Here is a 138369-nt window from a genome sequence, read left to right on the forward strand (position 1 = left end):
TCTTTGTACGTGAGAGGTCTTAGGTTCGATTTTCGCCAAATGAAAATTTGAACCACAATATTATTGTTAGCCCATTGTGAGGCTAAACTCACCTCCTCTTTCCTAACGTAGATAATATCATTTGTTTAAAAAAAAAATTTAAAAGACTCCAAATTCAGTGTCACCGGCACATGACTTTGGCCATGGAGGCGAAGGTTCGTTGTCGTCACAGACCAAGAAGACCAAATCAAACCCATCGATCTATCTTTAGGGGAAAAAATCTTAGTGTGCCGAAAAGATAGTCCGCTACACTATATATCATAATACAATTAGTTGAATATTTTTTTTTTAAATTTCCAATCAATTAATTTGTTGTACCAGACTTTGTGTCATGCACAATGAAAATATCTCATCCTCAAGCAAATGATGATACTTTATATGCAAAAAGGTCGTCTTATCTCACAGGTTGGACTTTGGAGTACAAAAGGTTTATATCTTCCCAAATCAAGGTTTTCATATCCACATCACACAACTTGCACACTCCCTCATTTTCCTTCTATCATGCTAAAGAAATTTCCAAATATATCTTGATCTAGAAGTAACAACTTGGTGGGTTGAGTCCGCATCAAAAGAACTCACTGGTGGTTTAGATAAATCAAATTTGTTAATCTTTCTATTTTATAATTAATGATCACTGGGGTCACTCTCATGTATTAGGCAAATACCAAAATTTTAAATTGATTAATCCCTTTCAAATTGTGAACAATATATTGGTATTGTTATCTACTTGGACGTTATTAAGAGTGTTTAATTTGACTCACACGAATGCATTATATATGTTTATCGTGAATCTGATACCTAATCGTGAAAGTCTCATTATGTTGTCGTCAAGAGCCTCATTAAATTGTCGTCAAGGGCAAACCAATCCAATAGCAAGGGTGGGCATGAGACTTCAAAAAGTCTCTAAACCGGATCAAATTTTGACCATCAAGCAGCTGGATAAGATAGGATGGCGCGGAGTTGCATATTCCCTTTCTTACACAAAACCATAAGTCATTTTGGCTTTTCTCCTCCAGCATTCACCATTTTCACTCAAATTTCTCTATTCCAACATCCATCCTCGATCTGTTTGGTGCCACAAGCGTTAAGACCTACCCACCAACAAGGAATGCCTTAAGCAAAAACACCACATCAAGCTTTTATAGATCGCCAATCTAAAAATAAAAATAAAAATCTTAGATCAGTCACTAATTACCGCATCTCTTTTTTTCTTTTCTTTTTTTGTATGTCGCACATGGTTATGTAAAAACAGTTTGTAATGTCCTAACATTGGAATGAAGGGAAAACATATACACACCAATAGATTAAGTTAAAATTGTCAACAAATATAATAATACAAGCAAAATGATTCAACAACCCGGCAAATTGTATGTTTTATTTTCTTAAGCTTCAAACAGCTTCTCATGAGCTCTCTTGACAGAGATATTTTTTTAGTGTGTCCGAAATGCGGAGTGGTACACCACATGTTATTATACAAGTGGAAGAACACTTAAAAATAAAAATTCTATCACTAATATACATAGTGGACCACCTTGTGTTCTATATACACTGAAAAACTCTCTTCCATACACGTGTGAACACTTGAGCTTCACACATGTCAAGTAGCATTGATTTCCTTTTTTCATACGAAAAACAAACCTTAATTAGTTTCCCACGTAATTATTTGTTTAAAATTGGACAGCCAACAACAACGTCTAGCCGCCGACCTTTCCATTTTCCGCCCATAAAATTCCATAATTAATATATAAAATTTCACACAAGAGAAGAAGAAGAAAAAGGGTTCGTATTTAGGTATGAACAGAAGTATTTTTGCTCATCATTATAATTATATCTGTCACGTGCATTTTCATCTAATTTTAATTAATTTTTATATTAATATTACTTCTTTAATTAAAAAAATTAGGTAAAAGAACGCGTGGTAAATTATTAGGTACATATTAAGAAAATAACATTTACTATGGTGAACAATAATGCGACAATGTATGAACAGTACAGGACGAAAGGTGGCGATTGCCCCAATCAAACCTCGTCTAGTAATTCCCACCGTCGCTTATTCCAATTTATACAAAACCGCGTATTATGCAATTTTCGACTATTTAAAAAGACAAATCTTGTTCTCCTCATCACTAAGTTTTTTTTTTTGTAAAAAAAAAAAAGAGACAATTGGTGGCCACGGTTATCCATTATTTCTAGAGGCCGAGAAGACTCACAGAGATATTTCAACATTTTTCTAACCATAAGTTTGGATTCCACACCAACAGTGGGTTTCGAACCCAAAACCTCTAGATTTTAGTTTCAAAGAAGCCTCGTAATTTATTATTTATTATTGGACCAACAACTCATGGTTACTCCTGATCACTAATTGACTCAGAATACATAGTCAACGACTGCCTTTGTATAAGGGTTAGTGATCATAAGTTGTCAGGAGAACAATTTTATAAAACAAAAATAAATAAAAAATCTATTATTATTTATTAGGAAAATTTACTAACGTCCATTCTTTCAACTTGTCCCTTTGTGAACTCAAATACATTCGCTATATCAATTTCGTCTAAATTTGGAGAAATTTTTAGTGTCTAGAAAATAAGGTGGTACGTCAAATATCATTATATAAGTGGATGAAAGTATTATTTTTCAAGTGTGACTTCACTTGTATAATGCCATGTAGTGTACTACTGCATATTCCAGGCATTTTTAAAAACCTCTTTTAAATTTGCATTAAACTAAGGACTTAAATTAGATGAAAAAAGCTAATTAGCACTTGTTGAAACTATTTTTAACCCTACCAAAAAGTAGGGATTGCTCAAGTTTTTTCATGAATATAATTAGAATTGTTATTACTAAACATAATAATATACAATAGAAGCCAATTTTCCACAACCACTCATCACTAGGTTATATATAAACTCTCAAATCCATTGTGGAAGGATCAAGCCCCACACTTTGTTTCGTTTCCACCCAAACCCTCCCTCCCTATTTCCCTCCCTTGATCTTTGCCCTCTCCTGTTTCTCTTTCCCTTAAAATATAGAAAAGCTGGATATCATCACAAAAAGCTCAGAGAATTGAAAAAGCTACCGGAGCGCTCTACCAGATTGATAATAATGCAGGCTGCTGCCACAGGTCCGTTAGTCTCGCTCTCTCCCAGCTTCAGCGCCTACTCTTCCTCCGACAGACTCGCCCAGATCGCCGCCCGAGTCGTCGGCTAGTTCTCCCACCAAGATCGCCAACTCACCCAGGAGCCCGACTGGGAAAGTATATACGATCACCAGGAAGAAGAAAAACTCCACCACCGCCGACAGCCCAAAAACGACGACGTACAGAAGGAAGAGGAGGAGGAGGAGTTTGAGTTTGCTTTTATCAGCAGCGGAGGAGAGTCGCACACGTTGCCCATCTCCGCCGACGAGATTTTCTCCAACGGTCAAATCAAACCCACCGTCTACCCTCTCTTCAACCAAGACTTATTATTAGCTCACAACGACGTCGTATCGTCTATAAATGCTAACGTCGATGCGGATGACGCCGTTAAGAAGCCGAAACCGCGCCGTTTGCCGCTCAGAATGCTCATGCTCGAAGAAGAGCGCGAAACAGAGTCGTGCTCGTCCTCCGAGGCCGACGACCTCGAGAACCTGCCACCTGGCACGTACTGCGAGTGGGCCCCTCCGAAATCGTCGCCTGGACAGCGCCGCTGCAATAAGAGCAGCTCCGCAGGCTCGTCGTCGAAGCGGTGGAAATTTTGGAACCTTCTTCACCGGAGCAGCAGCGACGGCATCGTCTTTTTAGCTCCCTCGTCGACCAAGAGAGCTAACAACAACAAGGGAGATGACGTCACGAGGAAAAGAGTCGACAACGGCGGCGGCGGCGGCGGCGTGTCGGAGAATAGAGAGCGTTTTGTCGTGAGGAGCAAGGCCGAGGAGGCAGGGGATAAACGACGGTCGTTCCTGCCGTACAGGCAGGACTTTGTGGGGTTTTTCTCTAATGTGAATGGGATTAGCAGGAATTTGCATCCATTTTGAGCGATCAAGTAATTGAAAATTAATTAATTTCTCTTAAGTTTTGAATTTTTTTGTATTAGTAATTTTAATTAGTTTTTTCGGAGGAATTTACGATTAGTTAATACTTTGGGTTAACTAATTTGATTTCTTCATTTTGTGTAATTAATGAAATATATTATGTATATTATGGTTTAATATTATATTCTGGTGTTGATATTTCTATTTCTATTTTTATTTACCCATGGAAATAAATGTTTTTTATTTGTGACAATTTTTTGTTGTTGGGTCTCACGCGGTATTGCCAAAAAGTCAATTAGGATAACAATTAGGGTTTCGTCCTTTTTCAGAATCTTTTCCATTAAAAATAAAAGTTATCATTTGATTAGTTGTTAAATGATATTTAGTTGAGTTTAGGTACCCAAAATATAATTAAATACTTTATTAATACAACTTCCTCAGTAATTCGGCTCATGTGTAAAGTGAACATCAAACAATACGTAATTAAAGGGTGTCTTGCAAGTAAACGGGAAGATGGAGAGAATGAAATTCGGCTATTGACAATCTCAAAAACGAAATTGGTTATATATTTCTAAAAGTTGAAAAGTCAATCTTAAAAACTTTAATTATAAAATGAAGCCTTAATTTAATTGCAAATTAGATCTACTAACTTGAATGGTAAGGAATGTTTTTGCTCGCCACTTTTAAGTGATGATGATGCTCATCATTTTATTTATCACCGTTTGATAAGTTTAAATTTCAAGATTTGTGTAGTGGATAGACACAAATTTCAAAATTTAAACTCATCAAACAGTGATAAATAGGATATTAAGTGATGAACATTAGCATCACTTGAGCTCTGTGAGCAAACATGCATCCTTATTGTGTTATACCAAATTACATAATCATACATGTCATGTGGCATGACAGCTTGATATTTCACTCCCATACTTTATATTTTCTTAATTTATATTCTCTCATATTGACTTTATTTTCGTACTCTACTTTACACATGGGTTTCAAGGAAGTACTTTTCTCAATTAGTTCGAGAAACATTGTATAACAATTTGCAAGAAATTTGTAATACTGAAAAGACAAAAAACATAAAAATAAAATACCTTGTCTTAAAAGTAGTAGGTCTAGTTTCTTGAACGTACGACTACAGTACAAATATTATGCGCAAAGTTAAGCACAACTGCTTATGTGCGTGTATTTGATTATTAGTCGTCATAGATTAGATTGTCCCACTATGATTCACACAAATTGACGACTCTTACTCACAAGAAATTTTTTCATTGTGACACGTGATGTACCATCCCGTATACCGATCATACTGAAAAATTTCTTCTTAATCACCCCTTCACATTGTCTCGAACAAAACCCATAACTTTTAGCATATGTTATCTCCTCATTACTACATATTCTCACAAGTCATAGTGAATGCAAGGAAAGAGATCCACTTCGTATCTCCCTGTCTGAAATCTAAGGACCAGATAATTCGAATCACTCAGATTGAATTAGACGGCCGCCATTAAATCATTCTGTCAACTTACCTCACACAAACCAAATACTCGAATTTTCTGGTTCTTAGGTTCGGATGCTAAGGTTTGGAGAGGATCCAAATTGTGAATGCAAAACTTCATTTTTTTTTTCTCATAGAGCTCTTGGACGTGGCTGCTGGTGCCGCCTGATACATACAGCCAAAAGGGTGACTCTTTTGTTAAAGTTTCTAAAATGGGGCCCAAAAAAGCAATCAGGGAGGTGGAAAAAGCAAATTAAAGGTGAGATGACTGTGAATTCCACAAGGCAGCCATATTTCTGTGTCCCATTTGGGTGCCATTTGGTCTTGGTCCTTCATCTTCTGCACCATTTGTGCCATTTTCCCAGAGCCAACAATCCAGCTGCAAAAGCTCCTTCTCTGAACATTGGGAAATGTGTAAAGCAGATTCTTTGGTTTCTTTCTCTCTTTGGTGTGAGAACTGAGAGAATGAAAGGTTATGTCAACTATATTTTTCCAGATATGCTAACTGGGTACTTTGGATGAGTTCAGTAACTTCATTTTCGAACAAAAACTTAAATAGTTTCAATTTCCAACCATATATTTGTCAGAATCTTTAACCTATCTCCTCTCATTTTCTGATATATCTCATTTTCGTTGAAGGAACCCTAAAACATGTGCTATTGCCAACTTGAGACCTCTTTTAACATCCAAAAGAGAAGTGTCACTAAACAAATTACTAGTTAGTGCTTGTTTAATGTCCCCTTTAGTAAATGTTTCGATTTTTTATTGAATATCTGTAGAAGTTCTTTTTTTGCATATTTATTTATTTATAAGAAATCAGAGATTATAAAGAAAATCATTAAAAACTTTTGGGAAAAAATAGCAATTGTAGAGTATAAAATTAAGAAGGATAAAGATTTTGACACTCACGTTTCGGATACGCTGAAAATTGAATTTTTTATTATTTTATCTGCATTCACATAAAGCAAAGGGAGGCTAAAATAGAAGTGTTAAATTCACTTAAGCCTTAATCAAACTTTCTAGTGCCAAAAAAGAAACAAATTAAATTAAAAGGATAATTCAGGTGAACTTTATTTAGCTTCTTGTACACATCCCAATAAAGAAATAAAAAATATTTGATGACCAAATAATGAAAGAAGGGAGTGAGAAGCTAGCAGAGAAGGGAAGGTGGGCATCTGGTTCTGGCCGTGGCCTGCGGCCTGCGGCCTGTGGGGTACTAGGGATACAACTTCGTCGCTGAAAAGATCAGCAACTGCTGCTGATGACCTATCACATGCGGACGCGTGTCCAAATTTTAATTTTTTAATCAAAATTTGAACACGTGTCCATTAGGAATTGTCTATCATCTTTCAGCAGCGAAGTCTTGTTCGGGTAGTAGACCAGATAATTGCTACTACTTGCACATCCTCTCCTCCCTTTACTTCTTTTAGAGCATACGATGCTAGGCTGCACAAAATCTCTAGAGGGTTCCCCTTATTTTTTTTGGGTCATGCCCAATCAAATCCAGAGAGTCATGATCTTCCCTCCATCCCCACTCCTTGATTTTATCTGTACCAAATCAGTAAAAGCTTATTCTTTTCCAATCTCATCTTAAAAACTTTATTAGGTACAATAATGACGACTCTTTATCGGGCACAGTACCAAAGCAAACGTTTGACATTGACGGTATGAAGGGTATGATATTAGTCAATGTGGTACGGTTTAGTTTAGGGCACAATAAAATCGAGATGTTACAATACAGTACGGTGTAACAAACGAAACTCTAAACCTACAGCTTTGTTAAAAAATAGGATTCGTCCAAAGTGGTGTATATATTTGATGGTGTACAATAATGGTATGTGGAACCTGTCTATTTAACTAGAGAGTGGGTAGGGTTCCTTAAAGAATGAATAGCAGCTGGCCATGCCCATCTCCATCAGCACCCGATACACTCGCATACACTTATAGGAACAATGACATATAGACAACTTTTTATCAAATGAGAAGAACTTACATAAAACGGATTCATTGTTACGTAGCGTCTTGTATCCTTTAATACATTGTCACATGTAAGTTTTTGTTTGTATGTAAATATATATATATATATATTATTGAATTGGAATGTCACGTGGTGTTAAACCCGTTCCATATAAGTTACTCTCCTATCAAATGCCATATACAGTAGATTTATAAGCTAATAACAAGAGAGCTTTCACAGGAAAGAAAAATTAAGTGGGAGAATAGTAGGAGACTTGGATGCTTGCAAAGGATGGAGATTGTAGTTTTGGAAGATACTGCCATTACTGTTAATTGACAAACAATCTTAAGCTAGCGTACTTATTACTCTCTTAAAAATCATTAGCATTTTGATTTTATTTTCTCTCTTGCCGGGGAATATTTTACTACTGGAGATATATATGTGGAAAAATGAAACTAGGGGAATCAAACTGATGACCTAGCATAATCATAAAATAGAAATGGAACTTCGTGATCTATTCTGAAACAGCCTTCTAAAATTCACTAGTGTAATGTACTTTGATCTATGTACCTTAACCAAAATATTCCTAAGAACTGTATATAACGGACGGATATTATACCGCGGTATGTAAATACGTACTCCATAATTATGAGTAAATACAAATCAAAGAATATCATCAAGTCCTGGTGTATATATATGTGTTGTGGCTGCTGTATGATGTATGCATGCCTGCATGCAGTGGCGGATCCACAGTGGGGTCAATGGGGTCGCACGACCCCTTGGAAGCCATGGAAACAACCTTAGAGACCCATTGGAGCTGCTGGTGAGACCCCTTGGAGCTGCTGGTGAGACCCTTGGCTGCACACCAAGTGTTCGATGAAAGGTCTGAAAGAACCAAGGATGCTGTCAAGTTCAAGGTTCGGTGCTCCAGCCACTGAAAGGGAAGTTGGTGTGGTTTTTGGACAAGGCAGCTGCCTCAAAACTTGATGATGGTACTCAATTCTCTGCATAGGGTTGAATCCCTTCGTGTGTAAGTGTATGTATTGCATTTACCGGAAGGATTCGATGCCTGTGATTCGATTTCTTTTGCCATTAGTCACCTTTTGTTCAAGCTTTGGGTTAATTTCCCCTGTTTTGCCTTGCCTTCCTCTCTTGTTTAGTGGGGTTTGGAGAAGTGTGGTAATCCTTTTGTAAGAACAGGTCAATAAATTTGGGGACTTTAATTCAAAAGTCATAGCTTCTTCCTCCAGGTATGAAATGACGATATGCATGCTGTTTCTGTTAAAAAAAAATTGCGCGCTGCGCGCGCTATCCTTATTGACCCCACAAACATTATTTCCTGGATCCGCCACTGCCTGCATGTATATGTCTGTATGAATATCTGTAGTGGAATCTCATCAAATATATATATCCACCTCACGAGAAATTTCTAGAAAAGTGAAAAAACTAATCACTTGCATTGCATGCATAGAGAGAGACACCCTTCCTTCATCTCATCATACAGACTAGACACTGGCTTGGCTCGAGTAATGGGGTTGGTTGGGGTTTGATGGAGACAATTGGACAAAGCTTTCTTTGGCAAAACGCCCGTGTTTTGTGGGCATTGTTTGATTTCATTACACAGTGTTTACAGTTATGCATTTATATCTTTAATATTTTAGGGTTCACTCGTCTCCTCTTTCTGCTAAATACTCCATATTTATTATTTATTATTATATATATATATATATGTATCTTAGGATCAAGGAACATAAGCATTTGACACATATTTTGACATTAATTTTGGAAGGCTCACTTCTTAATGTATTTCAATAACCCAATGTAACAATTTGTCTCGAAATTTACAGAACGAAAAGGCAATGTTGTAATTTCATTTTGGTTATGGGATATTTGTTTAAAATATTGTTTTTGGGTCTTAATAGGAGTGCCCATGAGGGGCCCACCTTTGGTTTGTGTTCCCCAACCTCTTTCCTCTCTTTCTCTCCCCCATCCTGTGTCACTCACCTCTCTCTTCTCTCACAGTTCTCTCTCTCCCAACTCACTCTCACTCCTTTCTCTATTTTCTCTTGGCAAGCACCGAGATGGTGCCATGGGAGGACCACCACAGCATCGGCGAGGTCCCAACTCACCACCACTTGGACCTCATCACCAAGAACCCAGGACAAGGAACTTGGGAACTAGACGTGGCAGAGGCCACTGTTCACGAACTTCGGTTAGTTCTCCATCACCTCCGATGTAGGTGAGCTTCGAAAACCCTTTAAACCTTTCCCTTTGGCTCCCATGATTCATTTCTGATCGTATATATGTGTTTTAGACGTGGAAACTACGAAGAAACGCCTCAGGAAGGTTTTCCCCATATTCCGGTGAGAAACCGGCCCTTCCAGGCCATTTTCCAGCCAACTTCGGCCACCACACGCCTTGAAATTGGTACGAATCTCTTCCTTGTTCCTTGGGCTTCATTTTGATTTTCTGTTTGACATGTTTTGGTTAAGTTTCGGCTTGAACGGAGCTAGGATAACTCCGGTGTCCTTCTTCGTGGAAACCCAGCCGACCCGACCTGAAACCGGGTCAAACCCAACCCGGGAGCATTAGTCCAGCCCAAAGAATTGGGCCATGGAAGCCGGCCCAATTAACCCAGCCCAATCCTAAGCTACCCAAACCCTTTTCGAAGCCCAAGCCCAAAGCCCAGTTAACCTAAAACCCAAACCCATTGGATCCAGGCCCTTGGGCCGTACAAACTTGGCCTTCAGCCCGATAACCTCAAACCCAAAACCCTTTAAGCCTCGGCCCAGCCCAGTTGACCCGGACCTGTTTGACCCAGATGGAATATTTCGAGGAATATTCTCGTGTGGACTTTTGTTGACTTTTTCAAAATCTACCTGGGACCCTTCTTAGGGTAATTCAATGTCCTGAATTTATTTCCGACGTTTGTTTTCTCAAATTCAATCATTTTATTAGAGTATTATTAATGGGACCCTGTATGTGCTTAGGTACATTTATTGTGGTGTTTCTATTTTCGCTAGTTTGCGTGGCTCTTCGACGACAGAGTATCTATGAGTGGACCCCTTCTAAAATGCATATTTTAATAGTAGAAATGCATACATGAAAAACATGATTTAATGGTTACGTTTTATGAGTAAATTAGATTTACACTTTATAATTATCATGCTTTACTAAGAATATATTGGAATACCATACTTTATCAAATTTATGTTCTTTGTAGTATATATGATGGATGACTATATACTATTTATGAACATATTTTTACACTCTTTGTAGTATATATGATGGATGACTATATACTATGAAGATGTTTTAAGATATATGTACTTATGTTGGAAATATTATATTTAATGTTTTTGTACGTATCTAGTGGTCACTGTTCTGCCTACGGGCGTATGTCCTACCTACAAGCGTATGTTTTGCCTACGGGCGCGTGGCTTATGTTATGCCTACGGAAGCGTGAGGAGAGCCTTCGGGCGATTATGATACCACTAGTTAGCACACTATATATAATATATGTTTTACAAAGGTTTTATGGCATGCTAGGATTTTCAGAAAACCTATTACATATTATACTATTGAGTTTTTATAAACTTTAAGGGTTAGTATGTTGTCGAATAACTGTTTTAGTATTACTATATATCAACTTGGTCCACTCATGTTTTGTTTTGCGCCCCCTCATGACTTAGAATCAAAGCGTACAATTCCGGCGTCAAGGCACTCCTGCATTGGCATCTTTGAGTCCTCTCAGTGTATGACCCATCCTTTTGTTCATTCAATTTTATATTATTCATTTTTAGTGTCTCAAATTAGTTGTGTTGATGCACAAAATCAGTGGGGACTTTGGTACAACAGAAAATGTTAAGTTTGTGACCTTAGCTAGATTGCTCAGGTTACTAGCGTGGATAAGTATGTAAATGGATAGGGATAGGGAAGCAAACACAAGATATACGTGGTTCACCCAGATTGGCTACGTCCACGGAGTAGAGGAGTTCTCATTAATTGTGAAGGGTTTACACAAGTACATAGGTTCAAGCTCTTCTTTAGTCTAGTGAATGATTTAGTACAAATGACATTATGAAATATTGTGAAAGAATGATCTCTATTTATAGAAGAGAGTTTCTAGTTTCATTCTGACATTGACACGTGTCGTGTTGTGATTGGTTTCTGATGTTGACACGTGTCGCGCTATGATTGGCTTCTGATGTTGACACGTGTTGCTCTGTGATTGGCCTCCTGGTTGTAGGGAAACTCTTCTAGGTCCTTGACGGTATAACGTTGACCGATGCTCAGTAGTTTCGGGATTGGTCAAGTATGGTATAAACAGTGCTCCCCTAAGTTCCCGAGTGAGAAAAGCTCATCGGTTGGGGATTTGCAAGATCCAAGCCATTGAGTAATCACGAAACTTTTAAGTACCGAAGTGTGGTATTATTTTCACTTGCCTTATCTGTCTCATACGTAGATGTGGCATCTTCTCTGGAAGTACTTTTCCTCCATCCATGGGTGGTATCTTTAACCGATGAAGATGCACAAGGTAATGTATCAATTTCACTTAAAGCTTACTTGTAGTTTCGGGCTTGGTCAAGTGCGATACAAAACCTTATAGTAGGAGTCCCCCAAGTCGCCTAGCTAGGAGATTTGCTGAAAGAGGTAACAGATAAGGTAAGCAATCAGACTTCCAAGCAAGTAACCTGGATCGGAGGTTCGACTTCAACTTTCGGTTGATTGTTCTCCTTCTCCTTGTGTCGTAAACAACAATAAGGATAAAGAGAAGCAAATGGAGAAGAGATGATATGAGATACTTTTGCTTTTGAAGAAGTAACTTTCCACATGCTTATTCTTGAACTGGGCTGGAGGGATTTCTGGTTTCCTCTAGAGTATAAGGCCGACTCAAGAATTTGAGGGTCAAAACAAGTCCATTAAATCAAGAGTGCGTTCGACCTTGATGATATGGGATACTTTTGCTGTTGACGAAGTAATAGATGAATCGGCATGTGTTATGTTGCGCTTATCTCCACATGCTTCCTTGTATCATTCTCACTTGCCCTATCTGTTCCTCATGTTGATGTCCGATACGAAGTGCGATATGACCAAAGAACTTGGGATACAAATTCTGGCCAACAACCTTTAGCCTTGTCCAAGCTGGTTTTCAAAGTTCGCTTGATTATTTTGTTGATGGCTTCAACTTGTCCATTAGACTGGGGATGAGCTGGGGAGGCAAAACATAAGTTGATGTTGAACTTAGAGCAGAACATCCTGAACTTATTGTTGTCGAACTGTCGCCTGTTGTCAGTGACTATCGCATTGGGAATGCCGAATCTGAAAATGATGTTCTTCCATACGAAGTTTTCTATTTTTGCCTCAGTAATGGTTGCCAAGGGTTCTACTTCGGCCCACTTTGTGAAGTAGTCAACTGCAACGATTGCATAATGAACCTTCCCCTTCCCTGCAGGCATTGGGCCAATCAAATCAAGTCTTCATTGGGCGAAGGGCCAAGGGCTGATCATAAGAGTGGGCGGCTCGGGAGGGGAGTAAGGAATAGTTACGTAGCGTTGACACTTATCACATGAGCGGGATATTCTGATGGCATCTTGGTGGAGTGTTGGCCAGTAATATCCTTGGCGAAAAGCCTTGTGTGCTAGGGATCGAGATCCAGCATGATCTTCGTAGACTCCTTCATATATTTTCCGAAGGACAGTTTCCGCCTCTGCGGGCGTAAGGCATCTTAGGTATGGTTGGTTAAAACCCCGCTTGTAGAGTTGGTCATTAATGATCAAGTAACGGGTGGCCTTGTATCGAATCTGCTTAGCTTGGACTTTGACATTTGGAAGGGTGCCATGAGCAAGGAATCTATAAATCGGGGTAATCCAACTATCTCATTGTTGTAAGTTGCACACTTCCGTAACCATGGTGCTTGGTACTGCCAACAATTCGACCTGAATTTTTCTCCCAATCTTGTCTTCCACTGCTGAGGCGAGGCGAGCCAAAACATCTGCATGACTGTTTGCCGCTCGAGGAATTTGGGTGATCTGGTAGTGGAAGTGCTTGAGCAACAATTGTGTTTGTGCCATATATGCTGCCATGTAGCTATCCTTAGCGTCAAAGTTGTTGGTGACCTGGTTAACCACCAATTGGGAGTCACTAAAGATATCAATTCGTTTAACCCCAAGGTGTTTGGCCAAACATAAGCCTGCTAGGAGGGCTTCATATTCAGCCTCATTGTTCAACGCCTTGAATTTAAAACGAAAAGCATACTTCATCGCCACTTTGTCAGGGGTCGTAAGAACTAATCCTGCTACACAACCCTGTTGGTTAGATGAGCCATCAACATATAGACTCCATGTTGGGGTTGTTGGTTCTATTTTCTGAGCTTCCGAGGGTAATGAAACCACTTCTTTAGGCGTAGAAACAATGGCAACAGGATATGTGAAGTTGGCGATGAAGTCTGCCACTACTTGGCCCTTCTTAGCTGGCTTTGGTTGGTAGGAGATGTCAAACTCACCCAATGCTATCGCCCATTTGATCATTCACCCGGAAGTGTCAAGACTTTGGAGTATTTGTCGAATAGGATGATTGGTAAGCACGATGATGGAGTGTGCTTGGAAGTAAGGGTGAAGTTTTCGAGCAGACATAACCAATGCTAGAGCCAATTTCTCAATGTTGGAGTATCGTGTCTCCGCATCTTGTAAGGCATTGCTAGCGTAGTAGACAGGCCGTTCGACATTACCATCATTTCGAATAAGAACGGAACTTACTGCTGAAGCCGATACCGACAGATAGATAATGAGAGTGTCACCAACCTCAGGTTTAGAGAGCAAAAGGGCTTTACTCATGTAGTCTTTAAGGTTCTTGAATGCCTTAACACATTCATCAGTCTATGTAATGTACTTCTTACTTCCCTTAAGTGCTTTGAAGAAAGGAGCACATATGTCTATGGCCTTAGAGATGAGCCTAGTTAAGGCTGCCACCTTGCCAGTAAGGCTCTGGATGTCTTTTAAAGTTACCGGTTCCTTCATGTCGAGGATTGCTTTGATCTTCTCGGGATTAGCATCAATGCCTCGTTGGCTTATCATGAAGCCTAAGAATTTTCCAGAGCCTACGCCGAATGCACATTTGTTGGGGTTCAACCTCATTCGATACCTCTTCCGAATGGTGAAAGTTTCAGATAGGTTGGTGATGTGTTGGTCAGCATGTTTGCTCTTGACTAACATATCATCAACATAAACTTCCATGCTCTTCCCAATCTGTTCGGCGAACATTGAATTAACCAGTCTCTGATAAGTCGCTCATGCATTCTTTAGGCCAAAGGGCATGACTTTATAGCAATATAGTCCCCTGTCAGTAGTGAAGGCTGTGTGTTCTTGGTCCGGAGGGTTCATGAGGATTTGGTTGTATCCTGAGTAAGCATCCATAAAGCTCAGGAGTTCACATCCTGCCGTAGAGTCTATAAGTCTATTTATGAGAGGAAGAGGAAAGCTATCATTCGGGCATCCTTTGTTTATGTCGGTGTAATCGACACACATTCTCCACAAGACCTTTTAGAGCAGGAGACTTTCCTTGGTCGGATTCTTCTTAACAAGGACAACATTTGCTACCCACGTTGGATAATTGACTTCACGGACGAAGCCTATGCCTTTGAGTTTTTCAACTTCTGCCTTCATTGCCTCGTACCGTTCAGCGTCATAAGATCTTCGCTTCTGTCTCACTGGCTTGGTCTTAGGGTCAATACTTAAGCAATGACAGATTATATCGGGAGAGATACCTGACATGTCCTCGTATGACCAGGTGAAGACCTCAGTGTTCTCTTGCAAAAAAAAGATCAATGCCAACCGAATGGGTGGTGACAAGATGGTACCAATCTTCACCATGCGATTCGGATAATCTTTTGAGATAGAGACCTTCTCCAACTCTTCAGCGGGTTGTGCTTGCTGGGTGAAAAAGTCATCTCGATGATCGTCAGGTTAATTGTTGCCACCGTGAAGATCCAAGTTGGCTTCGTTTGGGCTGGTCTTTATGACTTGGTCATGTATAGAAAGGGTTTCCTTGGGCACATGCACGTACTGTTGCTTGACCGAAGTGTTGTAACATGATCGTGCACTAAGTTGATCTCCTCTGATGTAACCATTGCCATAGGGGGTTGGAAATTTCATCAACAATATATGTGTGGATACCATGGCCTTGAGATTATTGATGCATGTGCGTCCGAAGATGACATTGTATGCCGTTGGGCAATCAACCACCAGGAAGTTAGTGGTAATGGTAGCTGTGTAAGGGCCTGTACCAATGGTGAAAGGTAAGTGTATGCTCCCCAAAGGTTACACGATATCACCGGAGAAGCTTATCAGAGGGGAAATCGAGCAGTCGAGCAAGTGTTCAGCTACATTAAGTGCCCTAAAAGCTTCAGCAAACATGATATTGACCGAAGCCCCCGTGTCTACCAGGATTCGTCGTACTTCAAAGTTGGCTATGTGAGCTTCCACGATCAGTAGGTCGTTGTGAGGGTAGATGATACCTCTTTCTTCCTCAGGGTAGAAACATATTGGATCCTAGTTAGGCTTTTGATATTTACCTCCCCTGATGTCTTCCACGTGAAACACTTGGTGGCCAGACCTTAAAGCTCATTCACTATTTTTCATGGCCCTGTTGGAAGATTTAGATATGGGTGTGTCACCACTTATGGAATATATCACATTTACCTGGCATTGGTTACGGTTACCCCTTAGAGGGTGAATAAGGAATTGATCAATTTTTCCTTCACGTGCCAAAGCTTCAATATGATCACGAAGAGTGATACACTTCTTGCCGTCATGGCCGTTATGCTCGTGGTAGCAGCAAAACGTGCTCGTGTTCTTCGTGGGCTTGTAATCCGGGTGCCTCGGCTTTGGCTTCGATATCAAGTATGCTATCCTAGGGTAAATGGCCACGTATGTGGCGTTCAAAAGTGTGTATGCCTCATACCTCGGGGTAGTGGCTGTCCTGACACGTGCTTGACCCACTGTGTTGACTGCCTGGGGTCGGGGATTATCATGGCGATACCCTTGGTTATCGCGGTAGTGTCCATTACTCCTTTACTAAAATGAGACTGGTGAGGATGGAAATCTTTCATTTTTCCCTGAGATTGATATGTTTGTTGACTTGGCAAAGTATGAAGTAAGGCAGGGGGAGGCACCGCTGCCGTTTGGAAGGTCAAGGTTTTCTCATTTGGTTGGATCTGGCTTCCACTCACTTACTGATAAGGGGTGGTTGTGGAGGGTTTCCCTTGATATGTCCTTGCCTCGGCGGAGGCATGGTTGTAAGCCTGTGCCATCACCTCAAAGTAAGTATTCCAAGTGTTGGCATTAATCATGTACTTGAAGAAACAATCACGTAGGCCTGCTGTGAAGGCATTAAGGGCGGTCTTGTCATCTACCTCAGCGCAGCGAGAATACTCATGGCTGAAACGACCGTCATACTCTTGTAGTGACTCGTCCGATTTCTGGCGAATAGTGTACAAGTCATCTACAGAATGCAAGCGATCGGTCTGGAAGATGTGTTGAGAGACAAACAGTTTCCTCAGTTCCTCAAATGAGTCTACTGTTTCAGGTGGAAGACGACAATACCAATTTAAAGCTCCGTCAGAGAGGGTGGAAGGGAAGAGAAGACATCGCTCTTCGTCGGTGTGCATTCGATATGCCATGGTGGACTCAAAGAGGTTAAGGTGTTCAATTGGGTCTTCCCTTCCAATATAGAGTTGTAAACCAAGCTTTTGTTTTGTCTTTGCTTGAAGGAATGTGTCGAGGATCCTCCTTGTGAGAGGGCCAGGCCTAGGTTGGTTCCAATCAGGTATCTCAGCCTGACGTTCGGCCTTCAACTTGTTTACTTCCTCAAGGAGTTGTAGGACAAGGGGGTCCTGAATGGAGTCATGTACCACTGGGATTTTCTTTCGTAAGTCTCCATCGCCTCTTGGAAGTAGGAAAGTTTGAGTAAAGGCGTGTGATTTTTCCTTGGACTCGTCGTATTGACTTCTAGGGCGAGTCTGTCAGAATACCTCAAAGTCCCCTGTACCTTCATGTCATTCTGGGACCTGTCGTTTCTTCCCTAGATTGGCAGATGGCCTGGGTCGTGGGAGGGGACCGAGTCTTTCAGAAACCCTTGGGTCATTGATCTTCGAGCATATGTGGAGGAGATTCTCTCGACGTTACTTTAGGAAGTCTCGGCAGTCACGATAAACGGCTTTCGATCCTTCCAACCCTTCTGCAAGGAGGTGTCTTCCTCCACTTCTCCTGCTTCGGGTCGAAGCAGCTGGGTTGAGAGATGTCTCATGTTGATCAATGTTTTGATGATTAGCTCGCTCTTCATCAGGGATACCCATGTCGAAGGAAGGTAACCCTCCGTGTTGGAGGGCACCCAAATGATGGTTAATGTCCACAAGGGCAACGAGCTCGCGTGTTTGAGTATGCCTAGTTTCGTGGAGCGTCTCAAATAGCTTCTCATACTGCTCCTGGAGGACCTCATTCTTCATTGCTATCTTGTTGTTCTGAGCTTCTAGCTCATCGACTTTAGCTTGAAGAGCAACCCTCTTTCCTTCCTTCTTTCGTTGCTTCGCACTAGGTGCAAGATAAGTGTCATTCTGTGTGTTGTGGCTTCCTTCGCTCCCCGCGTTGGAGAGGGATGCCTGGTCAAAATAGAGTGTACAAATAGTGGAAACCAGCTTGACAAAGCTGAAGAGAGTGGGAATAAGTGTCGTTCCCACAGACGGCGCTAAATGTTGATGCACAAAATCAGTGGGGACTTTGGTACAACAGAAAATGTTAAGTTTGTGACCTTCGCTAGATTGCTCCGGTCACTAGTGTAGATAAGTATGTAAATAGATAGGGATAGAGAAGCAAACACAAGATATACATGGTTCACCCAGATTGGCTACGTCCACGGAGTAGAGGAGTTCTCATTAATTGTGAAGGGTTTACACAAGTACATGGGTTCAAGCTCTCCTTTAGTCTAGTGAATGATTTAGTACAAATGACATTAGGAAATATTGTGAGAGAATGATCTCTATTTATAGAAGAGAGTTTCTAGTTTCATTCTGACATTGACACGTGTCGTGTTGTGATTGGTTTCTGATGTTGACACGTGTCGCGTTATGATTGGCTTCTGATGTCGACACGTGTTGCGCTGTGATTGGCCTCCTGGTTGTAGGGAAACTCTTCTGGGTCCTTGACGGTATAACGTTGATCGGTGCTCATTAGTTTCGGGATTGGTCAAGTATGGTATAAACAAGTTGTATGCCCTGAACACGTTCCACAATTGCATAATCATTGTATTTAAATTTATAAGTATTGTTTATATTTATTATTTCTCATGTATCCTAATATGGCTTCGTCACCTTCGGATGTCGGCCAACACGTGCCTACCTCAGGTATTTGGAGGATATTGGGGTCAGGCGTGTTACCCAAACTGTTGATATTTTATTACCATTCATAGATTATCCTTGCAAAAAATTAGACAAATTCAAAACCATGAAGACATTAATTTGTAGTGAAGAAAGTGGATGAATAGGGTTCTACTAAGAAACACTAAATTTAACCCAACGATCATATAATTTTGAATTTGAGTCAATTTTTGTAAACTTGATATTTGAAGCAAGATATAAAAGATAGACGGTTGAGTCGTTAAAATACATTATGAAGTGAATCACATAAAAGCATGTGTTAAAAAAGCATGTGTCACAATCCTAACCTTATATACATATCGAAGATTGTAAACAAGAGAAGTCTACTGTATGTATGCCAAATTGCCAATCTTTGGACGCATATGTGGAAGAAAAACCATGTGGGGGGAGGGGGACAGTCGCTGCTGGCATTATTGGAAATTTCAACTTCGGTTGAAAACGAGAGAGAGAGAGAGAGAGAAAAAAAAAGGTAGTCTGGCAAAAGGTGAACCAACGACCAAAGTTGTCAACTACACCCATCCTTCACGTCCTTAAGAAGAAGACTTATACGCATTCCTCAAGACGTCACGACGGCATCCCTAGCTAGCTAATTACTGAATATTGTTTGCAAGTTTTTCGCTATATGGTATTGTGTTATTGATTTGAGATACTATTAAGGAGGCCAACTCAACGTACGTAAGTCCTCATTCAAAAGAAGCTTGTATTCTGTCAACGCTCACAATGTGAAGTTTTTGTAAGATATGAACACGTATTAAGTTAGAACATCTCTAACTACAAGTGACGTATAAGAAGGTGGTGTGATAGATCCTTGAGTTCAAAGTGGTGCTACAACACTCGGTATGCCAGACCCCACAATGTGAACCAAGCTTAGGGCTGGCTTGGTGCTGTACTTTGAGAAAAAACTGCTTCTGCTATACTGTGAGAATAAGCTCATTACTGCTTCATGTTTTCAGCTTTTTTTTTCATCCAAAACTGTGAAAATAAGTTGTTTTTAAATGTTTATCAAACATCTTTTTGAGCTCAGCTTTTTTTATACCCACTTTGTATAAAAACACATCAGTACCAAACCAGTACTTAGTCTGCATGCTCCCTGGTCGGCCTTGGTTTTAGGCTTTTTTGCCCTTTCTGGTCGGGGTGGTTAGCTTGGGTTTGTCAACTTTCAACCCCACCCCAACACAGACGCTGACCTTTTTTTACCGAGCTTGGAACTTGGCTCACGTTGTGGAAGTAACATTCCCAAAATTGAGAGAATCTAAAGACGACAGAGAACAGAGAATCTATATCAAACAATGTACAATGTAGGACTTTCAGATGTCCAATGTATCATACATTTAGAACCTATATAGAGAGAGATAAGGGGGGAAGGGAACACATTTTCCGCTCACTCCCCTGCCCCCCAACCACAAGCTAGCGAAATCTTGAGGAATTCAACATGCTGGCCGACTGTCCATTCATAGCACCGGTATGTTGGCCAACGAGGACAGGCTAACCGCTCATGCAAAAACAGGAATTGAGCTTGAAGAGCTTTGCAAATCAGCTGCATAATCTCTTGCCCATAAATCATAATGTATAATTTCCTCGAGGGAAGGTGAGGCCACTAGTTCGGCCCGGTGCTTAGCACATGTTAGCTCCACAATCTTGAAAATATCTAGATAACTGATTCTGCAAAACAGGAAAACTTTCATCTTAGCTGGGAATTTCGCATGCGAAAACTTGCACACTCGCAAAGATTGAAAGTAACATTTTCCATCACATGTTAGCTCATTTTCTATCACACCCGGTGCTTGGCACATGTTAGTTCATGTGACCATAGTTGTCAAAGTTTGAAAGTTAGCAGTTTCTATCAAGGGGAAATGAATAAAGGGCACATACTTTTCATCGATAAACATCTCCACAGCCTTTTCATTTGCTGCACTAAGAACTCCTGTCATGGTGCCACCGGCCCGTCCAGCAGCATAGGCAAGATCCATGGATGGGTATTTCACATTGTCAGGAGCTTTAAAGGTTAATGAACCAAGCCTGCATCAATGTTAGTTTCTAGTCAATCTGTGGCAGTTTCTCAGAGAAGGCAGCGTTATGATTGTAAGTAGATCTCAGCAACATAATGGGTATCTATTAAACTAAGCTAAACATTCGGGATTCACAATAGACCACACCACCATTGAATCATTAGAAGTTCCGACAATATTGACATAGTTACCCAGCTGTAGAGTCAGAAATCCATGCTTATTCATATAACATAACTTAGTTATCAGAAAAGGAACATTTAGAAGACTCGACATTACCATGATGAAAAGAAAAAGAAGAAGAAAGACGCAAGCTGGACCCCGTGGAAATAAAACAAGGAAAAGGTTCATTACTTGCAAAGATCAAGACGAGGCCAAGTTACTTCAGAGCAGTAGATTCTATCTGGCCATGACATGGTGTAGAGGATTGGCAAGCGCATATCAGGCCACCCCAGTTGTGCCAGAACAGATGAATCCTGAAAAGAACATTACAGAAATCCAAAAATGTATGAGTTTGCAGTGTTTTTACAAACTAAAAGCAACATTAAAAAACACAAAATTAGCATGCCAAAACTACAGATAAATGTTGAGTTAGTTGAACCTGCGTTTCAATCATTGAATGTATAATGGACTGCGGATGAATCACAATCTCAATATCATCATATTCAGCTCCAAACAAGTAATGAGCTTCGATGACTTCGAGACCCTGTCAATGAGTACAGAGAACTTAATATTCAGCTCTAAACAGGTTAAATATTACATAGATTGGAGCAGAGAGCGTGGTGCTTTCCATATGAATGCTTTCAATATGACACAGATTCAAAACGATAACAAACCTTATTGAAAAGAGTAGCAGAATCAACAGTAATCTTCTTTCCCATATTCCAGTTAGGATGCTTCAAGGCATCAGCAACTTTAACATCTTTCAATTTCTCAACAGGCCAATCCCTGTCATTAATGGAACGAGAAATTGTCAAAATTCTCATTGCAGCCATAATCAAAGATACAAAAACCATCCCTTAATTGACGATGTACGAATTAAATTGAGCCGAATCAAATGTTCATTAATGACTAAAACTATATCCTGAGTGTCTTGAATAGTTCAGTAAGATGTTACAAAAAAAGTTAAATCATTCGAAGAAGTGAACTTCAATACAAAATTGATGATTGAATTTATGTTTTACGGTTGCTTATATGAAGTGCTTTTGCTTTCAAGAGAAATGGTCTTCAAGTGCTTTTGCTTTCTAACTCTATAGAACAACTGAAGTACAAAATCCATGCACAGTCTAAATACATCCTACAAATTGAGGAAAATGGTAAATTCCTGCCACATTGAAAGGTTTCCTCTTCCTTTTCTAAATAAGAAAGTTAAAATATCCCTACTCAAATTTCAATAGAAAGTCTGAATATTCAAATTCAAATTCAAATTATGATTTCATACCTGAAAGACCCACCAGACGCTGTCAAAATGATACGCCGAAGTGCACCCTCTGGCAAGCCTTGTATACACTGAAAAAAGGAGAATTCATTAAGCTTCACCATGACATGAGATCCATAAATATAAAATGATCAGGCACGCATAAACAGAAAATGCAGCATGCAAACACCAACAAAAAGTAACGCGTGTAATAGACTTATCCGATATCAGTACATAAATTCTTAGAATGATATCAATATGAAGACGTCTCATACCTGAAAAATTGCAGAATGTTCTGAATCAGCAGGAAGAATTTTTACATTATGCTTGTGGGCAAGAGGAAGAACAAAAGGGCCTCCAGCAATCAGGGTCTCTTTATTGGCTAATGCTATGTCTTTCCCTGCTTCTATTGCAGCCACTGTAGGCTAAGAAAAAAAGGTAACAGGAGAAATTTCAGTCTCTTGATTTATGTACTTTTTTAAGTCAAATACTGTTTTTCTTTTCTGAAAATATTTTCTTCAATTTCATTATAAATCATCAGTCATTATCATTTGTTAGCCAACTTTACTATCCCATCTACCTTCCCTTGTCTATCGGTTCTTATATTATGTATTTCAAAAGTTATACGTATCGCTTCTTTTCAATAAAAAAATTGACATTTATAACTTCACTGACAAAGCAATTACCTTCAGTCCTGCACAACCTACAATTCCTGTAACTACTGTGACTGCATCTGGGTGGCGGGCAACCTGAGAAGAGAAAAATGAGCAATTCCTTCAAGATGAACAAAACAAAATCCATCAACCAAAGGCGATTGGATGCTAGGCTACCTCAACAACACCTTGCTCGCCAGGAATAATCTCGGGCTTTTCATCTAAATCAGCCAAGGCCTCTTTAAGTTCATTAACTAGTGATTCATTTCCAACAGCAACAAGCTGGGGCTTGAATCTCTTCACCTACACAATGCAAATATAAGAAATATCAATCCAGATCCCCCGTTTACTAGGGTTGGTAGCTATATTATCAGGGTGAGTTTATGGAGTGAGTCCACCAAAATTCAAAACTTATTCATTTGATGGAATGAACAATACTTTTAAGTTCTCGGAACTGTTATTCTGATGGATTACCTGATCCACAAGAAGAGTTACATTTGAACCAGCTGCCAGCGCCACAATTCTGAATTTATCCGGGTTCTCCGCCACTATGTCTAATGTCTGTATAAACAACAGAATCCGATTATAAGCAACTAATGTGATTCCCAGAATTTGTTTCTTTAAGAAAGAAAAAACGGCTTTTTTTCCGCCACTAAATAGACTGTTAAAAACTTTCTAATTCATGTGATGCTTATACAGCAAGATACAACTCCACACAAATGAAGTAAATCATGTTATTTCAATATTTGAGCTTCCAACCTTCTATCAAATTAATTTTCTCTTTTCTGATAACAACTCCATACAGGTCTTACAAGTATATTAGTATCTTTAATCTCCAATAAACAATTTTAAAAGAAAAGAAACAATCTTTTCGATACCTGGGTTCCAATGGAACCGGTAGATCCAACAATCGAAATAGGCTTTGGACCGTCCCAAGTCCTGCGGCTTGTCTCCGCAACGGCACGTCCAGGCCAAGCTGGAGGAGGTGTCTGTGCAGCCGAGCATTGAACTCTTCTCCCAATTACAGTTCCGCAATCTCTCCTCCTCAAAGCAAACCCACCTATTTTTCAACCAAAAAAAAAAAAACATCATTAATACTGGTTTTACCAATTCACCCATAAAACATCATTAATCAAGAAACTAAATTTACATAACAAACATAAAATTATATCAATAACTAAATCATCAAAATTCAGAGCTCATGCAAGTACAATTTAAACACAAAAGCACATAAATCCACTTCATCATATGAACTTTTAATTTTACAAAAAAGCAGATGGACCTCATCACTTTACAAACACAGAAATCAACAGAATCACAGTAACCCATTTGAACAGTAATGTCAGCATGCACTCTGGAAAGCTAGAAAAGGATAAAGTCTTCCATCTTGCTAGTTTTCCTGCGTTTTCTCGGGACCAAACAGAAAGTTGAAAGCAAGAGAAGGACAGTAACTGCTACCTGGAAGCTTGGGAAGGTGGGTGCTGGACTTGGTGGAATCCAAGAAAGAGATGGCTTTGATTTCAGCTGGAGATAATAAATTGAGAGCCATCCAATCCAATCCAAATTCAACTTTTCTTAATTCAAATCAACAAAAAGCAATCAGCTTTGAGATAAATGAACAAAAACAAGAGAACCCTTTGAGCCAATATTTCTGTGGTGCTGGAAATCCCATAGCTTTATAGTAATTTGTAATGGGTTTTCTAGTAAAACAGTAAATTGGGTTTCTTTCTTTCCTTCTAAATTATTTTGCTTTACCATTTTTAGTAAAATGATATTAAATAAATAATCAGAACTTGGGATGTGAGGTGTTGACCGATGAATAATGACGAAACTGTAGCAACGGATTCAGATTCTTCTGGTGGACTGATGAACAGTAAATTTGATGCTTCGTTTAGCATACGACGCCGTTTCGGGGTTAGCAGATTATTATTGTCTGAAACATGGCGATGGAGACTTGGGAGATTATGCTGCTTATAACATTTGATGATATTCCTTTATAATCCATCCAAAACATTTCATCTGAAAAGGGAATTGATATTGTCTTGCATATGAAATGGAAGGCTTACAAATCTCTCCAGATTTCTACATGACATTGTTAATATGTTACATGCTGGAAACACGGTCCATCAAACTTTTACATGACATTGTTAATTTGAAGAGCTTTTACAGTGTATCGGAAACTCGATCTAGTATGTTGAAAACACGGTTTGTCGTGTTTCCGACACTCAAAAAATTCTCCCTGTTAATTTGTTAGGTGTTTATATTATCATTAATAATTAATGCCCATGTTACAGATACAACAAACAATTAATGTGAAAGTTTAAATTTTTTGAATACCAACTAGACTATTTAATTTAATTTAGTGGCATTCAATTCGAAAATTAGTAAAGAAAATTTTGAGTTGAAATATCATAAATGATGTGTTTTCGACATATATTTTTTAACTTTTTGCACATTCTCTTAATTTGCTCGAATCGAATGAATTAAAAAAATTAAATAACAAAAAATATGTGAAAAATAAAAATTAGTGTGTAGATAGCACACTCATATCGTAAATGTATCTTGCCCGTCTCGAAAGATGACAGAAGAAGAGGATCTCGCCTCATTTTTTTATTCCGTAATCATTTATCATTTTATCCATGCATGAATTGTATAGTGTAGGGCCAGTCCAAATTTCAAAGGGTAGACACAGATGCCGACTTGATCCCATTTTTTCTTTATTTTTCTTGTTTGTTTTCTTGTGGTTTTTTTTTTTTTTGGTCGATTCTTTTATTTTCATGTTAGGCCAAAGGATTAAGGTATCTGATGCATTGAGGTTAAAGTAGATCCCTCCCTAATCACAAGAAGTTAAACAAGTTAGAAAGTGCTTCTTGAATCCACCACCCACCATAACATGTTATATTAGTCATTATATTAATGATGGGAGTCGTTACTGATGTTTCAAAAATATAAATGTGCATTTCAAATTTTCTATATTTAGATTAAAAAAAAAGACTATTATAAAGAGTACATATTTAAATTCAATTTTAGTGATGTGAAATGAAGTTCTTAATATACCTCTAAATTTAACGGGGAAATAGACGGCATTAGTTAAAAGGGTTAGTGGTACAACACATTGTTAAGCTCGATAACTTAAGAAACTAATGAGAGTTCAGAGACTAATTAAACTATGAGTAAAATATAAGGACCATTGCTATAATTAAACCAAAGATAAATGAAGATTAGAGAAATGACCGTAATAGAGATGTTGAAGAAATATACAATATAATACACAAAACTAAAAACTTAATCCAAAAATTGAAATACGTTTTAAGATTGTTTCACTATTTTGTTTCAAGCCTGCTTCATCCCTCATTTCTCTCATATACTTTCCATTTGTTTGTAGCACTAAAAGTAAAAGCTAAAATATTAAATCGAAGGATATATTTGATAATACTCTTTAATTTTTAATTTTCACTTTTTATGTTAAAAATAAAATAAAAATACAAGGTAGAAAACAAGGATAAACAAGGATGAAGTTACGGTGGCCTAAAAGTGGAGAGAAGTGGAGAAAACTAGTAGGTTTTCTTTTCTAGTTTTCATTTCTTACACACCCGTTTAACGTCTTACAAATCATTCTTTATTTTTTACGATCAGATTGAATAAATCACGAAAATAAACAACAACTAAGATTAAACAGGAGTACGTGAGACGTTCTTAAAGATGTTTGTTTTTCATTTCCCTTCATCTATAAACACACACCTCCTCTCTTTGCAATAAAAACATAAAAACTAAACCCAAAACAATTATTTAAACCCGAAATGATTATCAAATGAGTCTACGCTATTTTTCGTTTTTAGGTGCACTTGAAATTAAAACCAAACAAACTTCTTTGTTAGAACAGCTCACAAAGTTGGTAACCACCATTAAAAAAGCCAGACCCACCCAAAAAGCATGAAGACAAAAATGAATAAATAAATTTATCAATAAGAGATGGACGGCAAGAAGTGTCCAGCTCTACAAACCCACTTCAGGTTTTATACAGAAAACTTATTGTACATGTGACCAAAACGCGCGTTTCACAGGCAACCTTGTAGGATGATAATTTTATATCTCTCCGTCTAAACTTTACAATGATGTTTAACTAGGCTGCCGACGGTGTGAATTCTGCACCAGGGCAAGAATAAATACTGTGTCAATACAATAATATACAACTGCTTATACGCGTATTTCTTCACGAAGCGGATTTATAAAAGAAATTATGAGTAGTATCTACGGTCAAGTTGTTCAATGTAGAGGTGGACAGGTTCAGTTCGGTGGGACTAGAACCAAAACCAAAATCAAAATTTTGTTTGGTACGGTTCGATTTGGTTTATAGGCATGTACCAAATTATACCAAATAGATTGGTACAGGTTCAATTTCGATTCAATTCAGTATGTGGTTTGATTTGGGCTAAACATACAGGCCCATTACAATTTTTTGGGTCATGAGGGCTATGTTGCATTTTGTTTTCAGATGTTCAACCTAATGTTTTTGGTCCAAAACAATGTTTTAGCCTTTTAGGCATGCAATTCCATTTTAAAAATTATAATAATTTTAACAGTTTAATCAAATTTCAATAACCCAGATTACGAGATTTGGTGGATTAGGACTAATGGATATGGGGAGGATCCATGTCCATTTTTTTATGGACCTACTCAGAGCTTTATTTTTCATGCAAGTAAAATACATTTTCAAACAAGTTTAAGCCTAACGAAATGGGGTTTTGGTCAAAAAAAAAAAAAAACAATGGAAAATAGGTAGGTGATGAAACTCGCGACTGCTTTATTATATAACTAATTATTCTTAAATACATCAAAAGCAGTTTTTTTTTTTTTTCAAACACAACAATACCAAACTGACCTTAAGTCCGACAAAATATTTGGTGATCGCAAATTTCAAGGAACATTGATCCCTTTGTAAGATTGATACAAACGGGATTTGGCTTGAGCAGGTTAAACTGAGATAGAAAGATCCAAATAATCACCAAAAATGCAAATTACATTCAGACTGCGAACTGATTCAGCATTTGGCTCTTTCTTAAGAACCACCATGAAAAGCCCAACAAGCATCAAGAGAAAATCCATAAACAAATTCATCAAACCATCAAAGCCTAAGATAGCTTTTGGAAAAGCACTTTAGGATTCAGCCTTTGGGCAACTTATTTTATATGTCAAGTTGTCAACATCTTCTTCTACTATCTCAACTCATCCATGCATATTTTACTTCTGTAACTCTTGAGTTCAACTTTTGAATGATATTCAGGTAGGTGTCCCAAGGTGAAGAAATCTGCACCGTGAATGCAACGTCAATATAACATTTAACGAAATGAAAAAAATGGATTCCTGAATCCCGATGTTAAAAAACAGAAACATACGTGTATTCCTTGTGCAAATATATTAACTTAAAAAGCGTACATGACAGACGTAGATATACGAGTAGTACCTGAGATTAAGGTATTTAATGAGATGAGCTCAAGACTACTAATAGCTCACTTCCTCTTCTTGTATCTCAGTTGTTGAGCCCAGCGGTGAGCTTCCATTGATTTGCTCCGGTGCACCTCCAGATTCAGCTATCTTTGTTATCCTCTGCAACTCATCGGTCCCTTGCGATGGGCCATCGGTCACTTCTGATGGATGTGAAAAGGGCAGATCGTTACCCAGCTGTTCTTTCTGCACTGGTGGTTTTGGCCGTCGGATGGCTTCAGCTGCTGCTGCCATTGCAACTGGGGGTGGCTGGGGAGGAACCCATGTACGCTGAACTGGCTGAACTGGTTGCTCTCTAGTTCGTATGCCATAAGACCCTCCATTGACTTCATTGTCTATCTCAGTAATTCTGGGATTTTTCCGCTGCTGCTGCTGCCACCGCGACACTGTACTGTCACCGTTTGACAGATAATTGAGCCCATTGTCCTGAATGCTGGAATTCAAACCTTCACTGCTTACTTGAGACTGAAGTACTTGGCTCGAGTTGTTTTGGGCCTGACCAACTTCCCAAGGCTGCCCCAGAAAACACAAAGTAAAAAATCATCTCCAAGTATCAAAGCATGAAAACTGAATATCATTTACACTTGGTGGGAAAAGGCTTTGTTGTTGTATACAAGTAATTCTGGTAACATTCCAAGATAATCTTTACGATTATGGTAAAATGAAACCATTTTCCTTTCTTCCAGAATCAAGATTTTGAAGGACATGCTTCTTAAATGATCCAAAAAAGTTTACTAATCAGGAGTGTTCGAATCCTCGTTTTAACCCACTGGAAACCAAAAATTGGTAGCCCAATTTCAAGTAACTGGCTTCAGAGGTGGAAACTATTATTTTCTATAGCTAAAATGATTTAATGCACTCAATGAGACTACATTAATCCATAACCCGTTACTGTTTCCTTTTACTGAACGGAGAAAGAGGAGAAGGTGAAAAACTCTCGAAAGCAATACCTTAGCTCTAGGTGCCAAGCGAGGATTTGATAGTTGCTGATTAGGGTTAGGGGGTGAATCATCAATATCCTGCATATAATCCAGAATGACAAAGAATTAGCATTTAATAATAAATAAATAAACAGATTTTAATATGAAAAAGGTTGAAAGAGTTTACTTTGACATTAGGAGGTTTCTCCCCTCTTTGTACCATGGCCATGATCTGCATTATAATAAAAGTTAAAAATGCGGTCAAGAAGTTAAATACATGATAATACTCTGGGGCCATAGACCTACAATTTGCAAACTCAATTTGCAGTTGGAATGATAAAGACTACCAGACAAGCAACAGGTTAAAAAATTTCAAAGTGGCCTGAAACGTAATTTTCAACCTCGTCAACTTATAATCTTTTAGACCTCCTGAATCATTCATGATTCATCCATTCTAACCATAGATTTGGCTACTCTTAATAACAAATTCGCGAGAGTTAAAGAGTAAACTGATAGCCCCTGGGAAATCCCATAAACCAGCTCTTCGAATCTACTGTCGCTGGATGACAGTCCAAACACAAGTTGAGAGAAACATAATAGTATTGCTAGATTATTTAATCACATCAAGTTTATATGTTCTCAGAACTCCTTCAAATATTATATGGGTTTTAAGGATAAAAGAGAAGCTCTAAATAATAGACCCATGTACTACACACCATTTCTTATGATAACATTTCCAAGCAATGGAAAGGCCATATAAAATTACTTACATCCATATAAGACTTTGGGTGAGGTGCAGCAGATGGTTCCATAGATGCAGCAGCAGTGGAAGATTGTACTGTACAGAGAAAATTGAAACAATATGAAGCAGAAATCAATATACATTAGAAAGATTAAACAATCAGAAATTTGACAATTGATTAGAAAATAATAACCTGAGCGCACGTCATACTCTGCCTTGCCATTCACATATTGTTGCTGTAAAACAGACATGATAACAGATTTTTAGAATAGATCTGGATATCATATTTCTATAGCGTTCCAATATCAATAAGAATTTCAAATTTATGCCTACTGTCAGATGACCTTTGAATTTGTGATAGCGATGTGATTGTCTTCATGATCAACAAGAGAGGTTCTTGAGGCTTTTGTTTCTCCTGATGGTTAGGGCGAAAGATGGCATAATCAAATAATCATCATCAGATTCCAATGTACAAACAAGAAGTTTCTGGTTGCAAACAAAATGAGATGCAACTGTTTTTTCGGCAGAACTATCAATTATAGCCACTTGATTAAACAATAAAGTACCTTCCAATTTCCGTATGGAATTGCTCATTGACTTCATTTCTTGCACTTGCACATCTAACAAACTCATGAGTTCCACGAAGTGTTTCCTCTCTGGCCCAAGTATAAACCATGGTGCAGCAATCATGAAAAGGTAATACTCATCAGTATAAGAAACAACAACAACAACAACAACAACAACAAAGCCTTTTCCCACTAAGTGGAGTATAAGAAACAACAATGATAACAAAATATAAATTCAATCAAGACAGAGATAGGTTACGATGATTGGTGAAAGAAGATCACAATCCCACCTTCGGTCTTAGAATTCAGCATTTCCTGGATTACTTTTGCCACATCTGATGCTGCAGCTGCGGCTGTTTTAGCAGCTGCCGCAGCTTCTTCTGCTGAACTTGGTTTCATATCAACTTTGTTTTCAACGTCATTCTCATCTTCCAATACAACCTTACGTATCCAAGCCTTCAATCTAGGAATAAGAGATTTCTAAAACAAGGAACATGTTATTAGACAGCAATCAAGTTGGAACTATAGAGTGACAGAAGTCCTATGGTAAACTGGGTCAAGAAGCATATAAAAGCAATATAACATGAAGGACAAAATTAACATGTCATGATTGTAAAAGATTTGAGTACAAATACCTTAATTAATACAGCTGCTCCACAACCAGAGAGTGTTAGGAATCCTATGGCAAAAACGGCATCAAACCAGCGAAATTTATAGCCAGATAATGCACCCACAGGGGAAATGACTTTAGTGGGAGCAGCGGGTGACGGCTGCAAAGTTTGAGTTGTATTTTGTGCCTGAACATTTGACGATGTCTTCACCTGTCCATCTGCTACCAAAAAGCATATACAACCAAAATTATATAAACAGTTGACAACTTGACAAACTCAGTTCAAAACCAAAATACCAGGTTTTTGTGACGGCGTTACCTTGATTTCCAGTAGTTGCCTGCGTACCTGAAGGTGGGTCCTGAAATTTGCAAACAAACAATTTCAAACACGAAAAAAATGACAATTAACAATTAGCTTGAACACCAAGAATCAATCACTTACAGGCACACGCCGAAACGCTTCATCAATCTCTTCTTTTGTGAGACCCTTCTTCTCGAGAAAAGACCGTCTGTAAACAACAGGAGAGCCCCTAACTTTCGGGTGCGAAAGGAATTTCACAGCATTTTGCACTTGTTCCTCCCTCATTGGTTCGGAATTCACAAACACCGACGGTGTAGAACTTTGCTTAGCAGGGTCAGCCCCAGCATCTTGCTGACCCTCAATTGTGGGTTGAGCAAGCCCTGCTGCTCAAGTTAACAACCACAATTATAATTTTCACATAAATTAAACTAAAGCTAATTTTGCAAGAAGTGTGCTTTTTTTCATAGACCATCAATTTATTCAATTAAAAACCAATCTCCAGGTTTTTATTCAATCAATTCCACCAGGTACTAAATTTCCCTAAGCAAATTATTCAGTAAAATAACAAAAATTTACATAACTAATAGAAAATTCAAATTGTTCAATCAATTTCCAATTGCATAACTTCCTCAGCAACTATATGAACAATAAACAAGAAAATTAAAGTAAAAAAGAAACAAATTTGAGAAAATAAGAGAGAGGGAGGGAGAGAAATGGCACCTGGGTTCTTCTCTTTGTCCTCCATCCTCCAACTGAATCACTCAGTACAGAGAGGATAAAAAAAAGTACCAGAAACAGTGAAAAAAAAAAGGAAAAATAATCAACAAAAACTGAATAAAAAGCTTGCAATTAACAATTAAAATTGTGAGATTTTGATCAAGAAACAACTTACAGGAGACGTTGGAAATAGTGATGTCAGCGGAGAGCTAAGGTGGGCTTTTGCTCATCCCAAAGCACCTTGCTTTTCGGAAGGAAAGAGAGAGAGTCTGAAACTTTGCGAGGGGAGATTTGCTGATGCAGATAATTGTGTTTTTCCATCGGCTGCGGTGCTTTGTGGGAGTATGGGCTTTTATTTGGGCTTTGGATTATGGGCTGAATTTATTTGGACCCACGATTGGAAAGAAGGGCTAAAGAAACTCTTGGCCCAAGCCCAAAGGTTTTGGGGCTTGTTTTTAGTTGTCTTCTGTTGCTATGGGGCTCCTTTGTTAATTCTTTCTCCCGGCTTTCTTGGAACTGAAATCCAAAGACTTCCTGTAAGAGGATGGTATGATGGTTTATTACAGGTTTTGGGGATATGAATTGGATGAGCATATGGATGAGCCGGAATATGGATAGCGTAGTGTTTCGAGCCAGTACGAGGACCATTATGAGACTTTTGAGATCCGGGGCGATCTCAAAAATGTCTCTAACTTCATATAAGAAACATTATTTGTTTTCACATGTAAGATTTCGATAAAGTTATACTTTAGAAAAATACTTCGAACTCAATAATTTAGATACAGAAAAAACTAATTTATTTTGTATTGAGAGAATGGAATCGAAAAACCTCGGGCTTACAAGTAGATAGATGATGAGTTTTTTTTTTTCCCTTCTATCTGAAATTTTAAAGTGTTTTTATATAACTCATGATGTGTTTTTTCTTATTTACTAACCTTGTCAAGATGAGACTAAAAAAATAATCATATTTTCGAATCTTTAGTTGATATATATAGGCAATGAATGAGACATGCATCCATTATTTCTTGAAGGCTAATGCTAGGGATACCAAATTTTTAAACCAAATTTTGTAAACTGCACGATGTTAGGGATGCCTAATATGCATCATTTATTACTTGAATGTTGATTAACATGCTTATTTCGTATTAGTGACACGTCATATGTGTTGCAAATTTGATCTACTCATTACTCTTTGTTGAAGTTTAGACTTGAATTGGAATGAATGTCTAAAAATTGCAACCCACACAACTACTAGTTAGCAATTAAAAAGAAATTAACAAACAAACAGAAATTGGTAAAAATTGAAAAGAATAAAAAAAAGCACATCGCATTTCAAACTTAAGACCTTTCGTTAATTTTAAACAACAGAAACTATTACTTCTGATTAAAATTTTCTTGATCATTTAACCAAACTTTAAAAAGTTTATACTCTTACGAAAATAAACTCTAAAATTTTAAAATTTAGACTCTTATGAAAAGAAATTAATAAAAATGAAAAATAAAAAAACACACATTATTTTTTGAATTTGAGACCTCCTTGTTAATTTTAAACATCATGAACCACCACTTCTACTTAAACTTCTTAACCATTTGACCAAATTTTATAAATTTATACTCTTAAAAAAAATTCGTAAAAATTAGAAAGTCAATAAACATATAGCGATTTGAACCTGGACATTCTTATTAATTTTAAACAACATAAACCACTAGTTATAGTTAAACTTCTTAGTCATTTAACCAAATTTTATAAATTTATATTCTTATGAAATTATATATGAATATAACACCCGAAATAATTTTGGTGCCCCCAATATTTTTGGGCCACGGACGGTCGCCCAGCCCGCATTGAGCCTGGGGCGGCCACGAGTACGAGATTACTGATCGAAGACTCTTCAATTGAGATGGGCTAAAGACCTGCTAAGTAAGGGGTCAGATTTATCCCAACAGGAGCAAGAGTAAAATAATTAGGCCGCGCTTGGTATTTTTTTTTTTCACCAAAACTTCTTTACCTCAAAGTTAAGCAATAAAAAGTGTTTATAAAAAATAAAACATCTTGCTTATCTTAAAAGTAATAGTTTCCTGATTACAATTTAAAAAAACAACATGTAGATTGTGTTTTTAAAAACTACTTTGATAAAAAAACTGAGTTGAATCTTTAATAAATATTTTGAATTCTTATAATACCCTCATTAATTTTTTAAAAATAACATTATTTGCCCCATTTTAGACACATTATGTCAACCTCACTACATACCCTGACAACAACCATAATTGCCAAAGTTGTTGCCGCCACCACTATTGTCACCACAACTCAACTACGACCACAATTGCCATCATCGATCGTTGAAATATTTTATTATATTTTAATATTATTTATGTTGTTTGATCGTAACTAAGTACCAAATTTTACGAAACCTAACATGAAAAGAAAGAGATAAAAATAGGACCGCATTTTGTCAATAACTTGTGAATGAAAGACTTCAATCGATTCATTACTTTTTCTTAATAGAACAAAAAACAAAAAGGACAAATGCTTGAAACTTGAAAGGACATGTCACATAATCCAAATGGACATGCACTGCTTGAAACTAGAATATTTGTTTGCTTTTCTTAATAAAACAAAAAATAAAGAGGAAAACTAATGAAAATGACTTGAAAACTTTGAGTTTTAACGATAATGACAAAATAAAGGGTAAAGTGAATAATATCAATATTAACTTTTTAGTGTAAAAATATGATTTTTCGTTAAAATAAAAAGTATCGGGAGCTTTTCGTTAAAGTTCAAAAAAAAGAAAAAAAAAGAACAAATGCTTGAAACTTGAAAGAACATGTCACATAATCCAAATGGACATGAACTGCTTGAAACTAGAATCTTTGTTTGCATCATGGGGCATGTCACACACACGTGTTGTAATGCCACTAAACATCTGACCAAAAACCATCTCTCTTTCGAAACCAATACCACGAGTTACTTATCAATTCAGAATCAACCAATTATAAGTTTCAAATACAAACTTACGATTTAATTGTAATGTAATATGTTTATTTGATTGTTAAGTGATGACATGATAAATATAAGCCCACATTCATTTTTTATGTTGTGGAACTTTGCATAGGGGGTCTAACGGTGGCTTAGGATTTTTACCACCTACAAAAGTAGGGATAACAACACTTAAATCCTTACAAGAGTATAAGGTAACTGTAGTATAGTCGGCTCTAGCAAGATCGTTCTCCACATGGATTGAATGAATAACTTATGTCAATACCAAATCTTAATTAATTATTTAAAAACAAAGTTTGGAAGAGGTTGATTTTATGACCTAAAATATTAAAAACTAATTTAATTAAAAACAATTAAATAAATTGGCAAAGTAAAGGAAACAAAAGAAAATAGTTTTGAAAATCAATTTGAGCATTAGGGTTCCGCCATCACCTTAACAATCTTACGCAGTTCTTCCAATCACTTTTGAATTACCCATGCATATTTTGAAGGTTAGGTTTTCCTAAAGTATATCCTACTTGGAACCTCCAACATAAAATGTATATCTAACATGCAATCCGTCTGTGGTGTTCAGATCGAATGTGAACATGCAAGACTCATTAAGTTTTGTGAAAACCTTTTGAAAAAAACCATGCAACCCTTAAGACGTGTCGTCCATCCTAAGAAGTTACACATACTAACCACAAGAAACCTTAGTTAATTAGTTAATTCCAAGGACAACCTCCGCCAAAATTGCATCAAATTACTTTTTAAAATATCTTAATGGTAGCCAATCACTAAGACAAATAGATAGTTTTAACCGGTGATTAACAATTCAAAACTTGCATGCGTAATATCATAAGTAAATTGAAAAGAAACTACATATTCTTGCTAAGGCTCGTGGCTTCATCCTAGCAAACGAAATTAGTTATGAACAATCATAAAACAAAATAATATTAAAAGCATGGATAGAAAACACCTTGAAAATAAACTTGAATTGTCAAAAACTCTCTAAACTGAATTCTCCAAAGTAGCACCTTCTCTCTAAAGTAATGCGTTCGTCTCCCTAATGGCTAAATAGCCTTATTTATACTACTAGAAAATAAAACCCTACCTATAAAAGGTATTAGATAAAACTAGGAAACATAATAAAATAATAAACTATCAAATAAAAGGTTTCCTACTTAAATTGAAATTCAGACTTCATAGAAGATCCAACTTTTGACCAAACAAATCAACTCCGATTTGGTCCCAAAAGGTCTATTTTAAAGCTTGAGATGTCCCTAACAAATCCTCAGAAGTAATCTTCTCAAAATATGCCATCTTGACATTCAAAATACCCAAAACATCCAAAAATGTCAATCTGGGAAAGCTGCGCTCTAGGCCTTTATTTCATTGCCACGGCCAAACGCCTTGGTAGAAAAATCTGAAACTTTGATACGAATAAGTCTACAGACTCACAAACATCCTCGAATTGGAATTACTCCAAAATTCATCAATTTGATCATGTTTTGCCCCAGAGGAAGTCGAAAGTCCTACATTAATAATATAAACCAAAGTATCAAAATTCTCACAAAATAACTAATAAATTATAACTAAGAATAGGGTAAAATATATAGTATAATATCGACTCATTAGTGGCTCGCTTGCTACATATTGTCGTCAAACCGAGGAGAGAGAGAAAAAAGAAGGTGGTCACCAGTATTAATAGGAGGGTGGGGATGGTGTTTAATTATTTATACCTATCCAACAAGAAAATTTGTAATTAAACCTTTTTTATTTGTTTTTAATCCACATGTGGCAAAGTTGGAATCCACGTCATTACTTAACGGTTAATTTATCAGATTTTCTTATGGATGTATGACATTGCAACTAAATCGTAAGTTTGTTTATGAGATTGCAATGTTTTAAAGATGATATATCGGTTGTAATTGCCCTCAAACTTGAGAGTGCCAAATATAATTTACCCTATGAAATATAACAAACCAACACCTTAAGGGTAGTTTACGAATAAAATTGAGGTTCCACTATAAAACTAATTGGCAATATTGAGAGTAACTCAACCTCTTATAAGCTCTTGAAAGGTCTTTTTTTCTCGATGTAAGATGGATACTCAACACAACCTGTCACGTGTGTCAAATTTTCAAGCATATCATATGGACAACACAAAAGAAGTGACGCGAAGTGTGGCCGTTAAGCATCACACGAGAGACAACCTACTCTAATAATACTATAAAAAAAGTTAAGATTATACCATAAAACCAATTGATTTTATAATGCAACCCCAACAACTTTTTTTCAGTTTATAAATGCCTCTTCGTCCTAATTTATAGATGCATATAAGAAGCGAATTAGGAAAACAACAAAATACTTAAAAGAAAAAATTTATTTGATCTCTGCACCAGCTTAAAAACTCCTTTAATAAAATTCCAACTTTGCCTTGAAATAATTTTTTTTTTAACAATTAGAACAAGCCACCATCGTATAAAACACATTGGAGGTTTCACGTTGCCCAGCAAACCAGGAGACCCTTCCTTTTTTTCTTTTTTTTTTGGCGAACACAATCGAAACTCTGATGAATCCAATAGATGCTCTGCTTTCTTTCTTGTTTTTTATGCCAACTTGGATTCGATCAATCAATCAAGAAAGAGGCATGTATGAATTGATGTTGACGGTTCTTCTCGAGGTTATGAGAAGGAGAAATTTTTAATTGTGACGGGAATATAAGTGGTATACCACGTGTTTTAATAAAAGTCGTGGAAAATTTTATTTTTTAAGTTATTAACTTTTTAGCACACATATCTCACATTTTGTATAATGATATGTAATGTTTCATCTCATGTACCGGTCACACTAAAAAATATTTCTTACAAAAACATTGTTAACCTTTTTCTATAAAATTAAAAAAATTAAAGAAAACAAATAAAGCAATAAACCCACAAGAACTCATCACCCCGACAACCACCCCTCGCCCCAATCGCCTACCGTTTCAACCTTAATCGCCGACCCTTTTCGCTCCCAATCGCTGGCCTCTATATTCACCAAACCATCATCGTCATCTTCTTCTTTTGGGTCAAATCAAAAACCCAGTTTAGGCTCCCACAACCCACCGGTACTAGGTCGTCTTCTTTGTCGTCAACCTCATCCTCCTTACCATACTGGTTATGGGTTTGTTTGTATTGAATTGGCGGAAGAGAGGATTGTGGGTTCTGGGTTTTTTGGGTTGAATTAGCGGCAGAGACAGAGACTATTTGGGAGGACGTCTTAGGATTGTGGGTTCTTTTACAGGTTGGGAGATTGAGGACTGTGATAAGTGATTGGATTGATAGGGTTGATTAGGACGATAAGGATCATGAGTTTCCACGGGGTTTAAGGGCTTCTTTTGAAGGATTGCAGGAGATTAGGGGAAGGAATGCAGGGAGATTGGGGATGATGAGGTTCAACATTGGGTTTTTTTTATTTTATAGTTTTTTAATTTTTATGCAAAGTAATAGTGTAAAGTTTTAAAGTTAAGTGGAGGATAAGTGTCACAAAACTAAAGAAAAGACACTTTTACTGTAGTGATGGTCTTCCTTATCCTCATTAGCCGTTTGTGGTGGGTTGGGGTGACACTTTTACTGTGTGTAAGTGTCTGTGGTTCGTATCCCCGCTCACTGCTTTGTTTTCTGTAGTGATGGTCTTCCTTGTCCTCATTAGCCGTTTGTGGTGGGTTGGGGTGACACTTTTACTGTGTGTAAGTGTCTGTGGTTTGTATCCCCGCTCACTGCTTTGTTTTCTGTAGTGATGGTCTTCCTTGTCCTCATTAGCCGTTTGTGGTGGGTTGGGGTGACACTTTTACTGTGTGTAAGTGTCTGTGGTTTGTATCCCCGCTCACTGCTTTGCTTTGTGTTTAGTTTCGTTGTGTTTGCCTCGGAGTAGGCTTTCTTGTTTCTGTTTGGCTTCTTAGCCTTGGGTTGTTCAAAAAAAAAAAAAAGAAGACACATAGAAGACACATAATTCGGGACAACAAACTTGAGGCCTGGTTATTAGGTGTTGAGAGAAAAACACTATCTTTATTTTCTTTTTCCTATTTATTAGGGAACTTTAACGAAAAACTTCCGGTACTGTTCAATTTAATGAAAAATCACATTTTTACACTAAAAAGTCAATCCTAGTACTATTCATTTTACCATTTATTTTGTTTATCGTTAAAACTCAAAGTTTTCAAGCCATTTTCGTTAGTTTTCCTTATTTATTAAGGGCAAATTTATAAGTTGGGTTGAAAAAAATGTTAAGTTGGTTGTAAAGATAAGACAAATGGGCCTAAAAAAATTTCAATACTGAAAATGTCTTAAAATCTTTAAAATATTGATAAAACAAAGTATGCGATAGAATATTCCAGCTTACAAAGTTCATATATCACATTCGAAACAGCTAGTCATAGACCCAAATGGGACCAAGTCTGCAAAGCTTGCCTTATTTGTGCTTTTTTATTTGGTTCATGTGATCTACATAAAACAATAACCAAACCATTTCCTCCAAATTTATAGACACAACATGTGACATATAGTGCATGTATAAAGTTCCACCAATTCGAATAAATAGAATACTTATGTTAAAGCTAGTCCGGTTAAGATCTAAGTGGTGAGAGCAGATAGATAAATGCATTAGAATTAGATTAGGTCAAAGATCCGTTCCATGCAACTAAAAGTAAAAGAATACTTCAGTTATACACGTACGCTTTTCATGTTTCTCTTAGCTAGCAGAGTCTTTGCATGCATGATGCACTTTGTGTTGTGACTTGTGAGTCGTGACTAATTTGTAGGGGAGTACAGAGATTCGATTACAAACCCTACTCTCTTTCCCTATGTACATATTCGTTGCAGCTTTGAGAGGTTTGAAAGGCATGCAGGTACCTGATATCTCTGCATTCGTTAATCATTTGTGGCATGTGCCGATTAAACCTATTTTCCAGCATACAATGCAGATTATGAGCAGAGTTTTTCAACTTTTAATAAAGTCCTAAAAACGTGGCAATTTGGATTTATTGGACCACCCGATCATGATAAATATAAAGTAGAGATGAAGTGATGGCTTATAGGTAGCTAGCTAGTGCTTTCCTGCTTGTTCATCGGCTGTTTACAATAAGGACCCGGCTTCTCTATCCTTCCACTTCTCATACATTCTTATCACCTCCTATTTTATGCGGTCACAGTTAAACCACGTAAATATTTTATATTGATTTTTTTATAAAGATAATAAGATAAAAAACAATAGTAATATAAAATGTTGATGTACCTTAACCGTGACCACACAAATAGGAGGGGATGCGAATGTATGGGAAGTGGGAGGCTAGAGAAACCAAGTCCTTACAATAGAGCTTTTTTATGCATATGAGATTCCACAGATGATTACTTAAAAGATGCACAAGTTTATTATTACTATATATAGCCACAATACACTTCTTTTTCGACCAAGGATTTTTGTACTTATGAATTCGTACCTAAATGCCGACGCAGTTGTAGCTATTACATTGACAAAGTTATTGTTCTCTACTAGAATTTAAGTAAATCGATTACAAATGAGTACTCATTAGATTGAGTTCTCATTAATACGAAATCTCATTAAAAATGCACCGAAAGGGATATAAATCAATGGAGAAGAATCAAGAAATATTACTAAAGAAAGAAAAATTATATCCTGAAAACAAATCTTCTTTGGAGAGCAAATGCTGTAATGGACTCTTCTTTCTCAATGCCAATGATTTTGTTGTTGAAAGGGAAGTGACGTTCAAGTAGACAAATAAAGCAACTTTTTACATCATTCAAAAGAGCAATTATTTACATGTTGTGGGGATAGCAATTCAAACCCATCCAACAGCTATTTTCCAAAGAGGGGAGCTTTAGGGTTTGGGAACAAAAAATTGACAAGATCAGAGATTGAAAGGCAAGCCCATTTGCCCATATCACCATACCCTTTTGCTTTTTCGGCTTCCTCTCTCGAAAAAGAGTTGCAGTCGTCTGTTCTTCCTCTTTGGTCATTGTTACCTGGGTAATACAGGACAAGTTCCCATAGGCCATCACAAATTTCCTATCTTTTACCTACTTTTTTACCCACCTTGATTGGGTTGCAAAATCTCAGAGAAATAAGACAACTACTATGTGTTCGATTTCAACAGTGCAATAGTTTATTCGCACGTGCACAAAGGAACCAAGAGAAGTAGACGAGGCTTGCATTTTTGCTTCCTAAGATCAACAGTAATTTTTACGTGTAAAAATCTTCCAATCATCTAGATACATCACATGATAAATGTCATAATGATGAAGGTATATATCTTCGACTGCATGTAAGAATCTCAACTTAGAGTAATTTTTGTAGTCACCACGTGACCAAATATTTCCCGGATATTCACACCCAAGGTTTCTTCTACCTATACTTTATCCTGGACATGTTGCGTTCTTGTTGTGTTCCACACGAATGGTATTTTTTATATAATGTAGTTAATTGCATTTTTTTTAAATACATGCAGATACGTTATTGATGATTGATATCGTTGATAATTCAACTTTACAGTTATCGATTCATTATCATATATATCATCAAGAATGCAATTAAACTTAACGTAAAATTTTTATATGTATATATATTGGTCAATCTTAATAAGGGAGATATATATCCTTATTTAAACTATGGGACTAAGGTAATGTGTAAGGTTTTTCTGAAAAAATTGAAGGAAGAGGACCACATACCAAAACGGTGAACACTGACTCTGGCAAAGACAGTAGAACCTTATACAGCCACTGAACACTTATCGACTTGTCCTGATGTGAATGACTCTGTCTTCACGTTTGATTTAATTAGATTTTGCCCATGGAATCTTCAAATCATCAAAAATTTCACTCAACTGGTATTTCAGAACTAATTAACAAAAAATAAATTAGATTATCAATTAGTGAAAATGAAGATTAAAGATATACAATAATACAATAATAAAGTCTACAAATGATCAAATTGAAAAGGGTAGTGATCATCCAGAGTAGGGTCCAATAAATAAGAGCTATATAGATTAAGGTCATTGCCAATCATCATCGCCTCCCACATGTCGCTAAAACCAACCCCACTTTTAGTGCCAATATTATTGTCCTTGATGTTCATTATCTCATCATCAAATCCATCAATGGCAGCTGCAACTTCATCATCACCAAATATATTAGAATTGGAATCAGAATTGGGAAGTGGCTGCAACTCGGAGTTTGAGTTTGACGAGGGCGTGCAGGAGTTCTTTTTTGCTCGTTCTAAGTCGGGATAAGTCTTGGCTTTGGTCTTTCCCTTCTTTGAATTGACACCAAGCTTCTTGCTCAAATGAGTGTTCCAATGGTTCTTGACTTGGTTGTCAGTTCTTCCAGGAACACGTCCCGCAATCAAGGACCATCTAATTAGACAAAACAATAATCATCTAAGATCAATATCAAGTTGGAAAATACAAATAGAATCAATTACAATTTCCAAACAAAAAGAGAACCGGTGGAACAATAAGCAGATAATAAAGAGGCACTAAATTGTAATTGACGCACAACTTATCTTCTGTTTAGTATCTCCAATTCAATTGGTAAGTAAAGTTTCTTTTTTCTTTTTTTTTCCACCCCACCCACACCAGGCCTCGAACCTGGGACCAAATCTACCCCACCCCTTACCCACACCCTCACCACTAGGGCATTCCTAGTGGCTTTTCTTTCTTTTTGGTTTTGATTTGGGTAAATTGGCATAATTGCAAAGAAGCATATGTATGCACACATCATTGTCCCCAGTAAAAACTAGAGTGGTGCATTAGGGCAAGTGTGCAACTGTAGTTGTCTAGTATTAAATACAATGTACTAGCCTCACCAGAGAAATAATGGTTGAAAATAATTGCAGTGGACACTGCACGGTATTATTTGTTGGGACTTGGGGTTGGGATCCACAATGAAAAGCCAAGAAAGATGGAATAATTAACAGTGATTGCTGAAAAATCTTTCTACAATTATAGCAAAAATTTTGCAGAAAAATTTAAGACACAGGAGCAAGTTAATCACGCAGAAATCATAGACTCTCACCAACCTACCACAGAAGAAAGGTACCTTAATTTGTACGTATTTTTTGTTTCCACTTGAACCTCAATTACGTAGTTCAATTCTACCGACAAACCTACTGTGCTTACCGGTAGGCTCATTTGGTTTGAAAAATCTCCGACATTAATTTGTTTCCTAAATTATTCTGAAGGAGGAGGTTATGGAGGAACCTGTTGCCAAGGAGTTTATGGAGTCGAATGATGAGGTCATCTTCTTCCTCAGAGAAGTCACCTCTCTTCACGTTGGGACTTAGATAGTTCATCCACCTTAATCTGCAACTTTTGCCGCACCTCTTCAATCCTAACATGCAATGTTTGTGTTATGAACTTAATCAAGCAAATGATTATAATCATGTGGTAAATGTAATTACCTGTGACTTTATTGACACGATTCCATTTGCCTTTGCCATGCTCCCTGATATAATCCATTAGAATTCTGTCTTCCTCCACTGTCCAAAGACCTTTCTTATACTCATTCCCCCCACCTTCCATTCTTGCAGATGTTGTGAAGCAGGAAAGTGGAGAGAGAGAGAGAGACAGACAGACAGACAGAGAGAGAGCTCTTTTGTTGGAAGTCTACTGAATGTGGTGGTCTTTCTGATGGAAATGTATAAATATTCTTGCAGATGTTGTGAAGCAGGAAAGGGGAGAGAGAGAGAGAGAGCTCTTTTGTTGGAAGTCTACTGAATGTGGTGGCCTTTCTGATGGAAATGTATAAATAGTGCTTGTGAATATATGTATAATATGGGCAAAATTAAGCTAGTAGTGCTGAGACCTGGGAGAGAGTGTGTGAACATGTGTGATAGAATTAGTGAGTGCGTGGCTATCCAATTTCACCATCTCTCTATATCTGCAGCCATCGGCAATACTTTTGCTTGGCAGTACTATACTGTCATATACATGTACGGATATACATTTTCATACAAATTTATAAAGTGATCAAAGATACTTAGACTCTTAAAATAGTGATTTTTTCTACTATGCAGTTAACTGTACTTTTTATAATGTGAATATGTCTTTAATATTATTGATATTTTTGATAAATTTTAGAGATGTGACTACAATACTTTAGAACATTGAATACACGGCCACTTAGATTCTTAGATTTAATCTAACGATTGTCAAAAAACTTAAAAATCCAGTGGATGGAATATCCCCAAATATTGTAGATTTATACAAACTTATAGTTGTTAATATGTCGTCGATACATTATTTGTATTTATTGTAGAAAGATTGAATATGTTATATATATATATGTGTGTGTGTGTGTGTGTGTGTGTGTTTGTGTGTATTCTGTATAGACAGCAAGGAGGCAGATTGTCTGCCCTCTGTTTAGGTGTCATTCTCATCTTTTCCTATTTTGTGCGATCACCGTTAAACTACGTCAATATTTTATATTAATTTTATTATAGAGATAATAAGACAAAAAATAATAAGAATATAAAATGTTGACATGGTTTAATCGTAACCGTACAAATAAAAATGAATGAGAATGGCATTCAAACAGGAAGTAGACAATCTGCCTCCGGACAGCAGAAGGCTATGGCTTCTGTAGCAGACGGCCATTAACACATCATCATATCGATTGGATGCCATCATTGTCAGCGCCAAACTCCTCAGTCTCTCTCTCTTTATATCTTGCTGGCGGTGCATCTGCCATCTACACATGGAGGTAGAAGAAGCTCCAATATTTTGGATGAAGTCAATTAATGAAGTTTTGGACACTTCTTGGGTCTTGGAATGAAGATCAATAAAAAGTTTAAATGAGTTGGGTGCCTAAATTCATAATTTCAGTTTGACAATGTGAGGGTGCAAATGATCAAATTTCTAAGCTTTCCAATCATCAACCAAATGACAAGAAACCTTTATATTAGTAAGATATCCCAATTCATCATTAAGGAAAAGAAAAAAAAAATTAACCTTCCCTATGCAATAATGACAAAGCTTTTTACCTATGTATTATCCTTGTAAAGTGTTATTCATACACCTATTTTTACTTTGCACACAACATTGTTAATATTTGGCCATTGATCTTCTTCAATTTATCGGTAATAAAAAATTGAGAGTGATGTATGAGAAGTGAAAACGGATGTGTGGACAGCACTACCCATTATCATATTCTAATGGTACTTAAAATATCTTAAAAGTGATTATTCAAATGTTTTTTAAGGTATAATTTCAAATGTTTTTAAAGGTATAATCAAATTATCAGACACGTCTTAGTTAATGATATTTTCCTTTCAGACGCTAGAAAGAGTTTTCAAACTCAGATTTCCATGTTTTATTTCTCGTGAAAATCATGATAAAGATTGGCGTGTTTTTATGGCAGAAACACAAGGACAAAGCATATTTAAGAACAAAAATAAAAGAAAATTAATGAAAATAACTTGAAAACTTTTAATTTTAACTGACAAAATAAAAGGTAAAGTGAGCAGTACCATGATTGACTGTTTAATGTAAAAATATGGTTTTTCGTTAAATTAAACAGTATCGGAAACTTTTCATTAAAGTTCTCCAAAAATAAAGATTCAAACTTTGCCTCAGAAATGAAAACAATGCACATGTACGAAAGATATATGTAGCTATATATGTTCATACATGAAAAAACCAATAGGACACACATGCATCACCAAAAAAGGATGACCTCAAGTCAACAATGTTCTTCACTTGCAAGGGCCAAGGAGAGAGGGAAACATCTATCGTATCCAGTCTTATCTTTACTTTGTAAAAATACTGTTTTCACGACTTGAACATATGACACATTATTAATGAGTCTACTGTTCTTTGCTGATCAAATCCATCGTATAGAGTCTCTTTCCATCGATTGAAAAAATTGGGAAAAAAATCTTTATATATCTTCATTTGGCTTATGTTCGCATACATAAATTGGTGAAACATTTTCGTTTGTTTATTTGTCACACTTTCACCATTTTGGTCATTTTTTTTTGTTTCATGGCACCTATATATATATATATATATATATATATATATATATATTCATTCGCGTGAATGTTTAAATTGTACACACAAATCTGGATTCATGCATGACCTGTAAATCATGGCGAAAGAAATTGAATAAGAATTTCAAATTTTGAGGCAGACGACGGACTACAAAACTTCTAAATCATTGGATTCTTTATTTTTATTTTTATTTTGTTTTTGCTTTTCCAACCTAGAATTTCCCGGAGAGAGAGAGAGAGTAGGGCTTCACTGTCTTTGAATTCGGGGCTAGTCCAGTAGTAGGGATCAGGATCCTCTCCTGAGCTAAGGATGAGGATCCTCCTCATTAATTGGTGTGGGTCATTGGATGAAAATCCAACGGCTATAAACATGGGGTCTCTTTAAAGTTATAATAATTGTAGCCGTTGGATTTTCATCCAACGGCCCACATCCCTTGATGAGGAGGATCCTCATCCTTAGCTCAGGAGAGGATCCTGGTCCCAGTAGTAGTACGTATTCACAGATTGAGCTAAACTAAATTTACCGCTACATGATAGGAAAATGGCGACAATTTGATATATATATATATATATATATATATATATATATATATGAAACTATATAATTTATATTAATCGAATAATTCAGAGCACGTATAGGATTCCATAAAAGAGATATCTTCGGATCCTTTCATTATAATTTACCAAATCAGGAGATTCGTACCATTGAAATTTGATCAAGCTGTTACAAACAGTGGTCAATTTTAAAGTTATAATAACTTTAGCTGTTGGATCAATTTTCAATGGTACGGATTATCTGATTTAATGTATTAGGAAGAAGCAATTCGGAGAGGATCCCTTTGCGGGATTCCAAACCCAGCTGATATACAATTAATTAATTACTCCTAGTATTTTCCTTTTTCCAATGGAAGCTAGCTAGCTTCTGATCGAAAACAACTAAACCATCACAAATTTTCTGAAAAACAGAGATCTAATACTATAACAGTTTCTCTCTATGGTTTTTACACGACTTGGTTTGTTTTTCTTCATATTTTCCAGAACTTCCACCCGACGGCTTATATTCAAAGGATACTGCTTAGCGCAAAAATATCTTGTCAAAAACATAAATATAAAATTTTCCACATACGCATTCTATATATTCACATGTAAGCAAGAATGACGTTATTAAAAAACGGAGTTAAGGAACCAAGTATTTTTCCATAATTTAAGGGCTCAGAGTTCACATGCATGCAGCATATGAGATCATAACCTGCATGACCTAGTTGGCACTTTTCAGAAGACAAAAACGAGAATCCGACCAGCATTCAACCGAGCCATCATCATAAGTCAGCAGAACAGAAACTCTTATGGCGCGATCAAATTAAAAGAAAAAACAAAAGAAAAACTGCAGATCTGAGAAAAGAAGATCCAGGAAGGCTAAAAACAAGATCCAATAGTTGTTGTATTTGTGGTGGGAGTGTTTAGAGTGAGACCATACGGACAAGGAATCGTACTTGTGACCACACGAACAAGGAATAGTACTTTGGATCCATAATTATGTACGACTGTATTTGTGTCGACTAACACAGTGAATGAGAACCTTCATCCACCAATTGATCAGAGAACTTTGAACTTGTGCTACATACATGTGGGTCATTGCAGGTGCATTTAATGCTTCAGGGTTAAGAGCTTGTATCTGGGTCCACTGTTTTAGCCACGTGTCTATACTGTATTCTAACAGTGCAGCCAAAGTCCCGAGAAGAAAGTAGTCATTCAGATTGCAAGGCTGATTGTGTGTCTGTGTCAACTTTGTTATTAGAGAACTTTAACGAAAAATTTCAGATACTGTTTATTTTAACGAAAAATTATATTTTTACACTAAAAAGTCAATCATGGTACTATTCATTTTACATTTTATTTTGTCTTTATCATTAAAACTTAAAGTTTTCAAGTAATTTTCATTAGTTTTCCTTTGTTATTAGGCATAGTCATTCAATCCATTGGCTCATCACCTTACACCATTATCATCATTACCAATCTTAGTTCTATAATATGGTGATATCAAATTAAACTAATTTTAATAGATACATGTTAACAACTCAATGAGTTGATTTACCATCTCGACTTGTTATATATCTAGTCAGGCCGGATATTGTATTTATTTCCTCTTTTCTTCCCGGAATTGGATCCTCTCCTGAGCACAAGCTCAAGATCTTGCTGACCAGTCCCTGTGAGCCGTTGAATTTTGATCCAACGGCTACAAACAAATGGTCCCTTTAAAAGTTATAATAATTGTAGCCGTTGGATTTTTGCTGACCAGTCCTTGTGAGCCGTTGAATTTTTATCCAACGGCTACAAACAAATGGTCCCTTTAAAAGTTATAATAATTGTAACCGTTGGATCAAAATCCAACGGCTCACGTGGGCTGATCAGGAGGATCCTGAGCTTGTGCTCAGGAGAGGATCCAATTCCTTTCTTCCCCTCAGCATGAACAGAGACAAAGAGTGCTAAAACCCTAGCATTACGGATACTCGTATAATAACTAGTTAGCGGTCAAACAATCAACAAAGAAAGATGGTAATTAGATGACGGGAGAAATGACACCCTCTTGTTTCCATTAAGACACCTCTGTTTAATTACGTTTCTTAATTTTCTTTTAATTTATTCAATTCAAAGACAACTAAACATGGGCAGGGAACGGAAAAAAGAGATACGCAGAAATCACTTCTTCAATATCTTCATCTGTAAGAAATTTTGTGCATCTCAATCTGCTTCCAACCGGGGTTCAAACTGTTTTTTTACCTAAAAGCTTTTATGGGTCAAATACCGTACAACTCAATTGATCCATTTGAGAGCAAAGGGGTAAAACGAAATCATCATTTACTGCTTGGCCAATTTCTGGCAAGATGACACAAGTAGTACAATAATTTCGTCGTCAACATAGACATGTGTGTTGTGTCACGTTGAGCACAGGGGTAAAAAGAACAAGACCATCATTGTAACCTTGAAATCGTCTGTAACATTTGAATATCTTGGCACTGAGTCGAATTTCATAAGGAAAAAAAATGCAGAATCAATAGACAGATTATCGATTAACACGACGAATTCCCCCGCTCAAGTAACAAAATTTAGGTTAAGAGTTAAGAAATAGTTTCATACCATCTACTGCTTTAACGGGTTCACACAAGTCATAAGGCTCGTGCTCGAGAATGTTTTAGCATATGAGATTGTGATCGCGGGATTTCATTGTCTTCTTAACCCTCGCCACAAAACGTCTTCTGGAAAACATAACGGGTGAGTTTGACAGCTGCAAAGCTTGCAGGTCTTGCATTGTCACGCTACACAAAAAGCATTAAAGAGAGTTAGTTTCGTATCACAAGAGAGTCAGAGAGGAAATAATTGGGGTTTGAATCAAATAGGTAACACCGTAACAGACTAACTTGATAACTTCAAATTCTGAATGAGTTTATCCACCATGATTCTCTGCTGCACTCCAGTCAGAGATTCCGAGTTCATGATTGCATTAGAAACGACGATGATCAAAGATGGCGAACCAGCATTGACCTAAATGTTAAAAAGAACCAAAGAGTTATGTTTACAAACAGAAAGGGAGTTGTAGAGAACAAGTCTGCAACAATGAAAATGTCCCAACTGAGAATTAAGTTTGGCCAAAGTGTCCAAGACCGAATAAAATCAGGCCCAGCAAGCAACGATCTTAGTTTGAATAGGTTTCACTATTGATACCGAGAAAAAAAATCTAAGATAACACTGAGATACAATGAATGCAAGGATAAACCCAAACAAGAACAAAGAATTTTACAAAAGTATAAAAGGGCAGTTATGAAGTATACCCAAACACGGCCGTTCAAACCAACTGCTATTTCAAAGGAAATTTTCTTCCCAAGTTCCTCGAGAACTGGACATCTTGGCGATCTCAGCAACCTGTAAACCAGATGACTGGTTAATTATAACATAGAAGGACAAAAAAAAAAACCCTGTTTTACGCATTGACTATGTGCGCTAGAGTAGTATCTATCCCCTAAGAACTTCTTATATATCATAGAAAGGGAACTACATCTCACATTCTTGAAAGGCCAGTCGAACAGTCAAAATTGTAGCCATCTTTAAGGACACCATACTCTGCTGCTTTTCCACTGGCTAGAAATCACACAACAATTTCAATCACAGTCAAGAAACCATCACAGGAAATCAAATCAACATTTACAAGAGCTAATACACAGGGGAAACATATCAAAATATAGTGCGTCCCAAATGAAAACGAATAAGATAGAAAACCAACCATCAGTGCATGACAACTCAGGATTCATGCCAGGGTTTGCCTTCACAACCCGAACATACAGCAATGTACCCACCTGTCAAGTAACTGATTAGCCATTTCTAAACAGTACAAAATATAAAAACAAAGCCCAGAATTTGAAGTTGAAAGTGAGTAATTGACTATTGTGCTAACTGCTACGGACCAAAATTACAACAATGAAAATACTTCAATACAGGAAGAAACTCCCTAGCGCTATTTGGCCAAGCAGCTTTTCTACATAATTCCAATTCTGGTTTTAAACTAGGGTTTCATAGCTTCAAACTGAACTTCCCATTGAAGAGATGTAACCCTGTTCCTCATCTCTCTCTCCTCCCATCCCCACCCCCAAAGAAAAAAAAACGTTTTATGAAAATTACTTGTTTCTAACAAACATTTTCTAACTACACTGGAACCTAATCATGTTCTAATTACTTGTTTGACGTGACTATGAACATCATTTAAGTTACAGTAAGTTAGAATCAGTCACTAATAATAAGATTATGACAAACTTTAAGCTCATAAAAGCTCCCTCATATATTTACAACTTTTATTTTACTTGGAAGTAATAACAACTGGTCTAAAACAAGATGTTTGATTGCAAGCGAAGTATTGAGGCTACTGATGTTATGTAGATCATACAGTTGATCCATAATTAGTAAGTATTGAAAGTTGAATAAATTTAAAACTTAATACTTAAACCATAATTAGTAAGTGCGCATCTAACACACACTTGTACGGTTTTTCTTTTCTTCAAATACTCATGTTTCTGTATACTATCAATAATATGAGTAGCATAGCAACACAATTGATGTAAATTAAACTTTACAAACCTCAAACTTTGGTATGTTTCGCCTAGTTCCTCCTTCGAAAGCAAGCACCGGCAGATACGCCAATGTAGGTCCTTTAATGTCCACCAGAAAATTCTAAATCCAAACAAATACAAACCAAATTCATTAGACCAGCACCAAAGAACCAATAATCATCAAAATGCAACAAAGACATGTTCAAGTTCTTACATCTGCTCTCGAATCCGCCACGATTCCAAGTACCGAGTCCCCCACACAAGGCACATACTGTACAAAAAACCCAACAAATTTGAAATACTACATGCAACTGAAAAAATTATACTTCTGTATTTTAAAAGAGTGAATTGGAGGGAAAAATGCTTACCCTTTTCTGAGATGTTTCGACCCAATACTTGTTAGGCTTCGTAAACCTCAAAGTACCAGCCTTCATCGCACTATTGAATCAAAATCCTGAAATTTTCAATCTTTTATTCAGAAATGAATGCAAAGAGAGGGAGAGAGGGAGAGGGGGAGAGCGGGAGGAGGAGAGAGAAAGGGACCTGGCGGAGACCGCCGCCGAGCTTGATGGTTTGGTTAGTCATGTCGGAGAGGTCGAGAACCACATCGCCGGGAATCTAAGCACCACGAAATTCGAAATTACAGAAACATACCGGAGATATTGCAGGTACCGGTTCGAATCGAACCGGAGGCGAATAGGAAATAGGAGCTCTTACCACTGGCTTGTCGATGAAGCTCGCCGGCGAACCGGACGGTTTTTCTTCCATTGAATTTCCGAGTTTTTGACGAGTAATCGGCGATAAGAAGAAGCTCCTTCAGCAGGCTCGAGTAGAAGGAACACGACAACGTAAGCGGCAGAGAAGCCCCCAATAAGGGTATTTAAGACCCGCCATTTTATATGCCCTAACCAAAAACGACGCCGTATTGGCGCGCATAATTTGCTTATCTGTTCCTTGGAGATAATCCCGCGGTTTTTTACGACGGCGCAGGGAGACGGCTGCTTCTTCAGCTCCGACGAGTTCAGATTTCAACTCGCGTTACCATTACGACGTTGTAGAGATGGCGTTTGTAGTGCCACAAGGCTGGTATTCAATTCATTACCCGGCAATACAATCGGAGGCGGCGTCACACTACAAATTCCGACGTCTAAGTACGCCGTGCTTTCTATCTTTTACTTCAAAGTTTCATAATTTCTGCTCCGGAATCCAATTCCTGAAAGCCCCATCTCGGAAACTGATTCTGGGACGTGGGTTTTCGCGGGAGAGTTCGCTGCTCGAAGTGTCGTCGGCCGGCCAGCTGATTAAGGACTACGTGGAGGACGGGAACTTCGAAGATGCAATCACCATTTATGTCAAAGTTCTTGAATTTGGTCTGCCGGTTTCGGAATTTCGATTCTTTCCCTGTTTGATTAAGGCGTTCGGGGGGCTTTGTGATGCCGGAAAGGTTCGCGAGATTCATGGGCACGTTTTGAAATTAGGAGTTTTGGATGATGTTTACGATGTCAATTCGCTTTTGGGTGTTTACTGGAAGTGCTGGGCTGTTGAGGATGCAATCCAGCTGTTTGAGAAAATGCGTGAGAGAGATTTGGTTTCTTGGAATACTATGATATCTGGGCTTTGCCATTGGGGAGATTATATGGGTTCGTTGAGGATGTTTAGTCGGATGGTTAATGATTACTGGGTGTTGCCAAACCGGGTGGCTTGCCTTTCGGCTCTCTCATCGTGTTCCTCAGTTCAGTGTTCAGTTCATGGAAGGGAAATTCATGGGTTTGTTGTGAAAAGGGAGATAGCTACAGATCAGTTCTTGGTTAGTGGATTAATCGATATGTACATGAAATGTGGGGATGTAAAGAATGCGGAATATGTTTTTGGGAGCATTGTTTATGAAGAATCGATCAGAGGGAATCCGGTGATATGGAATGTGATGATCTCGGGCTATGTTGCGAACGGGCGTTTGCCACAAGCAGTGGAGTTGTTCCTAGAGATGTTAGAAATTGGTTTATCACCAGATACTTCCACAATGGTCGCTGTTATAGGTTTGTGCTCTCAGCTGTTGGATTTAGCATTGGGAAGGCAAATCCATAAGTTCTGTTATAGCATTCAATTGAACCATGATGCAAGAGTTGAAACGGCTCTTATGGACATGTATTTTAAATGCGGTGATAGCAAAGCTGGTCTTGAAATCTTTCAAAGATCTCAAAATCGTAACATTGTCATGTGGGGAGCTGTCATCTCAAATTTCGCTCAAAGCAGTCGTCCTCATGAGGCATTGAATCTGTTCCATAACCATGCATTAGAATATGGCTTTGTGGATTCTGCCATCGTATTGGCTGTTCTGCGAGCCTGTTCTTCCTTGGCTGTTAGGCCTAGAGGCATGGAAATCCATGGGCTAGTAGTCAAAATGGGGTTTGATTCAGATGTTTTTGTCGGAGGTGCCTTAGTCGATATGTATGCGAAATGCAGAGACATGGAGTCAGCTCAAATTGTCTTTTATAGACTACCTGCTAGAGATTTGGTATCTTGGAATGCCTTGATATCTGGATATACTCGGAATGAGTTTCCAGATGAAGCTTTAAAGGCATTCCTCGACATGCAGTCCGATGGAGTCAAACCCAATGCCGTGACAGTTGCGAGTATGCTGTCAGTTTGTGCTCAGTTGTCAGTCATGAAGTCGTGCAAGGAGATTCACAGTTACCTTTTACGACAAGAATTTGAGTCCAATGTTCTTGTGAGCAATTCCCTTATAACTACCTATGCAAAATGTGGAGACATGAAGAGCTCATGGGCTATATTTGAGAGCATGCCTGAAAGAACTGAAGTATCATGGAATTCAATTCTTTTGGGGTTAGGAATGCACGGCCATGCGGATGAAACATTCGGTTTATTTGAGAAAATGGAAGCAGCAGGAATGAAGCCTGACCATGCGACTTTTACAGCTCTACTGTCTGCTTGCAGCCATGCAGGGAGGGTTGAAGAGGGATTGAAATATTTTAAACGTATGGTCGAGGATTTCACAATTGAACCTCGACTTGAACAGTACACCTGCATGGTTGATCTTTTAGGCCGAGCTGGCCATCTAAAACATGCATACGATATTATTTTGGCAATGCCTTGTACCCCAGATGATCGTGTATGGGGATCATTGCTCGGATCATGCAAAATTCACGGTGATGAAAGACTTGCAGAAGTTGTGTCTGATCATATCTTTGAACTCGATCCCACTAGTATTGGTTACCGTACACTTCTTGCAAACTTGTATGAAGAGTATGGGAAATGGAATGATGTTACTAGGATTAGATCGGATATCAAAGGCAGGGGGCTCAAGAAGACACCTGGCTGCAGTTGGATTGAAGTCGATAGTAATGTTCATGTATTTATGGCGGGTGATCAGTCTCATAAGCAGTTGGAGGAGATATATGCTACAGTTGAATGTTTAACAAATGAAATAAGGAAGGCAGGATATATTCCTCAATCACCTACAGTAAGTGTTCGGCATGATGAGGTTAATCATGAAAATCTTTCATCATTTAAAGACGATGATTTGCTGTTTCCGGTTGCAAGTAGAAACCATAGCCGAACAGGTTCAGCGGAATTGATGATTGGATGATTCTCAGCCAATTGCTATGCCATGTTGGTATTAATAGAGAGGAAACCCTTTCAGTGTTTCGAGTGATTGAGGAGGATTGAGATATTCCCATTCAGTGAGGCCTATCCATCTATCTTTGCAAGCGGTTGGCCTTTGCATATGGAAGCATTTCGAGAGTAAGTTTAACATGAATTTCTGATTAATTTGATGCGATTTGATATTATATTCAAACTTTAATTTCAGTTCAGTATAAGAATTAAAGGTACTACTTTTAGACAGAAAAGTTATGGTCCCTTTTTCCTCCATTTATATGATTGGTGTTTTGGATGCAGTGTTTTGCAGTTGGCCAGTTGCAACAAGTGGCTCAGTCTCTGCGGGATTCTGGAATACAAATGATTAAACTGACGGATGAACGTACGTAAAGTTTTACAGTCCCGTGATCATCCCATTGAAAGCAGATGAAACTGAATCATCTGCTGCGAAAACAAGGTAAAAGTTCCTTTTACTTTTGTGAATTGGGGTGCAGGATGTGGGAGGGGGGAAGTTGAAGGAGATCTCTTAGTTAAAAACTTGAAAATTAAGCTGCATCTTAGGTAAATGCATTCGAGTTCGAAAACCGCAAATAAGTCTAGTTTGCTTCAACTGCAGGACAGTGTTAGAATGCTCATTGTTGCTTCACGATGGATGTTGCACAACCTCTACGACAGTTGTCATAGCTTTCTCAATGGGAATGGCTACTGATGCTACATCGCAACCAGCGTGTTGAAAACGTGTTTCTAAAGATGTAGTGCACCGATGGTTAAGGCTTTGGAATATCGTCGGGAGCTGCCTGGAGTTTCAAGACATGAAAATGTCTGAGTCAGGTGTTTATGAGACCAATTTTCTGAAATTCGTAAGAACCCGTCTGTCGGAAAATGTACAAATGACCTGCTCAACACTGTACATAAAACATGAAGATTGCAGATCCCGGTTATGTGAAATGCATTTCTAATTTGTATAGCAGTTTCATTTGCCACTTTTTCTATTGCCATCCAATTTGTAAACCAGGTTGAAAGAAAGCAACCCAAAGAAAGCAAGTTCTTGGTCATAAAATCATAAACCGGAGAAAATCCTAGGTATAATCGGTTGTATACAAGTCACAAAATCAAAATGAGCAAAATTACTACATCTGTTGTATACGATCGGTGATAGGGAAGGTTTTTTCGATAAGTCGACGGTACCCTCTAAAGATCATAACGAGGAAATTTCCAATAGGACCAGTACAGAGAGGATTGCCTGGAGAAAAAAGGAAGAACAACATCCACACAGCTGGGGTGTTGGGGAGGGACACATTGACCCACCGACATTAAATTTCAAATCTTTTCTAACCTAAATACTTTGGTTGGATGTAACACAACACAACAATTTTTATGTCAAATCCTTTCAAGTTTGGTGTGTATACCATCAAAATGATGTCAAGGCACATCAGTCTGAGTTGGAGTTTTCATAGGGCTTTTAGGTTCACACATATATTATAAAAGAGAAAACTTTGGTACGATTGTCTGACTAGGTGACTGGTTTAACACAAGGACCGATGAATTCTTTGCTAATTTATTGGGTGCTAAGTATTATTGGATCGAGAACATGATTTGTGTTAGTTTTACATATATAAAATAAATGGGTAAACGGTTACCCCGTTTATAACCGTGGTTAATACCCATAACCGTCCATTTAAATTTAGCGGGTAAACGGTTATACCCATAATCGTTTATTTATCTAAACGGTTACCCATAACCGTAACCGTTTAATTTGAATGGATAGGTAACCGCGGTTACCCCTAACCAATGGGTATTTGCCCATCCCTAATTCTAATAGTGCAGCCAAAGTCCGGAGAAGAAAGTAGTCATTCAGATTGCAAGGCTGATTGTGATTGTGTCTGTGTCAGCTTTGTTATTAGAGAACTTTAATGAAAAGTTCCCGGTACTGTTCATTTTAACGAAAAATCGCATTTTTACACTAAAAAGTCAATCATAGTACTATTCACTTTACCCTTTATTTTGTCCTTATCGTTAAAACTCAAAGTTTTCAAACAATTTTCATTAGTTTTCCTTTGTTATTAGGCGTAGCCATTCAATCCATTGGCTCATCACCTTACACCATTATCATCATTACCAATCTTAGTTCTATAATATGGTGATATCAAATTAAACTAATTTTAATAGATACATGTTAACAACTCAATGAGTTGATTTACCATCTCGACTTGTTATATATCTAGTCAGGCGGATGTTGTATTTATTTCCTCTTTTCTTCCCGGAATTGAATCCTCTCCTAAGCACAAGCTCAGGATCCTGCTGACCAGTCCACGTGAGCCGTTGGATTTTGATCCAACTGCTACAAACAAAAGGTCCCTTTAAAAGTTATAATAATTGTAACCGTTTGATCAAAATCCAACGGCTCACATGGGCTGGTCAGGAGGATCTAAGATTGTGCTCAGGAGAGGATCCAATTCCTTTCTTCCCCTCAGCATGAACAGAGACAAAGAGTGCTAAAACCCTAGCACGACGGATACTCGTATAATAACTAGTTAGCGGTCAAACAATCAACAAAGAAAGATAGTAATTAGATGACGAGAGAAATGACACCCTCTTGTTTCCATTAAGACACCTCTGTTTAATTACGTTTCTTAATTTTCTTTTAATTTATTCAATTCAAAGACAACTAAACATGGGTGGGGAACGGAAAAAAGAGATACGCAGAAATCACTTCTTCAGTATCTTCATCTGTAAGAAATTTTGAGCATCTCAATCTGCTTCCAACCGGGGATTCAAACTGTTTTTTTACCTACAAGCTTTTATGGGTCAATACCGTACAACTTCATTGATCCATTCGAGAGCAAAGGGGTAAAACGAAATCATCATTTATTGCTTGGCCAATTTCTGGCAAGATGACACAAGTAGTACAATAATTTCGTCGTCAACAAAGACATGTGTGTTGTCACGTTGAGCACAGGGGTAAAAAGAACAAGACCATCATTGTAACCTTGAAATCGTCTGTAACATTTGAATATCTTGGCACTGAGTCGAATTTCATTTGGGAAAAAAATGCAGAATCAATAGACAGATTATCGATTAACACGACGAATTCCCCCGCTCAAGTAACAAAATTTAGGTTAAGAGTTAAGAAATAGTTTCATACCATCTACTGCTTTAACGGGTTCACACAAGTCATAAGGCTCGTGCTCGAGAATGTTTTACCATATGAGATTGCGATCGCGGGATTTCATTGTCTTCTTAACCCTCGTCGCAAAATGTCTTGTGGACAACACAACGGGTGAATTTGACAGCTGCAAAGCTTGCAGGTCTTGCATTGTCATGCTACACAAAAAGCATTAAAGAGAGTTAGTTTCGTATCACAAGAGAGTCAGAGAGGAAATAATTGGGGTTTGAATCAAATAGGTAACACCGTAACAGACTAACTTGATAACTTCAAATTCTGAATGAGTTTATCCACCATGATTCTCTGCTGCACTCCAGTCAGAGATTCCGAGTTCATGATTGCATTAGAAACGACGATGATCAAAGATGGCGAACCAGCATTGACCTAAATGTTAAAAAGAACCAAAGAGTTATGTTTACAAACAGAAAGGGAGTTGTAGAGAACAAGTCTGCAACAATGAAAATGTCCCAACTGAGAATTAAGTTTGGCCAAAGTGTCCAAGACCGAATAAAATCAGGCCCAGCAAGCAACGATCTTAGTTTGAATAGGTTTTACTATTGATACCGAGAAAAAAAATCTAAGATAACACGGAGATACAATGAATGCAAGGATAAACCCAAACAAGAACAAAGAATTTTACAAAAGTATAAAAGGGCATTTATGAAGTATACCCAAACACGGCCGTTCAAACCAACTGCTATTTCAAAGGAAATTTTCTTCCCAAGTTCCTCGAGAACTGGACATCTTGGTGATCTCAGCAACCTGTAAACCAGATGACTGGTTAATTATAACTTAGAAGGACAAAAAAAAAACCCTGTTTTACGCATTGACTATGTGCGCTAGAGTAGTATCTATCCCCTAAGAACTTCTTATATATCATAGAAAGGGAACTACATCTCACATTCTTGAAAGGCCAGTCGAACAGTCAAAATTGTAGCCATCTTTAAGGACACCATACTCTGCTGCTTTTCCACTGGCTAGAAATCACACAACAATTTCAATCACAGTCGAGAAACCATCACAGGAATTCAAATCAACATTTACAAGAGCTAATACACAGGGGAAACATATCGAAATATAGTGCGTCCCAAATGAAAACGAATAAAATAGAAAACCCACCATCAGTGCATGACAACTCAGGATTCATGCCAGGGTTTGCCTTCACAACCCGAACATACAGCAATGTACCCACCTGTCAAGTAACTGATTAGCCATTTCTAAACAGTACAAAATATAAAAACAAAGCCCAGAATTTGAAGTTGAAAGTGAGTAATTGACTATTGTGCTAACTGCTACGAACCAAAATTACTACAATGAAAATACTTCAATACAGGAAGAAACTCCCTAGCGCTATTTGGCCAAGCAGCTTTTCTACATAATTCCAATTCTGGTTTTAAACTAGGGTTTCATAGCTTTAAACTGAACTTCCCATTGAAGAGATGTAACCCTGTTCCCTATCTCTCTCTCCTCCCATCCCCACCCCCAAAGAAAAAAAAAACGATTTAGAAAATTACTTGTTTCTAACAAACATTTTCTAACTACACTGGAGCCTAATCATGTTCTAATTACTTGTTTGACGTGACTATGAACATCATTTAAGTTACAGTGAGTTAAAATCAGTCACTAATAACAAGATTATGACAAATTTTAAGCTCATAAAAGCTCCCTCATTTATTTACAACTTTTATTTTACTTGGGAGTAATAACAACTGGTCTAAAACAAGATGTTTCGATTGCGAGCGAAGTATTGAGGCTACTGATGTTATGTAGATCATACAGTTGATCCATAATTAGTAAGTATTGACAGTTGAATAAATTTAAAACTTAATACTTAAACCATAATTAGTAAGTGCGCATCTAACACACACTTGTACGGTCTTCTTTTCTTCAAATACTCATGTTTCTGTATACTATCAATAATATGAGTAGCATAGCAACACATATAGATGTAAATTAAACTTTACAAACCTCAAACTTTGGTATGTTTCGCCTAGTTCCTCCTTCGAAAGCAAGCACCGGCAGATACGCCAATGTAGGTCCTTTAATGTCCACCAGAAAATTCTAAATCCAAACAAATACAAACCAAATTCATAAGCAATAGACCAGCACCAAAGAACCAATAATCATCAAAATGCAACAAAGACATGTTCAAGTTCTTACATCTGCTCTCGAATCCGCCACGATTCCAAGTACCGAGTCCCCCACACAAGGCACATACTGTACAAAAAACCCAACAAAATTGAAATACCATATGCAACTGAAAAAATTATACTTTTGTATTTAAAAGAGTGAATTGAAGGGAAAATTACTTACCCTTTTCTGAGATGTTTCGACCCAATACTTGTTTGGCTTCGTAAACCTCAAAGTACCAGCCTTCATCGCAACTATTGAATCAAAATCCTGAAATTTTCAATCTTTTATTCAGAAATGAATGCAAAGAGAGGAAGAGAGGGAGAGGGGGAGAGGGGGAGGAGGAGAGAGAAAGGGACCTGGCGGAGACCGCCGCCGAGCTTGATGGTTTGGTTAGTCATGTCGGAGAGGTCGAGAACCACATCGCCGGGAATCTAAGCACCACGAAATTCGAAATTACAGAAACAAACCGGAGATATTGCAGGTACCGGTTCGAATCGAACTGGAGGGGAATAGGAAATAGGAGCTCTTACCACTGGCTTGTCGATGAAGCTCGCCGGCGAACCGGAAGGTTTTTCTTCCATTGAATTTCCGAGTTTTTGACGAGTAATCGGCTATAAGAAGAAGCTCCTTCGGCAGGCTCGAGTAGAAGGAAGACGACAACGTAAGCGGCAGAGAAGCCCCCAATGCCTCGTTTGGCAGCTCGGACTGTACTGACTATGTCGGATAGGATAAATAGCCACCGGATAGTACTGACTAAATTAGTCAAGCGTTTGGTGCAGTATCGGATTAATGACCGTATTATTTATACTGTGTTTGGTAATGAACCGGATAGGACAAGAGAAAAAAAAAATTAACAAATCTTTCTTTGTTTGTTGAACTTTTCTCATATTTATACCTATTGAAACCCACACAAATTTTCAAATAACAAAGAAACATAGTAAATTCCATACATCAAATTCAGAATATTTTCCAATAACATAAAAGAAGGTTCACAAAAAACAACTACAATCGTTACATTATATAATCCAACCACATATTCAAGTTCATAAAATATACAAATGTAAGTTGGTTTCAGTAAGAAACAGTTTGTCCAAATAGCCAAAACATATGCATGCTGCTTTTAACAAAATATATGCATGCTACAGCTTTTAACAAAAGATATGCATGCTGCTTTTAACAAAATATATTGTTGTTGGTTTGAAATGTCAATTGCGGTTACTTTGTCCAAGTAACATGAGTACAAAAGCTTTTTTCATTGCACCATCCAAAGACAAAAATGTCCTTTCATTATGTGGCTTTTCGAAAAGAATATTTAGTGCCTTGATTTGATCCTCAATAGACAAATCCATTTTTGACAATTCTGAAGCAATCTCAGGTTTTGGATCCACTCCTTTCCCAGAAGCAGCTTGTAAAACTTCGTATAAAGATACAAGCAACTTTGGTACTAGTTTTGAGTTAAGTTTCCTGCCTTGTGTTTTGTTAATTTGATATTATTTTTTTTCCCATTCTAATTTGGCATCTGTGGTTGTCTTCACACATATATATATCCAGATAAAAATTCCAATCAACAATTCAACAACCCTAGTCCGAAATTCAACAATTCAATGCCAATCAACAATTCAACAACCCTAGTCCGAAATTATTCACACATATATATATATATATATATATATATATATCCAGATAAAAAGTAAAATTCACATAAAAATTAAAAAATGGATAAAAGCTGAGAGGGAGTGATGCAAAAACTGAGAAGAACAGCAATTGGGATCTAATTTTCGGGCCATAGACGGTGATAGGGAATGAGAGACAGAGAACACCAACAACAAACCCAGAAGAAGAAAATTGAACCTGCACACTCCCACTCTACCCAATCATTAATTCTAATTAAAGTTAAACACCAACAACAAACCCAGAAGAAGAAAATTGAACCTGCACACTCCCACTCTACCCAATCATTAATTCTAATTAAAGTTAAACACCAACAACAAACCCAGAAGAAGAAAATTGAAAACCCTAAAATTCGACCCTAATAGCAAACCCTAAAATTCAAAAATTCTAATTAAAACACAAATTTACATAATCAATTGCATAATTAGAGAGAAAATAATAACTAGATTCAATCAATTGCAAGAAAAATCGGAGGAGGAGCGGAATCCCAGAAGAAGAAAATTGAAAAGACGAATTGTGATTCAAACGAAGAAGAAGACTGTGAGAAGACATACCTGGGATGAGAGCAAGATGGCGTCTGGAGAGGAAGAGAGAGCGCCTGGAGAGGAAGAGAGAGTGCCTGGAGCGGAAGAATTCGTCTGGAGAGGAAGCGGAAGACTGCGTCGGGAGAGAAGAGAGCCCGACTAATTATACCGTGAAAATGGATGGTATAAGCAAGCGGGTACACACCGTGTAAAAAAGATGGGTCCGGATTATTTAATCCGGTGCTTATTTAATTTAAACTGTCATCAAATACCGTACATCGTATCATTAGCACTATCCGGCCCTTATACGGTGTGCCTAACAGGGCCTTAGGAGATAATCCCGCGGCTTTTTACGACGGCGCAGGGAGACGGCTGCTTCTTTTAGCTCCGACGAGTTCAGATTTCAATTCGCGTTACCATTACGTTGTAGAGATGGCGTTTGTAGTGCCACAAGGCTGGTATTCAATTCATTACCCGGCAATACAATCGGAGGCGGCGTCACACTACAAATTCCGACGTCCAAGTACGCCGTGCTTTCTATCTTTTACTTCAAAGTTTCATAATTTCTGCTCCGGAATCCAGTTCCTGAAAGCCCCATCTCGGAAACCGATTCTGGGACGTGGGTTTTCGCGGGAGAGTTCGCTGCTCGAAGTGTCGTCGGCCGGCCAGCTGATTAAGGACTACGTGGAGGACGGGAACTTCGAAGATGCAATCACCATTTACGTCAAAGTTCTTGAATTTGGTCTGCCGGTTTCGGAATTTCGATTCTTTCCCTGTTTGATTAAGGCGTTCGGGGGGCTTTGTGATGCCGGAAAGGCTCGCGAGATTCATGGGCACGTTTTGAAATTAGGAGTTTTGGATGATGTTTACGATGTCAATTCGCTTTTGGGTGTTTACTGGAATTCATGGGCACGTTTTGAAATTAGGAGTTTTGGATGATGTTTACGATGTCAATTCGCTTTTGGGTGTTTACTGGAAGTGCGGGGCTGTTGAGGATGCAATCCAGCTGTTTGAGAAAATGCGTGAGAGAGATTTGGTTTCTTGGAATACTATGATATCTGGGCTTTTGCCATTGGGGAGATTATATGGGTTCGTTGAGGATGTTTAGTCGGATGGTTAATGATTACTGGGTGTTGCCAAACCGGGTGGCTTGCCTTTCGGCTCTCTCATCGTGTTCCTCAGTTCAGTGTTCAGTTCATGGAAGGGAAATTCATGGGTTTGTTGTGAAAAGGGAGATAGCTACAGATCAGTTCTTGGTTAGTGGATTAATCGATATGTACATGAAATGTGGGGATGTAAAGAATGCGGAATATGTTTTTGGGAGCATTGTTTATGAAGAATCGATCAGAGGGAATCCGGTGATATGGAATGTGATGATCTCGGGCTATGTTGCGAACGGGCGTTTGCCACAAGCAGTGGAGTTGTTCCTAGAGATGTTAGAAATTGGTTTATCACCAGATACTTCCACAATGGTCGCTGTTATAGGTTTGTGCTCTCAGCTGTTGGATTTAGCATTGGGAAGGCAAATCCATAAGTTCTGTTATAGCATTCAATTGAACCATGATGCAAGAGTTGAAACGGCTCTTATGGACATGTATTTTAAATGCGGTGATAGCAAAGCTGGTCTTGAAATCTTTCAAAGATCTCAAAATCGTAACATTGTCATGTGGGGAGCTGTCATCTCAAATTTCGCTCAAAGCAGTCATCCTCATGAGGCATTGAATCTGTTCCATAACTATGTGTTAGAATATGGCTTTGTGGATTCTGTCATCGTATTGGCTGTTCTGCGAGCCTGTTCTTCCTTGGCTGTTAGGCCTAGAGGCATGGAAATCCATGGGCTAGTAGTCAAAATGGGGCTTGATTCAGATGTTTTTGTCGGAGGTACCTTAGTCGATATGTATGCGAAATGCAGAGACATGGAGTCAGCTCAAATTGTCTTTTATAGACTACCTGCTAGAGATTTGGTATCTTGGAATGCCTTGATATCTGGATATACTCAGAATGAGTTTCCAGATGAAGCTTTAAAGGCATTCCTCGACATGCAGTCCGATGGAGTCAAACCCAATGCCGTGACAGTTGCGAGTATGCTGTCAGTTTGTACTCAGTTGTCAGTCATGAAGTCGTGCAAGGAGGTTCACAGTTACATTTTACGACAAGAATTTGAGTCCAATGTTCTTGTGAGCAATTCCCTTATAACTACCTATGCAAAATGTGGAGACATGAAGAGCTCATGGGCTACATTTGAGAGCATGCCTGAAAGAACTGAAGTATCATGGAATTCAATTCTTTTGGGGTTAGGAATGCACGGTCATGTGGATGAAACATTCGGTTTATTTGAGAAAATGGAAGCAGCAGGAATGAAGCCTGACCATGCGACTTTTACAGCTCTACTGTCTGCTTGCAGCCATGCAGGGAGGGTTGAAGAGGGATTGAAATATTTTAAACGTATGGTCGAGGATTTCACAATTGAACCTCGACTTGAACAGTACACCTGCATGGTTGATCTTTTAGGCCGAGCTGGCCATCTAAAACATGCATACGATATTATTTTGGCAATGCCTTGCACCCCAGATGATCGTGTATGGGGATCATTGCTCGGATCATGCAAAATTCACGGTGATGAAAGACTTGCAGAAGTTGTGTCTGATCATATCTTTGAACTCGATCCCACTAGTATTGGTTACCGTACACTTCTTGCAAACTTGTATGAAGAGTATGGGAAATGGAATGATGTTACTAGGATTAGATCGGATATCAAAGGCAGGGGGCTCAAGAAGACACCTGGCTGCAGTTGGATTGAAGTCGATAGTAATGTTCATGTATTTATGGCGGGTGATCAGTCTCATAATCAGTTGGAGGAGATATATGCTACGGTTGAATGTTTAACAAATGAAATAAGGAAGGCAGGATATATTCCTCAATCACCTACAGTAAGTGTTCGGCATGATGAGGTTAATCATGAAAATCTTTCATCATTTAAAGACGATGATTTGCTGTTTCCGGTTGCAAGTAGAAACCATAGCCGAACAGGTTCAGCGGAATTGATGATTGGATGATTCTCAGTCAATTGCTATGCCATGTTGGTATTAATAGAGAGGAAACCCTTTCAGTGTTTCGAGTGATTGAGGAGGATTGAGATATTCCCATTCAGTGAGGCCTATCCATCTATCTTTGCAAGCGGTTGGCCTTTGCATATGGAAGCATTTCGAGAGTAAGTTTAACATGAATTTCTGATTAATTTGATGCGATTTGATATTATATTCAAACTTTAATTTCAGTTCAGTATAAGAATTAAAGGTACTACTTTTAGACAGAAAAGTTATGGTCCCTTTTTCCTCCATTTATATGATTGGTGTTTTGGATGCAGTGTTTTGCAGTTGGCCAGTTGCAACAAGTGGCTCAGTCTCTGCGGGATTCTGGAATACAAATGATTAAACTGACGGATGAACGTACGTAAAGTTTTACAGTCCCATGATCATCCCATTGAAAGCAGATGAAACTGAATCATCTGCTGCGAAAACAAGGTAAAAGTTCCTTTTACTTTTGTGAATTGGGGTGCAGGATGTGGGAGGGGGGAAGTTGAAGGAGATCTCTTAGTTAAAAACTTGAAAATTAAGCTGCATCTTAGGTAAATGCATTCGAGTTCGAAAACCGCAAATAAGTCTAGTTTGCTTCAACTGCAGGACAGTGTTAGAATGCTCATTGTTGCTTCACGATGGATGTTGCACAACCTCTACGACAGTTGTCATAGCTTTCTCAATGGGAATGGCTACTGATGCTACATCGCAACCAGCGTGTTGAAAACGTGTTTCTAAAGATGTAGTGCACCGATGGTTAAGGCTTTGGAATATCGTCGGGAGCTGCCTGGAGTTTCAAGACATGAAAATGTCTGAGTCAGGTGTTTATGAGACCAATTTTCTGAAATTCGTAAGAACCCGTCTGTCGGAAAATGTACAAATGACCTGCTCAACACTGTACATAAAACATGAAGATTGCAGATCCCGGTTATGTGAAATGCATTTCTAATTTGTATAGCAGTTTCATTTGCCACTTTTTCTATTGCCATCCAATTTGTAAACCAGGTTGAAAGAAAGCAACCCAAAGAAAGCAAGTTCTTGGTCATAAAATCATAAACCGGAGAAAATCCTAGGTATAATCGGTTGTATACAAGTCACAAAATCAAAATGAGCAAAATTACTACATCTGTTGTATACGATCGGTGATAGGGAAGGTTTTTTCGATAAGTCGACGGTACCCTCTAAAGATCATAACGAGGAAATTTCCAATAGGACCAGTACAGAGAGGATTGCCTGGAGAAAAAAGGAAGAACAACATCCACACAGCTGGGGTGTTGGGGAGGGACACATTGACCCACCGACATTAAATTTCAAATCTTTTCTAACCTAAATACTTTGGTTGGATGTAACACAACACAACAATTTTTATGTCAAATCCTTTCAAGTTTGGTGTGTATACCATCAAAATGATGTCAAGGCACATCAGTCTGAGTTGGAGTTTTCATAGGGCTTTTAGGTTCACACATATATTATAAAAGAGAAAACTTTGGTACGATTGTCTGACTAGGTGACTGGTTTGACACGAGGACCGATGAATTCTTTGCTAATTTATTGGGTGCTAAGTATTATTGGATCGAGAACATGATTTGTGTTAGTTTTACATATATAAAATAAATGGGTAAACGGTTACCCCGTTTATAACCGTGGTTAATACCCATAACCGTCCATTTAAATTTAGCGGGTAAACGGTTATACCCATAATCGTTTATTTATCTAAACGGTTACCCATAACCGTAACCGTTTAATTTGAATGGATAGGTAACCGCGGTTACCCCTAACCAATGGGTATTTGCCCATCCCTAATTCTAATAGTGCAGCCAAAGTCCGGAGAAGAAAGTAGTCATTCAGATTGCAAGGCTGATTGTGATTGTGTCTGTGTCAGCTTTGTTATTAGAGAACTTTAATGAAAAGTTCCCGGTACTGTTCATTTTAACGAAAAATCGCATTTTTACACTAAAAAGTCAATCATAGTACTATTCACTTTACCCTTTATTTTGTCCTTATCGTTAAAACTCAAAGTTTTCAAACAATTTTCATTAGTTTTCCTTTGTTATTAGGCGTAGCCATTCAATCCATTGGCTCATCACCTTACACCATTATCATCATTACCAATCTTAGTTCTATAATATGGTGATATCAAATTAAACTAATTTTAATAGATACATGTTAACAACTCAATGAGTTGATTTACCATCTCGACTTGTTATATATCTAGTCAGGCGGATGTTGTATTTATTTCCTCTTTTCTTCCCGGAATTGAATCCTCTCCTAAGCACAAGCTCAGGATCCTGCTGACCAGTCCACGTGAGCCGTTGGATTTTGATCCAACTGCTACAAACAAAAGGTCCCTTTAAAAGTTATAATAATTGTAGCCGTTTGATCAAAATCCAACGGCTCACATGGGCTGGTCAGGAGGATCTAAGATTGTGCTCAGGAGAGGATCCAATTCCTTTCTTCCCCTCAGCATGAACAGAGACAAGGAGTGCTAAAACCCTAGCACGACGGATACTCGTATAATAACTAGTTAGCGGTCAAACAATCAACAAAGAAAGATAGTAATTAGATGACGAGAGAAATGACACCCTCTTGTTTCCATTAAGACACCTCTGTTTAATTACGTTTCTTAATTTTCTTTTAATTTATTCAATTCAAAGACAACTCTGTTTAATTACGTTTCTTAATTTTCTTTTAATTTATTCAATTCAAAGACAACTAAACATGGGTGGGGAACGGAAAAAAGAGATACGCAGAAATCACTTCTTCAGTATCTTCATCTGTAAGAAATTTTGAGCATCTCAATCTGCTTCCAACCGGGGATTCAAACTGTTTTTTTACCTACAAGCTTTTATGGGTCAATACCGTACAACTTCATTGATCCATTTGAGAGCAAGGGGTAAAACGAAATCATCATTTATTGCTTGGCCAATTTCTGGCAAGATGACACAAGTAGTACAATAATTTCGTCGTCAACAAAGACATGTGTGTTGTCACGTTGAGCACAGGGGTAAAAAGAACAAGACCATCATTGTAACCTTGAAATCGTCTGTAACATTTGAATATCTTGGCACTGAGTCGAATTTCATTTGGGAAAAAAATGCAGAATCAATAGACAGATTATCGATTAACACGACGAATTCCCCCGCTCAAGTAACAAAATTTAGGTTAAGAGTTAAGAAATAGTTTCATACCATCTACTGCTTTAACGGGTTCACACAAGTCATAAGGCTCGTGCTCGAGAATGTTTTACCATATGAGATTGCGATCGCGGGATTTCATCGTCTTCTTAACCCTCGTCGCAAAATGTCTTGTGGACAACACAACGGGTGAATTTGACAGCTGCAAAGCTTGCAGGTCTTGCATTGTCATGCTACACAAAAAGCATTAAAGAGAGTTAGTTTCGTATCACAAGAGAGTCAGAGAGGAAATAATTGGGGTTTGAATCAAATAGGTAACACCGTAACAGACTAACTTGATAACTTCAAATTCTGAATGAGTTTATCCACCATGATTCTCTGCTGCACTCCAGTCAGAGATTCCGAGTTCATGATTGCATTAGAAACGACGATGATCAAAGATGGCGAACCAGCATTGACCTAAATGTTAAAAAGAACCAAAGAGTTATGTTTACAAACAGAAAGGGAGTTGTAGAGAACAAGTCTGCAACAATGAAAATGTCCCAACTGAGAATTAAGTTTGGCCAAAGTGTCCAAGACCGAATAAAATCAGGCCCAGCAAGCAACGATCTTAGTTTGAATAGGTTTTACTATTGATACCGAGAAAAAAAATCTAAGATAACACGGAGATACAATGAATGCAAGGATAAACCCAAACAAGAACAAAGAATTTTACAAAAGTATAAAAGGGCATTTATGAAGTATACCCAAACACGGCCGTTCAAACCAACTGCTATTTCAAAGGAAATTTTCTTCCCAAGTTCCTCGAGAACTGGACATCTTGGTGATCTCAGCAACCTGTAAACCAGATGACTGGTTAATTATAACTTAGAAGGACAAAAAAAAAACCCTGTTTTACGCATTGACTATGTGCTCTAGAGTAGTATCTATCCCCTAAGAACTTCTTATATATCATAGAAAGGGAACTACATCTCACATTCTTGAAAGGCCAGTCGAACAGTCAAAATTGTAGCCATCTTTAAGGATACCATACTCTGCTGCTTTTCCACTGGCTAGAAATCACACAACAATTTCAATCACAGTCGAGAAACCATCACAGGAATTCAAATCAACATTTACAAGAGCTAATACACAGGGGAAACATATCGAAATATAGTGCGTCCCAAATGAAAACGAATAAAATAGAAAACCCACCATCAGTGCATGACAACTCAGGATTCATGCCAGGGTTTGCCTTCACAACCCGAACATACAGCAATGTACCCACCTGTCAAGTAACTGATTAGCCATTTCTAAACAGTACAAAATATAAAAACAAAGCCCAGAATTTGAAGTTGAAAGTGAGTAATTGACTATTGTGCTAACTGCTACGAACCAAAATTACTACAATGAAAATACTTCAATACAGGAAGAAACTCCCTAGCGCTATTTGGCCAAGCAGCTTTTCTACATAATTCCAATTCTGGTTTTAAACTAGGGTTTCATAGCTTTAAACTGAACTTCCCATTGAAGAGATGTAACCCTGTTCCTTATCTCTCTCTCCTCCCATCCCCACCCCCAAAGAAAAAAAAAACGATTTAGAAAATTACTTGTTTCTAACAAACATTTTCTAACTACACTGGAGCCTAATCATGTTCTAATTACTTGTTTGACGTGACTATGAACATCATTTAAGTTACAGTGAGTTAAAATCAGTCACTAATAACAAGATTATGACAAATTTTAAGCTCATAAAAGCTCCCTCATTTATTTACAACTTTTATTTTACTTGGGAGTAATAACAACTGGTCTAAAACAAGATGTTTCGATTGCGAGCGAAGTATTGAGGCTACTGATGTTATGTAGATCATACAGTTGATCCATAATTAGTAAGTATTGACAGTTGAATAAATTTAAAACTTAATACTTAAACCATAATTAGTAAGTGCGCATCTAACACACACTTGTACGGTCTTCTTTTCTTCAAATACTCATGTTTCTGTATACTATCAATAATATGAGTAGCATAGCAACACATATAGATGTAAATTAAACTTTACAAACCTCAAACTTTGGTATGTTTCGCCTAGTTCCTCCTTCGAAAGCAAGCACCGGCAGATACGCCAATGTAGGTCCTTTAATGTCCACCAGAAAATTCTAAATCCAAACAAATACAAACCAAATTCATAAGCAATAGACCAGCACCAAAGAACCAATAATCATCAAAATGCAACAAAGACATGTTCAAGTTCTTACATCTGCTCTCGAATCCGCCACGATTCCAAGTACCGAGTCCCCCACACAAGGCACATACTGTACAAAAAACCCAACAAAATTGAAATACCATATGCAACTGAAAAAATTATACTTTTGTATTTAAAAGAGTGAATTGAAGGGAAAATTACTTACCCTTTTCTGAGATGTTTCGACCCAATACTTGTTTAGCTTCGTAAACCTCAAAGTACCAGCCTTCATCGCAACTATTGAATCAAAATCCTGAAATTTTCAATCTTTTATTCAGAAATGAATGCAAAGAGAGGAAGAGAGGGAGAGGGGGAGAGGGGGAGGAGGAGAGAGAAAGGGACCTGGCGGAGACCGCCGCCGAGCTTGATGGTTTGGTTAGTCATGTCGGAGAGGTCGAGAACCACATCGCCGGGAATCTAAGCACCACGAAATTCGAAATTACAGAAACAAACCGGAGATATTGCAGGTACCGGTTCGAATCGAACTGGAGGGGAATAGGAAATAGGAGCTCTTACCACTGGCTTGTCGATGAAGCTCGCCGGCGAACCGGAAGGTTTTTCTTCCATTGAATTTCCGAGTTTTTGACGAGTAATCGGCTATAAGAAGAAGCTCCTTCGGCAGGCTCGAGTAGAAGGAAGACGACAACGTAAGCGGCAGAGAAGCCCCCAATGCCTCGTTTGGCAGCTCGGACTGTACTGACTATGTCGGATAGGATAAATAGCCACCGGATAGTACTGACTAAATTAGTCAAGCGTTTGGTGCAGTATCGGATTAATGACCGTATTATTTATACTGTGTTTGGTAATGAACCGGATAGGACAAGAGAAAAAAAAAATTAACAAATCTTTCTTTGTTTGTTGAACTTTTCTCATATTTATACCTATTGAAACCTACACAAATTTTCAAATAACAAAGAAACATAGTAAATTCCATACATCAAATTCAGAATATTTTCCAATAACATAAAAGAAGGTTCACAAAAAACAACTACAATCGTTACATTATATAATCCAACCACATATTCAAGTTCATAAAATATACAAATGTAAGTTGGTTTCAGTAAGAAACAGTTTGTCCAAATAACCAAAACATATGCATGCTGCTTTTAACAAAATATATGCATGCTACAGCTTTTAACAAAAGATATGCATGCTGCTTTTAACAAAATATATTGTTGTTGGTTTGAAATGTCAATTGCGGTTACTTTGTCCAAGTAACATGAGTACAAAAGCTTTTTTCATTGCACCATCCAAAGACAAAAATGTCCTTTCATTATGTGGCTTTTCGAAAAGAATATTTAGTGCCTTGATTTGATCCTCAATAGACAAATCCATTTTTGACAATTCTGAAGCAATCTCAGGTTTTGGATCCACTCCTTTCCCAGAAGCAGCTTGTAAAACTTCGTATAAAGATACAAGCAACTTTGGTACTAGTTTTGAGTTAAGTTTCCTGCCTTGTGTTTTGTTAATTTGATATTATTTTTTTTCCCATTCTAATTTGGCATCTGTGGTTGTCTTCACACATATATATATCCAGATAAAAATTCCAATCAACAATTCAACAACCCTAGTCCGAAATTCAACAATTCAATGCCAATCAACAATTCAACAACCCTAGTCCGAAATTATTCACACATATATATATATATATATCCAGATAAAAAGTAAAATTCACATAAAAATTAAAAAATGGATAAAAGCTGAGAGGGAGTGATGCAAAAACTGAGAAGAACAGCAATTGGGATCTAATTTTCGGGCCATAGACGGTGATAGGGAATGAGAGACAGAGAACACCAACAACAAACCCAGAAGAAGAAAATTGAACCTGCACACTCCCACTCTACCCAATCATTAATTCTAATTAAAGTTAAACACCAACAACAAACCCAGAAGAAGAAAATTGAACCTGCACACTCCCACTCTACCCAATCATTAATTCTAATTAAAGTTAAACACCAACAACAAACCCAGAAGAAGAAAATTGAAAACCCTAAAATTCGACCCTAATAGCAAACCCTAAAATTCAAAAATTCTAATTAAAACACAAATTTACATAATCAATTGCATAATTAGAGAGAAAATAATAACTAGATTCAATCAATTGCAAGAAAAATCGGAGGAGGAGCGGAATCCCAGAAGAAGAAAATTGAAAAGACGAATTGTGATTCAAACGAAGAAGAAGACTGTGAGAAGACATACCTGGGATGAGAGCAAGATGGCGTCTGGAGAGGAAGAGAGAGCGCCTGGAGAGGAAGAGAGAGTGCCTGGAGCGGAAGAATTCGTCTGGAGAGGAAGCGGAAGACTGCGTCGGGAGAGAAGAGAGCCCGACTAATTATACCGTGAAAATGGATGGTATAAGCAAGCGGGTACCGTGTAAAAAAGGTGGGTCCGAATTATTTAATCCGGTGCTTATTTAATTTAAACTGTCATCAAATACCGTACATCGTATCATTAGTACTATCCGGCCCTTATACGGGGACTTGGATTCTCTGCCCTTCCAATTCAGTGCCCTTCTTGTGCCCTCCTATTTGTGTGGTCACGGTTAAGCCACGTTAATATTTTATATTACTATTTTTTTTTTGTCTTATTATTTTTATAAAAAACAATATAAAATGTTAGTATGAATTAACCGTGACCACATAAAACAGGAGGGCACGGGGAGGGCACCGAAATGGGAGGGCAGAGAATCCAAGTCCCTTATACGGTGTGCCTAACAGGGCCTTAGGAGATAATCCCGCGGCTTTTTACGACGGCGCAGGGAGACGGCTGCTTCTTTTAGCTCCGACGAGTTCAGATTTCAATTCGCGTTACCATTACGTTGTAGAGATGGCGTTTGTAGTGCCACAAGGCTGGTATTCAATTCATTACCCGGCAATACAATCGGAGGCGGCGTCACACTACAAATTCCGACGTCCAAGTACGCCGTGCTTTCTATCTTTTACTTCAAAGTTTCATAATTTCTGCTCCGGAATCCAGTTCCTGAAAGCCCCATCTCGGAAACCGATTCTGGGACGTGGGTTTTCGCGGGAGAGTTCGCTGCTCGAAGTGTCGTCGGCCGGCCAGCTGATTAAGGACTACGTGGAGGACGGGAACTTCGAAGATGCAATCACCATTTACGTCAAAGTTCTTGAATTTGGTCTGCCGGTTTCGGAATTTCGATTCTTTCCCTGTTTGATTAAGGCGTTCGGGGGGCTTTGTGATGCCGGAAAGGCTCGCGAGATTCATGGGCACGTTTTGAAATTAGGAGTTTTGGATGATGTTTACGATGTCAATTCGCTTTTGGGTGTTTACTGGAAGTGCGGGGCTGTTGAGGATGCAATCCAGCTGTTTGAGAAAATGCGTGAGAGAGATTTGGTTTCTTGGAATACTATGATATCTGGGCTTTTGCCATTGGGGAGATTATATGGGTTCGTTGAGGATGTTTAGTCGGATGGTTAATGATTACTGGGTGTTGCCGAACTGGGTGGCTTGCCTTTCGGCTCTCTCGTCGTGCTCTTCAGTTCAGTGTTCAGTTCATGGAAGGGAAATTCATGGGTTTGTTGTGAAAAGGGAGATAGCTACAGATCAGTTCTTGGTTAGTGGATTAATCGATATGTACATGAAATGTGGGGATGTAAAGAATGCGGAATATGTTTTTGGGAGCATTGTTTATGAAGAATCGATCAGAGGGAATCCGGTGATATGGAATGTGATGATCTCGGGCTATGTTGCGAACGGGCGTTTGCCACAAGCAGTGGAGTTGTTCCTAGAGATGTTAGAAATTGGTTTATCACCAGATACTTCCACAATGGTCGCTGTTATAGGTTTGTGCTCTCAGCTGTTGGATTTAGCATTGGGAAGGCAAATCCATAAGTTCTGTTATAGCATTCAATTGAACCATGATGCAAGAGTTGAAACGGCTCTTATGGACATGTATTTTAAATGCGGTGATAGCAAAGCTGGTCTTGAAATCTTTCAAAGATCTCAAAATCGTAACATTGTCATGTGGGGAGCTGTCATCTCAAATTTCGCTCAAAGCAGTCGTCCTCATGAGGCATTGAATCTGTTCCATAACCATGCATTAGAATATGGCTTTGTGGATTCTGCCATCGTATTGGCTGTTCTGCGAGCCTGTTCTTCCTTGGCTGTTAGGCCTAGAGGCATGGAAATCCATGGGCTAGTAGTCAAAATGGGGTTTGATTCAGATGTTTTTGTCGGAGGTGCCTTAGTCGATATGTATGCGAAATGCAGAGACATGGAGTCAGCTCAAATTGTCTTTTATAGACTACCTGCTAGAGATTTGGTATCTTGGAATGCCTTGATATCTGGATATACTCGGAATGAGTTTCCAGATGAAGCTTTAAAGGCATTCCTCGACATGCAGTCCGATGGAGTCAAACCCAATGCCGTGACAGTTGCGAGTATGCTGTCAGTTTGTGCTCAGTTGTCAGTCATGAAGTCGTGCAAGGAGATTCACAGTTACCTTTTACGACAAGAATTTGAGTCCAATGTTCTTGTGAGCAATTCCCTTATAACTACCTATGCAAAATGTGGAGACATGAAGAGCTCATGGGCTATATTTGTGAGCATGCCTGAAAGAACTGAAGTATCATGGAATTCAATTCTTTTGGGGTTAGGAATGCACGGCCATGCGGATGAAACATTCGGTTTATTTGAGAAAATGGAAGCAGCAGGAATGAAGCCTGACCATGCGACTTTTACAGCTCTACTGTCTGCTTGCAGCCATGCAGGGAGGGTTGAAGAGGGATTGAAATATTTTAAACGTATGGTCGAGGATTTCACAATTGAACCTCGACTTGAACAGTACACCTGCATGGTTGATCTTTTAGGCCGAGCTGGCCATCTAAAACATGCATACGATATTATTTTGGCAATGCCTTGTACCCCAGATGATCGTGTATGGGGATCATTGCTCGGATCATGCAAAATTCACGGTGATGAAAGACTTGCAGAAGTTGTGTCTGATCATATCTTTGAACTCGATCCCACTAGTATTGGTTACCGTACACTTCTTGCAAACTTGTATGAAGAGTATGGGAAATGGAATGATGTTACTAGGATTAGATCGGATATCAAAGGCAGGGGGCTCAAGAAGACACCTGGCTGCAGTTGGATTGAAGTCGATAGTAATGTTCATGTATTTATGGCGGGTGATCAGTCTCATAAGCAGTTGGAGGAGATATATGCTACAGTTGAATGTTTAACAAATGAAATAAGGAAGGCAGGATATATTCCTCAATCACCTACAGTAAGTGTTCGGCATGATGAGGTTAATCATGAAAATCTTTCATCATTTAAAGACGATGATTTGCTGTTTCCGGTTGCAAGTAGAAACCATAGCCGAACAGGTTCAGCGGAATTGATGATTGGATGATTCTCAGTCAATTGCTATGCCATGTTGGTATTAATAGAGAGGAAACCCTTTCAGTGTTTCGAGTGATTGAGGAGGATTGAGATATTCCCATTCAGTGAGGCCTATCCATCTATCTTTGCAAGCTGTTGGCCTTTGCATATGGAAGCATTTCGAGAGTAAGTTTAACATGAATTTCTGATTAATTTGATGCGATTTGATATTATATTCAAGCTTTAATTTCAGTTCAGTTTAAGAATTAAAGGTACTACTTTTAGACAGAAAAGTTATGGTCCCTTTTTCCTCCATTTATATGATTGGTGTTCTGGATGCAGTGTTTTGCAGTTGGCCAGTTGCAACAAGTGGCTCAGTCTCTGCGGGATTCTGGAATACAAATGATTAAACTGACGGATGACGTACGTAAAGTTTTAGTCCCGTGATCATCCCATTGAAAGCAGATGAAACTGAATCATCTGCTGCGAAAACAAGGTAAAAGTTCCTTTTACTTTTGTGAATTGGGGCGCAGGATGTGGGAGGGGGGAAAGTTGAAGGAGATCTCTCAGTTAAAAACTTGAAAATTAAGCTGCATCTTAGGTAAATGCATTCGAGTTTGAAAACCGCAAATAAGTCTAGTTTGCTTCAACTGCAGGACAGTGTTAGAGTGCTCATTGTTGCTTCACGATGGATGTTGCACAACCTCTACGACAGTTAGTCAAAGCTTTCTCGATGGGAATGGCTACTGATGCTACATCGCAACCAGCGTGTTGAAAACGTGTTTCTAAAGATGTAGTGCACCAATTTTCTGAAATTCGTAAGAACCCGTCTGTACATAAAACATGAAGATTGCAGATCCCGGTTATGTGAAATGCATTTCTAATTTGTATAGCAGTTTCATTTGCCACTTTTTCTATTGCCATCCAATTTTTGAAAGAAAGCAAGTTCTTGGTCATAAAATCATAAACCGGAGAAAATCTTAGGTATAATCGGTTGTATACAAATCACAAAGTCAAAATGAGCAAAATTATTACATCTGTTGTATACGATCGGTGATAGGGAAGGTTTTTTCGATAAGTCGACGGGCCCTCGAAAGATTGTAACGAGGCAATTTCCAATAGGACCAGTACAGAGAGGATTGCCTGGAGAAAAAAGGAAGAACAACATCCACACAGCTGGGGTGGGGGGGGGAGGGACACATTGACCCACCAACATTAAATTTCAAATCTTTTCTAACCTAAATACTTAGGTTGGATGTAACACAACACAACAATTTGTATGTCAAATCCTTTCAAGTTTGGTGTGTATACCATCAAAATGATGTCAAGGCACATCAGTATGAGTTGGAGTTTTCATAGGGCCTTTAGGTTCTCACATATATTATATTATAAGGAGAAAACTTTGGTACGGTTGTCTGACTAGATGACTGGTTTGACGCTCATAAGAAACGGCACCCATGCTTTGAGTTTGTATCTATGTGTGAGGCTTGATAGTATTATACAAAGCGGTCCGTTCCTTTGTATGAGTTGGAGTTTTTATAATGCCTTAAGGTTCTCGCATATATTATCATTTTGTAAAGAAAAACTTCGATAAGGTTGTTTGACTAAATGACTAGTCCGACGCTCGCAAGGAACAGCACCGGTTCTATGTGCCAACGTGGGGCTCGATACTATTAAAATATAAAATGGTCCATTCTTTTCCGTTGCCAAATAATGAATCTTGAAAACAAACCGTTCGAGATTTCTTGACAACAAATCTAAATGATCAAAAGCATGGCAATAATGAAAAGCTGAGAAAACAAGGACAAATCTAGAAGTGTGCAGTAGTACAATTATTGAACCACTAGGCTGCAAGTTGGTCCCATATCTGATTGCAAGATGAATTATCAGTCGTATGGCCCACTTCCAACAATACAGATATTGTCTTCAACTTGATAATTACCACATGCATAATCCGTCAGGTGTGAGGTTTTATCACAAAAAGTCTTGGTATTAGTTGGAATGAAATTACGATATTTAAACTTTTATTTTCTCATTGATACGGTCGATGTGGCACATTTCAACAAGATCTTCCTATGTAAAGCTGCAAAAATTCATACATCATGAGATATCCTAAATAATTAAATAATACTAATCACCAAAGAAATAATTAAACAAATCTATAAACCTTTAATGTAGTAATACAAATTGTGTGATGAATTTTGTTACCAATATTTGGTGCTGCAATTACATAAATAGTGGGATACAAAATCGTATAAACTTATACATACATATATATATATATATAATAATAATAATATAGCCAAAACCCCCCCATCCTGAGTTTATTTTAGTTACCCTACACAAGAACAATGTTTTCGACAATGCCAACGATCGTTTCCTCGGTCTTTGGTTGTTGTATGTTTGTTTCCATTGAACTACGTACCGTAATACATCGTATTCGTTTCCGACCGTACTTACAATACCGTAATTCCATCGTTGTTTATACCGTGGGAGTTGGAACCGAGGAGGTTCTCTAGTGATCTGTTTTTTCTGCTCCGGGTTCTGCCTGCTTCTTTCAATAACTCACCCAGCCTTCTTTTCTCATCATCCACGTCGGGATTGGCCGTCCCGAGCTTTTCTTCCCTCATCTCAACAACGTACTCCAAGATTTCGATTGCATCCTCCAACCTGGGTTAATGATCACAACAATCATCAGAAAACCGTCAAAGGATCAACACATTTGCTAAACAAAATTCCGTCTTCCAAAAGAGCAACAAAACACAAAAATTTCTAGAGCGTTATAAGTTCGTATTTTCCCATGATTAATCGTAGAAACAACGGAACATGTGTGTACTTAAACTCATCAGGCTTTCAGTGCAAGAAAAAGAACAGAAAACGGAACATGTGTGATAAGGAATACGAACAAGTCCCCCAACCAATTGAGGATTTCCGAAACAGGACACTACCAGGAGAAGAACAAAAGCATGCGCAATGAATATTGGGGACGACACAATGAAAGTAGTGTAAGGGCAAGGATAAAGATGGAGGGTACCTTCCAGCTGCATCATAAGTGCCAGCAAGATTGCCATATACCCCAAGTGTGTCAGGGTGATATGGTCCGCACTCGTGTTCCAAAATAGTCCTGGCTTCTTCGAAGAATTCTTGAGCCTCATATATGGAATAACGTTGCACACAAGTAAGCCCTATTTGGTTAAGAACAATCCCGAAAAAAGCAGTTTTCTTCTCTCCAGTTGCGCGGAGCTTTGAAATGGCACTCTTGAAGGAGTCGTAAGATTCAGAATAACTCCCCAGCATGTAGTACATGACACCCATTTGGGCTTCAATCCCGGCTATGGTGCTTTGTTGACCAGGGGCATCATTGTATATCTTTAATGCCTTCTGTAGCAACATGACTGCCTGCTCAAGGTCATTCATCGATTCATAGATAGCAGAAACATCTGTGAGACCACTGGCCATCTCCTCAGGAGGGACTCCAGGCACGGGCTTTTCATAAATTCGAAGGGCATTCTCACAATATGATTTTGACTCTCTAACTTTCCCAGTCCTGTTATACAAATCAGCCAAGCGGATGAAGACTGAACCAACAGCTGGATGATTCTCTCCTTTGGTGGTCATGAACACAGTGAGTGCCTTCTGATAAGCAAAAGCAGCTTCATCATAGCGAGACAAGGACAAGTATGTGTCTCCGATGCTACAATCAACCGAAGCCACCTCCACTTCCTGGCCATTTGCCACCATGGCCATGCTGGATAACACAAGATGCTCCAGAGCAGCTTCATGATCACCCTTCGTCTCACATATAAGACCCATCAGTCTCCTATCTGCAGCCTCTTCGAGAGAAGAAGGGGAACCATTCTCTTTATGACTATCGAGAGCCATCTGGCAAAGCCTCTGAGCTTCATCAAATTGCAATGCTTGAACATGAGCTTCAGCCAAATAACGACAAGTCTCACCAACTCTCACATCTGTTTCTCCCAAAACTTGTTTCTGGATTTCCAACCCAGTTGAGTAATGCATAATTGAATTCTCAAGTTGGCCCAGCATAGCATAAGTATCACCCAACTGCATGTGACCAGCAAATTTGGCAAGGGCATGATTTTGGCCTTCGTCAACGGCTGAAAGCTCAATTGAGCGTTCGAGAACAGGAATTGCCTCATGATACTGGCCTAAGCTACAGTAAATTGCTGCCGTGACGTGAAGGCACATTACCAGCTCTAAACAAGGTTTCCCATTTGCAAATAATTCAAATGATTTTCCAGCTCGAAGAGCTAATTCAAGAGCTTTCTGGGGATTATCCCCTGATGAAATCAAATCCCTTGCTTGCTTAAGCAAAAATGGCCCAAGATCTGGATTATATAACCCTGATTCAGCCAAATCCTCAGTTCCTTTCTGAAACTTTGACCCTGCCACAGATGAATTACTGCGTTTCTTCACAGGAGAGGGTCCCGCTTGTTGTTTTTGGAAATTCTTAGCGCCAGGAATAGGAGGTTTGTCAGGACTTCTTCCCTTCGCAACTGATTTTGATGAAGTTTCAGTGTCCACCTGCAAGTGAGCAACTTTCTTCAAGTTCCCTGAAGAAACGGATTTTGTACTTGCAGCTTTAACCATCTTTCCTGATTTTCTATCTGAGGACGAACCTTTCTTAGAACTTGAATCACTACGAGAATCGTACGCTGGCTTTTCTAGCACTTCCTCTTCCATGATCTCCACCTCTCTCATCTCTCCGCCAACAAGATGGCGTAACTCTGAATCTATCCTAGACTCATCACCATCCGATTGAAAACTATGCCTTGAAGGCGACTGATCAGAACTCTGCATATCACACACATTCTCATAAAGCTGCTCAATTGAGGTGTCAACCATCCCATCAACTGGACGATCAAGTCCTGTACTCCGGGGGGTTTGCTGATTCAAAGTACTCTTCCGGGATCCATTCAGAGCTGTATTTTCCTTACTTAGCATGGAATTTTCATGTGATTCATTTACCATCTCATCGACAATTCCAGGCATCGCTATGTAACCGAATCAACTAAACCTCTACACCAAATAAATTATCTGCAACAAACGGATCTCAATAAATCAAGCAGAAGATTTTAGCAGAATTCCGAATGCATACATACTGCACAAACCTACGGTTTCCATATATTGAAATAACATTGAACAAAATGAAAAATGCATCAGCAACATCAGCAAAATTCATTTAGGGCCTCTTAGCAATCTGATTTCGGGACTTTGTATGTTTATTGTTTACCAACAAACCTAATAAGCAAATATCAAACAATAACCAAAACATGTGCACAACATACATTTGCTCCCGAACACAAATCAAAACACATTAAAAACATACAACTTTCATGTTTCTGCGTTTTAGCATTTCACTTTTGAACTTTGTATGTTTCCCAACATACCAAGGAACCAAATAACAAGTTAAACCCCACGGAAAGGTTGCTCCTTTGTGACCGAAAGGTCACGGTTCAAGTCGTGAAAACAGATTCTTTGCAAAGCAAGGGAAGTTCCCTGACCTCGCAAACTGAGGAGCCTTGGCGGCTTGAGGTCGTCCTTTATCCATTAAAGGAAAAAATGAGAAATAAATAAAACATAAAATGCCCTCATCGGATCTTCACAAAAAAAAAGAAGAATCCAATCAACCCACACAAACGCATATTACATACAAAACTCATATCACCATTGGAACATGCCAAAGATTAAAACCAATAAAACGAGCCCATCAACAATAAAATCAACTTCTTTTCATATTATTGTAGATTAACATGAACCCATCAACAATAAAATCAAGCTCTTTGCAGCTAACCTCTCAAATTAATAAAGAAAAGCATACCAAAAAATGGAAAATAAATAATGGGTTGTTTGTTGAGCTGAAAAAAAAAAACAATATGCAGAAAGCAGAAATGGGAAAATCCATACCTGAACAAACAGTCGACCATGTCAAAAGGGCACGAATTGGGTTGTGCTATCTGGGTCTCGATAAAAAAGCAATCTATACGTGTGTATATATATAAGGTAATGGGGGAATTGTCAAAATATATATATCTTTTACTGGTGTGGGTTGTGTGGGATGAGGACGACAGCGGTGGAGGCGAAAAGGGGAAATGCGTAAGGCAAAAAGATGAAATCTTTTGAGGAAAAGAAAAGGAAATTAATTAGGGGAAATGGTGGAAAGTTGCAGAGTTGAAATATCGAAGGGGAAGAGAGATGGCGACTTCTTTCTTCCCCACCCGCGCGTCCTGCTGTAACTCCCCAAATGCCGATTGTTTTGTTTTCTCTGTCTGTCATTTAAACCGGAAATCGCCACGTGGCGGTCTCATAGCGGTATCTATGGAAAGCAATTTATAGGTCAATTTAGTGAAATTTTCGTAATACCAAAAACTACCCTTCCCTTTTATCAACGTTGGGGAAGAAAACTTACTAATTAAAGGGTAAAATAGTAAATTAATACATTTTAATAAAAAAAATTAAAAGTAAAACAACTCGCATGCCGCACATAAAAGCACGAGATTGTTTAGTGTGGTAAAATCACGACCAGTTTAGAAGTGGTTGTTTTAAATAAATTTTTTTTTAACAATTTGTATTATGACACTTGTGTAACAAGTCTTATTCTCGACACACAGAAAAAAATTATCATAAGCTTGTGGAAAAATATTAGTATCATTTGAAAAGACTTTTTTTTTTTTTTTTTTTTTTACTTTTACATTTTAATTTTTGGGTGGGATGTTGGTTTTTTTATGGACAAAGGGTCATTAGTCTTGAAGTTACTTTGCTGCTTCTCAACTTGATCATCAAGGTGGTCTCTAACATGTTGGGACAATAGGAGAAATTATTGTTCCTATCCTTAGGGATGTGATATCCACACATGTCATTTTAATTCTCACACACCCTTCTAATTTTCGGCATTTGGGTCGGATGAATTGAAGAAGATTAACGGATAGAAATTAACAAGAGTGTGTGAGAAGTAATTTGGGGTGTGTGGATAGCACACCCCTAAAACTTAACGTTGTTATTAAGTTTGAATCTAAAACTTAACTTTGCATTTCTCTTTCACCTATGGGTGATGATAAACCCAATAAGTTTGAATCTAAAAGAGGTACAAATCTACCATGTACCGATATAATAGAGCACTACTGCATTAGACGGCTAAATTTACATGTTTACATTTTAACATTTTAAATTTATACTTTTAAACATCAGTGCATTTCATACACTTGTGTATTGTGAGAGAATTATAATTGAATTGGTTAAAGTTATTGGATTCGTTCAAAAGTACTAAAATAATCTCGTGAGGAGACAAATTGGGAATTCTGATGAAGGTGCATCTAGCTTTTGAAATAATCATTGGATTTGAGGCAAACAAGCTTCACAAAGCTCTAGGTTGTATAATTAGAATACTCCCAAATGAGGGGCGTAAGTACAATTTACCCACTCATGACTCATGGGTCAAAATATCAACGCCTACAGGGGAGGTTAGGTCCTCTGAGTCTCTGACCAAACTACCAATAATAGGAAAGAGATCATCTCCACGTCTCTTTTTTCAAAATTCAGACATCAAATGATTTGGGTCTTTAAAAATTTAGTCCAATGTTTAAAAATTATTATAACTTTTAAAAGTTTTTACTAACTTCTTTATTTTTAACCGTTTGATCAAATTTTAATGGCCCTAATCACTTGATCCTAGGGCTTTGAAAGAAGAGATCCGGAGATGATCTATTTCCCCAATAATATATGATGATATACAAATACAATATATGTTTGGAAAATTAATTTTCTTAGAACTATTAAATAGTTTAAAAAATTAAAGAGAAGATTGTTTAAAATGTCAGACTATTTGTTTTCAACATGACATATCTTATGAGCTCTTTTTACTAGGGGTGGTTACGGTGCGTTTTCATCCTTAAATCGGAATCGAAACTGAAAAATATGAACGGTTCGATTCAGTGCGGTTCCGCTTAAATTTATTACTAGAACCTTACGGTTCGATCTACACCGGTTCTGATTCTGTTCTTGTCGTTTTACAGTTCCGAATACTAAATTATTTGAACACCAAATCATCTTGCATTCAAATATATCTTCTAAAACTGATTATATAAAGTTACATCTTTGGTAGTGGCAACAAGTCAACAAAAAGAGACAACTAAAAGAAATATACATTGGTCAGCAAACTTGGCCATATGTGTCATGAGTCTCTTGGCACATAATTGATTGGACAATGCAACAAAAGTCGGTAGACATATTATCTTTGTGGTATCAAAATGCTTGTCCAATACCAAAATTTCTTTGCTTTTTTCATTTGCCTTGTAACCAATCTTGACCAAGTATATTGGTCGGTGGTCAACAAACAAAAAAATGAAGAAGCAAACTGCAGGTTTATTTCAGACAGAGAGCAAGCAGCAACTCCTGTACACAATCAAACAACTTATTTTAGAGAGCAAGCAAAATCAAACAACTTATTTCAGAGAGGAAGCATGGGCTTCCCCAGTTTTAAAAGTTTGAAGAAGCAAACTGCAGGTTTAAATTTAGTTACACAACAATTAAACAGAATCTGCGGACAAATATACCCACTCTTTCTGTATAATCATATCATGTAAAAATGAAAGATTACGAAGAAAACCCAGCTGAGCTCTAATGCTGAACCTATTCTCCAAAGCTACGAGCTGGATGCCCCAAAACATCTCACTCGAACAATTTAACTATCCCATCCCATATGATCGCCTTTATGTATCAGTTAATTATATATCTTATTAACTACACTCAGATTTCAAGAGGAGGCAGAGAAGACAATACCTCTGCAAAGCAATTGAGGAATAATTACTCTAAACAGGAAGGTTGCTGAATAAATTGTTTGTATGACATCAACCCTTCTCTGAAAAGTTATTCAGTATGTCACATTACTCGGTGAAAAGAATATATCCCCAATCCAAAGATACCAATTAAATTAAGAGAATCAATAAACAGTCAAGCTTGTCAGGAGGTTTATTTAAGTTGAACGCCAAGAAGGAGCATGGTAGATTTAAAAACAAATCAAATAAAACCAAATAAAAACCAAAAATCATTCTCCAATACTCATTTTATTTCACTAGAAAAACCATGAAAAAGAGAGATAACACAACGAGTAAAAATACAAAATGAAGCCCATCTGAGATACAAAATAACGGATAGTGTGCTCAAATGAAGCCCATCTGAGAACCAAATAAATAGAAATACAAAATACAAAATGGGATAAGCAACTATACACAATGAGTAAAAATAGAATTAACGTACAAGATCAACTAACCTTTGAGTAGTCCCAGTGCTGGAAGCATCACCACCACCCCTTCCTGAATCCCCGAGAATAAGGAAAAAGACCAAAATTTTCTAATTAAAAATATTAAAATTTCTAAGACCAAAATTTGTAAAGATTAAGTGCTTCCTTATATCAGACTCTTGTACCATTGAATTAGCTTAAACTGCATACTTCCTTAACATTATGTCAAAAGATTTTAACAATGCTTTTAGATCATATATCAATGGAAGTTTGATCAGATTCACACTTCCAGTGGAACTCAACCATATTCCTAATCTCAAATATGAGAATAGATAGAGAAAATACCAAAGAACTGTATGAGCTGTCATGGAGCACGAAGTGTCTGAGCTATCACGGTTTTTTTTCAATTTTTTTTTCATACCGATGCAGTTTTTATGCCCAGCCCCTAGTCCTCACCAAAATGCAGGCAAAGAGTGGGCAGAAAATTTTTGGCACAGCGGGACTCATTACAATCCTTTTTTCGATAGAGTTGTTAAAGCAAAAGAGGATAAAAATAAAAAAAATCTGACGGCTGTGGGATTTGAACCCACGCCCTTTCGGACCAGAGCCTAAATCTGGCGCCTTAGACCACTCGGCCAAACCGTCGCACGTTATACAATGTGACTGATAGTTATAAATGTAATCTTTAATTGCTGACATGGGTCGAACGACATTATCATACCCCATCTTTTAAAAGTGACAATGTTATACGACATCTTACGAATTTGTGCCAATGTCATACCTCCGTCAGTTTTTCTGTTAATTTCTCTATTAACTGCTGACGTGGCTAGAGACGGAGTCCACTAACTGGATTAAAAAAATTAAATATTAAAAAATAAAGACCTAGGGATCCGGCCTTCCCTTAACCACCAAACCCTGCCCCGTCCCCCAACCTTCCTCCATCCTTCACCACCCCATCGTCGCCTCGCTTCCTTCATCTTCACCACCCCACTGAAGAAACAAAAAAAAACCAAGCCCACACCTAGATCCCCTTCCCCACCTACACACCCATCACCCTCCTACTTTCTCTACACCCAGTCCCTCATCCGACCTCTCTCATCCGTCTGATTCGCTGTTAACCCACACCTATCCCCATTCACAACAGATCTGACCATCGTTAGTCCGACGTAATCATCCCCACTGATTTAGCTCTGCTCTCGACCTTTCGATTTCCTGCTCCAAGTCTCATGAGTTAAAAACTCACCCAATAATTAAAATACATACATATACATACACACAGAGAGGGAGAGGGAGAGGGAGAGAGAGGGAGAGAGCATACAAAGAACAAGCAAAGAAGAGCACGAACAGACAGAGGGATAGACAGGGAAAAAGTAGGATTCAGAGGACCCAATAAAGGTTGTGGTCCACGGCGGTGTGTGGGCAGCAAAGTCGTCGTTGGTGAGCTTGGAGAAGGGGTTAATGGTGAAGAGAGAGAGAATGGTGAAAATGCGAGAGAAGAGTAAGATGAAGAAGCCGTTTGTGATCGAGTTTGTGTCAACGGTGGTGGCGGAGGAAGTGGTGATGGCGGTGGAGGTGTGCTGGTCGATGATTTCTGGGTAGCCGTTGTCGTGGAGCCATGACTCAAAGAAAGGGTCGGGGACGCTGAGAGATAAGGGATTGGAGGTGAATACCATGGTAATTCCCTCTCGAGTCCAACCTGCAACTTTTTGGTTTGGCTTTGGATTTTGGGATTTTTGTGATGATGATGTTATGTTGGTTTGTTGCGTTGAGAAGATAAAAAAGGGAGTGAGGAAGAGAAAGAGTGGGTGAGTGAATGAGTGAGTGTTGTTGGGCGTTGCAGGGGAGAATTGCAGAGGAAAAAAAAGGGAGGGGGTTCTGGAACAAAAAGAGGGTCAAGGTAAAGGACATGAAAATGTGGGGGATGGGGGTGGGTCCCACAATTTCTTAATAATTTTTTAAATGATTTTCTATATTTATTAGTTTTTTTTTTTGTTGAAATATATTTATTAGTATTTAATTAATTTTTTAATTTAGTTGGGTAAGAATGTGGGTCACAAGCCTGCCAGCTCATAATTTAACGGTTAAACTTAACAGAAAAACTGACAAAGGTATGACATTAAAACGAATTCGTAAGATGAGGTATGACATTGTCATTTTTCAACACATGAGGTATGAGATTGTTGTTCGACCCATAGTTGAGGTAGTTTTTTGTAATTTACCCTTGTCTTTTTCTCTTTTGGTGTTTCTTCACCTATATTTATTAGGGAAATTTTATTTAAACCCGTGTAACTTCTTTTTACACCTAACTTCAATTTTAAATGTTAATTGTTTATTTTACCCTATTGCATAATTACTATTAAGTACAAAATGAAATTAATAATAAAACTCAAATTTATTAATAAGCCCACACATTATAATTAAATCCTAGCATCACCCCTTGTTTATCCCACGTTCATTCCGGCTAAAACCTTAATATCTATAGAGAGAAACAAGCTTTTCTATTGAGATGTGGCTCTTGATGATGATTAAAAATGTTTTGATAGATATGTTGGAATTTCCTTTTCTTTAGTTTATTTTATATCATGTTTTAAGTTTAGAACTCATGGTGGAAAAATTGGCAATGTGAAAAAGTGAATTAGCTACAACAATCTTCCTGTAATTCTTTGAATCAAGATAAGAAAGTTACAACTACTTACTATTGGAAAAGTTGATAGTTGGTTTCTTTTTAATTGTAGGGTCTTTTTGGTTTTGTCTTTAGTGTTTTGTTGTATGACCAAAAAAAAAAAGAATCATGATTGCATCCAATAGTTCTCTCCTTATCAAAGAGAAGTTGCTGACAATAAGTGGGGAAAGTGGGATAGCCATTGAAATGCTAGTAGCAGAAAAAAAAAAAAAAAAAGCAAATGTCTGGGTTTAGTAGTAGAAAGAAAAAAAGCAGCCATGTAAATGCTAGTCCTATATGGCATATGCAATTACAGAGGGGTAAATGGCGCCTCTTTGAAAAAAATTGTCACATTCCGCCCTGGGCCCCCACCACATCCGTGGCTCGACTCCGCTGTAGCACGATATTGTTCGCTTTGGGCCCCGACCATGCCCTCACGGTTTTGTTTCTAAGAACTCACACGAGAACTTCCTAGTGGGTCACCCATCATGCGATTGCTCTAGCCTAAACTCGCTTGACTTTGAAGTTCCGATGGAACCCAAAGCCAGTAAGCTTCCAAAGGCCTCGTGCTAGGTAGAGATGAGAATATACATATAAGGCTTACATGATTCACTTCCCTGGACGATGTGGAATGTCATAATTCACCCTCTCTTAAGGGCCCGAGGTCCTCGTCGACACACATCCAGCCAGGTATTGGCTCTGATACCAAATTGTCACCTCCTGGCCTAGGCCCCCACCACATCCCATGCTCGACTTTGTCGTAGCACGATATTGTCAGCTTTGGGCCCCGACCACGCCCTTACGGTTTTGTTTCTGAGAACTCACACAAGAACTTTCCAGTAGGTCACCCATCATGGGATTGCTCTAGCCCAAACTCGCTTAACTTCAGAGTTTCGATGGAACCCGAAGCCAGTGAGCTCCCAAAAGGCCTCGTGCTAGGTAGAGATGAGAATATACATATAAGGCTTACATGATCCACTCCCCTGGGCGATGTGGGATGTCACAAAAACCATTCAATTTGAGATGTTATTTTACAAAGGGAATGGATGTAATGTTAACTTTATGTTTTGAAGTGGGTTTGAGAGGGTAGTTTAGGTAATAAATTTGGATTTAAAGAGATATTAATTTTTTAATAAAAAAACAATATGGGTGAAGAGAGTAAATTGAGTGTAAAAAGAGGTTACATGGATTCAAATAAAATTTCTCTATTTATTACTCTTCTTTTTAAGAGAAAGCAAAGTAAAATGAATTAGTTTGAAGAAAAAAAAACAGCTAATTACAAGTGAAATTGTAAGTTAGAATGAAAGAAGACACTGGGTGGACAATTGGAACCAATTTTGCATGACAACATACATGTTAAATTCACTTATATATGGTCAATAGATTAGGATAATGAGAATCACTAACCTAGACTCCAATATGCAAACTCATTTGTTCAATGATATTGTATTATTAATTTGAAATACTATGATAACGTAATAAGCTGAAATAAAATCTCTTTATAGATATATACCCGACGCATACCATAAACTTTCATATATGTCCAAGTCTTAGGCCAAAATTACCAAAGAGTGGCAATGCACTTTAGGAATGATGGAGAGGAAGTTTCAAAAGTGCTTCTATTGAAATTGTCACTTTCAACCACAACAAGTAGCTTAGTGGTAAGGGCGCAAACTGCAGCTTCCCAATAAACAAATAAATGTGAAAGGTCTGGGGTTTGATGCTCCGAGCTGGTGAGTCTGCTTGACTGTGACCAGAGGCAGGGTGAAATTCCCCATAACCTCTCCTGACCTCGAAGGGGTGTATAACCTTGTTACCACTTGTCCCCCTTATTAAAAAAAAAATTGCCACATTCAACATTTAACATCAAATTTGACTAAAACAAATAAACAAAGAATTTAGGGTAAAAAACTGTTTACTACCCTCAAGTTTCGTGGTTTTCAACATTTAGTACATCAAGTTTTTTTCGTCTCAGAGTCATACCTAAAGTGTACATTTTGGGACAGTCTTATACATCCGTTAATCAAACTGTTAAGTCTCCAGTTAACTTTGACGTGGCGCTCATGTGGCCAATGACTGGGCACCACGTGTGTCCATGTGTTTTTTTTTAAGAGAGGGGTTTCAGTGAAAAAAAAAATTTCCCGCCAAAATTTTTTTCCCACAACCGTGCACCTTACACTTTTTTCCTGCCAAAATTTTTTGAAAAACAAAATCAAGCTTCCTAGGAAAAATACCATAACTTTCTATTCCAAATCTGCAAATTCAATTCTAAACAAACTTTGAATTCTAAATATGCAAATTTATCATTTAAACTACCAACAAAGTTGAATTCTCAACAACTTTCAATTCACAACAAAGTTCAATATACACCATCCAATTCACACTAATGGGTCAAGGTGTTCTTCCAAAAACACTAAAGATCTGTCCAAAAAACTGTCCAAAATACTAATGGGTCAACTTTAACAACTAATTGAACTCTATCCAAAACAATAAAGATCTATCGAAAAGTTGTTTCCAAAAAAACTAAGGGCATATTCAACTATAACAAAATGAACCCTTAAACAACCTAAAGCATTAAAGCAGCATCATGGAACATTCCTCCTCATTTTCTGACCTTTTGCAGTAGACTTTAAAGTGGTTTGAGAGGCTTGAGTTGGCTGAGATGAAGGTTGTGGAGCTTCCTGAGTGCATGGCTGAGATGACTGAGAGGGTTGTGATGCCTTAAATGTTGAGGCCTAAGTAATGAACCCATATAGCATTAGCACTGACAGACAGATAGTACACTTCACAAATAACAAATTCACTTAAGAAATGAAAAATCAACAAAAAATATCAAAATTATACCTCATTTTTCTTGCTTTTTCTTCCTTTTCTAGCAGCTCAAGGAGGATGAGTGGTAGGGCATCTGGCCTTGTTGTGTCCCGAGGCCTTGCAAACACTACATTTTACACTTTTTTGCCCTCTTTTGTTTAACTTGAATTCATTTTCATTACCCTCCCTATGTCTCCTCTTTTTTGGTCTCCCTGGCTGCCTTTTAAAAATTGGAGGAAGAATGCATTTGTTTTCAGATGGCTCCCAAAATTTCATGCCTTGGACGGGTTGAATCAAGTTTTCGTAAGCTTCAAAGTACTTCTCCTTCTTGTACCAAGAGGAAACAAATTCCTCAGGCTGTCTCCTTGCATAATAGATGGCCAAGCAACCATGTATGCTGGAAAGCCTGTCAAATCCCATCTTCTGCATGAGCAAGTGCACCCATTCAAATCCACCACAAATACATTACCTCTGCCTTCATCCACTTCAAATTTTTCTCCTCCAGACCATGTAGCTACAGTGTGTGAGCTTTTCAGTTTGTACTCCTCCAACTTCTTCTGGATTTTTTGGCAGATATCTCATTTATCCTTCCTCATTGCATCTCTTCTTAACCATATCCTCTTCATCAATAAAACTCTTATAGTTTCCAGCATGGTAATAATAGGCTTGTCCCTAAACCCTAGGATAAAAAAATTGAAGCTCTCACAGAGGTTGTTTAACAGAATGTCACACTGAGTGTGCGTCTCAAAGTGTGACCTACTCCAATGCAAGGCTGGTCTCTTCTCCAACCATTTATAAGCTTTTTCATTCAGTCTATTCACCTCAGCCATACTTTCCCTAAAATCAGCGATGGTTGTTGCCTTGGCAGCATTCCACAAGGCATCATTTAATCATTTCCCTTTAAACCCATCTGCCTTGTAGTTAGTGTATAAGTGCCTAACACAGAACTGATGATTACAATTAGGCAGCACCTTCTCAAAAGCTGGTATTAAACCCTTTTGTTTGTCGGAAATGAAAGTCCAAGCACACTGGTTCACAATTCCCAAGTCAACAGCTTGCAGTTCCAAAAACCAAACCCAACTGTCCTTGTTCTGGAGCTCTACTATAGCATATGCAATAACCCAAGTTTGGTTATTTGCATTCATTCCCACTGCAGACAGTAACTGGCCCTTAAACACTCTCTTCAAGTGACAACCATCCAACCCTATAAGCTGCCTACATCCATTCTTAAATCCATTTTTGCAAGCCCCCAAACAAATATAAATCCTCTGAAATATCACATGAACATCATCATAGGGAAGCACCTTCATTTGAACTGTACTACCCGGGTTTGTCCTCCTAAGCTCATCACAGTACTCCCACAACTTTGTGTACTGATCCATACTCCCCTCAAGGATTTCAAACACTGTACTCTCACTCTGTAGGCTGTCTTGATGTGGATCTCAACCATTCTTTCCTCTTTCACTGTTTCCACAAATGTAGTGATGGGCATGCTTGGGTTGAGTCTGAACTTGTCCACATACCTCTTCACAAGCCATGCCACTTTGCAGTTAGGATTTTCCCTCCAAATCCTCGGACATTCATGTTTCCCAACATAGGTTTTCACTTGGATTGAATCTTCATTGTACATCCTGGAAACATACAATCTCCATGGACAATTTTTCTCACACCTTGCACTAATCTTCCACATCTCATTCCTTTTTAGCTTAATAAAAGGTGCATCATGCTTAATGGAGTGAGACCACACTTCCTCTCTCAACTGTGCAGCATCTCTGAACTTTAATCCATTTTCAAACTTTGGATCATCCCTGTCGGCTTCTTCATTAAACTCAGGGTAGATGACCTTCTCGTCACATTCTAAACCTGAATCATCAACGTTGTGCAGGCCATCTGAGTTTTGTCTCTCATCATCAAAGGGAACGTCTTCTACATCCTTTGCATCAACAACGTCTTCTAGATGTTGGTTCCCAACCCCTTCACCCATTTCAGCATCTCCAACGACACTTTCTACAGCCGTATCATCTACTGCAGGACGATTATCATCTTCCAAACTGTAGTCACTATCCACAAACTTATTATCTGTAGTGTCATTCTCTGCATTTACTGCCACAAACAATGCATATTTGTTAAAAACCTAAACTTTACAAAAATAATTTAATATTGAAATTAAAATTGTAAAAATAAATGTTTCAAAAATTTTACCTTCATTAGCTTCTACTTCGGTCCCTTCATTAACTTCTTCAGCTTCGTGACCTTCTTCAATTTCATCACCTTCATCATCAGCATTGAGAGGACCATCTTCTGCCTCATCTCCACTTCCTTGTCCTCTCTCAGTTGCTTCAGCCTCATGTTTATCATCACCATTGTAAGCTATGTCATTCAAAAGACATAGCCGTTTTTCTAAGTCATCTGCACCCCCTTTTGCTCTACCCTTCTTCAATTTTGATCCACTTCCCTTTGTAATCGAAATTGCCACCCTCGATTCCTCAATATCTTCTATAATGACACCTTTTTTTAATATGGCACTCTCATCTAAATTCATCAAAAGCTTATGTTTCAAGGCAGCTTCTTTCGGACTTAGATGTTCTAGGTACATTTCTATTTCCCTAACCCCTGGAACATACTTGCACATTTCACCCACATCTTGGTCCCGTTCAATAAGCCTTAATCCCTCACAACAAGACATCCCATGAATCTTATAGTGATACAACATAAACCCACCATATCCTAACTCCTTAACCATTTCATCAATCTCGAAAAAAGACATGAAGTCTTTGTCTACATAATCAAACCAAGCCTCAAACCCTCCCGTATATGCACTTTCAGACCACTTCCCACTGTGGTTAATTTTAAGGCTAAATAATTCAGGCATGCCTGCAAAGTCAAGGAGAAAGATGAAAACAACATAAAATCCTGGGGGCACACCGGGAAAAAGGTGAAAACACTAGTAGGACCATGAGGAAAAAAGGTGAAAACAAAACCATGGGGACCATGAATACAGTTCGACCTTTTTTCCTGAAACCATAGAAAAAAAGGTGAAAACAAAACCAATGGGGACCACAATTGAAGACAAACAATTGAAAAATTGAAAGCAAAACCACGGGGACCACGATTGAAAACAAAACCAATAGAACTCACAGATCCCTAATCCCTAAAATTCAAAATTGAAAAATCGAAAAAGGTAGGTTACTTACGATAAAGTGGTGTTTCACCCACTTTGATCTTCCTTTTATCCCACCCCATCAGCAGCGATGGCTTCACGACAACCTTTCCTAGAAACGTGTGCGCAACGTACGATGGCGTGCAAGGTCGAACGACGACATGCGAGGTCGAGCGACGACGACGTGGAGCGACGGCGAGGTCGAGTGACGGCCCGTGGCTAGGGTTTCGGACTGAGATGGGGGGTTGCGATTTTCTAGGGAGTGAAACACTTTTCACTCTTTCACTTTTTCCGGGTGAGATGGGGGGTCGCAATTTTTGAATTTTGAGGTGGAGTGACCGCGTGCGAGGTGGAGCGGACGACGAGGTGGAGCGACGGCGAGGTCGAATGACGGCCCGTGGGTAGGGTTTCGGACGGAGATGAGGGGTCACGATTTTTTATTTTTGAATTTTTTTTTTGTTGAAACCCCTCTCTTTAAAAAAAAAATACATGTGGGGCCCAATCATTGGCCACATGGGCGCCACGTCACAGTTAACTGGAGACTTAACAGTTTGACTAACGAATGTATGAGATTGTCCCAAAATTTACACTTTAGGTATGACTCTGAGACAAAAAAAAACTTGATGTACTAAATGTTGAAAATCACGAAACTTGAGGGTAGTAAACAGTCTTTTACCCAAGAATTTAATATGCACATTATTGCATATATCAATCATAATTAGGATAATACAATTGTTTGCATCACAAGTTAAAACACCAATAAAAGCAGTGACTATGAGTGCTATTAATCCCATTATCTTCAAGATAAAAGGATAAAAAGGTTAACAAGACAGAAAGGAAACAAAATTGTTCACAAATCATAATTCATACGAACATGGGAACCTTGACAAGAAAAGCATATGTTTACATTTTAACATCAATACTTTGATTCCAGAAAAAAAAAAAAAAAATCCCTAAATCTTTCAAGAAGCAGATCTACCGGCGACCCGTCCATTTCGGAAAGCATCGCGATAGGGCGTGATTTTCCGGTGGCTCGTAAGAGGAGAAGAAATCCGGGTCCTGCTCAAGGGACTCAGCATAACCTTCCAAAATGTGCACTATCTCGTTGAAATGAGGCCGCTTGTCCGGATGGCTTGACCAACATCGGCTGATGAGACGACTGAAAGGCGCTGGGCATGTGGACGGCAATGGGGGTCTTGCATTCTGCACAAAATCAAGCAGATATAACCACATATAACGGAATAATAAGCTTCTCTACAAAGGAAAGTAACACCTTATCATGTATTAAGACCACTGCAGGATACTTAGTCTATTGTGTTCATACAAAAAACCGCATCAACCCGACAAAGTTTCAACTAATTAGGACTCATCTCATCTTCAGTTCCTGCAACCAAACTTGAATGGCAAATTGTAGCTGTGAACCGCCAAATTCTGGCTTTTGGGACAACTTCCAGCACATTTTCCCATTCATATGGTTTAATTTACACAAAACAATTCATGTTTACGGGAATCATAAGCGCAACCAAGTAAATTGATTCGCATATTGATGCCATACATTCCAGGGGTTATTCAGAATAGCGCAACCACATGAACAAAGTTGAATGTCCATAGTTTCAGAACCAAAAGGAGATCGACATATATCTCCATAACAGGTCAGCTTTATGTTAAAAGGGTTCAAAACATAGCAACAAAACCGGTTTACATGGGTGGAAAGTGAGAATTCATGGTAAAACAGACAGGGTTCCCAATTATTCCACAAAATCTTAACAGGTGCAAGAAGATGCCAACCGTTAAAACTGAAACAGATCAAAATGTTAGATGCCAGTATGCTGCTTCTTGGTAGAAGGCGATTAGGAAATTGCTGAAGTTATACTATCATTATGAGGCAAAATTAAACAAACGTTAAATGCAACTCTCTACAACATCCTTCAGAATTCAGATGTCTACATGTGTTAGTGAATGATTACCAGTGCTTTAAAATATCTTATCAACAAAGAAAAAGATATAGGATTTAATATATTTCTCCGATTTTCGCAGATGTCATTTCCTGCATAGATAAGGATGGCCAAATGCAGCAGGTCCCCACATGATCTGGATAATACAAGGACAAGCATATAAATGACTATCTCCCACCCCACTTGGGATGCATGTGAGAAACATACGGGTGTAATAGATGCATCACAAAGATAGAAACTAAGAACGATAACAGATAAACTGTAATTTCCTCAATGGCATATTACTTTTACTTGATGGCAATTCAAGAAAGTTTATCAATGTTGTGAAGTAGAAGAGCTGATACTTAAGATCTTTCTAAGACTAAAAATATCAATGCATGTGAGAGTTATTCGAGCAGTCAGTTTAGGAGGCACGTACAAATTGTATGCCTTAAATTGTATCTTAGTATGCTAAAATGGGAATACAATATGCAGAAAAGAAAATGATTCAGGAGGGAACACCATCATTCTCTGTTTCCATGATTCTCTAACAGTTTTGAACAGTCAAAAACATATGGGTGACAAAAATAATTTTTAGTAGTACCGGGATTTTTTTAGTCCTGTTATTCAGAGTTCAATATCTCAACAATGGATATCTTGGCCTCATTTAAATGCGTAGACTAATGCTTGCTACGATAATATCCCGGTGTCAATAATAGGTATCACCATATCAACACCTCATTGATAACTAATAGGTATTGATACAAATTATTAACCGCAGAGCAGGGCAAGTACTATCACGGGTACAATGAGAAAAATACCTTCTGCGATACTGCAAATGCAGCCTGTTCAGGAGTCATGTTGTCAAATGGTGTCAATGCCGTTAAAAGCTCCCACAGAACTATTCCAAAACTGTAAACATCAACTTTCTTTGTATGGTGTTTCTCTTTGATCATTTCGGGTGCCATCCAACGGTAAGTGCCCGTGAATCCCTTTGCACTGCCACACTGTGACTCTAGGCATGAAATACCAAAATCTGCAACTTTCACAGACATATCTTCCCCTAGCAATAAATTTTCTGACTTGAGATCCCTATGAAGTATACTTTGAGAATGGAGATATTGCATCCCACGAGCAATGTCGAGGGCTAATTTCACAACTAGGCTAAGCGGAACAGAATGTGGATCCTGCTGATGAAGATATTTTCTTAATGATCCCCCAGCTAAATACTCAGTGATAATGCAGAACACTGGAGGTTTCTTACAAGCTGCAACAAACTGCAGAATAAATTTGGTACATGAAGGCCCAAAAACATCAAAGGCAGCTATTGTTTCAACATCAGAATGTTACTACAGTGAAAATTCTTGAAACAACTGATTACAATTTTGGATTACACGTGATATCAACAAAGATTAAGGTCAGATATAGAATTGTAAGGATGGAAAACTCTTAAGTAAGGAATCTGCAACAATCAATCAATGCCTAAATGATGAAACGGTAACAGATTTCCTAAACATTGAACTGGAGAATTCCGGTTCCGTTTTCGAGGGCTTTCTTGCTGTAAGATCTTAAAATGCAAGGTTAGAAGGGGTTTTGGGTTTTATACAGACCAAAAGATCACAAAAGGTAGCAGGAAGAAAACCTGAAAAAGAACAAAAACAAAAACTGCATTTCCAACAAAACATCAACCAGGACCACATCCTTCAAAAAATTTCCAACAGAACTGAAAAGGCAAGCAACACCACCATAAACCCAAGAGAGGAGAGGAGAGAGAGAGAGAGAGAGAGAGATTTTACAGTGATGATATTAGGATGGTGCAAACGAAAGAGCAAAGCAACCTCAGAAGTGAACTGCTTCTCAAGCAAAACAGCCAACCCTTCATCTTCCTCAGGCTGGCTAATCAGCTTAATCGCCACATCCCTCTGCTTATAAACCCCTCTGTAAATCCTGCTATGCCTTCCCGAAGCAAATTTACATCCAATGTACAACTGTGACATGTCAGCACTCCACTCCTCTCCTTCCCCTTTAATCTCAGCCCCTGAGGATACCAAGTACTTGGACCATGACACTGCACGGTTATACTCGCCGAGGGAGAGCCTCCTCTCCAGCTTGCCATTGTTGGAAATCTGCTTAAACCAGTGGAAATTCTTCATGGGTCGGCGCCAAAACTCATCAAAAAAACCAGAAAATCTCAGAACCCCTTTGGTATTTTCACTCCTCAACTCGCAGAAAGCCTCCAAATTTGCAGAAAAACTTGGATTTGGAGAGGACCCAGAATGATTAAATTGTTGTTTTTCGGACACCTACATTTCGAAATCATCAATCTATGTGCATTTAAACTCTGGTGGATAATGGATTCAGATTAAGCAGAAGCTGGGAAAAAAGTTGATAATTTTCAAGGCAATAAGCATGTTTCTGGGCAGAAGGTGGAGCCTTTGGTCAGAAATCTTGAATTTCTACATATTTAGAGAGAAACCCACCATTTGAAAGACCAAAAGAAGCTCTGGAAATATGGTTTTCGAGCTTCCAAGCCCAAAACCACACATGGGTTTTGAGTTGAGAGAAAGAGCTCGGGTGGTGAGGGCTGCAGTAGTTAAAGTAGAAGAAAAAAGTTGGCTTGTAATAATGTGAAGCTAGAAAACAAAAACAGGAGGGAGAGAGAGACAGCGAGAGAGAGAGAGGGAGAGAGAGAGAGAGAGAGGAATGAGTCGGTTGAGAGATGAATTGGGAAGTTGGTGGTGGTGGTGGTGGTGCAGTAAAAGCATATGCTATGGGCGGGAGGTGCCTGGCTGTACGTGTCTCATCATCTCATCCCTCTCCATAAAATTCACAGCTCCTACTCTTTACAAACTCCGTTCATGAACAGGAACGTGCGAAGATCCACTTCTGAGGAGACAAACTGGAACCTTGTTGATTATGACCTCTACCCATCTGATTTTCCCTTTTTGCCCTTTTATCCCAATGCCAAAATGCCACTGCCTTGCCCCTTTGTTACTCTTGGAATGAGCAAACTAGCATGAATAATGTTAATTGGTGGTTGGATACTTAATACATCATAAGCTTTTTCACATTTTGACATGTCAGTTTTCTATTTTTTTCAAAGGATGAGGATCCTCTTCTAATCCTCTTTGTGGGGATCTTAGAATCATCATATCCTAACTGTTCATCGTACATCGTGCAATCAGTTTTCGTTACGTACTATTTGTGTTTAATTTTGAATAATAAGATTCAAATGATTTTTGACCGCACGCTGGCTCAGATGTGATGATTTCTAGGATCCTCACAATTTGGATCCGAATGGGATCCAAATCCTTTTTCAAATAACCTCCACCCTACGAAGGAAAGCTCTTGCATGTGATTATAAGTAATGGGGCTACGTTTCATATTGCTAATTGATTTTATAGTGAAGCCTCAACTTTCTTTATGACATCAGAGCAAGTTGTCCCACGTATAAAGCCTAACGTTCACACGTGCTCCACGTCACCTAATTTGTGTCGTTCACGTGTTAGGTTTGAAACTTCGCCGTACGTGAGATGACGTGTTGAGATAATTAATCTCACATCAAAAAAAAAAAAAAAACTTAAAAAGAAATTAATTAAAGAACTTAATTACTCTCTATACCAATTAATTTTGTGATAAAACATCAATTTTCTTGAAGTACCCAATCTCAATTATAGTCATAGTCCACTAGGAATGTGATTGATTAAAGGGTGGTAGCATTAACTATATGAGTAATTTTAAATAGTGGTGGCATTAACTATTGTTATTAGTAATTTTCATTGTTTACCCAACTAGAGGAAGAGATTACTATTAGGTAATATCTTGACCATGACTTATTTTTTATAATCAAAATATGATTTGTGGGCAACACATGCTAAAGCATTTTACCTCTCAAATTTTGTGTTGGAAGTTTTGAGACTCTTGTCCCACATTGGGGAAAACAAGATTCACATGGGCCTTTATATAGATTTAGTGCTTTAGTCTAGTAATTAGAATATGGGCCATTTGGAAATGGATTGAAGGCTTGGGCCTTATGGTTGTGTGGATTAGGCTTGTATAATATAGCCTAAATACAATGAATATTAATTAATCAAGACAAGGGCCTTGGAATTTAAAATTAATCTGATTCATTAATTTTAATTTTCGGATTAAGTTTTTAATTAGTTTATTATTAATTAAAAACGTTTTGATTAAAAGACACAGCTCTTAGAAAGAGTTGTGAACCTTCAAATACACTAAACTGGTATTTGAAAGGGTGTGAAACAGCCTATATATATGCAATCCATGGTATCCAAATCATAATCTTTTCTTCTTCCTTTTCTTCCGTACAAAATTCCAGAGAGAAAGTAAACACACAAAGCAATTCGCTAGAATTTTATAATCCAGTGCGGATTGTAGGATTAGGTAGTTGTATCCTGGTCGAGCAGACGTTGTAAAACCACAAGCACAAGAGTGGGACGGAATTACTGTTCGAAAGACATAGCTTTTACGCTAGCCTCTACCTTCCGTAATCAAGTTAGTACTGTGGATATTCTTATATAAATTTCTGTTTTTATTGTATACTTTTCATTCTGTATAGCAAGTACTTTTAGTAAAATAAAATTGTGAATTCCAAGTTCTGTTTATTTCTGTTATATTGTTTATTTCTGAATTATTCTCCAACATTTTGTTCTTCAATCAAAGTTAAAAGCCACTATACAATAATTTTTTTATTAACAATCATTAAATGTAGTAATTATAACGTTCATTGGCCCTAAAATAAGTACAGGAGTTGGATTTGATCGAATTTAAAAGTGTTAATAATTTAACATTGAAATTATCACACATTTTGAATTTCTTTCAATATTGTTATTCGATAAATTAGAATCAAAACCTTATCCATTGTGCACTTTGTTGGAAATGTGCCCTAAAACCAATCATGTGATGATACTTTACGGACATTTCACATGTTAAACTAATCTAGTTTTACATATAAAGGGCAAAGATTATTGTTTGAGCTGTCTCATATAAATGTTATATGCTTAAACGATAAAGTCCAAGGAATATGTGATTGGGAGAATGTAATCTAATGAAGTTAGATTCATGAGACCATTCTTTCGTAGACACATCCTAAATGTTCCTGATCATAGGATTGTCAATTGGGCATTGACAGTCCGTTAAGATCGGTACGTACTATGTCTTCTCTCAGGAAAAGTGATTAGTCTCGAGTCATTGGTGTGTGTGACATCAAGACAAGTACGTAGGTGCTCAATAGAGAATGAGTACACTGAACGTGATCAACGAAGAGTTCTCATATTCCATGTCACATAAGAACTCATGGTTGGGATAATGCAAAGTAGTCCTTTGACCTGAGGCATCACAGTTGTCTTGTGGTTAAGTCCTTGATCTTTGATTATGTCAAAGTCACCCCCTCGGGGTGTCCACGGCATCGTTGGGGTCAAGTGACTTAGCTATGGAGACAAGTGAATGCGCAACAAGGGATCTCTAACCTTCAAACAGTTGAGGGAGAATACTCTATGATATGATTTAGAATCTCTGGCCAGAGTATGAATGAGATTAGGGAATGCGTTCCAAATCACATTCAAGTAAATCATATAAACACAAGATTCACATTGGATAGTTGACATGAACAAATAAACTATCAAACCAAACAATGTGGTCAAGAGTATTAGATTAGAGAAAGACCGTATTGCATTTGTAATCCCGAACTGAATAGGTTCTCTAACCTCTTCTGATTAGCTTGGGTAACCATGACATGCTGCTAGGCGTCAACCATGGTTTGTGGAAGCCCTAAACGTGTGTAATCACTAAAGGGAGAATTGAAAATAGTTTCAATTCACAATCGATGTAAAATGGTTTTAATCGCCCACTACCTCGCTAAAAGGAATATAATGGATCGCACACCATAAAAGGTAGAGATTGGAGATTAAACGGAAATGAGTAAGAATGATTAAATGGTTTAATCATTTATTTATGGCAAGGCTTAATTAATATGTTAAATAATCAAACGAATAAGTTCGTTAAAGACTTCGGGATAGTTTTGGACCTTAAGGCCCAATGGGCTTCGAACGTCAAGCCCATTAACTTAAGTTGTATGACAATTTAATGAATAAAGATTCATTAAAGCCCAAAAGCCCAAAAATCCCAATATGGCCGGCCATAGTGTATGAATTAGGGTTTTGGTTGTTTAGGTCACTTAAAGAAGTGACTATATAAATGACTTTATAGCCAAATATTCATATAGGATTAAAAGGGTTTATTTTGGAAAAAATTGGTGAGAATTGTCTCTCAATTTTTCTCTCTAAAGAGGCCAACACCTTGGAGGGTACATCTAGCAATCCTAACAACTCCAAGGTCACTCATTTCTTCTACAATCTAACCTTGGTGAAGAGACTTAGAGGTTCTCAATTTTGGGAACTTGGAGAACCTATTTTTCCATCCAAATCCATGGATCTAAGAAGCAAGGAATGAAGGCCCTATCTCTTTGGGTGATTAGCCTTTGCTTATGCAAAGAGGAATCCACAAAGGTAAAAATTTCAACTCACTTTGTTTTGAGTTGATTATTGGTTCACCAATCTACTAGGCTTTGAATTTCATGGTAATGTTTTGTTTTTGGGTGCATACAAGCATGATTCCGCCTTTAATTGTTAATTGCATGCTATATGATGTTGCTCAAATGAACATGTTTTTCAAAATAATTCCTTCAAGCTTTCCTATCTAAAAATTGAGTAAAGAATTAGTTGTTGGAGAGGAACTCATGTGCTTAGGCAAAGATGCTTCATCATGAATCTTTTAAATTTTAGAATATACAAAACACTCGATGGTTTCATGATTGATGAAGTACAGTACAAACAACTTCTTTACGGGAAACAGGATCAAAACCTTATCCATTGTGCACTTTCCTATCTAAAGATTAGTAAAGAATTAGTGATTGGATAGGAACTCATGTGCTTCGACAAAGATGTCTCATCATGAATCTTTCAGTAAATTTTAAAAGATACAAAACACTCGGTGGTTTCATGATTGATATTTCCTCCTCTGTCCGTGGGTCCAACATGTTTGGTTTGGTGGTGTTTTGAGTTATAAAGTCAATAGATCAGCTATTAGTTCCTGGATGCATTGGTTGCAGGTTATTTTTATTTCAAATTTTGGAGCCTCTGCTGATTGGATATGGGTTCGTACGTTCGTGGCTTTTACCTGTTGGTTCATTTGGAAAGCACGGTTTGATTTTGTTTTTAATCATGTGAGAATCAACCCCACTAGAGTTGTTTTGGCTATCTCTAATGAGGTGGGATCTTTTTTTGTTGCAATTACGAAGACAGAGGTCATTGGGTCGAGGGAAAGTGTCGGCCAGGTTACAATTCTGGAGCCTTGTTGGACTCCCACTTCTTCCCCTTTTACAAAAATTAACGTCGACGCTAGTTGATTTAAGATGTCCATGTTGGGATTCGTGGGTGTAGTTTTGCAAGACGCTAAGGGGCAGTTTGTTGCAGCTTCACGTTACTCGATCAAGGCTCCCAATGCTACAGCTGCTGAAGATTTGGCGTTGCTTCACGGGTGCGAATTAGGTGCTTCAATGAGTTTTTCTGCGGTAATTCTTGAATCGGATTCACTCGAGGCCGTCTCTCGCCTCTCTGATTCTCTTGATGATGGCAGTTGGGAGGCTTTTCCTACTTTAGGAAGGGTGAAACAGCTAGGGGAAACCTTTCAGAACTGTCGCTAGTCTTGGGTTCCAAAAACAGCCAATATGGCGGCGGATGTTCTTACGTCGCGAGATTGTACGGAGATGTGTGATGTAGTTTGGGTTGATAGACCCCCATCTTCACTGGTTTTTGTTTTGAACAATGATGGTCTTCCTTGTCCTCATTTGGCGTGGATGGCAGTGCTAGGGGGTGACGCTTCCACTTGGTTGTAGTGTCCCTTTCTCTGTACCTCCTGTCACTGCCTTCTTTGCTTTCTCAAGCTTCTTGTTTGCCTCTGCGTAAGCTTTCTTGTTTTTTCTTTGGCCTTTGTGCCCTGGAATGCTATTCCTAGTTCTCCAAAAAAAAAAAAAAAAAGTACGGTACAAACAACTTCTTTACGGGGAAACGATATCTCATTCCAACTTCGAAAATAAAGTGAGCTTTAACAACCGTTCTCAAAACTTCTAAAGCAGTGAGGCACCAGCACCAAGGCTATTTTAGTCCCTCAAAATTTCACCCGAGGGTATATGAGTCATTTCATCAAGCAGGGCGTACGTTACAAAACTTGTAACAGGAACCGAAGAGGGGTGAGGACTAAAATGTTATGGCCGAAAAGAAAGTGGGCCCCACGCTCATACAGAGGGATCCGTGGGCGTGTCAGAGAAGCCGTATGGTCCTCTTCCGTATACGGTCTCTCTCTCCCCTCTACCTCTCTGATTTCTTTTTATTTTTTAACTTTTATTTTTTAGTATATCGATATTTTTACATTAGAGGAGCTAGAGTTTGATTAAGCTATGTAATAAGCAACTTAATTTGGTATCGAATTCGTCATCTACAAGATTCGAATCTAAGACATTTCACTTCCAAGTGAAGAGGAATACCACCAGACTGTAGTACTAAGTGACTATTTTTTTTAACTTTATTTACTAGTTTTCCTTTTAAACATTATTCGATAAGAGTATGTAAGCCTCACAATGAATTAGCCATAATGTAATTCGTCTTTAACGAAAATCAAATCCAAAACCTCTCATTTACAAGTAAAGAAAATTATCACTAAACTGTAATATTAATTGAAAATATTTTCTTTTGTTTTAAATTACCAATAAAACAAAGAAAAAACAAGAAAGAAAACCGATCCGCTCTTGGAGCGCGAAAGTTTCACTCTCCGTGTGACTTGGACAACTGACTCTGTCTAGGTTCACACAGACAAGAGGTACATCCCAAATTGCACCCACAAGGTACAAGGCCTACAAAGCATGCAAACCATTTACAACTACAACTTGGCTGGGTCCTAATTTGCCTGCTGGACCGATTACCAATCTAAACAAGTCTAAAACATCATTAATTCCTCCCTTGTGTTGTGCTTCCGGTCAGTTGTTCATGCACGAGTGGTCGAATTTCAGTATGCGACGGCTTACCAGTTAAAATTTAAAAGTTTTGTTTGGATCAATCGTTGTTACATTCTAGTAGTTGAATATCAGTCGTTAATGTATGTGAGTTCATATCACAGTAATTAACGTCTTACCAATTAAAGATTTAGAGTTGAGTTTAGATCATTTGTCGATAAGCTAGTGGGTCATTCTTACTCGTTGATGTATGTGGACAGATCATAGTGACGACCAAGATTTATCATTTATGCTTGGCTGGATATCCCACTCAAACGTGATCAAATAACTTCAACGTTATATGCAAACGTGTTTGAGGCAATTCATTGGTTAATCAATCTTCGATAATAACCCATGGACAAAACGTTTTGCCCTCCACACAATTTGATATTTGTAATGTTGTTATACTTCATCTTCAGTCGACATTATGATTTCTAGATTTTATCAAATAGTGTATACAAATTGATCCAACAAGACATGTTAGATGTTGCATGACGTATTATTTTGTGGCTTAAACCTTATCATCAAGATCTACAAAATCATTCATTTTTTAGCTAAAATGGTTATTGAGACTGTTATAACTCTTCACTTTAGTTTTTGAGATTTAAAATTGATCGAGATGATCCTTGAGATTGTCCACCATCAATCATTTTGATCTTTCTCTGAAAAAAATCTTCATTAAATTGAAGAAACCACCAATTCAAAAAGAGGGGTTGATTTGACAAAATACCCTCAATTTAACTGAGATTTCTCACGAAATAACCAAAATGATTGACCTGTACAATCTTAAAGACCGCTTCTATCAATTTTAAATTTCAAAACCAATACAAGGAGTTATAACCAAGGTATTAAATATTGGTAATATCGGTAGTCCAGAAATACGGAAATATCAATGGAAATATCGGGATATTATCGATATCGATAAAAATAATATGGAAACCACGGAAATTGTAAGAAAAACTTGGAAATTTTTATTGAAACTTTGCAGCATGTTTATTTAGTCAATTATCTATTAGTTTATCACAAAAAATTGGAAGGAAATGCATTGCATGATGGATTTAACTGATTTAAGTTGATTATATAGCGAGCTGGCAAACATTGTGAGTGTAGAAAATATGTAGTAATTAATGAAAGAAGTTTAAACACACCATGATCATTTATATATAATGAATTAGTACAATATTGGGAGGTTTTATTTAGGATATTAAAAAAAAAAGGGAGTGAATAAAATGATGAAGAATAATGTGCCAAATTTGACACTTTAAATTTCTTACGCATAAGCATGCGTCTAGGCGTTGAAGTTCCAAATTATAGTATATCAATTAACGATTGAAAATCAATACGTTGAATAAGACTAAACTTTAATTTGGATGCCGATTATGTTTTTTCAAGTTTATATAAAGTAAAAGAATTGAATTTTGGAAGCCAGGAGTGTGTCAAGTGTTTTATAATTCGTCCGAATACATATATCAGGTTGCTACTCAAAGTAATTTGAAAGTATATCTAGTGCAAGGACTTGTCTTTTTTTGTTGATAAGCAAAGGGTTTGTAGCTTTTTTTGCTAAGCAGTAGAACATATTATATTTGTTTAATCTTTAGCATTTGATGGTTGTCCACAAATATAGGATAGAAGGCCCCAAATTGGATCTGGCTCTTACCTAGTTGGAGTCACAAGTTCACATGTACCAGCCCTTGCAGCAAAACGTTTTGGTTTCTGTTATTGCTAGAGTCCCACATCGCCCACGCGAAGGCAATGAGCAAGCAAGAAGGCCTATAAAAGCCATATTCCCAAGCTGAGAAAAGCATGTCTTGCTCAGCCTTTGGGCTATGATCAAGTGTAGTATGTGTTGAGACTTCTCAGCATTTTCAAGTATTTTTGGGTTTTATCTTGCTATATTATCGATATTATCAATAATATCGGGATATATTGCCCAAATAATGCATTAAAATGCTGATAATATCGTTTTTCGATATTATCGTGATAATATCGACAAAAATGTCAATATATTGACGATAATGAAGTGAATGAGTAGGAAAATATCGTCCTAAAAAAAAAAACGATATCATCGGCGAAATATCGCCGATAATATCGATATTTAAAACCTTGGTTATGACAATCTCATGGATAATTTTGGATAAAAAGCCACCAACTATTTTCTTAAAAAAAAGAAAAAGAAAGATCTGCCATTTTGCATTAATTGGTAGGTTGGCATGCTGTGTAGCAGATGATTAACGTTGATCAGTATCTCTTAAGATATTGTTAATTAGGTTGGTTAATTTCTTGATCAGGAGTTGGAATCTTGTGATAGAACTTGCATATGCGTATATAGTTGATAGTTTAGTGGGCAAGGAATCCCAAAACCATGCATTTTCAATCTGTGTATTATTATTCAATTGCTACTTGAGTATTTTAGGTGTCAACTCTTTGTCAGTGGATCAATATTACAAACTGATTGCCCATATATTGTTAGGATATTAGTATCACAATATCAAATAGATAACCTTTTCTTTAATATTTTTTGTTGCAAAGAATCTTCGGGGAAGTTTTAATCTTGTTGTAGGAAAAGCTGTTATAGTATATAGGATATGGAGGGTGTGGATCATGACACATGTTATTAGCCAAATAGATAAGGCAATTAGGAGTGTGGCTGTTAGAATAATTAGTTAGGATTGTGTTAGAAAATATTAGTATTTTGGTTTATTTGAATGTTTGGTTTTATGGGCTTAGCACGTTAGAATTAGGTTTTATTAGGGATTAGGATTAGTTTATTATAAATAGGGTACTTTGTTATTCATTAGAGTAAGTCATTCACAATATAGTGTCTTAAGGTTTTGTAGCCGTTTTGGCATTTTCGTTCTTTTAATAATATTCTTATTATTTTGTTAATCTTGTTCGTTACGCACTCTGATATTCAACTTGGTATTAGAGCAGGTTTGGTCATTCGGGATTTGATCTGCTTCAGGTTGGTATCTGTTTGCTCATTTCCGTTGTCGTTCATGTTCAGATTGTTAGTTGGTATTAGCATCGGCATTGGTATTGGCATCGGCATCGGAATTTGGAGGCTTGCATCCACATATGCTTGTTGGCAAACTCATGTCGTGTACCGCCATGAGTTTTACGGGGGCTGTTGGAAAATATTAGTATTTTGGTTTATTTTAATGTTTGGTTTTATGGACTTAGCTCGTTAGAATTATGTTTTGTTAGAGATTAGAGTTAGTTTATTATAAATAGGGTGCTTTGTTATTCATTAGAGTAAGTCATTCACAATGTAGTCTCTTAGGGTTTTGTAGCCGTTTTGGCATTCTCGTTCTTTTAATAATATTTTTATTATTTTGTTAGTCTTGTTCGTTGCGCACTCTGATATTCAACTGTTGGTAAGGGATTGAGTTGGTTAAAGCAGTTAGCTTAGTACCTCATCTATATAGCAACTATACCTTGTAAGCATTCAATTAATTAAGAAAATACAAGTGCAATTCTCTCTCTCTCTCTCTCTCTCTCTCTGTTTCCTTCTTCTTCTTCTTCCTCTGCAACCTCTCTGTTCTCTTTCTGCATATTGCTTAACAAAAGCTTGCATTATTTATCAAAGTAGCGACTTTCGTACTCCCTTTTTCTTGTAGAAATAATCTTTTTGTTAAGTATAAATTCTACATTGAGAGAGGAGGAATCTTGCATGGATTTATAAGTCAGTTGAGTTACTCTCCATATTGTTAATTGGTTTTATGATGGAAATTCAACTTTCTTCACTTTTTTTACTTATTTTGTGGTTTTACGGTATTTGTTTTTCTATAGCTTTAAAATTGAATAAAATTAAAGAAAAATCAAAAGATGGAATGCAAAATGATCGATAAACTTAGAGTAAAAAGCACTATATATTCTTTCTCGCCAATTTCTTTTCTTTTTCCATCATTGTATCAATAACGAAAACACAAAATTGAGGGAAGGAATGCAAAATGGTAAATTTGGAGATTGAAAATCATTATCCTTATTTCTCCATCTACAATATTTCATTTTTAGAGAAATGCTAAGAGGACTCTCTTAAAATAGAACTTTCTATAAACTCTCTGTCATCTTATAGTTTAACGTTAATTTCTTGTCAACATTAAATATAAACAGTGTGTCAAAACATGAGGTGTTAAAAAGTCCATAAAAAGTATCATTTTAATAGAATTCCCTTAGCATTTCTCTCATTTTCATTAGTTATTGAATTGAATAAGTAAATAGAGAATCAATAAATGAAAACAAGAAGATGAGTAGAAAGAAGAAAACGAGAACGTGAAAATGATTATCCAATTATTATTATCATCCTAGGGAGGCTGCAATTACCAAAACGAAGCAGGACGAAACAAGGGTGCTGCACATGCAAGTGTACCTTGGAAACATTGTGAAAACACCACGGCAGTACAAATTATGGTTCGTGGCTAATCAGATTTTTATTTTTTTTTATTTTTATTTTTTATTTTTTTATTAAAGCAAGTGGCTAATCAGATTAGATTACTTAAAGGAATGATTAAATAGAATATCAATTATCGCTAATGACAAAGGTTTAGTGAGGTGTAAAGTAAAGTATATGCATATTGCTTTGAGAGTGAGCCTTATATATACGGACGTAATTATTTTGGCAATTGTATATGATGATATTATTAGGCACGACAAACTTTGTCGTTTTTATGTCATATCTGTTATCTTTACAGGTCGTATCGTGTCTAATCCGTTATCTTGACGAGTTCTTAACATGTGACGTGATAACAATCCAATTAATTAACAGGTCGTGTTTTTTCGTGTCATATCCGTTTTCTTTACAGCTCATGTTGTGTCTAACTCGTTATCTTAATGGGTTATTAACAGGTGATGTGATAACAACCCGATTCGTTAACAGGTCGTGTCGTTTTGTATCGGTTTAACGGATCATGCAAGAAATTGGTATGCCTAATATCGAATTAGACAAACGATAACTCATCGGGTTCGTAATGTGTGACTCAAAAACGACATGACTCGTTAACAGATCGATTCGAAACCTATTATTTTCGCATCGATCTGTGTTAGATTAACGGATTGTGCAAAAAATTATCAAACCTATATATTATAGCTAGCTAGGGTTTGCATGGGATTTGGATTTATTCGTGGGATATTTATGAATCGGAGGGCTGAGATTCGTCGTGCGTGCATGGACGGTAGTGATTAGTGTAGTACGAGAGAGGACAAGTGAATGTGAACTGAGGAAGACGGGGGTGAGAGGGAACGTTTGTCGCCTAGTTGTATTTTGTGCATTGCATGAAGATGGCTGATGGAGGACATCACGTGGAGAACTTCTTCAACTCTCATTTCACGTTAAGACATTTTGTTTCTTCTTATGAGCGGTTGATATATGTTCTCAGACTGTCAATTAAATTAATAATTATGTTTATCTAATAGTCCGACTATTTCATACATGTCGAGTTATAGAAAAGAATTACGTTTCCTTGTTTGTAATTATATAAACACGTGCATAGAATCACTGACGAAGCAACAATGAAGTCACTTAATAACACCTTTTTTTTATTTCTTCCATTAATTTGCTAATTTGGCCACGTAATCTTTCATAAATGACTAAATGCTGGAAAAGACAAAAAATTAGTAATCGATTTTTGTTTCCTTCATGGTCATGATGAAAAATCTCATAATGTCGAGTTTCTGATTCCGTCACTGATGACATCATTATGTTTTTGGGTCATGGTACTCTTTGATGAAGATTGAAGTTAGTGGCTCTAGTTTATATATTTCTTGGGGTTTGGATAAGCTTGGATTAGCATGTGAAAAGCAGAGATGAGACGTATAACGATGGTTATAAGACATGATGTGTCTAAATCGATGCCTACTACAAATGTTGTGATGTTTTGTTGCAAGTAGTTTGATGCTGAGACTTCACCATTGTTGATAACTAAACCTAACACGCTTGATGTTTGCGTTACACAATTATCTCAATCTTTTGCTGCAACTTAGGAATTCTGTCGTATGATATAATTATATGAGAAATGTTACGGGAATTCTTTCAAAAGTGGAATTCTTTATAGATTTTCTGTCATCTCACAGTTTAACTTTAATTTCCGTTTTGAGAGTCCATGGAGAGTTCGTCCTAGGTCTTCCTGTTCCTACATCTGGCTTATGTTCTTTATGTAGATTCAGACTAATGGCTCTATAAAATTATGTCGATACTTCCACATATTATGGGTAATGTAGGAGACATCTCTATTTTTTTTTTCTAGGAGATCCTTGGAATTACCACTACTTAGCTTTCAATTCACCTCTAACCATGAATAGTTGACCCATGCAAGTGGCTCTCTACGACAGTGGTGGAGAGGTCTTGCATCACATCAAACTCTATCAGCTCACTAATCTAACATCTAATCTGACAAACATATCATTTTGACAATGAGATCACAATCCCTAAATCTTAATCGGATAATGGGCCGTTAAGGGGGGGGGGGGTCAGTTTTGATTTCTCAACATTTTGAAAGCCCAACTACTTGCTGCTAAATCTTTTGCTTATTGTAGGACCATGTGTCTATGTCTGTCCAACACCAACAAAAGGAGAAATGTGCAGAAAGATTTCATTATGTTTCTAATGAACTGTTTTTGTATATTTGTCGGACCATCAAAGTATTTATATGCATGTAAGCAACAATATCTCAAGCAAATTACGCAAGGTTAGTTTTTAACTTTTTTACATAATAAAGCGTGATTAACCTGAAAGTCTTACGCAGAGGGACCACGATGTTCCCCGGCCCAACCTGGTATTTTTTTTTCATGCATAAAAATTTAGTGTTATGCTTATCTTTTCAAGGTTTTTCTATAGGCTTAAGAGTCCCAATCCGACGTTTTAGTTTGATTTCTTTTATCGGGTTTGATTTGAGATTGGTGGTTTCTATAGAGTTCAAACAATCCATTGCTTGTGAACTTTGAGGAGTAGGGAGAGAGGAGGAGAGTTAGAGAAGCTTAATGTTTAGGTTTAGGGAAGATGATGATGAGAATGACACCATAACAAATCCAAACATGGTAACCGATTGCAAACTACAGGGCAGAGTAATTTTTGTAAGATTAGGATAGCATTTCATATTGAGACATTTGGACTCCTAAACTAAATTCTGACTTCGCCATTTATCTTACGCATATGCATAGAACTAACTTGTAGATACTGAAGGAATGTTTTCCTATAGTGAAGGAGCTTGTAATCTCATTGAGAACTTCCTTACAACAAGAGCCGCCCCTATGGTCGTATCTCAAAACCAATCATACATTATCACATGAAAAAGTTGAAACATATAGCCGTGCATTATTGCCTTAAGATATTAAGAACTCAAGATTTCACCGTTATTATGATTAAGTATATAATTACACATAAATTGCTATACTAACAACATTAAAGCCGGAACACAGTGACGGCATAACTGCTCTGGGGAAAACATGCTGTTTGAAGCTGTACAAACGTCGAAAAAAAAAGAACTTTCATTCACATTCTGTAAAAACAACATTCTCGCCAACACGAGAAATCGAAAACCGAGTCGACGGGCGGCCGGTTATAGGATACATTACGCAGAGTCGTGGGTACAGAGGTTGTAACCAGATATGAGGGAGCTAAGCGCAAAGGCAACAAAAGCCAGGAAAGCCATGCTAACCGAAGCAGTGGCCATCTCCGTGAACTCATCTTTCCCCCAATTCGATTGCCAGTCATCCACCCGAGTGGCTGCAGATGATGATGCAGAAATGAGAAGGTATGCCAGCACCTGCAAAGTGAACCAACACCACAAAAGCACAATGCATTACTTATCAGTACACAAATCCTCAGCTTCCCTCGAGTTGAGGCAGTTTAACGGAACAGTAGTCAACTTAAAACAAAGGACTAACTACAAACGCAACAACAAATCAACGATCCACGTTTCATCCCTAATGCTTACACGGTTACACCCTAAATCTTAAAATGGCATCGCTTCGGTCTGAAGCATAATTCAAAAAGAGAAGCCTATTTCGGAAACAACAGACGTTAGGTCATGACCAACTCAGATAAGTTTTCAAGTCACTAACAGATGCTCATTACCTTCCGAATCAAAACTATACAAGCACACTTTTCCCTGAAGAAAAGTTATCATACTCCACTAAGTACTGACATATAAGGCAATACATTTAGCAATATAAATGTTAAACAGCGATGAAGACAGATGGGCGGGATGAGGAGCTTGCCTGATCCATGAAAAAATCAAAGTTGCAACGAAGACGGTGGCTGATCACGAACTTCCCGGTGACTAGATGGTAGGATAGATTGTAGGTTTGAAAGGCAGCATATGCAAATCCAATTACATTCACAGCTAAGCAATACCTGCAAAGTCAGCACATAATCTTCAATTCATCAATACATTATCTCGAAAAGTAAACAAAAATTCAAGAACCCAATTCACAGTCATGCAAATTGAGCGCAGTGACGTTCTAAGATTCATACAGTCGAGGCAACCCCACTTAGTGGGATAGTGTTGTTGCTAATTTAACTTAATCAGATAATCGAGATTAATAAAATTAAAATGGAAATTAAATTGAAACTCAGGGGGAGGAGAAACCTGTATTCCTTGTAGCGGTCGAAGGAGTCGCCGCTCCATCCCTGAGTCTTGTCCGCCGCCATAACCGAGAACGAAATCAAGCACAAAACCAACTCACTCACCCTAAACCCCAGCGCCGCCGTGTTCATCATCTCCCCCCTCTTCGACCGTCTCAGAATCGAATTCGTCACCCCCTTGGATCTCCCACCGCCTCCACCTCCGCCGCCAACACCGTTGACTCCGCCTTCCTCCCCGCCTCCAACACCGTTGACTACGCCGGTCGGCCCAACCTTCGACACGGACGGCGCCACCTCCTCCTTCACCGACCGGTTGTACACCACCACCGGCGACAGCGCCTTGGCGTTCTCCGGCCGCTTCTGATGCCGGGGCGGCGGGTACTGGTTGAACTTGTCGACGGGCATGATCGCCTTGGAGTTGTCGACCGGCTTCTCCGGCGAGTTCTCGGGGGACTGGTAAGGCGGGCTGTCGGTCGGGTCGAAGCCGTCGGATCGGATCGGGGAGTGGAATCGGAGGGGTGAGTCGTCGGAGTTCAAAGACCAGGACTTCTTCATGTTGGGATTGGATTTCTGGTGGTGGTGGTGGTTGGGTTTTTGGGATTGGGGTTGGGGTTGGGATTCCATTTGGCGCGCATAAAATTTTCTCGGGAGATTTATCGAGTGGGAAAAAAGAGTGTTTGGGAACTGAGAAAGTGAGAAGAGAAGTGATGGGGGTCGGATTCCGGAGTCTTTGAGTTGATGTTTTCGCGCTGTGAGGAATTGGCCCACGTGGAAAGCTTTCCTTCCCGCTTTACAACTAACTAAAGTGAGAAGCTGATTGAATCATACGACGTCGTTACCTGCCTCGTTTACACAAAGTTAGCAAATGACGAGTTAATCAACATACATGAGTTAACTCAGTCGGCCAGTGCGGTGAGCATGTCCTTCTATATTACTTAAGTTGTAAAAATTACCAACGTATTACTAAACCGGAGTATTATCTACTGAAACGTTTCATGTTTATATAATGTTATTTACCCATTTAACTTACATAATAATGTAATTTTAAGTTTTGAAACGTGCATCAGTTAGTCCTCACTCAAATATAATTTTTGAAAATTTTCATAAGTTTCAAAACAAACATGATATTTTCGTAAGTGTATGATTATCGTGTTGATTTATATTTGTAACAAAAAATAGATCAAAATGATAGCTAAAAGCTAAGTGCTAAGAGTGGTGGAAGAAAAAGAAAAAGAAAAAGGCAAGAGCTTTAAGAGGCTGAAGAGGAAGACGTGCATGGTAAGGTAACAAGCAAGAAAAACAAATAAAATGGTGGAAAATCCAAGCAAGGTAGCTTTTAAGTGGAAAAGCTTTCTTTATGTAAAGTTTTCTTTAATTCACAAGCGGGCTATCTTTCATCACCTATACTAAAGCCATAAATTCCTTCCCCAACTTTTCCATCTTGCTTCCATCTAAGATTCCTCCTCGGGAATTTAGGATTCTGGGAAATTTTAGTGTTAAAAGTACAAGATTTTCAGAGAGAAACAGAGCGTGAACGGCTCAAAAAAAAATTTCAATTTGGAAAATTTCAGTTCGCTCACTAAGGAATTTCGTAAAACACTTGGTGGGTTTGTTGTCGTCAGCCAAATTATGTTGCGCATATGTCAACATATATTGACATATACCGAAGCAATTTGATAAGTGAGATTTAGAAAATTTGTCGAGTGATGTTGACGTACTCGTTAGAATATGCATAGCAAATATTACATCAAACACTTGGTAAGCACAAAAGGAAACCGTCAAACATTTATATGGTCCTCGGAAGATCATTTCCTATACTCCAGGTGGTCATGGGATCACCTTGATCCCGATGTACATTCACCTCTGCTCCGTGTAAAATTGTGAAAACAATTCAATAATAAAACACAGTTGTACAAAAAATATTTGATTATACTCTCTTACAAGACAGCCTGACGTGTTATGTTAATCACGGTGATTCAAATCGTCAGACAAAGATCATGGTCAATAGTTAGGCAAATCACTATTTCGAAGAAATATTATGCGCAAAACGACCAAGAAAAGCATCTCCTTTAATCACTTCAGTCTGTGTATCTATCATGTTTATTGATCACGTTGGCTTTAAGGTTTAAATTAACCAAAAAGAAAGCACCAAGAAGTTTGCTTTTTCTCCCTTTAAGCAACCACAAGATATTTCTCCATCAAGTTTTGATGAGTTACCATCGTCTAATCCACCAACCAGTCATGATAAGAAACCATGTTTGTACGATAAAATATTAACAGTCGACACAGAGAAACCGGGCAGTATCCGGAAATGTTCACGACCTGGAGCATCATCGTAGTTACAGTACCGGTCGTGTATATATATATTTGGTCAGCAAAAATGATATAAAGCTCATGGAGTTACATGGGGGTAGCAGATGGAAGTTGAATATGGGAGGAAACTAGAAACTAATAACTCCAGAGTGCGTACTTGAAGTAGGCGGCGCTAACTTCTTTGCTCAGATACGGTACACTTGAAGAACTCTTCTCTGACATCTGTCTGCCATATCGAAGTTGTAAGAACTCGAAAAGATTAGGAATCATCGGTTCATTCTGGTAGTTTCAGGCGGTTGAACAGTACAAGGAAACTTTGCTCGGGGACGATGTAAAGAAAACCAAGATCTGCACTTTTGATGTATGGTCCAATGCCCTGCACACGAAGTTGCAAACATCAAGCAAAAGAAGGAAAACGTTGGAAAATACGAGGCCGGTTCTTTGAGAGTTTTCTGGCTAATCAGATTGTATAAAGTAAAGCTAGTAGGTATACTGAACCGGTCTCTTCACCTTGTTACTGAGTTGGAGAAGTTCTCCTTCAACCCACTGTGGATTCCGGAACCCAAATTCTGCTATTCTTCCTTGTCCTTTGTAACTTGCTACCTGGATAAATGAACACCTAATCAGTAGCATATATCCAGAGTTTTATTTCGATGCAGCCTGAAAGACATTCTTTAATTCAATCCGTTATGATTATGATGCCAAAAAAGAGTATATGCAACTTTTCCTTCACACAGTTCCTTGTGTGGGTTGAAATGATATCAGGAGAAATCATCATGTTACTTCACGAAACATGAGGCACGGGTACTTTAGAAAGACCCCTGGTAGGAAAAAGGGTATTAACAATTGTACACGCCAGTGAATATTTTTTATTAAGAACAGCAAAAAATTTCTTGATGCTTTATGCAAAACGAGCAGAAAGGGTTTTCTAAAACTGTTAGGCATGTGTTGATCTCCTAGTTTCCATGGTACTAAGCAAAACATGCTTCCTTGAGTTTTTGGTCTTGGATCTCTAGAAAGAGAGGAAAAAATAATAACAACAACCAACCAACACATGCACATACAAAGAGAAACGTCAGTATTATTACCACTCCTAACTCATCTGGATACAATCCACGGTTAGACTGGCGGTTCCCTCTCCCAATTTTAGCACGAAATGTCACCTGGATATGCAAAAATTGGTTTAGTACAGCATCACTGAGCATGTAGTAGCATAACTATCACGAAATTTAGAAAGCTATAAACCTGGCCAGCAGGAACATTCAGGTCCCCAGTTAGCTTAACTGCTTCAACATATTCGAAGAACTCCACATCTGAAGAGTCTTTGCCTTCTGAACTATTCCAGTGTCCGTACTTACGCCTGAGTTGCACTACCTCATTGCCATAAGGGCCAAATGCACCAACATACAGGCCTACACTTCAAACAGAATTCCTCAGAAGATTGTCCCTTTTCTAAGTAAAAAGTAAAAAGTGGAGGATAAGAAAACCGACCTTCAAATGGATCCAGATCTCCTCTTGAGGTGTTGAGCCGACTAAAATTTGTATACTCAGATAATCTATTCCGCTTCTGAGCTTGACTAACGGCAAACTTGACTATTTCACGCATATTCCTTGTCATCTGTTTATAATTTAACGGAAAACTACGAACTATGAGCAATTCACATCACTGTCAAGAAAAAAATAATATTGTGCCCAGAAGTAATGAGGATTTTGATAGATTTTTCAATTCAATCGTAACTGGTTAGTATCAGTCTGTTCTAGAATATAGATCTAAAACTGCAAAACCTTCCACCAGTTATGTGAATTAAAATATAAACCCAAACCTTTGGCATTGCCCACATAATTTATAGCTGAGCCAAACTCTGGCCATGATGCAAGCTTCCTAGAATTACTACATCTATAAAAGTAAAACGATAGAAAAAGGAAAGAGGTAGACATCAAGCAAGGGTAGTCCTTGGAAATTCCTGATGCTAAAAGCCTCATATGCCATGAGTCTACCATGTACAACAAAAGTATCCAACTCAAATGATTCTATTCATGAACCTAATTACTTTATACCAATTGAAAGAGATAGGTTTTTACTGTGTAAATTCCACATCTTATTTTACATTGGTCATAGAAGTTCAACTGACCTTTGAAGAGAGCTTGTCAGAATTAAAAAATGCCTTGGCAACCTCAGAAGGCATGAGCTCAGCGGCACTTTTAGGTGCTAGAGCTGCCACTTTGAACTTAGATGCTTTACTTTCTCTAGTGTCATGATCTAGGCTTCTCCCTGGAATATGCAGCACAAAAGAATCTTTCTCCACATCTTTGATTTCAGCAGGCCGACGCACATACTCATCCTTGCTAGAAGCATCCTCATTATTATGTACAACCCCACCAATAAAAAGTTTCATATCCAAATCCTTTTCATCTTCTATAGTATCGCTACCTTCTCCTAGAGTGACCTCATCAGGCTGTTTTTCATCCAAATTATCCACTTCATCTTCAGAATTCTCATCAGAATCTGACGAGACACTATTTTCTTGCATCAATTGGTTCGCAGAATTGTCATCCTCTATCACTTCCTTAGCAATATCAACATCCATGACTTTAACTTTCAGTCCAGGAATTTTTTTCTTAAGAAAATTTAACACACTTTTTATTCCCTCCTCCGTTGCTCCCTCAATATTAAGGCCCTTTTCCTCGCTGCTCTCGGCCTTACCTTCATTTTTCTGAACATCTACTAGGGTTGCATTCTCAAGTTCGGAAGTGGATGAGCCTTTTTCAGGTTTGGACGGTGTGACACTGGAGTTTGTTGAACTGCCTTTGGGTTGGTGTAAGTACACTACCTGCTAACAGATATGATATCAGAAGACCAGAGAGAGAGAGAGAGAGAGAGAGAGAGAGAGAGAGAGAGAGAATTTCACACGAACTGCATTAGACATGTGAAAGATAGTTCAATTGAAAGATCTGGTCCACAAGGCAATCTTCAACACTTACAAAATTTAAACGGCAAGCACATATATCAGATGAAATATTATTATTATTATCTACTAACCGCATCTGTACTCACCTGCATAACGTATGTCCCATCAGCATTTTTTACCACAAAAATTTCAAATAGGGGACTTCCTGGTGATGAAGCAACCAACTGTCTGCAACAAATAACAAATCAGTAATTTTCCCCAGTAGATAAAAAATAATTCAAAACCTAAAAGATCTTACCTTGGACTGTAACTCCTCCCAACGAATCTGCCCACGCCAGGAGTTATTCGTATTAGTCTTCCAAAAGGATCATCTGAATCTTTTGGGTAGCCAACCCACCAACCTACCTGTAGATACAGACAGAATCATTGAGGACACAGCGAAAATCCAACACAAAGCAGGCTTAATTAATCAGGCCTAACAATCAAATTCATAATAACATCTTAAGGATGCCAGGAAATGGAAAACTAGGCACTTTTCTGACTCGTGTTTCATGAACCATAGGCAATATAATCTATCAAGTTATCCATTTTACAATCAAGGACTCATATAATTAATGATCCATAAATCAGAAATGATAAAAATAGCTTCGTATGAACCTGACTCAACCAAGCAGGAGACGAGCATTAGAATTACATCAGCTTCAGAAACCATCTTAATCACATGCTAATCCATTATATTACAGTAAATGTATTGAAAAGGCTAATTAAACACAATATATAAGAGTGACATTCATGTCATAAATAATAAACATAAAAGAACTCAATGTCACTGCAGTCCAAATAATCTCAACAGACACAAAAGTCTATATTTGTGTGGACCAAATGGAAATGGAATGTTTCAACTTTTGCAGAGAAAAGCACAAGGATTTATTATGTGTAGGACAAAACAGGGAAGGCAGTGGCATGTAGGTGATGGTACAGACACAAAGGTCTAATATATGATGAATGTAATCATTTCCTCCCCTCGACACTTTGGAGGCAGACAAAAACTGCCATGACTGCCATTAAAATTTATGTACAAAGGAAACCATAATATATCTAATTTTCGAACGAAATCTACTTGTAGTAGTAAAAGCTGCCTGTTCCAGCCAAGAAAGATAACTGAACTGACAAGACGTGTTGTTCAAAATTGGAAGAATCTGAATATATAAGCCAGTAGCACGTGGGAAGCTTACCAGTCCACTTCCTGTGTATCTACACAATCTCGAAGCATCATGGTAACGCTCTTCCTCAATCGCATTCTGCAAACATACAACAGACCAGGTAAAGAAACAAATTTTGATGCGAGCAAGTACACAATTATAATATAGAGGTCGCACTTGGTGCGATGGCAAGTGCCTTCGCCCATGAGCGGTAGGTCTCGGGTTCGAGACTTGGAAGCAGCCTCTCCATAAATGGGGGTAAGGCTAGCCGACATTCACCTCTCCCAGACCCTGCGTAAAGCGGGAGCCTTGTGCACTGGGTACGACCTTTTAAGTACACAATTATAATAGTATAAATGCTCAACTAACCTTCAATTGAGACATGATCTCAGCAACAGTGTCCTTTGATGTAGCTTCTGAAATAGACATTTTCAGTTTTGCAGCTTCCTCGAAATCTTCCTTCTCAATTGCATCTTCAAGTTGAAACTGCACATAGCAGCAAGTTATTAAAAATAATCAAAAGCACTTGTAATTCTTTATTTTTGGTTAAGTTCAGTTGAGCTTTATTTTTTATACGTGCAACAAGCTCTACCCACGGAGAACGGCCCTAAGCAACCGAGGCCACAGAAAAAATATCAATCTTTGCACTGGTACATGGTTCAGGTGAAAGTAAGAAAAGGCGGATGGAGCAACTTTTGTAACATCAATGTTCACCGCCATTTGAAAATTTAGCAACTTTACGAATTCCGTGAAACTTGCTAATCTGCCGGAGAACAGGGTAACAAACTCTCCACATCTTCCCAAACTTCTCATGCAATTCAAACAACGCAAAGTAAATCTCAAAATTCTCAAGAACCAAGTTCCAAAATTTGTTTTACGTTTCACAGCTGTCTTAGAAAAGGTTCCGAAAGGGCGAATTATGTTCTGTAAAACCATGAGAAATGGTAGCAAAAGGCACATGGATTTAAACAATTATAAAGCTCAAAGTAAAGAAAAATTGATGAGCTTGATCAATGATATATAACCATCAAAAGCTACGAACTTCAAGTAAATTCAGCTTACTTTTGGATTTATGAACTTTGCATTTCAACTAATAGAGTACTAAACATAAGTAATACTTCAGCAACTGGGAACTCTACATTGAAAACCAACAGAATTCCAATTAAATTCAGAAGCAACCATCCAAATAAGTGAAGCTATATAACCAAAAGCACTTATGAGCAAAAGTGCTTTGTACAAATCATATCATTTTCCAAAAACTAACGCTCTCTTACTGAATCAACTACACAACAATTGAAAATTCGATACAATTCAGCAACTGGGCAAAAAACAAAAAAACAAAAAAAAAACAGAAAACCCACATACCTTGAGAACAGAGGCGAAGCTCTCGGCCTGTTCGACCTCGGAGAAATGGCGGCTCCACCGATTCCAATCCCATTCCAACGACGACCCGGCACAGTCCTCACCGTAACTGTCGCTCTCACTGCACCTGCAGCACAAATTCGAGCTCTTCCGACTCCTGCTACTACTCGAAGACGAAGAAGATGAAAGCTTGGCCTGAACAGAGCAGCCCCAATTGAGAACAACGCTCAGATTTTTATTCGAAGTGTTGAATTTGGACTTGGTGTTGGGCAAGAAGCCGGAGCAGCAATTGGGTCCGAATTGGGGCAGTGGGATTGCTTGTCCCACGCCCCATCCATTGGCCACCGCCATCTCTCTCTCTCTCTCCTCCCCGCAATTCTCTGTGTGTTGGATTTTGTGGGGAATTTGAGAAATCAATATCTTCTGAGTTTTCTGTGTTTATATTGGAGCAATTGGAGACGAAAATTAAGACTGGAAGAGATATGGATAGAATCGCCCAGTTGACTGTTACAATTGCAAGTAAACCTGGCCCACTAGATTTATGGGTCCACTTTTTTTCTTACATTATCAAATTACTAATCCAACCATGCTTAACTGATAAGAGCGATCATGAATTCTTACTTAAAATTCTTCGTATTTAAATCATAAAGATTTGTATTTGTGATTAGAATTGTTCGTATTCTGAATTACTCTGTAAAGATCGTTTCTCAAAAAAAAAAAATGAATCAAAAAGATCGTTTTCACTTTTTTTAATTAGGACCTCATGCTCATCCTTTAAGAACCAATACTATATTATTCTTACTAACTGGATCAAATTTTCGTTTAGATTTGGTGGCATTTGATTTTCCCACTTTCAATTCAACTTCAATTCCTTTCTGGTAGGTACTTGACACGCGTAAACACTACCCGCAATTTGATGTGCGTGCATTTGTATAATTTTAATAAGTTATTTACGTATATGTGTTATTTGTGTAATTGTTGATAAACAGTAAGGAGCCAAACAATATCAATAGCGACTCTTTCGTTTTACGTACAAAGTGAGGGTGATTTATAAACTTGTCACTTTTGTTAGAAAATTCAAACTTAAGTGTACAAGGACGAGCATGTAACCCTAACTAAAGTGTAAGTGGTTTGTAAGGAGAGATTTTTAATGTGCGAAATATACAATTTGATACATTTAATGTCATAATTCCTGTAGTTGAATACTTAAAAATATTCAACCGCTTGTACCGATCCGCGTTTTCGAAATATTAAAAAATGTCTCATTTGTAAGGCTGTTATTAGATAAGTTAAACACGGGTAATAGCGATGTTTTATACGTGATAAGACTATATCCCTCTTTCAACCAAATACGCAGCTCATGGATGAGTGTTTGATCCACCACTTCTCTCCGCTGGTTGCCATGTGTCACAAGCTGCAAGGAAGAAAAATACAGCATGATAGTTTGGCAAAATTGGATGAGTGGACTACAAAATTAGGCTTACACGCTTTCGATAAAGGCTGTAAATATGCCACGTGCATTGCCACTTGGCTTAAGACCTGCCCGGGGGACGGATCCGGATTCTCGTCGGATCCTCTTTGTAAGAATCTCGAAAATCCGTGAATCGTGTCCGTTCATCGTGCGGTCATAAATCATTTTAAATATTTTTATTTAAAAATAAACATAAACAATACTTGATAAAAATTAACCGCACGATGTACAATGAATGAATACGATTCACAGATTTCTAAAATCCTCACCAAAAGGATTCGGAGAGGTTCCTGTTGGCCTGGGGATCAAGGACCTAAGCTAGCTCTTGGTTAAGAAAATCCTGAATATGCTGACCGGGGATCAAGGACCCCACTTCATATTAATCGATCTTTCAGACGAGAAGGAAAATATTTGCATGAAGTGGAGAATGCTAAGGTGGCAGTGTCGTAAATTTATCATGCGTCGTGTTTGAACTTTCTGACATTAGGATAGCATGATTGGTTTTGGACACCCTGCAACTTAGCGTCCTCGTTTCATGTAAGTCCTCAGGATGAGGAAAACATTTCATGAGACAATCGGATCTGCATTGGTTAACCGATCACACCCAGTTCTCATATCCATGAATATGTATATCCATCGTTACAAGCAGAAACCATGGCAAAAAGCTTTAGACTTCTAGTAAGCAACCTTCCCTCAGCATGTGGGTTAGAAAATTGAGTTAGATTTTGGGTAATGTAAACCAGGAAAAGAGTCTATTGTTGTTGCCGGGAGGCGGACTCGACCACGATGATATGTTCAATGGAAGGTCCCGCCCTCGGGCTTGAAAGATCTCGAGTAGATGAATGAGCAATACCCCCTTCCTCAGCAGTTTCCAAAGCAGCGTCTGCCTCATTGCCTGCACCTGCATTTTCTGTACGGACTGGGCAGAATGCTCCCTGCAACCTCAACAAATGCCTCTGACTATCAGGTTGGGTTCTCACATACCGGTTGGTTGTCAACACACTGAGAGATGAACGCTCAGAGTCAGGACGGAGATTGGATATAGCACTGAGGTCGAGATTTGGGAAGACTGAGCAACGGCATCTGGGACATTTCACATTCAGTCGAAGCCACTCATCGATGCATTCTACATGGAAATTGTGAGCGCAAGGCAGGCCGCGAACCTGCAGAACTTCCAGAAAGAATCTGTTGTTGAACTTTGCAATAACTGAGCCACTATCAGAAGGTAAAATATGTACGGGCAATCTGTTTGTGAAATTGGGAGAGGTAGTCTGCATTGCTTAATGATAAGCTATGCACTTGATTCCTATTTTCTTAAAATTCTCTCAACATTTTACAGATAGCAACGGAAGGGGTCCATTGATCCAATTCTTATATAAACAATTTGGTAGTGAAACATAAGATTTGACTTCTACCCGAGAGACATGGAATAATTAAGATCGATGCGGTGTTTACAGTAGGATAGATAAAGGTCGTACCCAGTGCACAAGGCTCCCGCTTTACGCAGGGTCTGGGAGAGGTGAATGTCGGCTAGCCTTACCCCCATTTATGGAGAGGCTGCTCCCAAGTCTCGAACCCGAGACCTACCGCTCATGGGCGAAAGCACTTGCCATCGCACCAAGTGCGACCTCTTACAGTAGGATAGATATTCATAGAAAATTTACCTCGTTGCCTACATGAAACTCTTCCAAGCAGATCGGACATTCACTGCAATCAGTTGGAACAGCCTTCAGTCTGAACTTGGGAAGCTCCTGAATGAGTGCTTCAACTGCTTCTCTCTGTAACACCCACACAAGAACGTCAACCATCAGAACTCAACAATTAAAATATCAATAGTGAATTGATAAACAACAAATAATTCACAAGGAAAAAGGAACTGTCATTGAAGAGGTTAATATTTCTTTTTAGTATATCCCCTTATTACCAGTTAAGCACAGCAATTAATACACTTTCATACTAGGCCTCTAAAGTTCAAGCATGCTTGATAGAGTCTGAGACAGAGTAATGAGTTCACATACACGCAGGCATATGTGTCCGCAACACCCAGTAGAATCCGTTATCTCTATTTTCTAAGCATTGCTTTTGCCAATGCTAGTTTAAGCATAGAATTCATCCAAAATGATACAGCTTAAATAGCTTGAGTAACTACTATCATGATTTCAAACATCTGCATAGAATTTTATTATTATTATACATAATATGTTGTAAAAAGAGTGAGATAACAATTAGACACAAAACTGAACAAATGTGCGAATCTAAGGGCAAGCAGCTTCCTCAACAGGAGAATTTTGGGGTGGAGGTTACCTGTGCTTGAGTCAAGTAAAGTCCAGGTTGGAATGCAGCAGCATCTTGGCCCATCCCTCTTGTTTCTTGACCGGCAGCTTCAAATGCCCAATCTGGCACCCGAATCATATCAACCAAAACCTTAACAATGAGGAGAAATCATTACTATGAATGATAGGAAGAACTGGATCAACACAGAATAAAAGAACTTTGAACACTTAATCGGCAATCAACAGAAAGTGGGCGTGTGACATAGTCAAAACAGCATTATCATATATTGTCTATCTGGTACAATAGAAATACTGGCATGAGCTAATATGAGGAATAAAAACACTACGGGTCACCAATGAGAGGCTTAAGAGTGTACGACCACAGCAATAAAATTATGTTTGTACTACTATAAGTTAATATACATTCATAAATATTACAATAAAGGACACTTTCATAATGGGAAAACAAAAAATGACGTTTCAGTGTTTACCCCATATTCTGACACAGGAATCCCTTGCTGAGCTCGCAGTAAGTGTGCCTCCCTTCGTGTCAACCACTGAAAAAAAGGGGTTTGGAAATTAGGATAAGAACATCAAACTTCGAAATAAAATGTCCTGGTTGAATCTAGAAAATGGACAAAGCGCCACTAACCTTCCCAATTGACATGCAAGCAATGCAAAGTAGTGCACAGTAGCTAAAAAGTAACCAAATGAGAAAACCCCACTTCTGACCACTTTCAGGCAACTGCAAGCATTAAAATGCATTAGCATCGCCACTAAGATTGTTTAAACTTTAAAACACCACTCTTCTGCCAATGAACTAAGAAATATAACTTACACAGTCCTTCGATTTGTGAAACCACAGTGTACCAAGCACTGTCCAAGTCCAAAGAAATGGATAAAGCAGCAGAGAAAGAATCGAAAGGACCACTACTCTTCCGCAGAAACGAGCATATCTTTGCTGCCACCCAAAATCCCTAAAACCACAACAATTCGAAGGGAAACACAAAGGGTTTATGAACCATTCAAACTACAAATTGAATAAACTATGTAGCAGAGAAAGACTAAAGAAATGGCCTTACAAACCCATTCCAGAGGCAAGCCCATTATCCACAAACATCAACATCCGAAAAACAAACACAGTAGTGTAATCAACCTGAGATTAAAGCAAACATATTTCAAATAATCCCATATCAAAATTGCTTGGAATTCAGAGAATATATATAAATATCTATAAACCTACCACGATCCATATATGCAACGGGTACGCACAAGTATGGTACCGCTTCCAATTAATTCCAACAATCACTCTGTCACCAAACCCGTTAAAGAAAACGAATAATTGGGATTTCAGCCAGAAAATAAAAACCCTAATTTACAAGAAATTCAAGGATACACGCTCGTCGCGAGCATCGACAAGAAGAACCCATCGTACCTGCAAATGCAAAATCGTGGAAAATTCGACATCAAAATCCCTAAAATCCACACACAGAAATCGAGCGGCTGATTGAAAGAAAAGAAAGAAAGATGACTTACCACTTGAAATCGACGCCTCGGATGGCCATGGCGGACGGCGAGCTGTGCAGAAGAACCTTAGGCAGAAGGCGACAGCGAATTCCAAGACCCGACGATGCTCATTTGAAGAGATAAATTCTTGCAATCCTTCGTACGCAGAGATTGGGAGGAGGGAGATTCCGGAGAGAACAAAGCTGGCGAACAAGAAAGAGACTGATGAGAGAGAGAGAGAGAGAGAGAGAGTGAGAGACTGACGAGGACTTACTGTGAACTTTTGCTGACTGGTAATCTCTCTCTCTTCTTCCCAATTACTTGACGGCGTTATGACGGGCGTGAGTTTACTGCCTTTTACTTTTTGTTAATTTTAATTTATATTTATTTTTTTTAATCTTTTTGCAAAATGTATTTTTTTTTAACACGGACGCTATGCGCGATTTAAAAAAATAAATAAATAAATTAAGGAGAGGAGGATCAGAGTCAGACCCTTGACTTCGAATGTTACTGTGCAGAGGTGAATACCAAATGAGATACAAGTTTCTTTCAAACGTGGTAAAAGTCAGGCCATTAAATTGAATTAACCCTATTGTTTTCCAGTTGTTGCCATGTTCATCCTTATTTTATTAAAGATTTGTTGTCTTTGAACATAACATAGCATAACATTGAGTAAAAAAATAGAGTTTTAACGAAAAGCTCACGGTACTGTTCACTTTAATGAAAAACCACAGTTTTACACTAAAAAATCAAACATGATACTATTCATTTTACTTTTAACAAAACATTCTCGGTACTGTTTACTTTTAACGAAAAATTATATTTTTACCTTTAACTGACACTATTCACTATACCTTTAAAAAAGACTTTTCGTTAAAAGAGAAGTTTTTTTTTAACTTTTCGTAATTTTCCTTAAAAACTACTCCAATGTGGGGGCAAATCTTGAATGATCAGTCCACCGACCGACGACTCACATTCTGCAACTATCGTGCAAGATTTATCCCGTATTGGAGAAAATAGCACATTTCAGTATCTTGTGTTTGGAAAGATGATTACGTTAGTTACAATTTGGTGGCCTTAGGCATTTATATACAGCTGATGCAGGTTGCTTGTAAGTAGGTACACTATTGGTATCAACCAATCTGACTTCTGGTGCAAAAGAAAGTCCCCTTCCCCTGTGTAAATCTTAAAACAATTAAGCCAAGATCATCGAACTTCATGATTTTTACATACAAATAAAATGCGGAAATACATTAAACAACCAAATGTATCTTGATCCATCATAACGAACGCTATGAGATTCCAAACGGATTCTGTTAGCGGCGGATGAAATAGGTGTTCTCTCTCTTGCCTCTATTTGCACGTGAAAACCCTAATCGTGTTTTTCCTATCAAGTGTATATTAGATGGGTATATGCAATATATATAAGTGAGGCAGAGAGAGGACCCGTTTCCATTTAAAGCCCATAATCAATTACCACCTATCACAGTAATTTAATAGGAAACATTTCTCATAATTTGACCAATAGGATTATTTACAAATAATAATATCCGTTAAACCCTACATATCATATGAACCGTGTCATATGGACCATTTTAGAATATTAAAATATTCTTACACCCTGTGCCTGAAACTCAAAAGAATTACCACTTAAAATGCTTCCTTCGACACGATAATCGCGTTAAAGTAAAGAGTTTCGGATTACCTGCACAAGTCGAGTCCAATTATACCAGCTTGCAGGACTGTCAAATTGTCCGAGTGTGGTGAGACAATGATCACAGTGTCTTCAGAGTACTAAGTTTTGAGTATGGATATGAGTTGTATCACCCGAACGAACACGTCTGAGACGCTCTCGTTTGGAGAAAGAGTATCTGATGCATATACCTGATGTGAACTAGCAGAAGAAATGATCATACTTTGCTACTCGGTTGAAAAGAAAAAAAATCCTGATGACTTAAAGATATGGTTGTAAATTGGAAATGTTTACTTCTGAAACAGCTTCCAATCCACAGGCGTCGAGAAAGCTATACTCTGGGACGATATAACTGCATACAAAAGGACATGATGATTGCAGCAAGCTAACATCTTTGGACAGATTTATGAAGGTATACTTAATCAACAGGTTTTGAAAATGGCTGTATGATTCTGAATTGGCTTCGAAATTTCGACAATCATGGTCCTAATTCGGGTTAAAATGCTTAGAGAGAATGAGTTTTGATTGGGAAGGCCTCATCATGATAGCTCAATAAGAGAAGGAACAATGCAACTGGCATAAGCGCTTTTACTAGAATTAACAACTGGTCGAAAACTTTATTAAAAATCCCAAGTGTTTTATGAAGTAGAACCTCACAAAGCCCTTTGTTTTATTCTACCAAACATGTTCATAAGCACTTTTGGTTGCCAAAAAGCAGTTTTATGCAGTGTTCCAAGTAAATTAGTACTGCCACATGAAGCACTAGATTTCGCAGTTATTAATACTAACTTGTACACCTTCGACTGACCCCATTAACGGCTGCGATGATCTCTGCAGCCGGGTAAGCTCTCTGAGTGATAGAAGGCCATATCCAACAGTTCTTGCCACAAGCCCCCATTTCATTCAAATCGAAAGCCGACCTCACTGCCTGCTTCTTCCCCTTCTGCGACAACCCGTTATCGACAGAAGTTTTTGCAACCAGGTTCTTGTTGATTACTCCTATGCTCTCATACTCAAACTCCCATGCCCTCACCAGAAAATACCTTCCGGTTTGATAAACACAAAAAACAAGAGTAAAAAGCAATCAACGAATAAATAACTCAATAGTACCATGGCTATATATTAGCATCACGGGATATGTTTTTCGCACACCCTATTGCTTCTCATGCGCTTTCTCTTTATTTTCAAGCCTTAATTATTTAATAAATAAAAAGAGAAACAAATGAACGAGTGCAAAAAAAGAAAACGGAAGCATGAAAATCACTACCCTTAGCATCATGTATGATGTATCACTAGTAAGGCTAAAAATGGGGTCAAAGTTTTCAGCTTTATAGAAACAAATAGCAATACAACACACAGTACTTGTTTTCCACCAACTTTTTGAATTTTCTCAGAAACCAAACAGCAATTCAAGTACAAAAAATGGGTTGTTGAATTGCTGGTTGGTGAGCCGAACTGGGGGCATCTGGAAGAGGCCGCGAGCAAAGGCTGCTTCTTGTGCTGACATGGGGCTGAGAAAATTGTGTGCAAAAGGGGTTGCGGCGATGGATACGGTGAGGGCGGCTAGGAGGCTGCAGCGGCCGATGGGTGGAATGATTTGATGGGTTTTGAGTTGTTGACGATGGATTTTGAGGAGTAGGAGTAGGGCGGGGGTTAAGGGAGGAAGCTGTTGCTAGCATTTTTGGCGGGTATATTGGGGGCGGACCGGAGTGAGCCTTAACTGATAGAATTTGTTTGTTTTGTGTTTTTGATTGAGTGTTTGAATCGGTTTCTTGGGAGGATAGTAGAGAATTGAAAAACAAAAAAGGAAAAATTGGAGATTGATTTCTGCTGTGCAATAATGCAGCAGACTTGATTGAATAAGTAGTGTGAACATTACACAAGAGTATGGTGCATTTCCATCACCCATACTTATCTAAAAAGGTGATTGACAAGAGGCTTTAACAACCATTAAGCCTTACTACTCCAGATTACATCCTAACCCTTCATTTGGGGTTAAGTGATTTAATCTGGAGTGTACACTTGTCACTCACACACTTACACAAACATTTAAAAAACAAAACTAGCCGTTGGAGACTAGAGCCCTTCATTTTCTTTCTTCTTCTTCGATGCAGATGACATCCTTTTGCTCGGGAGTATCTTGCTGCCTTCGACTCCCCGACTCCAGGAGCTGGTTAGCTTCCAACATTAACAAACTTAACTCGGATAAATTTTGCAGTATGATCGGAAACAAACGGTATCATTTGTTATTATATAAATAGTAAGATATGTGTGTTAAAATGTTAATAATTTAAAAAATAATTTTTTTTACTATTTATATAAACACGTGATGTACTTCATATTTTCTGTTCACAATGAAAATTTTCACCCTTTGCTCTATTTCTCTGACAGTTTTCACTTCCTCCAACCAAATCCAAGCCGATATACGCGACCAATTGGATCTGGAACGACATGTAGTTTACATCCAAGCCCAATATTTTGTCAGCACCAAGCCCAGAAAATACAGGTCCTAAACATTCAAGTCTCCAGCTCAGCCCACTACTGCCTTTGTCTCCCTCGAACATGTAAATCTATGCGATATTGTACATAAGTCGTTAACACGATACGAAATTGCATGAACTCTTTGGTGCATAAGTCAGGTTTATCAAGTCTTATTGATAACGTTTGGACCCATTAATCTAAAGGTTCGTGTCATGTTAATCTGTGACATCTATTTTCACTTGTTTAGATTTAGAATCTTTTAATCAAAAGATACAAATTTTATTTACTAACTTGTGAAAGTACACCAAACATGTGTACAAGACGATGGCAAATAAAAACAATAAATTCATAAGGGCAAAATTAACATAAACAAAAATTGCATTAACAACTATAAAACTTACATGACAATAATCAAGTTTAATCTCTTATCAACGTACACAACTTAAAACACCCTAATTAAAACCTAAAAACCACCACCACATGAATGAGCGCCACCAGCAAATCAAGTGCATCTAGTCAACAATTTTCCATCTGATGATAGAAGCCAAAGAGAGACTACATACAAAATAAGTGCAGAAGATTTGAATTCCCAGCAAACAAAGTGCATCTAGTCAACATTTTCCCATCAAACTCCACAACAACAACAACCAAGTTTTATCCCACTAAGCGAAGTGTATGTGAATTCTAAAATGCTATTGCACACAATTTTATGCCAAATCTTCCGTTAGCTCCAAGCTCGTAATAAAAGAAAACCTTCGTTCGTTGGTTATAAAAACACAGATTGAATGTACTAAAAAAGTGGCTACTTGTTGCTTACAACTTTTTAGAAATGATCTCATAGAAATTGCCAAGTGAATAACCCCTTTGTTTATAACAAAAAACAAAGTACTGGCCTCTTAATCCAACAAGAAAAATAATAAGAATTTGTAGCTGTAGCTTCTAATTAACTAGATGTATTTGTTGGCTACTGATGTTTTATATATACATAGTGCCAGCAAATGAGTTCCTAGATAGCTGGGACTAGGAACTGAAATGCACGCTGCACAAAATTAGTGGGCTACTGAGGCCAAAAATATGAAGCATCTTTGCCTTGGTAGTATTATAAACTCGCAGCAGCCTGCAGGTATCCTTTCGATGTTCGAGTCCCTCTCCCCTTGAATATGGTTATATAAATCTCACTCCTGTTTTCCATAACTGAGATCTGTCAAGCGTGAAGACACAATGACTAGAAAATTTTCATTGTGATTGGAACACAGGTTGTATATCCTGCATTTTTATATAAGTGATGAAATTTTTTATTTTTTAAGTTATTAAAATTTTAATACATATATCTTATTAATTATATAATGACATATAATGTAACATTTTGTGTTCTGATCACATTAAAAAATATATCCACAATGACATGGTTCTCTGGAACGAGCCAGTTGCTCCTGTCCACATGCACAAGATTAAATATATATATACTCTTGATTTCCTAAAACCCTATATGAAGTAGGCCACACCTTTTTCCAGGTTTCACTCTTCAATTTAGGAAAACATGAAACGGAGAGTGTCTTTAGATAGGTTGATGATATTCACACATTTATTTTTATTTCTTACGTATTATTTTTAAATTTTAACCGTTTCATCAAATAAATTAAACAAAATAAATGAACACAAATTAACAATGGTGTGTTTGAAGTGAAAAAAAAAAATGTGAATAACACTAAGTACTCTTCAAATATTACTATTTGAATGAAGGATAGTCGAATCGTTATCAACTCAAAAGTTGTTAATAGTATCTTATTGTATTGATAACAAATAGTCTCAAATAAAGTAATCAATATGTTGTTGTTATACTGGTAGTGATATAAGAAGTGATTGTCTTAGTCTCTTTTTTTTAGGAATGTGATAACCACACATCCCTTTTTACTTCTCTCACACTGTTTTAGTTTTCGGCTGTCGGATCAGATAAATTGAAGAAGATCAACGGATATAAATTAACAAGTGATGTGTGATAAGTAAAAAGAAGTGTGTGGATAGCACACCCTTTTTTTTACTTGGCACTCTTTATCCACACACCCTTTTTTTACTTGGCGCTCTTTCATTTTCTTTTTCTAACATTTTACATTAAAGTCATGCACAAGACAGATATTTTAACATGACTGCAAAATTAATAACCTCAAAAGACTAAACTAATGCATTCAACACTGGCACAAGCAACTAAAAAATTCACTACACCAAAATTTAGCATAGTTCGTGTTCAAACCAACACAGCTCAAAACAACCAAAACACTAAATTGAATCATAGCCTAAACTATAACTACCACCATGAATCAAAAGTACACCATAGATTCCACCGGATCTAAGGCAGTGTTTAAAATAGCAATATAGGTTGAAATAGTGATATGCAAATTTTTAGAATTATCGATGAATATATCAATATCCGTTGCCTTTAACGAAAATTTTGAAAATTTGCAATGGGTAATTCTCAAAAAAATTTAAAAGTTTGGACTCTGCAATGGGTTCAAACAAAATTTTATGTATTGATATCATCGATAGCATTTCACCTAAATTTCATCCCCCTTTCCATATCAATCCTTGACTTTCAAATATTTCGACGAAAATATTGACACTTTTATTGATATTTTAAACACTAGATCCAGGCAAGAAGAACTTGTTGAATAATGACAGATACGAAGAAGATCAATCTCCAATGATTCATCTACGCATAATAGCAGCTAAGAGTCATCATCAACAAGGTCGGCCAAAATCACAAGGGCAAATCATAATGAAGTCCTTCAACTTTGAGGTGGAAATTTTGAGAAAGCGTTTTTGGAGAATGATGAAAATGAGGGATGAGCAAGGAGGTGACTTTTTTTTTTTTTTTGTCAGAACAAAAAAAAAAGTGATTGTGAATTGAAAATTGGCAAAGACTCAGATTAAGTCCCACAAGAAACTAGTTATTATTACGAAAAATATGAACAAGAACAATGAGGGGTTTTCTCCTCCCCTCTTCCTCTAGAGTTTTCGTTCTCCTTTTTCCTTTAATTTTATTTTTCTAACATTAATAAAGCAATAGACAAAAATAAAGAAAGTGACTACACAAAATGAGAAATGGGGAATCACTCCCCTAGTGATATTTGAGAGCTGTTCCCAAAAGAAAAACCAACACTTCTACTTAATATGTGCTTTGTACGATATGCATATTCAAAATTTCAAATTAGTAATGTCACATCTACCATTTCTTTATCTGCATTTTTATCTGCAGAGTGCAGACTTATACATTGCTGGATATGTATCCAGTTCTATATGCGTAAGTGCTTTTGAAATAAAGCAACAGTTTTGCCCAGAGCAAAGCATATAGCACTCAGAAAAAGCAAGCCACTGTAGTACCTCTTCAGCTATATATTCACTGAAAAACCCTATTTTTCACTCCTCTCTCTCTCTCTCTCTTCCCTCCACAACATGAAAATCTTCCTCTTCTTCTTCTTCTTATTATTCGCACTTTTCCAGGTAAGAAAACTATTGCAAACAACAAAATTCATATTTCACTTACAGTTTATAATGCATGTTCATGCAAATTTATATACACACATACATATATCTTCCAAACCCTAATTAACTTCATTTTTGCATGTCCATGCAGGTCTCAGTAGCGAGCACAAGCAATGAAACTACAAACAACCCTTTCACTCCCAAAGCCTCACTCAACCGCTATTGGGACACCCACATTTCCAACAACCTCCCAAAACCCGCCTTCCTCTTCGCCAAAGCTTCCCAACTCGACCCAGTCAACTCAACGATTCTCACCAAACTCGCCGCTCAAAACTCACTGTCCTCCCACTTCACCTCCTTCTGCTCCCTAGCCAACCTCTGCTGCTCCTTCGACTCCTCCGCCGAAACCCACCAACAAGACATCGCCACCCGCCACCCCAAAAACGCAAACTTCGCCGTCTACGCCGACAAGAACTTCGCCAACTACGGCTCCTCCCAACTCGGTGGAGTCGACTCGTTCAAGAACTACTCGGAAGAGTTGAACTCGCCCCGCGACTCGTTCAAGAAGTACAGCAAGGGCTCCCACTCGCACTTGGAGAAGTTCACGTCCTACGCCCACGATGCCAACGTCGCAAACTCCAACTTCACCAGCTACGGCGCCGACTCGGGCGGCGGTTCGGGCGAGTTCACCAGCTACGACGACCGAGTCAACGTCCCTAGCCTCGGATTCACATCCTACGACTCGAACGCCAACGACCACCGTCTCTCCTTCACCGGGTACGGCCACGACACCAACTCGGGCTCTGAATCCTTCACCAGCTACGGAAAATCCGGCAATTCTAACCCGAACCAGTTCACCAGGTACGCTGAAGGTTCGAACATAATAGGGTCGGGTTTCACGGGTTACGGAGAGTCCGGGAACGGCCAAAACGATTCGTTTACAGGGTATGGGCAATCTGGTAATAACCCACATAACAATTTCAAGAGCTACGGCGCCGGCGGGAATGCCGGGCTCGATGGGTTCTCCAATTACCGGAGCTGGGCGAATGTCGGCGACGATACGTTTCAGTCGTACGCGAGAAATTCAAATTCCGGGAAAGTGAGATTCTCGAATTACGGGAAATCGTTCAACCCCGGAAACGACTCGTTCAAAGAGTACGGAGCCGGGTCGAAGGGTCGGACCACCGTCGGGTTCAAAACGTACGGTTTGGGTCGGAGTTTCAAAGAGTATGCCAAAAATGGCGTCACTTTTGCAGAGTATAACGATTTGAGCAGCGTAGGAACCCATTCGACTGAAAAGGAGTCTAGTGGCAGTGCTGTAAATAGGTGGGTTGAGCCCGGCAAGTTCTTCAGGGAATCAATGTTGAGGCAGGGGAATGTAATGGTGATGCCCGACATTAGGGACCGAATGCCGGAAAGGTCGTTTTTACCCCGGGGGATTTTGTCGAAATTACCTTTTTCGACGTTGAGGATGTCGGAGATTAAGGAGATATTTCACGCACCGGAGAACTCCGCCATGGAGCGCGTGCTGACTAACGCGCTGGCCGAATGTGAGAGGGATCCGAGCCCGGGCGAAACCAAGCGGTGCGTGGGGTCGGTTGAGGACATGATTGACTTTGCAGTCTCGGTCCTCGACCGCAATGTGGTGGTCCGGACCACGAAAAATGTGAGCGGGTCAAAGCAGAAGGTGATGATCGGAGCGGTCAGCGGAATCAACAGCGGAAATATAACCAAATCGGTTTCGTGTCATCAAAGTTTGTATCCCTACTTACTGTATTACTGCCACTCCGTGCCTAGGGTTAGGGTTTATGAGGCTGATATCCTTGATGTGGAGAGTAAGAGCAAGATCAACCACGGTGTTGCCATTTGTCACATGGACACGTCATCGTGGAGTCCGGGACATGGTGCATTCGTGGCACTGGGGTCCAGTCCGGGAAAAATTGAAGTCTGCCACTGGATATTCGAGAACGACATGACATGGACAATTGCGGATTAAGGACTGACACTGTTTTGTCTTCCATGTTTCACTGAGATTTATTGTGGTAATTAAGAAGCTTTTTGGTTCGGTGATTTCATTGTTTTATATATGGTTAAAGTTTGGGAGTTTGTTAGTTCAATGTCTGCTTTTCTTTTGCTTTTAATTTTTAACAGACAAATGCTTTGATTTCACACGAATCATTGATCCAGTTAGCTAGCTAGGTTTGGCTCTTAAATCTTAATACTTAATTGAGTTTGAATTCATGCTTTCATCCAAACCGGGCAATCATAGATAGATAATTGATTTTTGTTCATTGATTTTCTTCAAATCATTTGATCAGTTGAAAATTAAGAGGAGTGTGTGATATGTAAAATTAAGTGTGTACTCAAAACTCATATTTGATTTTAACAATTTGGTTATGTGCATTGGAGGTTATTGGACTCAAAACTCAAATCTCAATTTTTGGGATTGAATAACATTTTTCCTAGTTGGCATGAGCGCCACCTTGAAATCAAATCTCATTTAAAATACAAATTTGGGTCTCACTTTATCTCAGAACTCATATTTAAATTTTAAAGTCCATGTACATTAGAGATGTTTTGCTTTGTATTTATACTCAAATCTCATAACATATCATATTGCCTAATTATTTTATATGCATGCTGAGCTAGGGCACCTTGACATTGCATAATAAGAAGTAATATAAACAAGCCATGCACAAACACAAAGGAAAAAGAGAGTTGCAACAAGAAAAGGAGCGAAAAGGGGGTGAGATAAATAAAGGACAAATATTTATAAGGAAGAGATTGAGATCCTAAATCAAAAGACATATAGAAGAATGAAGATCAATATGATCTGAAGGAAGGAAGGAACAAAATCTTTGCTGGGTATATATGTGCCACATTCTACATACCATCAAGAGACATTTTTTAAATGTGTCAAGAACACGACCTAATATACTAAATATAATAATATAACTAGTTGGAGCACTCAGTGTACTAAGCTGCATTCCCAGTATGCTGACAAATCTCTACCCATCAGGGCCATCACTCTAGAACTCTCCAAGCTAGTGACGGTTCAAAGTTTGCTAAGACAGCTGAAGGAGCTAGGTAGCAGTCTAGACACTCTTAAGAAGACTACTACTATTGCGCGTGTTGAGAAAATTTGAGTGTGCATGCGATGCAATAAAAAATAAAAGTAGATATATACGCTGTCCACGCATGCAAACTTTGGCAGCTTTTTTTTGGCCTTCGAGTGTGCACCGAAAGAAAAAAACTGCACCATCATGCATTTGCAACAAATACTCAAAGTCCTAGCTGCTGCTGGTGGCCGTGGCACAGTTTGGCCTTTGTGGCATGATTAGAAGCAAATGTCGGGACCGGCCAGGCCCACTAACTAGATATGGCAATATCCTACATGATTCATTAACATAACATGAAAGGATAAAAAAATTTAAATGTTTGGGTTTAACCCTTAATGAGTTAGGGTTAAAGCAGGTGGACCAGTTAGCTAGTCATCCATTAACAAACAAGTCAATTAGAGGCGGAGTTAATATGGGCTCACAATGGTCATCTGACTGATATGAGATCACTTTTGAATTTATGTCTTAAGTTGACGGACCCGGAAATTCGGATAACTTATTTTAAATTTTATGGTACCTATTAGCCCAACCTATTGGATTTCTCCACACAAACTCAAGCCCTTGAATGTCCTGAATCTCTCTCTTGAACGATCCGAATTTTCAGATCCGTTAGTTCGGGATATAGAAATTTAAAGCGGATCTTTTTATATTTCTCATTAAGATAATACATATTATATAATAATTTATTAGTTATGTA

At 38.1% G+C, this 138369-nt stretch overlaps 15 protein-coding genes, 3 long non-coding RNA genes, 2 other non-coding genes and 3 pseudogenes across 42 annotated transcripts; 7 read left to right on the top strand and 16 right to left on the bottom strand.

Moving 5' to 3' along the window:
• The first annotated feature begins 2955 nt into the window (after positions 1-2955).
• On the top strand, positions 2956-4232 carry LOC103438129 (uncharacterized; annotated as a pseudogene).
• A 15968-nt stretch (positions 4233-20200) lies between these two features.
• On the bottom strand, positions 20201-25248 carry LOC103437717 (1-deoxy-D-xylulose 5-phosphate reductoisomerase, chloroplastic). The gene is made up of 12 exons (XM_008376213.4): positions 24474-25248; positions 23894-24075; positions 23490-23576; positions 23193-23318; positions 23049-23111; positions 22638-22787; positions 22387-22454; positions 21782-21893; positions 21547-21651; positions 21300-21421; positions 20812-20958; positions 20201-20601 (listed from the first exon to the last, which is right to left on the bottom strand). The coding sequence occupies exons 1-12, from the start codon at positions 24562-24564 to the stop codon at positions 20433-20435; spliced, it is 1422 nt and encodes a 473-aa protein (XP_008374435.1). The 5' UTR covers positions 24565-25248; the 3' UTR covers positions 20201-20432.
• Positions 25249-27995: 2747 nt separating this feature from the next.
• On the bottom strand, positions 27996-32702 carry LOC103437718 (peroxisomal membrane protein PEX14-like). Of its 4 annotated transcripts, none has more exons than XM_008376214.4 (14): positions 32552-32702; positions 32380-32411; positions 31801-32042; positions 31678-31717; positions 31384-31577; positions 31039-31228; positions 30749-30838; positions 30527-30597; positions 30376-30418; positions 30211-30278; positions 29628-29672; positions 29471-29539; positions 28480-29033; positions 27996-28323 (listed from the first exon to the last, which is right to left on the bottom strand). In XM_008376214.4, the coding sequence occupies exons 2-13, from the start codon at positions 32402-32404 to the stop codon at positions 28518-28520; spliced, it is 1593 nt and encodes a 530-aa protein (XP_008374436.1). In that variant the 5' UTR covers positions 32405-32411; positions 32552-32702; the 3' UTR covers positions 27996-28323; positions 28480-28517. The 4 variants fall into 4 exon arrangements, with proteins under 4 accessions (XP_008374436.1, XP_017188458.1, XP_070679894.1 ...); XM_017332969.3 differs by having other exon boundaries at positions 31384-31580; positions 32552-32696; XM_070823793.1 differs by having other exon boundaries at positions 31801-32039; positions 32552-32692.
• A 9555-nt stretch (positions 32703-42257) lies between these two features.
• LOC103437719 (transcription factor WER-like) lies at positions 42258-44246 on the bottom strand. 2 transcript variants are annotated; one of them, XM_008376216.4, is made up of 3 exons: positions 43814-44246; positions 43614-43743; positions 42258-42767 (listed from the first exon to the last, which is right to left on the bottom strand). In XM_008376216.4, the coding sequence occupies exons 1-3, from the start codon at positions 43932-43934 to the stop codon at positions 42332-42334; spliced, it is 687 nt and encodes a 228-aa protein (XP_008374438.1). In that variant the 5' UTR covers positions 43935-44246; the 3' UTR covers positions 42258-42331. The 2 variants fall into 2 exon arrangements, with proteins under 2 accessions (XP_008374438.1, XP_008374439.1); XM_008376217.4 differs by having other exon boundaries at positions 43614-43735; positions 43814-43953.
• On the top strand, positions 43313-44263 carry LOC139197121 (uncharacterized). Its single transcript, XR_011582248.1, has 3 exons — positions 43313-43448; positions 43595-43799; positions 43943-44263. It is a non-coding gene; the product is annotated as an uncharacterized lncRNA (long non-coding RNA).
• Positions 44264-49377: 5114 nt separating this feature from the next.
• Positions 49378-52361, bottom strand: LOC103409717 (uncharacterized; annotated as a pseudogene).
• Positions 52362-52380: 19 nt separating this feature from the next.
• On the top strand, positions 52381-56102 carry LOC103428291 (putative pentatricopeptide repeat-containing protein At3g01580). Of its 4 annotated transcripts, none has more exons than XM_070823796.1 (3): positions 52381-55263; positions 55430-55576; positions 55736-56102. In XM_070823796.1, the coding sequence occupies exon 1, from the start codon at positions 52562-52564 to the stop codon at positions 55106-55108; it is 2547 nt and encodes an 848-aa protein (XP_070679897.1). In that variant the 5' UTR covers positions 52381-52561; the 3' UTR covers positions 55109-55263; positions 55430-55576; positions 55736-56102. The 4 variants fall into 4 exon arrangements, with proteins under 4 accessions (XP_070679897.1, XP_008364611.4, XP_070679898.1 ...); XM_008366389.4 differs by having other exon boundaries at positions 52408-55263; positions 55420-55576; XM_070823797.1 differs by having other exon boundaries at positions 52408-55263; positions 55741-56102.
• Positions 56103-57970: 1868 nt separating this feature from the next.
• On the bottom strand, positions 57971-62840 carry LOC103409721 (uncharacterized). 5 transcript variants are annotated; one of them, XM_070823806.1, is made up of 12 exons: positions 62644-62780; positions 62336-62350; positions 60949-61090; positions 60775-60849; positions 60599-60685; positions 60446-60502; positions 60254-60346; positions 59405-59477; positions 59187-59262; positions 58957-59047; positions 58546-58669; positions 57971-58443 (listed from the first exon to the last, which is right to left on the bottom strand). In XM_070823806.1, exons 3-12 carry the CDS (start codon positions 60997-60999, stop codon positions 58439-58441), a joined length of 732 nt encoding a protein of 243 aa, XP_070679907.1. In that variant the 5' UTR covers positions 61000-61090; positions 62336-62350; positions 62644-62780; the 3' UTR covers positions 57971-58438. The 5 variants fall into 5 exon arrangements, with proteins under 5 accessions (XP_070679907.1, XP_070679905.1, XP_070679906.1 ...); XM_070823804.1 differs by lacking the exon at positions 62336-62350 and adding an exon at positions 62255-62284 and having other exon boundaries at positions 62644-62734; XM_070823805.1 differs by lacking the exon at positions 62336-62350 and adding an exon at positions 62255-62269 and having other exon boundaries at positions 62644-62728.
• A 39-nt stretch (positions 62841-62879) lies between these two features.
• Positions 62880-66663, top strand: LOC139197122 (pentatricopeptide repeat-containing protein At1g11290, chloroplastic-like). 3 transcript variants are annotated; one of them, XM_070823799.1, is made up of 3 exons: positions 62880-65824; positions 65981-66137; positions 66297-66663. In XM_070823799.1, exon 1 carries the CDS (start codon positions 63699-63701, stop codon positions 65667-65669), a length of 1971 nt encoding a protein of 656 aa, XP_070679900.1. In that variant the 5' UTR covers positions 62880-63698; the 3' UTR covers positions 65670-65824; positions 65981-66137; positions 66297-66663. The 3 variants fall into 3 exon arrangements, with proteins under 3 accessions (XP_070679900.1, XP_070679901.1, XP_070679902.1); XM_070823800.1 differs by having other exon boundaries at positions 66302-66663; XM_070823801.1 differs by having other exon boundaries at positions 65991-66137.
• Positions 66664-68584: 1921 nt separating this feature from the next.
• LOC139197123 (uncharacterized) lies at positions 68585-73708 on the bottom strand. Of its 6 annotated transcripts, none has more exons than XM_070823813.1 (12): positions 73246-73382; positions 72938-72952; positions 71563-71704; positions 71389-71463; positions 71213-71299; positions 71060-71116; positions 70868-70960; positions 70019-70091; positions 69801-69876; positions 69571-69661; positions 69160-69283; positions 68585-69057 (listed from the first exon to the last, which is right to left on the bottom strand). In XM_070823813.1, exons 3-12 carry the CDS (start codon positions 71611-71613, stop codon positions 69053-69055), a joined length of 732 nt encoding a protein of 243 aa, XP_070679914.1. In that variant the 5' UTR covers positions 71614-71704; positions 72938-72952; positions 73246-73382; the 3' UTR covers positions 68585-69052. The 6 variants fall into 6 exon arrangements, with proteins under 6 accessions (XP_070679914.1, XP_070679912.1, XP_070679913.1 ...); XM_070823811.1 differs by lacking the exon at positions 72938-72952 and adding an exon at positions 72857-72886 and having other exon boundaries at positions 73246-73352; XM_070823812.1 differs by lacking the exon at positions 72938-72952 and adding an exon at positions 72857-72871 and having other exon boundaries at positions 73246-73325.
• On the top strand, positions 73697-77284 carry LOC103437722 (pentatricopeptide repeat-containing protein At1g11290, chloroplastic-like). 3 transcript variants are annotated; one of them, XM_017332826.3, is made up of 3 exons: positions 73697-76575; positions 76732-76885; positions 77046-77284. In XM_017332826.3, exon 1 carries the CDS (start codon positions 74450-74452, stop codon positions 76418-76420), a length of 1971 nt encoding a protein of 656 aa, XP_017188315.3. In that variant the 5' UTR covers positions 73697-74449; the 3' UTR covers positions 76421-76575; positions 76732-76885; positions 77046-77284. The 3 variants fall into 3 exon arrangements, with proteins under 3 accessions (XP_017188315.3, XP_028959793.2, XP_070679903.1); XM_029103960.2 differs by having other exon boundaries at positions 74051-76575; positions 77051-77284; XM_070823802.1 differs by having other exon boundaries at positions 74286-76575; positions 76742-76885.
• A 1251-nt stretch (positions 77285-78535) lies between these two features.
• On the bottom strand, positions 78536-82528 carry LOC103437723 (protein KINESIN LIGHT CHAIN-RELATED 3). Its single transcript, XM_070823798.1, has 4 exons — positions 82423-82528; positions 82318-82350; positions 79424-81447; positions 78536-79059 (listed from the first exon to the last, which is right to left on the bottom strand). The coding sequence occupies exons 3-4, from the start codon at positions 81400-81402 to the stop codon at positions 78846-78848; spliced, it is 2193 nt and encodes a 730-aa protein (XP_070679899.1). The 5' UTR covers positions 81403-81447; positions 82318-82350; positions 82423-82528; the 3' UTR covers positions 78536-78845.
• Positions 82529-84532: 2004 nt separating this feature from the next.
• On the bottom strand, positions 84533-85873 carry LOC103437724 (uncharacterized). 2 transcript variants are annotated; one of them, XR_003774154.2, is made up of 3 exons: positions 85679-85873; positions 85189-85267; positions 84533-84801 (listed from the first exon to the last, which is right to left on the bottom strand). It is a non-coding gene; the product is annotated as an uncharacterized protein (transcript). The 2 variants fall into 2 exon arrangements; XR_011582250.1 differs by lacking the exon at positions 85189-85267 and having other exon boundaries at positions 84669-84801; positions 85679-85814.
• Positions 85874-86213: 340 nt separating this feature from the next.
• Positions 86214-86293, bottom strand: TRNAL-UAG (transfer RNA leucine (anticodon UAG)). Its single transcript has one exon. It is a non-coding gene; the product is annotated as a tRNA-Leu (tRNA).
• A 5-nt stretch (positions 86294-86298) lies between these two features.
• On the bottom strand, positions 86299-87504 carry LOC139197124 (uncharacterized). The gene is made up of 2 exons (XR_011582251.1): positions 86967-87504; positions 86299-86860 (listed from the first exon to the last, which is right to left on the bottom strand). It is a non-coding gene; the product is annotated as an uncharacterized lncRNA (long non-coding RNA).
• A 7541-nt stretch (positions 87505-95045) lies between these two features.
• Positions 95046-99144, bottom strand: LOC103437725 (serine/threonine/tyrosine-protein kinase HT1-like). The gene is made up of 3 exons (XM_008376221.4): positions 98012-99144; positions 97037-97492; positions 95046-95484 (listed from the first exon to the last, which is right to left on the bottom strand). Exons 1-3 carry the CDS (start codon positions 98366-98368, stop codon positions 95257-95259), a joined length of 1041 nt encoding a protein of 346 aa, XP_008374443.1. The 5' UTR covers positions 98369-99144; the 3' UTR covers positions 95046-95256.
• Positions 99145-107085: 7941 nt separating this feature from the next.
• LOC114825683 (U2 spliceosomal RNA) lies at positions 107086-107249 on the top strand (annotated as a pseudogene).
• A 5322-nt stretch (positions 107250-112571) lies between these two features.
• Positions 112572-114652, bottom strand: LOC103420320 (CASP-like protein 4A3). The gene is made up of 3 exons (XM_008358378.4): positions 113868-114652; positions 113497-113632; positions 112572-113042 (listed from the first exon to the last, which is right to left on the bottom strand). The coding sequence occupies exons 1-3, from the start codon at positions 114485-114487 to the stop codon at positions 112848-112850; spliced, it is 951 nt and encodes a 316-aa protein (XP_008356600.1). The 5' UTR covers positions 114488-114652; the 3' UTR covers positions 112572-112847.
• Positions 114653-116105: 1453 nt separating this feature from the next.
• On the bottom strand, positions 116106-122143 carry LOC103437727 (protein EXECUTER 2, chloroplastic). Its single transcript, XM_070823814.1, has 11 exons — positions 121653-122143; positions 120657-120773; positions 120321-120386; positions 119384-119490; positions 119232-119313; positions 118309-119007; positions 117668-117794; positions 117422-117588; positions 117265-117339; positions 116687-116779; positions 116106-116552 (listed from the first exon to the last, which is right to left on the bottom strand). Exons 1-11 carry the CDS (start codon positions 121998-122000, stop codon positions 116451-116453), a joined length of 1983 nt encoding a protein of 660 aa, XP_070679915.1. The 5' UTR covers positions 122001-122143; the 3' UTR covers positions 116106-116450.
• LOC139197125 (uncharacterized) lies at positions 120929-121424 on the bottom strand. The gene is made up of 2 exons (XR_011582252.1): positions 121350-121424; positions 120929-121092 (listed from the first exon to the last, which is right to left on the bottom strand). It is a non-coding gene; the product is annotated as an uncharacterized lncRNA (long non-coding RNA).
• A 1559-nt stretch (positions 122144-123702) lies between the features above and the next one.
• On the bottom strand, positions 123703-130345 carry LOC103437728 (E3 ubiquitin-protein ligase SIS3-like). Of its 2 annotated transcripts, XM_017333041.3 has the most exons (11): positions 127174-130345; positions 126930-127102; positions 126790-126828; positions 126637-126703; positions 126476-126549; positions 126232-126370; positions 126046-126138; positions 125885-125950; positions 125425-125544; positions 124785-124898; positions 123703-124283 (listed from the first exon to the last, which is right to left on the bottom strand). In XM_017333041.3, the coding sequence occupies exons 2-11, from the start codon at positions 126956-126958 to the stop codon at positions 123873-123875; spliced, it is 1152 nt and encodes a 383-aa protein (XP_017188530.1). In that variant the 5' UTR covers positions 126959-127102; positions 127174-130345; the 3' UTR covers positions 123703-123872. The 2 variants fall into 2 exon arrangements, with proteins under 2 accessions (XP_017188530.1, XP_008374446.1); XM_008376224.4 differs by lacking the exon at positions 127174-130345 and having other exon boundaries at positions 126930-127171.
• On the bottom strand, positions 128854-130099 carry LOC139196930 (uncharacterized). Its single transcript, XM_070823291.1, has 3 exons — positions 129996-130099; positions 129390-129635; positions 128854-128944 (listed from the first exon to the last, which is right to left on the bottom strand). Exons 1-3 carry the CDS (start codon positions 130097-130099, stop codon positions 128854-128856), a joined length of 441 nt encoding a protein of 146 aa, XP_070679392.1.
• A 3968-nt stretch (positions 130346-134313) lies between the features above and the next one.
• LOC103409723 (polygalacturonase 1 beta-like protein 3) lies at positions 134314-136728 on the top strand. Its single transcript, XM_008348520.4, has 2 exons — positions 134314-134571; positions 134705-136728. The coding sequence occupies exons 1-2, from the start codon at positions 134524-134526 to the stop codon at positions 136547-136549; spliced, it is 1893 nt and encodes a 630-aa protein (XP_008346742.2). The 5' UTR covers positions 134314-134523; the 3' UTR covers positions 136550-136728.
• The last annotated feature ends 1641 nt before the right edge of the window (positions 136729-138369 follow it).

Source organism: Malus domestica, chromosome 06 (genome assembly GCF_042453785.1).
Source record: "Malus domestica chromosome 06, GDT2T_hap1".
NCBI lineage: Eukaryota > Viridiplantae > Streptophyta > Magnoliopsida > Rosales > Rosaceae > Malus > Malus domestica.

Coding starts and splice junctions, on each gene's coding strand:
- LOC103437717 (XM_008376213.4), bottom strand. CDS start 24,564: ATGGCTCTCAATTTATTATCTCCAGCTGAAATCAAAGCCATCTCTTTC. Junction 22,788..23,048: donor TAGGTTGTGCAGGACTGAAG/GTAATTGCTTTG, acceptor TTTTTTTCTTAG/CCTACAGTGGCTGCAATAGA. Junction 21,652..21,781: donor CTGCTACTCTTTTCAATAAG/GTTTGTTATCGT, acceptor ACTCATTGACAG/GGTCTCGAAGTCATCGAAGC.
- LOC103437718 (XM_017332969.3), bottom strand. CDS start 32,404: ATGGAGGACAAAGAGAAGAACCCAG. Junction 31,229..31,383: donor GAGCAGCTGTATTAATTAAG/GTATTTGTACTC, acceptor TCCTTGTTTTAG/AAATCTCTTATTCCTAGATT. Junction 29,034..29,470: donor GCTTGGCACCTAGAGCTAAG/GTATTGCTTTCG, acceptor TTTCTGGGGCAG/CCTTGGGAAGTTGGTCAGGC.
- LOC103437719 (XM_008376216.4), bottom strand. CDS start 43,934: ATGGAAGGTGGGGGGAATGAGTATAAGAAAGGTCTTTGGACAGTGGAG. Junction 43,744..43,813: donor TCGTGTCAATAAAGTCACAG/GTAATTACATTT, acceptor ATTGCATGTTAG/GATTGAAGAGGTGCGGCAAA. Junction 42,768..43,613: donor CATAAACTCCTTGGCAACAG/GTTCCTCCATAA, acceptor TTGTCTAATTAG/ATGGTCCTTGATTGCGGGAC.
- LOC103428291 (XM_070823796.1), top strand. CDS start 52,562: ATGGCGTTTGTAGTGCCACAAGGCTGGTATTCAATTCATTACCCGGCA.
- LOC103409721 (XM_029103961.2), bottom strand. CDS start 60,999: ATGGAAGAAAAACCTTCCGGTTCGCCGGCGAGCTTCATCGACAAGCCA. Junction 60,850..60,948: donor GCTTCATCGACAAGCCAGTG/GTAAGAGCTCCT, acceptor CGTGGTGCTTAG/ATTCCCGGCGATGTGGTTCT. Junction 60,503..60,598: donor TCGAAACATCTCAGAAAAGG/GTAAGTAATTTT, acceptor TTTTTTGTACAG/TATGTGCCTTGTGTGGGGGA.
- LOC139197122 (XM_070823799.1), top strand. CDS start 63,699: ATGGGTTCGTTGAGGATGTTTAGTCGGATGGTTAATGATTACTGGGTG.
- LOC139197123 (XM_070823807.1), bottom strand. CDS start 71,613: ATGGAAGAAAAACCTTCCGGTTCGCCGGCGAGCTTCATCGACAAGCCA. Junction 71,464..71,562: donor GCTTCATCGACAAGCCAGTG/GTAAGAGCTCCT, acceptor CGTGGTGCTTAG/ATTCCCGGCGATGTGGTTCT. Junction 70,961..71,059: donor TGGCGGATTCGAGAGCAGAT/GTAAGAACTTGA, acceptor GTTTGGATTTAG/AATTTTCTGGTGGACATTAA.
- LOC103437722 (XM_017332826.3), top strand. CDS start 74,450: ATGGGTTCGTTGAGGATGTTTAGTCGGATGGTTAATGATTACTGGGTG.
- LOC103437723 (XM_070823798.1), bottom strand. CDS start 81,402: ATGCCTGGAATTGTCGATGAGATGGTAAATGAATCACATGAAAATTCC. Junction 79,060..79,423: donor ACTTATGATGCAGCTGGAAG/GTACCCTCCATC, acceptor TCATTAACCCAG/GTTGGAGGATGCAATCGAAA.
- LOC103437725 (XM_008376221.4), bottom strand. CDS start 98,368: ATGAAGAATTTCCACTGGTTTAAGCAGATTTCCAACAATGGCAAGCTG. Junction 97,493..98,011: donor ACCATCCTAATATCATCACT/GTAAAATCTCTC, acceptor TTTATTCTGCAG/TTTGTTGCAGCTTGTAAGAA. Junction 95,485..97,036: donor CATTTGCAGTATCGCAGAAG/GTATTTTTCTCA, acceptor GATTTTGTGCAG/AATGCAAGACCCCCATTGCC.
- LOC103420320 (XM_008358378.4), bottom strand. CDS start 114,487: ATGGAATCCCAACCCCAACCCCAATCCCAAAAACCCAACCACCACCAC. Junction 113,633..113,867: donor GACCGCTACAAGGAATACAG/GTTTCTCCTCCC, acceptor CTGACTTTGCAG/GTATTGCTTAGCTGTGAATG. Junction 113,043..113,496: donor TTGATTTTTTCATGGATCAG/GCAAGCTCCTCA, acceptor TTCACTTTGCAG/GTGCTGGCATACCTTCTCAT.
- LOC103437727 (XM_070823814.1), bottom strand. CDS start 122,000: ATGGCGGTGGCCAATGGATGGGGCGTGGGACAAGCAATCCCACTGCCC. Junction 120,774..121,652: donor GCTTCGCCTCTGTTCTCAAG/GTATGTGGGTTT, acceptor TGCTATGTGCAG/TTTCAACTTGAAGATGCAAT. Junction 120,387..120,656: donor AGATCATGTCTCAATTGAAG/GTTAGTTGAGCA, acceptor GTATGTTTGCAG/AATGCGATTGAGGAAGAGCG.
- LOC103437728 (XM_017333041.3), bottom strand. CDS start 126,958: ATGGCCATCCGAGGCGTCGATTTCAAGTG. Junction 126,371..126,475: donor CTTGCCTCTGGAATGGGTTT/GTAAGGCCATTT, acceptor TTGTGGTTTTAG/GGATTTTGGGTGGCAGCAAA. Junction 125,545..125,884: donor TTCCTGTGTCAGAATATGGG/GTAAACACTGAA, acceptor CTCATTGTTAAG/GTTTTGGTTGATATGATTCG.
- LOC139196930 (XM_070823291.1), bottom strand. CDS start 130,099: ATGTCAGCACAAGAAGCAGCCTTTGCTCGCGGCCTCTTCCAGATGCCC. Junction 129,636..129,995: donor TTTTTTGTACTTGAATTGCT/GTTTGGTTTCTG, acceptor TCAAACCGGAAG/GTATTTTCTGGTGAGGGCAT. Junction 128,945..129,389: donor GTTAATGGGGTCAGTCGAAG/GTGTACAAGTTA, acceptor TTTTGTATGCAG/TTATATCGTCCCAGAGTATA.
- LOC103409723 (XM_008348520.4), top strand. CDS start 134,524: ATGAAAATCTTCCTCTTCTTCTTCTTCTTATTATTCGCACTTTTCCAG. Junction 134,572..134,704: donor TATTATTCGCACTTTTCCAG/GTAAGAAAACTA, acceptor ATGTCCATGCAG/GTCTCAGTAGCGAGCACAAG.